Here is a 104,746-nt window from a genome sequence, read left to right on the forward strand (position 1 = left end):
AAATAAGTACTTCATTCATCCATTCTCCCATTCATTTGTAAAAGACACATTGAATATGACAAATCAGAATCTGTCCAGTTTCGTAGGTCAACTTCAACGAGTCCTACATGACAGCTCGCTCAATGAGATATGGTGAATTTAGTGCCATTGGAAAGTTATATGTGTCTACTTTCCAGGGACACAAACCATTTGTTCATAGCTATCATATTGAGTGAGTTATGGCAAAATAGGACAGTTCTGTCCTGAAATTTGCAAGTCAGTCAACTTCGACAGAGTACTGTGAACTGCTCCGATCGAATTGGGTTGTGAACTTTATGTCATTGGAAAACCACGGGTGTCTACTTTCTAGAACATGATACGGTTTGCTGATGCGTATTGTGACGAAGAAGTTATGGCCCCTTAAGTGAGTGAAGATCATTCTACCCGAGAATTTGATTTTCATTTTAAACTCTTATTTTGAGTTGTTATGCAATCTTGTTTCATAAGATCTAAGTTTGGCTATGTATAGCATGTATGATCTAAGGATGTGTGGTAATATTAACGATTAATCATTAGCCCAAGACTATGTTTGAGAAGCATGTAATGAACGTTGTATACGTTATTTTTTGTACTCTATGATTATGACACTAATCATAAGAAGTTGTTTCGTAAACTTCAGGGGGAGCCTACCTCACATGATGCTATCAAATGTAGATGGTGTGTTGTGCTCTTTTTCTCTTCGATCAAGCTTTTGGTTTTATCCAAGAGGTTTTTATTTTGCTTGACAAGGTTTTTACCGAGACAACGATGTGTGCACCATGCAACCTAAGCATGCGACATAAGGGGGAGTGTTCCAGGAGAATTAATATTCTACCCTTGTGTATGTCTTAGCCTTATTAGGTTTCCTGTTAGAGATAAATTCATATATCTGTAATAGATTAGGACTCCGAATCCTACAAAATTCAGGTGATGTAATGCCTATATATAAGCTCCATTATCAATAAATAAACAGTTACGTTTTATTCCATTACGTTGTTATTATTCTCGTTTCGTTTCTCCTCTAACATTTTGTTCTTTTTATCATCTTTTTTTCATCACAATAATACTTCTAAAATACAATTTAATTTACGAAAATATGCTTGAAATATGTGTGTGCACGCACGATATATACATATATATATATATATGCACAATATATATTTTCAATAAACATATATGCACAAAATATATTTATTTTTAAATTTCAGATGATGTAAGGTAATTACAATATTTTTATATTTAGATGAAATCTTTTGGTAATATTCATTTTTTGGGTTTTTTTTTCTAAAATGAAATATTCTTTTATTATGGTATAATCGATTTAAGGATATATGTAAGGTAACAACTGTTATTTTTCCTAGAGTATACATATCTTAATTAATACCATATTTAATACAATTATGTTGATGGTAATCTTCTTAATGAAAAATATGTCAAGATTCATGACTTTTTTATTTAATTAATTTACATTTATGATTAATTAATAACTATAATTAATTAATACAATTACCATATATGCACTTCACACACACGCAAATATATAACATACTTTGTATATATTGTATTTTTAAATTACATTTTGAAAGCATTTAAAAAAATAAATGATATATAAAGGAACTACAACTTTGTTTATAATAATCTAGAGCCGTTAGATTAACAAAGATAAAATTGTATTTTCATTCAAAAATGACATTTTGCGATTATTGTAATTGCTGACATAGCAAGATAACATAACACGCTACGTGAGATTGCGGCGCCGGATCTGACGCCTTAACATGGCGCTAAAACATTTTCCATAAAAAAAATACTTACAAGGGGCATCAATAATTATTGGCACCTAAATTCTCATAATCGTCATATTAGTTGCTTGCCTAACCAGCTTTGCCAACATTTTGCTATTTGAATGGAACTTAATACAAACTGAGAACATTCATTAACATCATATAATTATATAAAATTGCGAAATACCAACTCAATAATTTTGAAATATATACACTGATGACAGAAACGCAATATATCTAATGTAGAGTGAGAATGTAGCAAGTCAGCAAGTATCTGTCCTATACGTACTAACTTTTCTGTCGATCGTTGAAGGCATACACGAGTACTTCAATATTTTTGCAATACCAATTTTGTTTCTCTTTTGCATCTTCTTTTGTCTCACTTCGGTAAAAACGTCATGCCCTACTCGTATCTTCTCTTCATGATGTGATCTATTAATCATGAGGACTGATCGAACTACATATAGTTTCAGATCTTACCGACTATGAAGTAAAAACACACACTAGCTAGCTAGTTGAAGAGTAAATGTTACTATTCCTTATATAGATATTGCCCATACAAATAATTAACGTGATGTACAGGAAAACAAGAGAGTATAAACCTCCGCCTAAACTTTTTACTGCAGCTATTTCACCTATTTGACTACTTCTCTTATCAAAACTCCGAAGTATGAACTTGTCGTATCATTTGTCAATCAAACGCGTTAATAGTCAAATTCGTGGGTTCGTTTTAGATGACTCCAAGCTCTAAAGTCAATCCAAACTTCCAAAGCCTCGTTTCCCTATCTCACAAGCAACGGCATCCTTCTTCGATCCATTTCCCTCTATATATACTCCCAAGTCCCAACCTCACATCTCCAACATTCACCCTCATAACCCCAAATCTAACCACCAACCTAGCTACCACAGCCTACCATATATTCTCTAAGCTGAGAAAGTGAGAGTCTGTTATCTATTTACACTGAACTAAATCCAAAATGCCGACCAAAGGAATGAGGAGCCTACTCTTTCACCACAAGGCCCCGTCTTTCTCCGTACATTCTTCACCCTCAAGATCCTCCATTTCATTCCCCACACCTCGCCGTAACCCTAGCGCCGGTATTAGCTTCTCCGACGCAATGATCGATGAGATCATCGGAAACACAGCGGTTTTGGCAATCAAATGGGACCCGGAGGCCTCCGCATACGCCCAAGTAACTTCCATGTTCTACGAGAGCAAAACCGAAGCTCACCAGTTTATAAAATCAGTTAACGACCTCCAGAAGGTTATGCAGTTCTTGGTCGCCGAGGATCCTACCTCCGAGAAGCTCGTCCACGGCCACAGCCTCATGCAGATAGCCATGAAGCGGTTGCAGAAGGAGTTCTACCAGATTCTTTCAACAAATCGGGCTTATTTGGATCCGGAATCGGTCTCGACCCGGTCCAGGTCTTCCCGCGCTTCCGTCACCACTTCTGACGACGAAATCGACGACGGAGTTGTGACTGACGAAGATGTACGTTTTTCTGGAGAGTCTGTCTCCGAAGCTGAACAAGTCTCCTCGGTCGCCATGTCTGATCTAAAATTAATAGCTGAGTGCATGATCTCCTCCGGCTACGCCAAGGAGTGCGTTCACATTTACAAAATCATCAGGAAATCAATAATCGACGAAGGAATGTACAAGTTGGGAGTGGAGCGATTTGCCACTTCTAAGATCAATAAGATTAACAGGGACGTCCTCGATCTCAGAATCAAGAACTGGGTGACTGCGGTGAAGGTGGCTATGACGTCGCTCTTCAACGGAGAGAAGATCCTCTGCGACACTGTTTTCGTAGTCTCAAACTCAATCAGAGAGTCTTGCTTCACACACATTGCCAGAGAAGCAGCAACTCTTCTATTTGGGTTTCCTCAACACCTAGTCGCTAAGAGCAAGAATTTTTCTTCGGAGGAGAATATATTCCGACTGCTGGATATGTATACAGCCATATCAGAAAACTGGCCGGAAATAGAATCCATATTCTCTTTCGACTCCACCGCCACCGTGCGAACTCAAGCTTTCAACTCGCTGGTCAGAATAGGTGAGTCGGTTCGGTCAATGCTGTGTGATTTTGAAGCGTCAATTAATAAGGAATCGTCAAAAACACCCGCCGCAGGCGGTGGAGTGCATCCTTTGACTCAGCGCGTGATGAACTACCTTTCTATCCTCACCGATTACAGCAACATCTTGGCGGACATTTTCGTTGACTGCCCTCCACCGGCGAAGGGGCTGCTGCCGGAGTATGACATCCCCGACTCCAACGACTCTACAGCGCCGCCGATCTGTCATCACATTGCTTGGATCGTTCTCATTCTCATCTGCAAGCTCGACGGCAAAGCTAAGAATTACAAAGACGTCTCTGTCTCTTATCTCTTCCTAGCCAACAATCTCCAACACGTAATCTCGAAAGTCCGAACTTCCAATCTTCAGTACCTTCTCGGCGAGCAGTGGATCGCTAAATACGAGGCGAAGGTGCGACAGTTCGCCGTCAGCTACGAGCGGTTGGCCTGGGGGAAGGTGTTTTCCACCTTGCCGGAGAATCCAAGGGAGGAAGTTTCTCAGGACGAAGCGAGGTTGGTTTTCCGGAACTTCAACTTCAGCTTGGAGGAAGCTTATAAGAAACAAAAATCGAGTGTTGTACCGGACGAGAAACTCCGAGAGGAAATCAAAGTGACGCTGATAAAGAAGCTGGTTTCGGGTTACAAGGAGTTCCATGATACGCATAGGGTTTCTATTGGGAGTACTAGAAACCTGGCCTCGTGTGTCAGATTAACCCCTGAAGATGTTGAAACTTACTTGTCAGACTTGTTTTCCGGGACGATAGCCCCTGATAGTTCTTCGTCTCGTCGGCGATCTCACCGGTAACTGTTTTTTCCGGCCACTTTAGTCGCCGGTTTATTTTTTCAGATTGAAAGGCGGTGTATATATGTTGTGTGTAGAACATTTTGAATAAGTTAACTATGTAACGACTTTTTGAAACATAATTTAGTTTGTATTCGTACAATGACCCTCTGTTGTTTCTGTATATTCAATCATTGTGCTTCCCTGAGTCCCTGTGTTCATATCCACATTTCTCTTTCGTTCACATTGTTTTCATAACAATCTCACGTCATGCATGGATTGTTCTACATCGTTTTTAATCATGAACGCTAATTTTTCGACTTTGATGTTCTTGAGGACGGGAGAGTAAGAATTCAATTTCACTGATTCTTTTCGATTGAGGTAAATAAAGTTCCAACTTAATAGAAGTCTTTTGGATAAAGTGAATAGCTAAATTGAAGCTCATATGTAGGAGGAAAAAAAATCATCATTCTAACATTTGCTCGCATATTTGAACAGAAAGCAGGTACACGGGCTATACTTTACAGTAATAAAATGCTAAGAGAATGACATCTATAACTGTACAAAACTGATTGGAGTTGAAAGTTTTTTATAAAAACAATTCTGCGACTTCCAACTTGAATATATGTAATTCGATTTGATGGTGACCCCAAAAAGACCAAATGTTCTTTATGTACGGCGGTATTAATTAATACTGCACAGGGTGAAATGTAATCATCGATCTAATCTAAATCCTTCACATTATGTGACTAAATTACTGTACACGGTGCTCAAAGAAACTATATTAGCTGTGTAAATACGCGGCCTTACATTGCAGACCTTTTACAACTTTTCAACAGGTTCTTAATGTTAAAAAGAAAGGGAAGGGAATTGTAACACCTTTGTCAAAGGAGAGTTGGGTTGTTTATCTTGCCTTGTGATTCTCTTATTAGTTTTTCTTCTCTGTAGAAAAGTAATGGTCTTGGTGGCCGACAGATTCTATTTAAACCTCATTAGTTTTGTTCAGTAGCATCAAAAACTGAAACTACTAAAATTATTAGGACAATTTCAAAGACAGAACGGCAGATTTCTGATAAAGATGATTTATTCTTCATAAGCTATAACTATAAGGTTCGTTGTCTTCATCACCCTCACTCTGTGGCGGTCTTATCATTGCCAAATGCCAAGTCAACTTTTATTTTTTTTCGGATAGCAAATGCCAAGTCAATTAAGAACTGCTGCTCTTATATAGTAAAAGTAAACAGAAGTTTCTAGTCATGATTTGCAAAATGCAATCTTTTATTTCCAAAACTATATATGCAGTTTTCTTTACTTATTTCTTTGTCAACAAAAGTATATATAGAATCTTATACAGCACCATACATTTCCCAATACGATAAGAACTTCACATGCCTCAATTGACATTGTTATAGTCGTTGCATCATTATATCCTTGAATTCAGGGAAATTTTCCAAGATTATATGATCCAATCTATGACGAACACCAGTCCAAAAGGCAGCTCAAGGTTTAGTCTATTAATTAGAAATATCAGTAAGTGCACACCAGTAATTATTCAACTTTGTTATTGAGAAAAACATCACACACACAGGAAAGCCATCAGGTATTCTGGTATAGACTACAGAAAATGACAGTAGGACAGAATAACGAAGATCAAGTAAAATGTCGGTATCTAGTTTCTTTCAGTCTACTATGCTACTCTTGCCTGATCCGCGGGCTGAGGAACGGACTGCCATCCAGTGCAATGTGGCAGAACATGTTTCAGATCGTCCACCGGAGGTCCCGCTGTCCATGTCTGGTAGTGTTGGCTAGGATGAAACATGCAATTTTCACCACCCTCAGTGGCTAGTCCTGCTTTGGTTCCAGTTATGAACAAGTCACCTTCTGATTTAATGAAGCCAGTTGATGCCACCTCTTTGTCCGTTGCCTAAAGAAAAGCCATGACAGTGTCACAATTCATTCTTGTTATGGAAAATATTTTTTTTAATAGTAATATATGTTGGATGAACAAAGATTAGTCTCAGTTTCACATAGCGAATAAACAACGATATTTCCATCGTCAATAACTATCCAGTAGTAGGGTGACAAGAGTTAAAAAAATCTCATAGTCCGAGTTCATTTTCAAACAACACCGACATCTGGAATCTATCTCAAGAACAAAAGCAGGTCCAGAGAATTTAAGCATGAGATTACTCAAGGCGTATGCACTCTCCGTGATTATAGATAGTCTCTTGCATTTCATCTGTGTCTATCCTCATATGCCTTAATTAGTTAATTATATGCCTAGACTCATATATATGTTAGGCATGATAATATATATCAACATGTATAAAGTCCATACAGTCAAGAATATTTCCCTATAAATAATTCATCAAAGATCTCACTCTTCTCAGTTTGAGCTAACCTGTATTGTTTCCACCAAGCAGACTGTTTTTTTAACTGGTTAAAAATTAAGTTTCTCTATGATTATGAGCTAGGTAGATTTTGAAATGCCTCTTGAAGCAAGTTGAGGATAAATACTTCTTGCCTAGCTTGCATCATCAGAAGAGATGACTTAAAAGAGTTATCTGTAGAGCATTACTGGGATGATTAGACAGGGTAGGATATGATCGAAAAAGTCAATCTCCTATAACAAAGTGCCCTCCATATATGAGGTAATATACAACTCGTTTACAGATTATTTCCAGAACATTCTATACGTAAGACTGCAAAATCTATACACAAATATAAAAACAAAAATTACCACTGCAGAATTATACAAGTCAGACACCATAAAGAGTTAAAGACAGGGCATACCTTCTCTGTAAGGTACTTAAAGGCTATTTTCTTCTGTCCAGCTTCATATATATATTGCACTGCGAGTATATCTGGAGTGACAACATAATAATTAACATGTTTCCATAATATGATAGTAATATTTAGATAAATTAATACACCTGTGATTTGAGCTAATATCATTTATGCATTGACAATAGTATTTTCACCTGTGATTCTACACTGGCACAAACAGCATAAATTCCCCAGTTTCTGGTATAATTATTGTATGGACTTTGGCGAATCTAACACGAGGATGCCGTTGTCGGGTCCCATCAAAGAAACAGTGGTGAATTGTAACCCGGATGCATCTGTCATCGACATTAGAGGGGTCTGCACCGATCAGCATTGTCTTATCATGCTGTGAGAAATGACACCTGCGCATTGGTTAATAAACTTCAAATTCCACAAGAGTAAAAATGGCAAATATCTAACATGACTGTGATTCACCTGACCTCGAAATTGTAATATCCGTGCTGCATCTGGTGATATCTATAAGTCCATCCTCATAATCACGAAGGCTACACCGGTCTATCCAAATGTGCTTAGAGTTTGGTTTTATCTGAATGCCATCCACATCCGGGCCTCTACCACCTTCAAACTCTAAATTGCAAATGATCACATGCTCACATTCCTTCAGCCTCAACCCCTTCCCCGTAAACTTAATCCTCTGACCCCTGCCATCAATCGTCTTATGCGACGACAAATTCAAGTAAGAAGCCAGATGGAAAGTCCCCGAAATATCAAACACTATCCAAAGTGGCTCTTTCTTTCGACAGGCTTCCCTAAGTGACCCCGGACCATCATCTACAATCACAACCAAACACAAACACATCTATCTACGCTTCCAACACACATTAATTCATGTTTAAAGATTCAGACTTTGGTTCTATCATGCCCAAAATAACTACAAACTTGAGATCCCCAGTTCAATGGTAACATTTAGCTCAACAAACTTCACACAAGAAACTAACATATAGATTGCAGCAATGTCTTTCAGTTACCAAAAACACAAGACAAGCTCATGTACAAGTAAAATGCAGGAAGTAAAACTTGGGTGTTAAAGAATAGACACGTAAATGTACCAGCTAGAGTAGTGACGTGGTAAAGAGGACCGTGGAGGCCGCCGATGGCTAAGCGGCCGAAGCCTTCAGCTTGGGCAGCGAGGGCGCTAGTCAACATGGGAGTAAGGCAAGGCCACCGACATGATGGGCTTAGTTGAGCCGGGAATATGAGCTTGGCGATGATCGGTCGGACCATAAATAAAGAGTGGAGTGGCCGTTACGGGGTGGTTTGCGCCGTTACGGTGTTTGCGGTGGCCGTGGGAGTTTCCCATTTATGGCAATCAATAACAGAAAAAAAAAACGTCGCCTTCTGGAGAGAGAGAGAGAGTGGAAACTGACTGTTGAATGTGCTGTAGAGGAAAGATAGTGAGTCAGAGTGTGAGTTGATCGATCTTGCCGACATTATCTTCTTGTTCCTTGCGTTGGTTTTGATCTAAAAATCAAAGCTTGTTTTCTGTCGGAAGCTAGCATTACTTCTTTTCTTCGTGGGCTTATTTCATGGGTTTGAGCCCACATTACATGGGCCTAGCTTGTCGAAACCTCAAGAGCGCGCTTTTAGAGGGAAAATAACAGTTAGAGGCTGACGTGGGCAGCCTGGTCAGGTGACTGGTGGTGCGGGGGGTTCGAACCCGGTGGCGCCCCCAATAGCCGCGACTACTGCCATTAACTGCGACACCTCTCACTCAATCCCCAAAAGAAAAAAAAAGATAATCACCAACCCCCCCTAGCTTGAAAACTAATTTCGAAAAAAAAATCCAAATAAATTTTCCGGTCATTGGCCACCTGGCCACCCCCTTCCTCCTCCACCCTCAAAACATCATCAGCTCCGAACAAATTGACTTCCCCTCAATATTTCACCCTAATTATGAAATATTAATTATTTAGGGATCCAATTTTTCAACAATGCTGAATGTCCGTTTGGCCGCCGGACAAGATGCAGGTATGCATTTTGATTTCTCTCTTTTACATTGATCGGAAAAAGTGGATTCTCGTTTCTATAATTTTTTGATGGTTAAATTTATTGATGGACGATAATGATGTATTCAGGAAGAGGTGAGAGGGACCTGGAGAAGGGGCTGCTGGAGCCCTCGACGCCGGGGGCACGATCGGAGCCGCCGATGTCACCCCGCACATCGAAGGCGCTGCTTTTATCGAATTCCAGCAAGTCTCTGCTTGTTTCGAGTTCCAGCAAGTCCTTGATGGTTTCGAATTCCAGCAAGTCTCTTATGGTGTCGAATTCCGGCAAGTCTCTTATGGCGTCGAATTCCGGCAAGTCTCTTATGGCGTCGAATTCCGGCAAGCGGATGGATCAGGCGGGGAGGAAGAAGTACGTGAGGCAGGTCACCGGCAGGTTTAACGACACCGAGCTCCACCTGGCGGCGAAGCGGGGCGACGTGGCCGCCGTAAAGCATATTATCGGTGAAATTGATTCACAGATGATGGGAACGCTGAGTGGGGCGGAGTTTGATGCGGAGGTGGCTGAGATTAGGTCGGCGGTTGTTAATGAGGTCAATGAGTTGGGAGAGACGCCGCTTTTCGCCGCCGCCGAGAAGGGGTATCTTGGTGTGGTTAAGGAGCTCTTGCCTTATACCACCACCGAGGGGATTTACATGAAGAATCGGGTCGGCTACGATCCCTTGCACATTGCTGCTAGTCAAGGACACCATGGTAACCTTAACCTTCTATTCTCTTGATATTTCTTCATTTGTTGGTTTATGTATATCTATGTCCTAATCAAAAGTTTGAGATTAAAAACATTTGTTAATTACATATGCTTTGTAGACATGTAGTCATGTAGATAAAGTTCCTATCATTACATCATTTCTTAATTCCTTGTATGTCAAGGAGAATGACAAGCAGAGTAGCTCATTCCTTGTATGATCTAATTGTGAATGTAATGATACATACATACTAGCTTCCTTTGTGCAGCCATTGTCCAGGTCTTGTTAGACCATGAACCAGGGCTTACCAAAACACTTGGCCCGTCGAATGCAACAGCTCTTGTGTCTGCAGCTACAAGAGGGCATATAGAAGTGATTAAGGTGTTATTGTCTCAAGATCATACCTTGCTAGAAATTTCAAAATCCAACGGGAAAAATGCATTGCATTTTGCGGCACGGCAGGGCCATGTTGATATTGTGAAAGCTTTGCTTGACAAGGATCCGCAATTAGTAAGAAGAACTGACAAGAAAGGACAGACTGCTTTGCATATGGCCGTAAAAGGTCATAGCTGGGAGGTGGTGAAGTTGCTTGTTAATGCAGATTCAGCTCTTGTCATGCTTCCAGACAAGTTTGGCAATTTAGCATTACATGTGGCCACGAGGAAGAAGCGAACGGAGGTATGTACTTCCATTACTGGATATTCAGAATGTTTAAGGCTTTTTTTGCAGTATTCTTGGTAAAAGGGGCACCCTTTTCAGCCTGTCCCTTTTTTTTTGGAAGAAATTCAGCTTGTCTCTTCAAATGCATTGTTCACTGAGTAACTTCTATCGGGGTGAATATTTTTAGCAATTTATATATCATTACGCTTGCAGATAGTAAATGAGTTGTTAGCATTTCCCGATACAAATGTGAATGCTTTAACAAGAGATCAGAAAACATCCCTTGATATAGCTGAAGCGCTTCCTCTGTCTGAAGAATCCACGGCAATTAAAGAAAGCCTAACGCAGTATGGTGGTCTCCGAGCCCAGGAACTTAACCAGCCAAGGGATGAACTTAAAAACACTGTGTCAGCTATAAAAAAGGATGTCCAAACTCAGCTTGAACAAGCACGCAAAACTAGTAAGAGCGTTACTGGAATTGCCAAAGAGATCCGTAAGCTACAAAGAGAAGCAGTAAACACTGCAGCTAACTCAGTGACCTTGGTTGCATCACTCATCGCAACATTAGCATTTGCAGCTATATTTACTGTTCCTGGTGGTGATTTAGATAGTGGGTTGGCTGTGACGGTTGGAACTACACCGTTCAAGATGTTTTATTTCTGTAATGCTATTTCACTCTTTGTAGCATTATCTGTTGTCGTAGTACAGATCACCCTTGTTCGTGGCGAGACGAAGACTGAGAGGAGGGTTACTCAAGTGATTAATAAGGCAATGTGGTTGGCCTCTATGACAACTACAGTAGCCTTCATTTCTTCATCATATATAGTGGTCGGTAGACGTAATCGGTGGGCTGCAATCGTTGTCACAGTTATAGGAGGGTTTATAATTTCAGCCGTTCTTGGTATCATGACATATTTTGTGATTAAGTCCAAAAAGATCCAAAGAGTGAGAAAGAGAGAGAAGCTACTTACAAGGACTGGATCCGCCTTGTTCACAGATGACTCTGGTTCAGAAGTGAATCGTGTTTTTGCCCTTTAATGGAATTGTGCTTTCAAACTAGCCTATGGTTCAATGTTTGACCTTTTATACATGAAGAAGAAAACCAAAATGGCAGCAGTTGGGTTATTTGACGTTCATAACTAATGAGTGACCATCGTAAAACTATAACATCAATGGCTTGTCTTTCGACCGGAATTCATGTGCGTCTCATGGGTCATATAATTTTGGAAGCTGATGGCGACCTCACATCTTCAAAGGGAGCAAGCGTGAAATATTATCTGTATATTGTATGGTAAATGCTCAGTAGCACACTTGATTTGTAACCTATATAGGTTATATTGCTGGTGAATGGTTATTTCTATACAAATTTGATAATAGATAGTGTCTTGTTGATTAGTTAGTTGATCACAATTTTGATGTGACTTAACTCGACACATTTGACTGACAAAAGAGAATGTAACTGATGAGTGAAATCTGAAGAACTGTGTTTTGTATACACTGACTTTGCTCCATGCACGTCTCTGGTACAGTCTTTTCCACTTCTATCTAATTTTTCTGGTATTCTCTATATCCCAAAGATGCTATATTGTACTGTTAGTATTGGTCACCACCGTAAACTTTACTTCCGGGGTTTAAAACACCATGGTGTGATTGCTGAGGTTCTTGTTCATGCAGATGAGGTGGCAATAACTCTCTCTCTCTCTCTCTCTGTTGAAGTTTGTATTTCTCTTAACAGTACTAACGTTTGTATGATTCAATAGAAACATAGGGAAACTAAAGAGTACTACCTGGCGCCTGGACAATGTAAGCCTCAGGCTCTTCAGCTCAGAATGTGTGCATCCAATTGTCCTAGGAGATTAGTTGGATTCAGTCACAGTAATGATCATTTCATTTGTACTTCCTGGGATGCTTGTACATGTTAAAGATTAGCATGCTAATGTGAAACAACATAGCACACTAATAAAGAAGTCACAAGCACAATAGCACACAATCTTTGACATACAAGACTACAAATCTTTACCATTGACAAAACTATCAATGTGTTAAATGCATCAATAAATTCTCAATTGTATATTGGTAGAATAGTTGTACTATCATCTCTATATAAGAGCATCACAATAAGTTTGTAATAGATATTTGAATATCAAGTATATACACCAATTCTGGTTTTAATCTCTCTTGATTTTATCTAGTTTAACTTGGTATCAGAATAAAGATCTGAGAGGACTTTGTCTCTTAGTCTTTTTTTTTTAATTTCCTGGAGTTTGAGAAATCCAGTCATTAGAATTCATCATCATCACCTGTTGGAATCCATCAACGTCGTATTCTAATACTAGAATGATGGTCATCTCTCTCGAGTCCGTAGCGCATCTCCAGCACCTAGTCCCTCCTCCACCGGCGTCTCAAGCCTGGCTTCTTCAGTCCTGCGTCACTCCATTTACAAATCCGGTGTCATCTTCAACAATCCGACCTGCGTCGGTCACTCATCCTTAACCTAACATCGCTCTGCTATCAATCCGACGTCATTTGCAAACCGACCCACTTTGACCATAAAGTGCAGGAAAAGTACGTAGACTCGTAGAGTATATGCTAGATTGTTTCTGCTAATGTTGCAAATAAACCGGCAATGTAGGTGCACCCAAGACAGAGAAGATCCACTGACAGTGCAAATACACCGGCAGCGAAGGTGCACCCAAGGCAGAGAAGATCCACCGACAGTGCAAATACACCTGAGGTTGATTCTTATTTTTAGTTTTATTTCCACTGCATAACTACTCATTTACTTATTATTTTACGATGGGCGATGAAATTGAAAACTCTAAAGCCCATGAGGTCTAGAAGTTTGAAGTATTTGTCAATAATTCTGAAAGTAGTTCCTTTGGGAGAGCCAAACACAATTGAACCAATTTCCGTAAATGGAAGAGAATCATGACAGCTCATCTCCGGGAATGCATAAGATGAGGTATGTAACTGGGATAATTAAAGCCCCTAGTGAAGGTGATGTTGATGCCTACACTAAGTGGGAAGATAATGATAGTCTTTTAATGTCAGTCTTGTATAAAGCCATGAATGATGAGATAGTAGACCTTGTGGAGCAATGTGATACTGCACGAGCAATCTGGAAGACATTAGAAGACCTATACACTAATGAGTCTGATTTCATACAAGTTCATGAGTTAATGTGCACAGCTTCAGAAATGCAACAAAATGGGCAGCCAATGGTGCAGTATTTCACCAAATTGAAAAATATTTGGGCTGAGATTGATATGAAGCGTCCTTGCAAGATCAATAATCAGTAAGATATTGTTTGGTACCAGAAAGAAAAGGAGCTTGAGCGAGTTCACTATTTCCTGAGAGGTCTTGATGCAAAGCATAACAGTGTTAAAGGAGAGCTACTCAGAGTGACAGAACCTCCTAGCCTGACTACAACTTTCACATAAATCTGTAAGGATGAGTCTCAACAAGAAAGTCTCAACAAAACACAAGTTGAAGTTTCTAGTCTTACTATTCAAGAGAGATCTCCAAAACCACTTCTTCAACAATCAAATTCAGTTCCAATTCATCAGCAATGACCACCACTGGCTTTGGGAATCGTCCCCGTCCTTATTGATTTTACTATGATGATTCAGGCCATTTTCGAGAGACTTGTTAGAGGCTGCACCTGCATCTTAAACCAAAGAAGCATGGTTATCATCCTAAGGCGAAAAGCATATGTTCAGTTGGCCCAAGAACTAGATTTCTATGGTGTAACCGGTAAGGATCATCATATAGTAGGTGAAGCTACTCCTACATCCTCTATAGCTGGTCGTGGTAAGATTAGTATGACTTTAAATATTTCTAACTTTGTTGGTTCTCATACATGGATTATTGATTATGGTGCTTCAGATTATATGACTTATGATAAATCTTATTTTGCTAAATTATCTCCTCCATCAGTATCCTATGTTACTAATACCAATGGTGAGGCCTTTCCAGTTTTAGAAAAAAGGTCAATCTGTGTCACTCCCACAATAGAGCTTCTTAATATGTTATATTTGTCGGACTGGTCTCATCGTTTGATATCTGTTCCGTAGTTGAATACTGAATCTAAATGCCCTGTGACCTTTTATCCCATATATGTGATCTTTCAGGATCTTCTCACCATGGAGTTAATTGGTCGGGGGTATCTGAGGGACAAGTTGTTCCATCTGGATCAAACATACGCATGAGAGAAACTAGGAGCACAGTCTCGTGCTGTCATGACATTGACATCTGATAAGCTAAGTGAAGTTTGGTTATAGCATCGTCGTTTAGGGCATCCATGCCTATTTTGTTTATTAGTGTGGATGAGTCAGTTTTACGTTGTGAAATATGTGTTTTGAAAAAAAACCATCGTTCTACTTACTCTCCTAGTATTTCCAATAAAAGTGTCATTCCTTTTGAGTTTATTTACTCTGATGTTTGGGGACCGTCTAGAGAACCTACTGTGTCGGGTATGAGATATTTTGTGTTGTTTATTGATGATTGTACGAGATTGTCATGGGTTGTCCTTAAAACTAAAGATGAAGTTTTTTCAGCTTTTCTTGCTTTCCGTACTCTTGTTCAAACACAGTATAATAGTACAAAGTTCTTCGTTCAGACAACGGGAGAGAATATGTTAATCTTGTTTTCCAAAAGTTTTTTTAAATCTCATGGGATAATTCATCAAACGACATGTCCACAAACACCTGAACAAAACGGATTGTCAAAGAGGAAAAATCGTCATTTGCTTGATATGGCTCGCTCTTTTCTCTTTAGTGCTCATATGCCTAAATATCTTTGGGGCAATGATGTCTTAGCCTCTTCCCACCTCATCAATCGTCTTCCGTCTAGTGTCCTGTCAGGAAAAATTCCCTTTGAGGTACTTGTATCCCATTCCTTATCTTCATTTCACAATATTCATGCACATGTCTTTGGTTATGTTGCTTTTGTTCATGTACCTAAAAATCAAAGATCTAAGTTGGATGCTCAGGCACTCAAATGTGTGTTTGTTGGATATGGAGGACATCAAAAAGGGTACAAGTGTTATTATCCTCCTACTATAAAGTACTATGTCACTATGAATGTTACTTTCTTTGAGGATATGAGCTATTTTACCTCTTATGATACAACTCTTCAGGGGAAACATTCATATTTCGAAGAGTAGTATCATGAAGAGGGGGAGGAAGTAGAAGAAGTCATTCAGGAGAGTGAAACTTTGACGAATCCAGTTGAAATTATTAACTTATCAACTCTCAAAAGAACATTCGGATTGCGAGCCTCTAAACATCCAGGTACCAGAACTGGCCCCTCATGTCATCACTCCTACCCTTTACTCACATCTCCTTGGTTTCGAAGATCATACTCAAGAGGTTAGTCTGTCTACTGATATCAATAGTAGTGAGTCTAACACTGGTCAATATGTGTTACCAAATATGTCTACTCATGGTCAGTCAGCTAAAAGATATGAACCTACTCTACAAGCAAAATCTAAGTATCCCATAGCCAATTATATATCCACTAGAAGATTATCCAAGTCATATGAATCATTTGTGAATCAAAATATCTACTATATCAGTACCTAACAAAGTGCAAGATGCATTGGATGACCCAAAATGGAGGAAAGCAATGGAGGAAGAGATGGAAGCGTTGTAGAAGAACAATACATGGGAACTTGTTCCTTCACCAGATGAAAAGAATGATGTATGTTGTCGCTGGGTGTTTATAGTAAAACATAATGCCGATAGATCAGTGAGCCGGTATAAAGCACGACTTGTAACAAAGGGGTTCACTCAGACATATGGTATAGACTATGATGAGACATTTTCTCCCGTTGCTAAAACTAATACTATTCAGGTCCTGCTCTCATTAGCTGCAAGTTCAAACTGGCCACTTAGGCAATTTAATGTCAAGAATGCATTTCTTCATGGAGAGTTAACCGAGGAGGTATACATGAGTTTTCCACCTGGATTTGTAGCTGCATCACCTAGTAACTTTGTGTGCAAATTAAGAAAATCACTATATGGCCTTAAACAATCACCTTGTGCTTGGTTTGGAAAATTCTCACACTTCATGCGCAAGGTTGGTTACAAGTAGAGTAATTCAGACCATACTTTGTTTATCAAACATCAACAAGGAAAAATTACAACATTGATTATCTATGTTGATGATATGGTAATAACTGGCGATGACACTGTGGAGATTGATAGATTACAGAGACAGTTAGCCTCTGAGTTTGAGATGAAGGACTTGGGTGAATTAAGGTACTTTTTAGGCATTGAGGTAGCCAGAGGAAGTGAAGGGATCTACTTGTGTCAGAGAAAGTACATCATCGATCTACTAGCAAAAACATGCACGTTAGATTGCACACATGTACACACTCCTATTGAGCAAAATCATCATTTAGCAGAATATCCATATCAAATACATACTGATCGAGCTCGTTATTAGAGACTAGTTGGGCGATTGATTTACTTGACTCATACTAGACCAGATGTTGCATATGCAGTAAGTGTGGTAAGTCAATTCATGCATAATCCGAGTGAGGATCACATGAATGGTGTTGTGAGAAATTTAAGGTACTTGAAGTCAGCTCTGGGAAGAGTAGTTGTGTTTTCTAAACACAACAATATTTTTGAAGTATGTGGCTTCACATATGTAGATTTGGCTGGAAATATCACAGACAAACGGTCAACATCAGGTTACTTCACATTTGTGGGAGGAAATTTAGTTACATGGAAGAGTAAGAAACAAACAGTTGTAGCACGATCTAGTGTGGAAGCTGAGTACAAATGTATGACTCATGGTGTGTGAGTTACTATAGCTCAGATCATGTTACTTGATTTGGGTGTCAAATTAAAAAGTACCATGAAACTGTACTGTGACAACCGAGCAACAATTGATATCTCACAAAATCTAGTACAACATGATCGCACTAAAATGTAGAGGTTGATCGTCACTTCTTAAAAGAAAAGCTAGATGTCAATCTCATCAACTTTCATTTTATTCCCACACAAGAGCAGCTGCCAGCTATATTAACAAAAGATGTTTCCATAAAAGATTTTTATGATTCACTTAGCAAGTTGGACATGATTGATGTGTATGCGCCAACTTGAGGGGGAGTGTTAAAGATAAGCATGCTAATGTGAAACAACATAGCACACCAACAAAGAAGTCACACCAACAATATCACACAATCTTTGACATACAAACATACAAACCTACAAATTTTGACCATTGACAAAACTATCAATGTGTTCAATGCATCAATAAATTTTAATTTGTATATTAGTAAAATAGTTGTACTATCATCTCTATATAAGAGCATCACCATAAATTTATAATAGATATTTAAATATCAAGTATATACACTAATTCTGGTTTTAATCTCTCTTGATTTCATCTAATTTAACTATACATTGCGCATTTTTCACCTTTCTGAATTATCAGGACAAATCATGATCGCTTTGGTCCGGCAAATCTGGTGGATGGTGATCTGAGTAGCTCAAGTGGCATATTTTTCACACATGCACTATGGAAGCACTACTGCACTAAGACCTTCCACTTATCTGTTGGCAGAAGATGGAATTCAAGGTTAGACTTATAAAATGCTTTTCAAAATCCATAACCAGACTTTGTTCTAGTTCTTCCATTAATGGGCAGAAATTATTCGATTGAGTTTCTTTAGTTGCACATGTTTTATGAAAGATCTAATGTACCAACACAACGTACAATGCAGCTGTTGATGTTCAGAAATCCATAGCATGGAAGACAAAAGCCATTGTATTTTCGAGTCATTTTCATCTGATTAAGATTGTGTTGGGTGTGCTGACAGCAAGAGAATATTGGGTGCTACCTTATTGCTAGCCTCAATGTTCCATCTGCTTGAAATTATTGTGCTTAATTTTCTCAGAAGTCAATTTTGGGTCTTGGATCTGCTACTACAAGACCCAGGTGCTGCACATGGGGTGGTCCACAGTGATCCATCCGTGTGTTAACTATAACATTTAACTAGTGAGCCACTTGATCCATCTCGGAAATGATTATTCAGTTAAAAAATGTTGGGTAGTTAGTTAAGGCAAATGTATAATGTATTTTATGCAAGTTTATTTATCTCGAAATGCTCTAGAAATGGCTCTATACAGTGATAGACTACTCAGGACTTGATCTTGAGCTAGTTTATAAAAAAACAAATAGTTGGTCTATTGCTGTATGAACTTAGACAACTTAGTATCTTATTGATGCATTCATACATTAATGTACTGTAGATTTCACAAACACGTTCTAGCAAATATTGATGAATATTTATGTGGCATATTTGTTTTCTTGGACAGATTGTGAAGTATCTTCTCTTAAATGGTTGGATAAAGAAGAAGCATATGGGCCGCCTAGCATCTTCATTCTTGACCGATCATGCAAGAAGAGAAGGCGTGTAGTAACACTGTTTGAGGATGATGCGATCGTTTTTGGCACAATATATGACTTGCGAGTACTAGAGGCTAAAACGTAACGTGGTTTTGGATTTCTGGGAACCCAAGTGGTCGTGACTCGTGAGGTTCCATCTTTCCTCCCCTAATCTGCCGTCTTGACCTATCTGATGCCTCAGTCAATGCTTTTATATTTAATTCTAATCAACCCATGATTTGTCTTTATACAACCATCATTATTGATACTAGGCCACAATTAGTGCATCGCCGGATAATCCAATTTTAAATTTATTTATTATTTTGGTGATTTAGACAGGGAGAGAGATGAGAGGGCAGATGACTTAGGACCTTTCTAACATTGTAGACGAGAATGCATTTGGTTCTCATAATACTTAGGCTTTAGTGGTAACAGTGTCAACATTCATGGTAAAATTTCACACAGTATAATCACATTATAAATTATATTGCCTATACATGTGATTTGATAATAGCTGGTCCATCATTGTTTGGTTTTGAACAATATCATTTGATCAATAGGCATAAGACAGTAAGCAGTAATAGTATTTCACTGAAACCAGATTTGCTAAGTTTCTATAATGCCTATACATGTGATTTGATAACAGTTGATTCATCATTGTTTGGTTTTGAAGGTTTAAACTTGTGAACTTGTTATGGCTGAAAGTGTTGGTACTAGTTCTTCAAGAGCTTCTAATGCAACCGGTTCTATTCTAATGACCACTACGTCTACCCCTTCACAAGAAAATTCAGAATCATTATGGAGACCGACTTCGAGTGATGTTGGTTAGGAGTATGGGTATTGTGAGGATCTTACTAAGAGGAATGTGGTTACTTGCACATTGTGTCACACGAGAGTTAGTACTTGTGGAATAACTCGATTGAAAGAGCACATAGCCGGTATAAAAGGTAATGTTGCCCCATGTAAGAAAGCAAATGATGAAGCCAAAGCCAAGTGTAAAAAAGCTCTCTTGGAAGGGAAAGAAAAGAAAAATTCTTTGAATGTCCATGATATAAGAGTGAGGGAAGATGTGCACTTGACATCCCAAGAAGAGGAAGAGGAAGAGGAAGAGGAAGAAGAAGATAATGGTAATGGTGGTGGTGATGAGGAGGAGGAGGAGGAGGTCCAAATTACCGGAGCAAAAAAAAGGAAAAATATTAGAGGGCCTATGGATAGATTTGCATCTTCTATTCATCCTCCAACTGATGTAGGCAAAAAAAGAAAACAACAAGTTATCAATGACGCATTTGGTAAAGAAAGAACACAAAGTGTGCATGGATATTTGACACGATGGGTGTATGAGAATATTATTCCTTTTCATGCTCTTGACAATGATAATTTTAAAAGATTTTGTGAAGTGGTCGGACAATATGGTCCGGGCTACAAACCTCCAAGCCAATATAAATTAAGAGAAGCATTGTTGAACAAAGAAGTGAGAGAACAAAGAATGCACTTAAGAATCAAGAATATGAGTGGGCTAAGACCTGCTGCTCAATCATATCATATGCTTGGAGTGATGGAAAAAGAAGAAGTATCATGAATTTATGTGTGAATTGTAAAGATGACACACTATTTTGTCTATTTATGTATTTTCATTGTCAAAACATCTAAATATTTTTATTTTCCAAAATTTATTTATTACAACCCCGGAATATATTAATATTAACTAAAACTTAGCAAATCCGATATATTTCCGATATATTATTTTTCTCTATACAACCCCGATAACCGATATTTTAGACCCTCGATTATAATGCTTATGAGTTGAGCTGTAAATGTCTATTTATCATACAGGGATGACATGGTTATACGTAGCTATTGGTTGGCAAAATTAGCATCCCTAGCAAGTTACACTTTGGTTTGCACGGAAGAACTACTCTGGTACATTAATTTCCATTTTGAGATACTGACGTGGGGGGATCAGGAGTTATTGTCCAAAACTTGTAAAGACCTGAATTTGAGGAGAGGATGATAAAACCATTAAAACGAGTGAAATCATTTTTGCAAGGAAGCTGGTTGTTATAGATCAGTGCGCAGTAAACCCATCTCTTCTTCTTCTTCTTCTTCATCATCATCTTCTTCTAGTGCCCTGTCACCATCATCTTTTGCAAAGTGTCCTCCACTGGTTCACTGAGCTTTACCCCATTTCACACACTGTTTCATTCGACTTTCTCTCTGCTCTCTCAAGTGTCTCGGTTTGTTTATCTCAGTTTCTAAGTTGGGGGGCAAGCAACAAGTTTCTTCCTTTTGAACCCACAAGCTCAAAGATCAGTAAGTAGTTCATCCCATGTTGCAAATTTAGTTTCTTGTTTGTTAGTTTAGTTAGTTTATCAATTTGGGTTTTGTAGTTTTGTTCTTAGTGCCCCCAACTATATGGTTTTATTGGGTGGGTGCACATGAGTTTCAAATAGTAAACGCGGTTTCAACTTTGTTTAGCTTCACATCTTTTGTTGCTTTCTCTATGCACTCTTGCATTGAGTAGTAGTACGCTGATTGATGATGAATATAAGAATGCTGTACTATAAATATTATGAGAGACAAGGAGAGAGTTAGGCGGTTTTTGGCTATTATTTTAATAATGGAATTATTTTGTTTTTGGGGTGCAGAAGATGTCAGACTGTGTGTAATGGGAATAAAGGAATCAAACCTCCAGATTTCCCACGTGCAAATTCATGGAGTCATCTGAATAATCTTATCCTCATCAATCACAGAGTGATTGTCTGGTGTGCTCTTTGCTTGACTTTGATTGAGGCCTCCGTGGTGAAAAGGGGAAATATTGGTTGAATGTTTGGGAGGAATTTGGATTTTGAACTTTTTGGAAATTTTCGTTTCAACTATGGAAGCACCTGTGAGGCAGCAAAGCTTCTGCGAGAAGAAGATGACGAAGCAGTTGACAGGGAAGCGAGAAGACGGCCCCTTGCATTTGGCAGCCAGAGCAGGAAATTTGGGATCGGTATTAGAAATCATCTCAAATTGTGAGGAGGCAGAGTTGAATGAAATGTTGATGAAGCAGAATCACTCTGGTGAAACTGCCTTGTATGTGGCGGCCGAGTGTGGCTATGTTGATTTGGTGAAGGAAATGATGAAGTACTGTGATGCTGGTGTAGCTAGTATCAAAGCTAGAAATGGGTGTGATGCATTTCACATTGCTTCCAAGCAAGGCCACTTGGGTAAGTATCTGGATGTTTCAATGTTTGGTTACTTATTTTTTGTGATATGCTTGCTTGCGTAGTATGTAACCTTGTTCTTATCTCAATATGATGTTAAGCTATTCAGATGATTGCATAAAGTTTATAACAGCATCCTTTCTTATGTGATTTATGTAGAAATCTGAACAAATTTGGTAAACCTTGATTGAAAATGGAAATCATCTAATAGCATGTGTTCTGTTGCGGTGTTTCAGAGGTACTGAAGGTTCTCATGGAGGCAATACCAGAACTTTCAATGACTGTTGATCAAACAAACACCACAGCACTGCACACAGCAGCTGCGCTGGGTCACATTGATGTAGTAAATTTCCTTTTGGGGAATAATTGCAGGTTGGTGTCCATAGCGCGAAGCAATGCGAAAACTGCCTATCATTCTGCAGCAAGAAATGGGCATTTAGACGTTATCCAGGCGCTCTTGAGAAAAGAACCTGAAATTGCAACAAGAAAGGATAAGAAGGGGCAGACAGCTCTCCATATGGCGGTTAAGGGACAGAATGGTGAGCTGGTGGATGAGCTAGTAAAAGCGGATCCTTCTATGATAAACATGATGGATAACAAGGGTAACACTGCCTTGCATATAGCAACCAGGAAGGGTCGAGCTCAGGTACTGATAGTTGGTTTATGATTTCTAGAAAATTGAAATAAATGTTTCTTACTGTATCTTATATGTATAAGAATGATCACATCTCATGATATCGAAATAACAAATTCTAGCGTTATACTTTTGCAGATTGTTCAGCAGCTGTTGGGTTATAATGGGATCGCCACAACAATCATTAACAAGTCTGGTGAAACTGTTCTTGATACTGCTCAGAAGAATGGGCAATCTGTGATTGCTGCCATTCTAGAACAGCAAGGCATTCAAAGTGCTAAATCCATGAGACCACCATCCATGATGGCAAACCGAGAGCTCAAACAAACTGTCAGTGACATTAAACATGAGGTGCATGACCAGATCAAGCAAACACGACATACACGAAAGCAAGTGCATGGTATGGTAAAACGGCTGAACAAAATGCACTCGGATGGGCTTAACAATGCAATAACCTCCACCACAGTTGTGGCTGTCCTCATTGCCACTGTTGCCTTTGCTGCAATTTTCACAGTCCCAGGCCAATACCCCAATGACCAGGATAAACTTCCACCTGGATATTCTCCTGGAGAAGCAAACATAGCCCCAAAAGCCGAGTTCATAGTCTTCTTCGTCTTTGATTCTTTTGCACTCTTCATATCATTGGCTGTAGTGGTTGTTCAAACTTCTATTGTTGTTATAGAGAGGAAGCAAAAAGAACAACTGATGTCAATTATAAACAAGCTGATGTGGATGGCCTGTGTGATGGTTTCGGTTGCATTTCTTGCACTGTCTTATGTTATCGTCGGACAGAAAGAGAAATGGTTGGCAGTTGGAGTAACAGGTATAGGTACAGTGATTATGGGAATGACACTGGGAACAATGTGTTATTGGATGGTAGTGCAGAGACTTGAGGCTTCAAAACTTCGTAGCAGCACCCGAAGATCATCACTGAGCACTAGGTCACACTCACATTCCGGGTCATTCTCAGTGATGTCAGATTCTGAGCTTATCAACACCGAGTTTAAGAAGAAGAAAGTGTATGCAATTTGATACAGCTCATGTTATGACATATATCTTTCGATTAGTACAGTTACAAGTAGCACTTGATCGTTGTACTTAACAAGGACAACAACCAGTACATATAACAGCAGAGACTGGAAATGATCTGTATATTGATGAAGGAGAAAAACTTGGTACCCTAGTTTGGGTTTTCAGTGTATATGTTGTGACTTCATTTAATAACTATGGCATACCCTCCAGAGTCCAGAGTAGCTCCTCAAATTCCAATATCATTCTGGACTGTCTTAGTCCAATCCCATCCAATCCTGCGCAACAAACGTGCCCTATGCTGAACTCTTTAGAAGAGAAAAGTATATGCCTTTCCACTTTAAAATTGGAGGGAACAAAATTGTTTTTGATGATGTGCACAGGAGTCTGTTTGGCCCTTTCTCTCAAAAAGAGGCCTACAAGATAACAAGGAGAAACAATTTTGCCTCTATTTAATCTTGTTCTGATTTTATAGATGACCATGTGAAAACCTTCAGTCTGGAAATAGATATCACTGCAAGTAATGAAAATAATGTTGCTGCCTTGAATCTCTCTGACTGACACTACCACATGCATACATGCTCCACCTCATATACATTCATATGCAAACACTCCTATATAGTTAAAAAATTATGGGCGGAATGGGTGATTCATTGGAAGCAAATTTGATATAGTTTTTTTTTTTTCAGACTATTGGTGAAATTTAAGTTAGCATCTGATTTTCAGTCCTATTTTTTTTGTCAGACAGAGGGTTTAGAGATCATCACAGTTCAAACCTTCTAAAATCCAAGTTTAAACGCATTTGAATGATTTACAGCTGTATTAAATTCACACAACAGAATTGTAATTGATTCTCTTTTCTCTTTTGCAGGTTAGATAAGTGAAGGTAATAGTGAAGCATATCACTTCATAGGAAGAAAATCTATTTTCAAGTAAATACTGTAAATTACTTCTGTGATCCCATGAGTTCTCATTCATTCAAGATAAAAAGGAATAATTGATAATAAAAAAAGATAAAAAGGAATAAAGAAATCTTCTCCTAAAATCAATATGTACTTTCCTAACCACAACAAGTTTCGGTCCTCTATTGGTACTAATCACATATCCAACATTGATCTTGTGTCTCTATTGCCACTCATCACATATTGGTCTTAAAGTATCCAATGTCCAAACTGATGAACCAGAATATTTCTATCAAGACCATATATTAATTATAACTATGATTAAACCTTCTTTATCTGGGTTTGGTTGACATGCTGGTCTGAACTTCATATAATTAGGATTAACAGCCTTCTTTACTTATAATCAATTAATCACATACCCTGCGTAAACCCTGCTGGGAAAATGATCATATTGGTAATCTGTTTTGCCTATCAATTATATTATGTTTTATTTTGTAGTGTATCATTTTTTTTATTTTTTATTTTGTAGTTATACTATGTGATGTAGGTAAATTTTCATTTGCAGTACTGGATGGACATATAAGGCTTTGTTATTCTTCTTGGGATAGACAAAAATGTTGATGGTAACTAATGGTGGCAATCTAGTTGTTTATATTGTATGCAACTCCTAATGCTCAACAAATGTGTTATCAACATCATTTTTATCAGTTACTCCAGTCAAAAGTCTAGCAGACACATTTTCACAAGAGGAATGCTTTGTCACAATCAAAAAGAACATCTATGGAATGCTATATTGTTCTTGGTCTGAAAGGATACCGTTTTCAAATCTCTCTTTAATAATAATTTTGGTGTCACATTGCTGTTACGTGCGTTCTTTTGTTTTGATTTCTAATGCGTGGAATAGTCTCTGGAATCTGGATGCTCTGTAGAGGTAGAAAGGGTACATATTTTGACCCCAATTATTTTTCATTGCAGTTAAACTAAGCATAATAATTCTGACAGTTTTACATCTTTTTGCTAAGATACAAATTGGGTAATATGATTGGAACTTTTCATTGTTGATTATGAGGTCCATCAGTATTTGGGAAATTCATGACTTTCATGGCAGAAAAAGATATATGGATGACTTTCATGCTGCAGTGACTAAAAGTCTAGAAAAATTTCAGCCACAGTTCTTCTGGGTACAAGTAAAACTAAAAGAATGATGATGATGGAAGACATAAAGCCTGGTTCCTTCCTTGAGAATCTAGTTTGGAAATGAAACATAGATTCAAAGCAGCTAGTGTGGACAAAGACCTAGCTTGCAAGATGGTTTTCCAGTATCCAATCTCCACCAGAAAGTTTTGCTCACATTGCAGAAAAGGTTTCCGTAACTTGAGTGCATGTACTATTTTGTTGATAATAGACTTCACTTTCTCTTTTACCTTTAGCAAAAGAGATTGTCAGCAGAAACTCATACTACTTCCATAATGTTATTGTGTTATTAACAAAATTTCAAGTAACATGCTTAAGACATCTGAGAGTGTAGTAGTTATTATTGCGGAATCAAAGGCAAAAACTTTGACAATCTTAAGACACCTTGGTAAATGTTTGGCTCACTGAATAATAGCAACAGTGTACTATACTAATTAACCAGTAAAAATAATCAAACCAAACACTGTTTGATTGAAACTCAATAGCTACAAAACTCAGACTTTCTGATTTGAACTGTAAATCCTCCAATGATTGAAGATTTTAGTCTAACAGTGCTTTCCTGTACATCATACTTCACTAAATGAAGTCCAAATTTAAAACAAAAGCAAGAAAAATGGTAGTGGGAACCATCTCAAATCCTCAATCCTATAATGCAATCATGTGTGTCTCTCTCATGGCTTTGGATGTGGCATTGGGAATTTCCTGGTGTCTCTTGATTCCAACAAACTGTCTCTTCACACCCACCTGTGACTGTTTACAGTGAGCAATGGCTCCTTCAATTGAGCTCTCGATTTCAGAATTTGCACTGATGCTCCTCTTCAGCAGTTGTAAATCTGAGAAGCCACTAAATGAAAAGGAGGAAGATGAAGAAGAAGACACAGAGGAAGTTGTTGATGAGCACATTGAATGTTGTTGAAATGCCCCAGAAAATGACTTCCTGTGACTAATGTTAGCATTTTCCTCTGCCATTTCTTTCTCAATGCTCTTCATGAGAGTAGTACTTGAAATCCGATATCTTCCATTGTCAATTTTCCCAAAAGGGTTCTTCTTTGCCATCTTCCTGTACTTGTTTAAGCAATCCTTGTTAACTTTTGAGACATTTTCTTGTTCTGCATTGCTTGCTAACTTGGTTGAGGGGTACTCATCATCTGCACAAGTGGACTTACTAAACAAGGACTTAACATATGCCCTTGAAGCCTTGAGCTTTTGACTCAAAATGGACTGCTTTATTTGCTTAAGCTTCTTGGACCAATTAGATTTTTTTGAAGCATCATCACCAATGAAAACACTCATTTCTTCCGTCCATTCAGAGACATAATCATCAGGGTTTAGCTCACTACTGACCCTGCAAGACTCTGAGGGTGAGATATTGCAGGACCTATCCAATGGGGTACTTGTGTTAGTGCAGGGAGCTGTTCTAGAGCCTTTGATGAAGGGAAGAGTGAAGCTTTGTTCAATGGCTTGTTGGGTTTTGTTATCAAGTTTGGTAGTGTTTGAGGTTTGAAGGATGGTTTGGACCATTTGCAAGCGAGGTGGGAGATGAAGAGGAAGGAGTGTTCCTTTGTAAAAGAGCTCATCAGCTGGAGAAGTAGTGGACTGTTTGTCATGGTCAGGAGCTGAGGACATTTGGAACTCAAACTCTCTAGTTTGTGGTGGACTGGAGCTAATGGAATAACAGAAGAAGTTTGAGGAAGATGAACTTACTTCCATTTCTATGTAGTCTTCATCTGATGTTTGAATATTACTTGAAGCTTGCAATTGGTTTCTAGCCATTCTCATGTGAAGCCTGCTCTCCCTGCTCGCCCTTCTCTCTCAGCTCTCTCGCTCTCTTCCTCTTTGTGTATCTTTGATAATGTGAAGATGCTTATGGGGAGAAGAGCTTGGTGAGGCAGAGCACCTTTAAAGCAAAGATGTTTTCTAGTTTGAATTATTAATATAGAAGCAAAATTTCTCTGATTTTTTTCTTTGCAATATTGTCTACTACTTCCAAGGACTAGCATACAGAAAGTAAAACTTTTCTCCATGCTGTAAAAGCTACAAAATTTAGAGTTCATTCATTTTTCCTTTTCAAATTAGGTATCAAAAACTGTATACCACATAGAATCTAGCTTGATTATCATTCATCCCTAAACCCAAAACAACAATGTGGACTTACACATTAGTCAGGTCTTATATGAAGTTGCTTACATTGAGTTCAAAGTTCAAATCATCCAATCAAATAATGGGTGACATGTTGAACAGTCCCATCTATGTGACCTATTATTCTCCATCCACTCTTATCAACTATCAAGTACCATGAACTTGGATCTTTAGAAAGTCTGAACAGAAGGCTTTAGACTCTCTTCCACTAATTACAAGAGATGTTGACAGAGCAGCGCTGCTGTTTTTATTGTGAGTTTCAATGTAAGTAACATACTCTATCTGCCTATCTTATGAAACAGTGTTAAGAAAGTGAAAGTACATAGAACCAAAGCAAAATCTCAGCTAGAAACTAGAATCTAATCTGAAACTCATGATATGCACCATTCTGCTTCTTATTCAGCTCAGTGAAACAAATCAAACAATGGAACCCATCTTTTATGTTCTAGGACAAAGACCAAGTGCTACTATATCTAAGATCTAGGAAACACTATATTTCAATTTGTTTATTTCAGTAGGTGTATATAATTTAAATTTCTGACCATTTTTTTGGAAGAACATGTCTTGGTTTAATTTATGCCTTGAATTATAGGAACAAACTTCTATTCAAAATAATGCACCTTATGTTTAGAAGCATATGCCAATTCCATATGTAATTTTGTGATTCTTCTGCAACCCTCCACTGGCCTCCCTGCAACCAAAGATTTGAATTTGAAAAATTATATACAAAAATCCGACCCATTTTTTTATTTTTTATTTTTGTTTTGGGGGAAAGCCCCACTTCTCGAAATGTGGTTTTCTGCACTCTCACTATTCTATAATCATGGAAAGGGAGACAGAGACTTTTCCTTTTGAGTTCATTTCTTTTACTTGAGAAGCCGAGTGGGAAAAAATTTATCGTATGCCTCCAAATCTAACATGGGTTATCATCATATGTATTAATGTGTCTGACCTAGTCAAAATGTTGAAAAAAGTTCTATAAATATATTCCCTGAATGATGAACTCAAAAGTATTTTCAGAGCTTCAACTGTTGACCTCACTAGAACAAAATCCAGTGTCCAATTGTAAGCCGATAACAATTCAGAACAAAATTTCACCTGCTTCAAGTGCAATCGACTTGAATTATGGGTAATAGTTCTCCTTAACATAATGATCTAATCATTATGGCATCATACTCGAACCATGAAATGCATGGTTAAAACTTGTTATTCGTAAAAACTAAGTTGTGTGAGCGAGCCGAATTAACTCGTATGAACTGTAAAAACAAGATCGAGAACAAAGATAATCGTGCATCTTATATCTTTCTAGTTAAATGTATGTATCATGTTAAAATCTTGCATTATTTTGTTGTTGTGTCATTGCCAACATTTGCCATCCTTGACATGGTTTGTAAATAATACTATTTGCGAATGGATCGAATTGGAGCCATGGAGAGCATTCTCTGCAGCCTATGCCCTTAAAAAGGAACAACAGCAGTGGAAGCTCACTGCATGGCAATGGTGTAACCACGTGCCTACACGAGACAAAGGGAGAGGTCACGTGATTCTATTCTAAAGAGAAGCTGGAGAAAATGAGTACTGTAGTTGTGTAGTGAGAACATGCCTGATTGATCACATTATAGTTCCCATGCTCTCTGCAGCATAATTGGTTTATTAGGGACTCCATCAATCTGATATGTATATATCATTGCAGATTTGAAGCTCCAGGCAATTCCCACTAGGTGTTAAACTTTTATGAGGCCCCCTTCTGTTTATTTCCAAGTAGAAATGCATCATTATGCATGTCTCAAGTTGTACATTTATACCTTCACTTGATGTTTCGGCAGTCCGGCAAGCCTTTGAAACGCATTTTCCAGCGACCACAATCTTTGTATACAAACTTTCTTCTCAAGGTCCGGCTTGATAGGGCCGTCTATTATATTTGGAGGCCCAATGTGAATTTTTTTAGGCCCTACGTTCGTTATGTAATTTTATCGAGTGCTTCAAAAAAATTAATAGAGAAAGTAAAATATATATTATGACAAGATGATGATGAGAGAAAATGAATAGTGGCCACAAAATAGCAAAACTAGCTAGACTGACCACATATTAAAAAAAATGGCACATAAGAAAGGAATAAGAGACATCACAATTGAAAATGTGAACTGTAAGAGTTGAACCCCTTTCCTCAAGAAGCTCAAAAAACATAAATATTTAGTTTGCCAACTGAACAAGACAATAATTTGTGCTTAAATAGAAATGACAAAAAAATATATTAATTTCTATATGATATAAAAACCATCCGAGGCCTCCCGAAAGTTTGAGGTCTTATGCCGTCGCACACACCCATGGGCCGCCCCTGCGGCAGGAGTTACTTGTACTAGAACACAGATACTACAGCAACACTGCATGATGAATTAATACAAAAACCAGAAAAAAAAGGAATTATTCAGAGATCTCCTTTATGAATTGGATCAAGGCCTGGAAAATGAGTTAGGGCCGGCCTTGGGCCTAGTGAACTAAGCTTGGGCTAATGGTCAAAACTCATAAACTATTATTTTTTAAAAAAATATTAAAAAAGAATTTCAGCAAGTAAATATATGGCGGTCGGCTTAAATTGAAGTTTACTTCTTTCGAAAGAAAAAATAATTACTGGAAGGCATTTGGTCTGAGACGAGGTCGGAGGTCTTCATTTATAAGTGAGAGATTATGAGTTGATTGAGATTATGAGCTGACTAACCAAAGACTAGCTTTGGTTTAATTACCCGTGCCGTTTGTATCTGAGTGGCCCGTGATGTTTGTATCTGAGTGGCAATCATTCCAAGTGTGGTACTAAAATCAAATGGAACCAGCATGCATCATGCTAATTTGGCCTATTTTTCTTGCTGATCAACAGTGGTGTTTTCCTTGGCAGGAGTAGTGGTGCTTTCCTTCGTAGGAGCCGCAGTGGTGTTTTCGTTGGAATGAGTAGTGGCGATTTCTTGAGGAGCATTGTTGTTTTCTTTTGAAGTAGTGGTGTTTTCGGTGGCATGAACAGTAGCGGTTTCTTGGGAAGGAGCTGTTCTTACTTCCTTAGCAGGAGCAGTGGTGATTTCTTTAGGAGAACCAGTGGTGATCTCCTTAACAGCAGCAGTGATGTTTTCTTGGGCCAGAGCAGTGGTTTGTTCTTTTGAAGCACTGCTGATTTCCTTAGCAGGAGCAGTGGTATTTTCTTTGGAAGGAGTAGCAGTGGTTGTTTCCTTACCAGGGGAAATGGTGTTTACAGAGGGGGCAGTGTTATTTTCTTGGCGCAAAGCAATGGTGTTTTCTGTGGAAGGAGGAACTATGGTGATTTCCTTAGCAGGATCAGTGGTGATATCTAAGGAAGGAGCAGTGGTGTTTTCATTGGCAGAAGCACTGGTAGTTTCTTTGGCAGGAGGGGTGTTTACTGATTTTTCAAGTTCATCAAACACCCAGTCAGTAATCTCTTCATGATCTATTGAGTTTTCTCTGCTATCGGAATCAAGTCCTCGATATAATCTAGCCAATTCTACCTTTGAGTCTGATTTTCCCTCCTGCTTATCTGAGGAAGACTCGGATACTTCATCCTGTTTAGAGTGTGAAGACTTGGTTGCCGAAGGTGGATCTAGTTTCACTGATTCTTCTTTTTGATCTAGTTTCCTCTCCTTCTTAAACAACTTCAATGATCCGTCTCGTCTGAAAAATGGAGCCCTGATTCCCAATGGTGAGGTAGACGTGGGAGTTGTACCTATAAACGGCCCATCAGTAGGTGGTGTGTCTGGTTTTTGCGGTGAAGCTTCAATTACCAATACAGGTCTTTCAATGGATTCAAATTCATCTTTTATGCTCTTGAGGTCATCAAAGAGCTCTTTGACTTTCTGTCCATCTTTCCTGCATGTGTCCATGTAAGGTAGTGATGTTCATGTAAAAAAAAAAAACTATAGCAAATAGAGAGATGGTCATGTTATAAACTATGCAGATAGAGAGATGATGGCAGATAGCACATAGAATACCTGTAAATGCCTTCATGTTGAACATAAAATTGCCTTTTCATGGTGTCGACTACACTCAAGGTGGTCAATAACTGACAAAGACATGAAGAAGAGGTTGAGGATTTGATCCTTATTCACCAAGAAAAACAAAGGGAACAAAAGCTTTAAATAGAAACATTGAAGAAAAACAAGGTTATGCAGACTTGCATATAGAGGAAATTAATTAAAATCTATTGAGTCTATGACACAATAAATACCAAAGACAATATATATATATATATATAATGGAAAACAAGGGGAAGAAGACTTGAGCACACCTTGGCTTCCACATCCAGATATTCCTCTTCAATATGTCTCCTTGGATTATTTTTGTTTGAACTTTCATCATCTTTACCAATTGTTATATTTGAACTGGTGTAAATAAAAAATTAGCGGGCTCATATAACTGTTTAACAAAAAATGAGTAAATAAATTAAGAAAAGTACCCTTCACTTAAACTCAATCTCTCCACAAGATTCCTAATGCAGGTGATGGATGAATGCAAGCTTTCCTAATTGTATCAGGTACACCAATCGGAAAGTCAAAATGAGATCATAGTAATAGTTACCAAGTATATGAGACAATGCTGCGGAGAAACTCGTATTACCTTATAAGTAGAGAGAAGATGGATTACCAAATTCACAAAATAGGCTCCATATTTCTCCAGTTCCGCACTAGAACAAGTACATAACCAAATATTGTTTAATCAGTAAATACAATATGGTTAGACACAGAAGACAAATTTGATTATATATATACATATTAAGTTCTAAATTTTGAGGATACATGTATCCAAAGTAAAAGATTGGCATTATAGTAATTTGCCGATCAGTGTATATCAGACTACATACTTGACCTGCTTCTCCTTTTTCTCTGTGTGCGTTGCCTGAAGAACCCAGGTATCTTCCAGAAAACAAATCCAAGTATTGACAACATCAACTTCTGCTCTACATGAATCAATGGATCGTGAAAGTTCATCTTCCTGTGTTTAAAAAACGGAAACAGAACTCAAAGAATCTGTCGCCAGCAATAACAGCAGTAGAAAACATTCTTCACCAATATTTCACACCTTGAGAACATAAAAATCAAGTACTGTAATACCTTTGATTTTAAGTGTACGATAAGCTGATTACTTGCTTCATCAAATTGTTCTCTTTCTTCTCTCGCATTGTGCAGGCGTCCACGAAGAGCATTCAATGAGATAATGACCTACAGAATGTAGAGCAGTTACAGAAAAAGAAGAGGAAAAAACAAAACAGAACTCATTTGCGGTCTACAGAATTGACATGAGTAACAATTTCTAATACCTCTATTTATATTCACAAGACACCCAAAAATCAACGACATACGCATACACACATCAATGCACTAGAGTTTCTTAAAGAGGTCACCGCAAAGGGATTTTCCATTTATCAAAATAATTTACACAGAAGATAGAGAACATGTAAAGATTATGTATTAAGGGATCATCAATATGAAATTCACATATTACAGTTAGTAGAAGACTAGATCTTAAGCTAAACTCCATTAAATTAAATTAATTGGAAATTACTGTGACTCCAATGTACATATAACATACAAGGAGTGACTTTAAGGAATCGAGAAGGAACCTTCTTTAGTGCTTCTTGGAGTTCTTCTCTTTGCTTTTCCATTTGTGCAATCTCTGCCACTAAATCCTGAAAAATGCCAATATACCATAATTTCTGTACCGCAGCAGCATAAAGGATAACAGCCACACAATGGCACTAAGTGGTAAAGAAAATGGGATATAATCATCTTCAACTTAGAAATTCAAGTATCAAGCCTTTAAAGTATTATTTCTGATAAATTATGGCCTTGTAACATAATCTTGATACCATGTCCATGTTAGGAATCTATGGATTTATTGAATTGAAAAGCAAAACAGTAAAGAAAAGAGCATGCAAAAAGACTACATTTTGTATTTCTTGGTTAATAGAGAACAACATAACACCCTATATTAAATGACCTAAACACCCTTATATGGTTGACATTGTGTGCATTAGCACTGGGGGGGGGGGGCGAATCCCCCATACATCATGAGATGGAACTGCACTGTGCAGTATTTACTTATGCATCAACAGATTGACACATGCCACCAACAATTAGATTAATCATCAAAAGTAGGATGAAACATGAAGAAGAATTGAATACGCCAAAGAGTAAAGCGAGTTGTATCACTTTAGAATTTTAATTTACAGATATAAAACAATCATGAGGTGAAACTTTTTATTTAAATTCCGGCATACCTTTTCAAGTTGGGTTACTTCATTAGCTTTAGCTACACGAAAATTAAGAGCTTCTTCTTTCTGATATCTGCTTGAAGTATTGAAGAATAGAATAAAATGAACTTTAATAGAGACAAACAAAATCCAGACTAAGAAAATCAGTATGCCAAAACTAATCCAATAAATTATTGAAGATGCACATCGTAGGAAGTACACTATCTCTATCCCTTTATAATACAACCAATCCTGAACTAGCCTACAAATTTATGAATGTAACTGATAATGTACTTAACAACCATACTTGATAGCAGAACCTTAAAAAATCAATCTTCCCTTAAAACTTCATCTAAAATTATGCACACTGTCTTCTCAAATAAAGAAAGTAAAAAAAATATAGATGCTGACTCATTTGAACTTAATGCTCTTACCAAAGCAGAAAAGAAATTCTAATACTCTTGGACACACATTTATCTTCTCAGTGACTTGGAAATCTATGAGCATAAACTAGAGCACATAAATTGTCCAAAAGAGGAAAAAGAACTAGATCACATACAAATTGGCAAATCAATATGTTTTAAAAGACCGTTTCAGACCTGTGGTCCAAAATGCGCTTTTCTGCCTGTGAGGTGGAATTAGCAAGAGATTCTGATAATACCTTCAATTTTTCCACCTGCGTTTTAATAAAAGAGAGATGATTAGTAATGTGGAAAAGGAAGATTGTTCATCATTAACTAAGAACATGCAGTACTCCTCGAAGGAATCACTCAGTTTCCAGATAAATAAATAAACTATGCCGTTTAAATCAACTTTTTACAAGTTTAATTTCAATTTTGTAGCTTTCTATTCAGCACTATATTTATCCATGCAACCAAGAAAGGCTTGTTCTAAGCCCTTTTACAGTACTCCTCGAAGGAATCACTCAGTTTCCAGATAAATAAATAAACTATGATGTTTAAATCAACTTTTTACTAGTTTAATTTCAATTTTGTAGCTTTCTATTCAGCACTATATTCCTCCATGCAACCAAGAAAGGCTTGGTCTAAGCCCTTTTACTAGAGATCTGCTATGACATCAATTTAATACCTTTTCAGTGTGCAGCTCAGGTGAGTCCCCATTGCTCAAAGATTTCTGCTTTAGTAGCAGAGACTCCAACCGTGAACATAGTTGAATTTCTACGAGAGCTGCTTTTAAATTCTGCAAGGGAAGTAAGGCTTTCAATTTTTATGAGTTGTATACTATTACAGTATTATGTATCACAAAGGCTTTGAAAATTAAGAAATAATTTCATTACAACACAAGTGTAGCTACAAGTATCACTAACGGTCAGATTTAGTTGCAGAAGCATGCAGGAAGTTTGGTACAACTAAAATATCTGACCCGAAATGTTTTTGCTTTCCCTAAAATTTGACCAAGACCATGCATGAGAAAACTAATTTAACGTGCTCCAGAACTTATAGAAGGACCAACAGAAGTGCTTAGTTGTGGATAACATAATAAAATATAGCAAGTGAAAATGTATGTTGTGCTTTTTAATGTGATAAACAGAAGCACCAAGTATTAAATGGTTATTAAATACAATAAAGAGGCATTAATAAAAACGAAAGACAATTTTGAACAAGCATGTATGCATAAAAGGCGAGTGCCTTGCTGAAAAGAAAATACATATGGATACATGTATAAAATTTTTGTGAAATTTGTGCAGTACGGATTTGTTTCTAATGAGGTAGATGTGCGTTGGCCTATGCATACAGATCAAGTGTACCTCTACTGTTGCACCTTTCTCTGCCTCAGATGAATTGTTGCTTCTTTCACTTAAAGGCTGCTGCAGTGCCATCAGCTTATCAAGTTCTTCCCTTATGCTGCAGGCTTCAGCATCTATTCTGAAAGCATAAGGTCATAAAACCACAAGCAAAAGATTAGGTGGTGAGTTGATCAGAGTATATACCGCACTCAGGTATCAATGCAGACCATTTCAGAATCAAAACATGTAGCTGGTATGACAAGGATTTGTTAATCCAATGCGAACAGAGTTTACTTAAACAAAGTTATTAATACACACAAAATCAATACATAAACATTAAAAAAAAAGGTAAACCAAGGGATTAGAGGTCTGATAAGAAGATTGTGTTCTTGTACTAACAATTGATAATCTAAAACATATATCAGTTCCATTCCTACACAGTTCTCAGCGTTTCATTAATCTATTCCAAGATATGATGAAAATCATAACTAGTTTGGACTTTTATAATTATAAGCTTGAATTCCCACATTCACTCACCAACACTACTTAAATCTCCATCATTGAAAGGTATGAATTCACAAAACCATGGATGTGCATACTACTTGGAGTTTCTTTAATGAAGTGCAGACAATTGTGAAATCATACTTAACAACTTCAGAGTTCCATTGGTCCAAAGCATGATGAATGCCTCTACCCATACAGAGAGAGTAGCATATATACCTATATATGAAAGCATATTGCTGATTCATTAAGATTCAAACATGAAATAGACATTTTGACCGATATGTAAAACTACCACCGCATATAGATTATAGAGAAACATAATTGACTTCTCCAGACATAAAATAAGATAACAGAACAGCTAATTTCATTCGATACATATTTACTGCAGATAAAAGACAAAACAAATTTCCTCGACCACCTTGTGAGATCAGCATTTATTTTAAGCCCTGAAATTGCATTTTGAGCCAATTGGAGCAATTCTTCTCGCTTTATCTGAAAAGATGAGTCAACAGGAAGAAAGAAAACTGGAGGGATGAATCTCAATTCGTAACAACATTGCAAAAATGTAATGCTGCTAACTGTTTGTTTAATTATATAAGTTTTAAATCTGCTAAAAAGTAAAACAGAAAATTATCTAAAGACACACAGCAAAAGAAAGTGTGATGCCATGGGATCTCATGCTGAACAAGAAACAGACATATTTGCTGCTAACTAAGCATTCACATGATAATGATATCCAACTCTGAATTATAAATAACTCAAACAATAGATAATAGAATGTAAAAAGTGGACTGAGACTTGGAAATCTCAACAACAAAAAAATAGCATGTAGCTCCATAACCATAAGGAACCAGAAAATTTGACCACACCCGAAAATTTAAATGACCAAACAGCTTCAGTAATGTCAGGTCTTGGGTTTTATAGAGTCCCAACTCAACAGTGAAAATATGGGGCTTTTTGTCTTTAGTATTGTTAATATTTGTAGGCAACATTAACTTTCCTCATGTAAATGCATGTTGAACCGATACAATCCTATACTTACCAGTACTTCATCTTGGTAGGATGAAAGTGCTTTTGCCAAATTTTGTACGCTACTCATCACTACACCATGTACTTCTCTTCCTCCTGTAAGACAGAGCCTGTGTACCATGAGAGTTCACAAGTACTCTTAATATTTTCATCCAAAACAGCAGTTTTATGCATATATCATGGATTTTTTCTTATGTAGTTGTTTGGTCATTGAAAACAATTGTTCTTGTTATTGTATGGACCAATCATATCCAAAGAAGAGATAATGAACCACTATGAGAAAATTAACTGCAGATTAGAGAAATTCACCCATATATCTCCAAAAGTAGCGAAACTTCTTCCTCAATTGGTTCTTCAAGAATCTGAGTCATACAAAAGAGTTAACCTGCGGTTAAACTCCATAAATCAGCAAATTCAAAGCTTACCCATGTATGCAGAATGAAAGGAAAATTAAAGGCAAAGCTGAAAAGATAACGTGCATGTCAAATTCTAGAAATTTCCTGGTAATCTTGATTAACAATAAGCATTTCATTTCAGTTTTTTGTTTGCAGTTCAAGAACCATGTCTTGCTACTCAAGTTAAATTGCAACTATCTGAAAACTTAGTTCCATTCACTTATAAGCATATGATTTGTTCCCTAGCTACTCACTCATCAATTATGCGCTATGCAACATCCATGTGGTCAATTCTTAGATAAGCAAAACCCATAAACCATGGCTACATGCTAAAAAATGATACAGACAATGATACATTATCGGCATTCATGCATCTATAGAAAAAGAAGGTATCCAACATATAGAAAGCACTAACAATAATCTCTAAGCTTACCATGGACAATGTAATCCCTTCAAGAGCTTGGCTATGGAGAAAAACATCTCGAAAAGTTTTTGGTTCATCTCCCATATCACCATCAACATAATAAACCTGTCTCAAAAAAAAATTATTAAAAGTTACTGCCTAATAGTCTTATATCACCCAACAAAAAAAAAAGCTAAACTAATCAACCACAATATACCCAAAATGCATATCTCGATCATACATAAAATAAAGAAAGCAGTGGTTATGATCAAGGTCTAGAGTGCGCAGGGGGTTTACCCACCAGGGTAGGTTTTTTCGGGGAATCGGAGTTTTCATCGGAAATAAGGTGATCATCAGAATTCTTGTCCTCATTGCAAATGGCGGTCAACCTCTCTATTTCTTTAAGCGCAACCAACCACCTTCTCAATAGCTGCACTCTCTCAATCCCTCGACACGAAACCGACACTTCCTCCAATCTTTTCACTGTCTGCTTAAAGCTCTGTAAATTCCTTGGACCCTGTTACATTATTCAAAATGCTGATATTCAAATCCAAGGTGCACATAAGATCAAAACAAAATCTCATACGAAATGGTGAGGAAATGTTACGAACTTACGATGCGATCGGGGAGGATAAGCCTGGCGCCGCCGGCGACTGCATTGCCAGCGTGGAGGACGACGGTGTCGGCGTAGTTACGGACGGTGCGAGTGAGGGTCCTTGCAGGGCCTGCTTCGACGGCCAAGTTCACCGCATTTCTTAACCACGACATGTCATCCACTCCCGAATGGAATAAGCTCTGTCGACAGATTTGGCTACAGCTTGGACAGCGGAAGAAGAAGAAGAAGAAGAAGGGTTTCTTTCTGGGAGCATGGAGAGGTTTGCGGGCTTTTGTTTCGCGTCCCCCTTTGGTTTTTTGCAATTATGGGCGCGCAGGACTTCTCGGCAGATTGAGCGCTTCACACATCACCACGATGTCGTTTTATTATTTTAATTCGTAGCTTTGATCAATCGATTGTCGTGAGACATTTCTTTTTAAGTAGCAAATTAATGAAATCAATATCAGGATTACGCATTACAGTATATTTTGTTTGGAAGTAAACGGAGCAAGTATATTAGATTAAATCAACCGTACTAGGTCAGTCAAGCGGAACTGTTCGAACACAACTTAATTTACAATGCACTACACCGTGAAACACATTCAAATAACTATGAAACTACAAAATTAAAACTTCCTCAAAAAGAAAAACTACTGCTCAAACTTGTAAAGTGTGACATATTTACCATGAAGCAAATGATGAGATTAACATGTTAGCTCAAACTTGTTACTTTTTTAAAGATAAACGAAGGCCATGTTAGTACTAGTAATGTCGCGTTTCCAATATAACCCAGAATATAAATGTTATTTCTTAAATAAAGTCAGTTAGGATTAAGGGGAGGTTTCAAATGGGCTGTCAAATGACCCAACCCAATAACTTAGGTATACAAAGCCCTAATAGATATAAGCTCCAAACCCAATACCGTACATTAATCAAGCGTTATTGTAATCGAGCATCTCCAACAGTGAGAGCTATTTTAGTAGTTAAATATGACTAAAAATGACTATAGCTAACTGATTAATTAGCTATGTTCTAGCAGATACTTAGACTCAAATTGAGTTATAAATTGAACGTTAGAAAATTTAGTCAAAAGTTATTTTTTCTCTCAACCCTAACTAAATTTAGCTATACTTTTTAGCTAAAACTAAACTTAGGTACTTTTTAGCTATTTTGTTGGAAATCAAAGTCAGCAAAAATTTAGCCATAAATCAAAATATTTTTAAAATAGCTAGTCTCTTGGAGATGCCCAAACGATCTCATTGAAAACCAAATACTCAGTGAATACAAGAAGATGTATTTAAGGGTCAAATGTGCAGATAATGCATTACTGTTTCTACATGCTTCAAGCAAAACTTGATTTTTAATGTCAATGGCATTGAACCATCTCCCTCGAGATATTACAGATATTACATATATTACATGATTTGTGCCCACTAGATATTTTGTCACACAAGCTAATATATGTCCATAAATGAAGAGATTTAAGAACACTAGTTTAAATGTCCCTAATCTAAATGTCTTCATATCCCCTATTTCTAGTGAGTAAATACCTAAAATGGTACTTATACTATCGCAAAAGGTACTTTTTGGTACCTACGAATTTATTTTACTTAAAATATTACCTAAACTATTATTTCGTCACTTGTTATGGTACCTCGGTTAAATCTTTTGTTAAATCGTTGATGTGGTGTCTATTTGGACTGTTTATGCTGAATAAGAAAGGGCAACACAATAATTGTATACACTGATGATTAAATAAATCAACATGTTCTCAATACCGATATGAAGACGGCACAATTCATCTTGAGTCAATTTTCAGAATCCATTCGTTCTCTCCTTCTAAATTTTTTGAAATCAAACTTGAAAGTGGATATAGTTGGAGATCTCAACCATGATTGAATATTAGAGAGAATTTAGGATTTTCGGGGAACCCAAATATGACTGTAAGTGTCTAAAATTGAAGCATGAATGATCGATTTTCGTTATAATTTTGTTTATTATAGGGTATCTTTATTGATTTGAGCATGTTCTAAATCTTTTGATCTTGTTGTTGATGTCTATGTTGTGGGCTCTTTCGTGTGGATGAACTTGATATATTGATGGGTGGTGCAATAGGCTTTATCCATAGTTTTGACTTTATTAGGCTTTGCTTAATTGTGATTATAATTATATGATTCATCTCACTGATTTGTACATGATTGCGATTTTATTCTATTTGTTGTCGTATGTTTTTTGTGCTTCTCCCTCTCCTTAAAATCAATAAAATTTGGACCACATGTGAGAGTGTGACACTTGAGATACACCTTGGAGGAGATTTTATAAATGTAGGTAATGAGCGGTTTGACTATGTGTGAGGGGAAATTTGCTGGGTAGAATGTCTTGATCCAGATAAAATCAGTTAGGTGGAGTTGAATGCATTTGCTTGGAGGTTGCCTTCAGTCCTGTATTGGTTTAAGAATCCCACAAAGTATGTATTCTTGCCAATATCAAATGACACAGATGTTGTCGATATGTTACGGTTGTTGCCTGATTCTAGAAAACTAGAGGTGTACTTTGTGGGTGGAGGAACAAGGCAGACAAAATTGTGTGAGATGGAAGATTTAATACAAAACTTTAAGGAAATTATATCACACACATAGTTCAAGAAAGAGGCAAAGGTTATGCCCTTTATGTTATAGGCTATGTAGAGCTTAGCATGTCAAAAAATCTTGAAGTTGTTCATTTTAGTGGAGTTGAAGCAGACATGGCAGAGGTTGAAAATATTGTTGAAGATGAATTTGTTGACAGTGACTATGAGATTAGGCTAGAGGATGATCTTGAGTTTGGTGATGTCAATCGTAATGTAGATGATCAAGAGTTTGTAGCACATGTTGATGATGAAGACATATTAGAAGAGTTTGGTCATATGGATTTTGCTGAGGAGATCTCTGACCACTCAAATGACACTGAGGGTTTATGTAGTTTAATAGAGAGCTCTGATGCAGATCATGGTGATAGTGAAGTAACAAGTAAGAAAGAAAAAGAAAAGGAAAGTTAAAGGGAGGACTTGGGTACCAGAAAGAGATCTAAAGAATCCACAATTTGAAGTTGGTTTGGTGTTTGCTGACTCTACTCAATTTAAGGATGCAGTAAGAAAATTTGCTTTAAAGAATGGTTACAACTTAACCTTTCAGAAGAACACAACATTGAAACTTGAAGTCATATGTGGGAAAAAAAAGGGAGGAGGAAAGACATAGCATGCTCATTTTGGATAGATGCATCATTTATCTCTAAGAAATAACCTAAGATATCAATTAAGACTTTGCATTTGGAACATATGAATTGTTCAGTTGTTGACAGAATCAAGTTTTGCACAGCCACCCTCATTGCAAAAGAATGTTCACATGTTTTCAAAAATGACCCTTACATTTTACGAAATGGGTTTCAAGATAGGGTTAGAGATTATTACGGGCAAAACATAACTCATAGGCAAGTCATAAATGCTAGACGACTAGCTGCAAAACTAAATGAAGAAAGTGAGGTAGATCAGTACAACATGTCGGAGTCATATGCTAGTGTGTTAAAGGAGACCAACCCTAATACTACTAATGATGATTGAAATGGAGGAAACTATTAGAAATTTTTTTATGCATGCAAAAGGGGATGGAAAGAAGGTTGTAGGCCTGTTATTGGGTTTGATGTTTGTCATATTAGAAATAATTGTCCTGGACAGTTACTCTCAACTATCAGGATATATGTAAATAATGGTATGTATTCAATTGCCGATGCAGTTGCTGAGATAGAAACTAGAGAGATATGGACCTTGTTTATGGATATTCTAAGTGTTGATTTAAAGATTAGAGATGAAAATGGTGTTATGTTTATGTCTGACGAGCAAAAGTGTTACTGGATGCAGTAGATGATATAGTACAAGAGGCTGAACATCGGCATTGTGTGAGTCATCTACATAACAACTTCAAAAAGAAAAACCTTGGACCAATGTTGAAAAATCTATTATGGCAAACAACAAGAGACTCTACCATAATTTGGTTCAACAGGCACATGTAAGAAATGACTAATATTTCGGATGAGACAGTTGAATGGTTGGATCGTCATGATTCGCCTAATCATTGGAGTATGGCACATTTTGAGACTGAATACAAGTGTGATATGCTACTTAATAACCTTTGTGTTATTTGCACCAAAACAACAGGTTGGTTTCATATATTTTTGTGCTTTTATATACTATTTGTACGTGTATAATCATATGTATCATTGACATTTGTATATACGATGTGCCTAATATAATATTATTATTTGTATGTATATAATCACATATATATAATCAACATTTGTATGTACCATATGATTAGTTTAATATTCAACACATATTTTGAAGATATTAGTGTTTCCAAGAGACCTCCAAATTCAAGTAGGATATCAAGATCCACTGTTGGTGCTTCATCTTTGCAACATACCCAGCCAATTTCAAGAACTTTGGCTGCCCCAACATCATCTTCACAACCGGCTTTCAAAATATCAAAGCAACCAAGCACTAGAAACAAGTCACAGAAGCCAACAACTAGGCCATTGTGGGAGTGATTCATCTCACTAGTATTTACACTAGCAGAATATTTTTGCTTCTTTGTTTTCATGGTCAACCATGAAATATTTTGTTATGTACTACATATGTCCAAGTTATGGCCAATAGATTGACTTTTATTAGTGCTAAAGACATGCTATAAATTGGAGTTGTATTTTGTTTTGGGTATCAACCGACAATAAAAAACGAGGATATTAAAAAATATTAGAAAAAATTATAACGGAGGGAAATATGAGTTGACGTAAACATGTATAATGTGTAAGAATGTATAATGTATAATGAAAAGTGGGAATTAAAATTGTGCAAGATTTTAGTGGGAACATGTATAATGTTGAAGGAATAATAGTTTAGGTACCATTTTCAGGTAAAAAACATTTGTATGTACCAAAAATTACCTTTTGCGATACTCATTTCTAGCAGTGTCTCCAGATTACCGCTCTCTAATCCGATTGAGTTGCGTAGCCAAACAATGACGGTCTCTCGTCCTCCACCCACAATTTGCAAAGTACTACTTTAGAGTCGCTCCCTTGCAGCACAGGTTTTTCATCTCGAGATATTCTGAAATCAAGTACTCCTTAGACCTGGAGACGCTTTTTTTAGGTGCCAGTTCTCTTGTGAGAAACCACAAATTCGAGTCCAAGCTGCCGGGACAAGGAAAGATCTTGCTGGGCTCGTGCAATGGTTTGGTATTTGTAGCTCTTAATTTTTATCACATAAACTATTATGTCTGGAACCCCTCCACCGGATATGTCAAGCCTTTGCCTGACCCGGGTTTTAAGTCACGAAGAATTATAAGTTTTCGTTCTGGATTCGGTTATGTTTCGACTACTGACGACTACAAAGTCATTATAGCGGCTCGTTTTAAAAGAGGCGATGACATAAGTGATCTTTTTGGTAAATACGATGATAAAATCGAGGGTGAAGATGATGACAACATCGAGGTCAAAATCTTCTCAGTGAGAGCCAACATCTGGAAAGCACTTGAAAGAGCCCCCATATTCGAGCCACTGGGTCTGAATCGGTGGCGACTCATGTCGGCTTTGTTATATGAGACACTACATTGACTCAAGGATGATAAATCAATTGTTGCTTTTGATTTGGAAAAGGAGGTTTTCGGGGAAGTGGTGTTTCCTGTGTCTGACGACTTCTTTCTTATGAGATAAGTTAGGGTTTTTTTCTAAGGGATGCATGTCTGTTTCGCTCCAGAGGGACTGGAACAAAGATAATATCGAAGTCTGGGCCATGAGAGAGAGTAATTATTCTGTGTACTCGCCACACCATGTGACACTGTCATGTGGTGTACCAATTTAATCATATTACTCTATGGTATAATTAACATGCACGCTGTGAAAATGACAAAAGTTTATGTACATATAAGAACCAATCAGAAACAATCACAATAAAAAATGAACCGATAACATCAAGGGAATACGCCACGTGAGATATGTGGCGGGTATATATAATAATTTCTCTATGAGAGAATATAACATCTGTGAAACTTGGACTATACTCTTTTAAGTACAAGGCACCCGATTGGGCCAAAAGCCAAAAATACCATACGAACCAGTACTACCCATCAGCAGATGAGATTTTTATCTTCTTTACAAATGGTGATACAACTACCCAGGTTGAATCTGGTGTCAGTTGGGACGAGTTAATGAAGGCTATTAATGGTCGACCATATGGCTGCCAGAGACCGATGTATGTTTCAAAGGTCTGATGATGTCATTGAATATGTGGAGAGTATACTCTCACTTGATCGTTTTTGAAGATGATCGAGGAGGTCCAATTGATCTGTGCTAGCTTAATTGTTTCCATTGTTTTCTGTAGCGTAAGCATTAATAGTCGGTAATATATCAGATTCCAATCATGAATATTTTTGTTATTGAGTTTGAGTACCTCTTTCCAGAGGGTCTTCGAACCCAAGTATGGTTGATATCTAGTCAAAGTGCCACAACCAAAACTTATTGCATAACATAGACTTCAACAAGTGTTCAATAAGATGTTCTTTGATACATATTGCTCTGCTAGGGTTTGCTCTAACCGCAGCAACCAAATCTCTCGAAACCTATGGCTAAGGCCAACAACTCTTTTCTCATGTACCAGGCCTCTTTAATCTTTTTGTACAGTTCCATAAATTTTTCTCATGTCAAAAATCTTTAAAAATTGAAAACTTGATTAAGTGTCCATGGATACAGAAAGATACACTATCTTTTTGCCCCATCAACTTTAATATAAATTATTCTCATGTGCCAGGACATAGAAAGTTGAAAACTTGATCAAATGTTCATGGGTACAGAAAAATGGCACCATATATATCATTGACTTTTTCATAAACTTTTCTTATTTATCAAGTTTTAGAAGGTCAAAAACTCTGATCAAGTGTACATCTATCTTTTTGTCCCCATGGACTCTTTCATAAATATTAGTGTGCATATGACAAATAAAGTGTCTTAAAATATGACCGCCTCATAAGATGACTTTGTATTTCTCACACTTAGAAACGCTATCGTATTTTTTTTTTCATATGCTATGCTTTAGAGAGACAAAAACTTAAACAAGTATCAATAACGACATAATGGACTGCAACTCAATTTTTAATGTGCCTAAGGCCTATAAGTTTGTCATAAATACGATTACTTGTATGGTAGTGTTGTATTCTTGGCACCACATGCCTCCAACATAATATCTTTTAAAGTTAGGTCTTGAAAACATTGAAATTTATGACATCATCGACTCATATTTAGTGTGATTAAGACATCTATAACTTAACTTAAAATGCGATGGCTTCGTAAAATTGAGTCATATTTCAAGATTCAAGGACCCATATCGTAATTTTGTTTTTCAAATGTTAGGCCTTAGAAACACTAAAACTTGAACAAGTGTCAGTTGGGGCATAGAGTGATCATCATCGACTGTTTTTCAATTTTCAGGTGTTTAAAAGCCTATAACTTTTCATAAAATATGTACAATAGCCTCATAACATGTGTTGTATTCCTAGTACCACAAACCTCTATAGTAATATTTTTCAAAATGTAGGCATTGAAAACATTACAATTAAATCACACCACCATCAATTCTTATTCAATTTTTAGTTTGCCTTAGGTCTCTATAACTTGATTAAAAATCCGAGGGTGCCATAGGTTTTGTTGTATTCCAGGCAAAACCGGCCGCTATCATAATTTTTCTCATTTGTCAAGCCTTAGTAAGTCAAAACCTTAATCATGTGTCCATTGGACAGAAAGATCCCCGTCGACTCTTTCAAAAAAAATCTCATGTAGTCTTAGAAAGTTGATAACTTGATCAAGTGTCAATGAGTACAGAAAGATAACGCTATCTTTTTGTCTCCATCGAATTTTTCATTAATATTTCTCATGTGTCAGGCCTTAGAAAGTTGGAAACTTGATCGAGTGTCCATGAGGACAAAAAGATGGCGCCATCTTTATGTCTCCATCGCCTCTTCCATAAATTTTTATCATATCCAAGGCCTTAATAAGTCGAAAACTTGATCAAGTGTCCATGGTTACAAAAAGATGACGCCATATTTATGTCCCCATCGACTTTTACATAAAAAAATTTCATGTGTTAGGTCTTAGAAAGTCGGAAACTTGATTAAGTGTTCATGGGTATCTCCATTGACTTTTTCATAAAATTTTCTCATGTGCCCGGTTTTAGAAAGTCAAAACCTTGATTAAGTGTCCATGAGAAGTGAGGAGGACAGAAAGATGTCATCATCGACTCTTCCATAGATTTGAGTGTGCATGTGACAAACAAAGTACCTTAAAATATGATCGTCTTTATAAGATGACGTTGTATTCCTCATAAAGATGGGAAAAATCTTTCCAAAACTCAACAGGAAAAATGGTTACAGTTATTCTCGAATACGAAGGGAAAGTTCTCAAATAGTTTTAGTTATGGTTACAGTTAGGTTACCTATTAATTAAACACGAAAAAACAAGAGATTTTGGGATGACAGTTAATAATTAGTGTGTGGGTTTCCCTATTTCATAAGGATAAATAAGCGACTAAGTGAGCGATAGCTTAATCTGAACGGTTTAATTTTCTAATTTCCAGCTGGAGACCGAAGTGAACTAGGAAAGTCACCTTCCTCAGTTGCTTATAAATCATACCCCCGCTCAGTTCTCCTTCACTCAGATAATGATGATGATGATGAAACATGAAGAAGCTTGCAACAGCAGTGCCCAACTCGGAACCACACTGAAACTCAAACTTAAACTGAAACGAAAGTCGCCAGGCCAAGACGCTCCACAAGGCACCGAGAAAATCGAATTCAGGTCGTCTGTGAAAGTTGACGGGGGTACCTCACTCGCGGTTGGCAACCAGATTCAGAAGCAAGCTGATGCACCAGCATCTGAAACTCCGGTTAAGAACTTTGATCGGCTTCCAACTCTGCTTCAGATTCAATCGATGCTCAACAATTCTGGTGATGAAGAATGGCTCTTTGAGAAGAAGGTCAAGAAGCAGAGACGATCTTTTTCTTCTAAAGCTAACCAGGATGATGAACCCATGCCCGGTTGTGAAAGTCGGAGTTCGTGGCCACCAAAAGCACACTGGTTGCCTCAGGCTGGCATATACGCGTTACCGTTCACCGTTCCAGTTTAGTTTGGTTTTGCCGGTTGCCCATTAATTTCTCATGGAACTGAAATGTACGTTGTACGTAGTTCAATTATTGCAATTCTATCGTGGATTCTATAAACATATGAATACCTGGTTTTCGCCAACCTTGAAGTATTTTCACCGCATCTTATATTATATCAAATTTGGGTGAGTTCTTCAAGTTGAGAAATGAAAAGGATTCGAACAATGCCATAACAGAACAATCATGCCACTACTCGTAAGATGAAAAAGGGTACGAGTTTTCGCCTGCATCATAGCATTACTCCCCCTTTGACCTCCTATCCAAGTATATGGTCTGTTAAGATGTTGAGCACTTGAGCTCCCTTTTACCCAGTTGTTTCTATGAAAAGTTGCAGGGAATTTGGAGGAACTCATAATGAATTTCAGCAAAAACAGAGCTGTTCTTTCCTTAACTGTATTGTATAGAACATCTTTTCTAAACATAAACGAAGAGATTTTTGAATGGCTAGTTGATATAGGAAAGAACATACACCCACTCAATGCATCAAGCTCATTCGGTTTGCCTTGCAAATAAGATAATGAAATAGTGTATTCGTTAAGAGAGCTTTTCTGATTATCAAAATTCCACATTTCTATTACAAGTACAGAGTCAATGGACCCCAAATCTAATAAGTGCAACTGATCAGTTCTGTGCATAGATTTGAAGATCAGGAAGAACGCCAAGTGTATGATTCTCTTTTATTGTATATGCTCCTCCAAGCCACTAATGTTGGCCAAAAGGGAAATGTACGTTTTCTCTTGGTCAAAAACATCACTGTAGGTCAACTTCAGGCAATGGCAGTTTCCAATAGTTCCATGAGTTAAAGTCTTCCTGCAAATGTTTTCGAAACCAGGTTTATATCAGATACAAACCATAGTAATGCTCACCTCACGACAGAAAAGAAGCATGTTACTGAGTCATTCATGTGGCCAAACTCAGAGCAAAGGAAGAGTAGGTCAGAGTTGCGAGGAAAGGATGCTAACTACTTAAAACGTTACCTGCTCAACCAATGAAGTTGGAGGAAACATGTCATTGACAAGAGTATGTAAGGATGTATACGACTTTACATCACCAGCACGATGATGGCTGATGGCCACCTCACCCTGCCAATCAATGAGAAAGTTTAGCCACAGAAAATGAACTTTGCGCTCTATCCTTTTAGAAGACAACAGTGAGAGATAAAAATTAAAAACCTTGGGATTGATTATAAAAATCTTGCCCTTTGGAATTCCAATTTTTCTGTAGCTGAGCTCATCTGTATCTCTATTTCCAAAACCTGCATAAAATGGATTGTAATCCTTGGGGAATAGTTTTTTTATGTCCTGCAGTATATGATCAACACATAAAATAAGAAAATCATCCGAATGCAAAATTAAAACTGTGAATTCGAACTAACGTTGAATTTTATTGTCATTTACCTCTAAACAAGCAATTTTGAACTCATGCGGTGCTCTTCTTACAACTGCCATCAGAAAATGGATGATTACAAACTAATCAACAACAGCAAGCTTACCTATTCTTCAAATTCTTTTATTTTTTATTTTAAAACAAACAAATTAAAAAAACAGAGAAACCCAAAAAAAAACTTCAAAGTAGTTATGATCCCATTCATGCAAATGATAAGTCATATCTGGTGGTGGCGGTATAATGTATATATAATGTAGATACCACATGCTCTGTATTTGGGGTCAATGACATAACAAATGGTCAAGTTAGTAGCGTACGAGGAAAAGAAATCATCAATGAAAGGTTTCAGTATAGTTAAAGCAGAAACCAAAATACAGAGGGAACGTTATAGGCTCATAATGTCAACAGCGAAACACACACACACACACACACACACACACACACACAATATTCCCAAATTAGTCATTCAGCCTGGCACCCCACTATGAAGGTAAAAAAATCACAGATTTGACTGAAAGTAACCTACCAATTCTAAATTATTTTATTTTTGTGGTAAACTCCAACACTTATAGAACATACCTGCAACATTCTTGCTAATCTAGTTTTTCCATCATCTATATGGCTTTCATTTTCACAGGGACTCGTTAAATAACAGAAAGAGCAATCACAGTACAAAATCAATGTGGTTACTATGCAAGCTGAATTCTGAACATGTTAAAGAGATAAGCTCACCTTCACGAAATAATGAAGGAAATAATCCGTCAGGTGAGATGACAACAGGTCCACTGGGTAAAGCTTTTCCATCCTGCAAGTACAGAATATCAACATGCTGATGCATCCAACAATCTCAACAATGCAAGCCTTATATAGCCCTTTTACCATAAATGAAAGTAACCAAACTTCAGTGATGTATTAGAATCACGAGAACCTCTTTAGTACTTTAGGTTACCTGTTTTAGATTATTTAGAAAGCTCCTCGTTAGGTAGGCCTGTATAATTGCACGCGCACTCAAAAACAGAAGCTGATAACCATTTTCCTGTAGTTGAAGCAGGCCCCATTGTTAGATATCAATTTAGAGAAAGAAAACCAGCTCATTTCATGATGATGTACAGAACTGTTAGTTGCAAGGGTCCAACAAAGGAAACACGAGAGCTCATTGAAAATCAAGTTTATAGCTCAAAGTTGCCAAAACATTGAAGTCTCATTAAATTCAGTTTGAATATTGAGATTTTCAGGCCTTTATTCAACATAACGTTAATATCATCAGGAATAGACACAAGCAAGAAATGTACCTTAATTGCAGAAAAAAGTCTAGCCACCCCAGATTGTGTCCAATCCTTACCGACTAATGGCATAAACTGACCTAAAACATCAGACCTGTAAAGATGTATCAAGGTTAAAGTTGCAATGAATTAGCATTAACATCAGCGCAAAGGATCATATCCTTTTTATGGATTTTTTTTTCTTTTAAATCCTTTTAACCCCAACAGATTTTGTACATTTCCTGTGCTGTCATACAGTAGTTCAATGGGTTACTATTCTGGCAATAGATCAGGTTATCTTATGGTTTTGCCCAATGGTTCTGGGTGGGAAAGAAAATCACAACTATCAGCATAGCTAAAATAATAACATCAACAATTGAAGACATATTACGCAAACAGTAGCCTTACTTGGTAATAGTTCCATCAACATCAGAAATTACAATACGTGCATTCCATTTCCATAGATATATATGTGCATCTACCTGGTAAATATAAGCATTAGTCATGTATCAGGAATCTCGAACTTTGCATGATATTGTTCCGATATATGAGAGCACCAAATATTGACAAACCTGTTGTGGTCCTAAAACTCTTGTAGAGAAACTGAAAGTTATCACATTTTGGCCTTCTTTGAGATTTAGTGATGCTATCTGCTCAGTGGTGGGAATATTTGTCCTTACAAATTGCTTTTGAGGGGATTCAAGAGTTGCTTCAACATGAGAGTTATGCAAACTGGATTCAGAATCAACAAATTCCTCCTCATTCGAAGAATTACTGCTGGTGTGCTCAAGTGTTTTGACCCTTCGGAATGGAATAGCCCACAGCCTCCATCTGCGTCCAGAAGGAGTTGAGGGTTTTTCTGTGTCATCTTGTTCTACAGGTATTGCATCCTTGCTCTCTAAAGGTAAATTTAGACCAAATGCAGCAATTCCAAGAACAACAGGAGCTGCTTTCTCCCATGAAAAGTATCTATCTTTATATCTGATGATCAGGTTCTCATTTTTTATTATCGCAGTAGCAGAAGAACTGAAATCCTCTGCAGAAACACGACGGGCATTAAAGGCTTCAGCAGCAGCAGTCACGCCCATACCTGCCCGAAGTTCATTCCTACACAGTGATATCTCAAACCCTGAAAATTGCATAATAAGTAAACAAAAATAAGATTCCAAAATCAAGCAGAAATATAGATATTCAAAATGTTAGAAGACAGTGGAAGCCAGTGGAGGGTACTTACTATGGCTTGAACAAACTTGTGTTATTTCACTGGGAGATGATGATCCAGGTTCTGTTGACTCACTTTTACTGCATTCATCTCCGGCTGCATGTCTTTCTTCATCAGTCTCAATCTTATCAACTTCTACCAATGCATTGCTGACAGAGTGTACGGACACACTATCAATACTGACTTGTTCTTCCTTCTTTTTGAAACCATTGCTGACAGAATGAGTGGAAATGATATCACTACTGATTTGTTCATCCTTCGCTTCAAGATCAACGCTGGAATGAACAGAACTGTTGTCAACACACATTTGTTCATCCTTCCTTTCTAAGTCATTGCTGACAGAATGCATTGAAATGCTATCAATACTAGCCTCAGATGCTCGTGATTCATTTCCCACTTGTAAATCTGGAGATATATTGTTATCAGGTAGAACAGAACCACAGGAAGCAGGCAAGCCATCATTCTTTTCTAATTCAATAATACCAGCATCTAGAGTCTCTTGAGTCTTTTCTGCTGAAACATGAGCCTCAAATGAGGAACCCTCATCTTCAACATCATTTTTACCCCCACGATTGGCCAGCTCTGTTAGCTCCAAGCAGCTCCCGTTAAGATCTGCCTTCTTAGCAGATACATCTTCTGAATCGCTGTGCATCTGAAGATCCCTGTCCTGGCTTACAGTCGAAGAAACTTGACAATCTTGTTCTTCTTTTCCTTCACAAACTTCAAACTGGTGACCAGAAGCATTGTTATCTTTCCGAGTACTGTGAACATTGCCCGCTGCAATGCTAGTTCTAGGCACATCCAGCTTACTAATATAATCAGCGGCCCAAGCATTCTCACCCGAACTTAACTCCTCATTTCCTTCACAGAAATCAGTCTCTTCACCCGGGCCCAGATTAAATCGAGGGGTGTCTAATCGCAAATTATCTGCATTCTGTTCTGATGCTGAGATGGGAGCAGTCAATACATGACCATCCACACTCACCAATATAACTTCTGGGCTTGAAATCTGTGATTCCCCAAGAAGCTCAGTATCAAAATTATCATATCGGGATGACCCATACTCTGATAACTCAGCCGAACCTTCCAGAGAAGATTGATCATCTTGAAATTCATAAAACTTGCGATCAACATCAGATTCTGCCCTCTCTAACCTGTTTGCACCAAAGGAACCACAATCATTCAACACTGCAGAATCAGAGACACTATGTTCAAGTCTAGGATGGTCAAGAGCCCCAGCGTTCTGATCATCATCCTCCCGTTTTAAATCATCCAAATCAGTCCCATCTGCCTCACTTCCTTTGCTAAGATCAACCTCCTTTATAAAGTAAGCCTCACCCGAGTTATCGAGATACATATGGAAGTTGGCATCGATGCCATTCACATTTATCCTAACACACTTCTCAGCACCTTTCAGAACACCCTGAAACTTTCCAAACCGAACATACCAAGGTGTGCTTCGAAATGTCCCATCTTGCTGCTGAACAACAATGACATCAACTGCCCCGCCGAAAGGATGAAAGGGGGTGGCAACAGAGTAAACACCTTGGGAAATTAGGCTCCCAACTTTGCCAACCACATTCATCTGGTCAGTCTATCCCACCTCTCTAAATTTAGTGAAACCCCAATTAACATCTAAAACTCTAATCTCTAATCTTCGACTATGATTATGATCTGCATAACATAAAACAGAACCATAAATCACACAAAACAATTTACTAATCGACACAATCTACATACACGAGTGCAATCAAAACCCATTATGAAGTGATTGAAACATTACATCCCTGTTAGATTGCCCAACTGGGTAGACAACTTTTCCTATTTCCCATTATTCATCTACAAATTTGAGCTTAAATATGCTCAAAGTTTCGAACTTTACGAGTTCAGGGTTATCAAAGCGAAACCAGAACCAAGATTCTCCAATACATAAATCAAAGAACAGAATCAAACCCATGAATTGAGAAAGGAAAATGCATTCAAAGCTTCAATCTTTATGCATGAAAATCAAACAAGGTAAATATAAGCTATATGATTGAGGGTGCTGAACTTACCGGCTTGACTTGGCTGAGCAATCAAACAGCTCAAAGACTCGAACTTTCTTCAAATGTTGATCTTTCTTGGGCTTCTGAGAAATTGAGAACGCTGTGCTCTGTCTTGGGTTGAAGCCAGTGCAAGGCTTTTGAAGCTTTGGGATTTTCGGTTGGGATGTTTATTAATTTGGATAATAAACCAGGCAGGGGAATAGCCATGGTGTTAAAACCATTAAATAGGTACTCCTGGAATGGAAATAACAAAATGGTACTGTTCATCAGTGAAATTACGGGGATGCTTCGCAGTGGTGGCGGTTTGGAAGAAGGGCATTTCGGTAAGTGCAGTGTAGTTTCTCTCGTTGGTTACATGTCGTGTCGCCATGTTTGAACGGGGCTGGAGTCGGACCTCGACACCTCGTGGAGCTGCTGCTCAAGTGTTCGTCTCGAAGAGAACATAAAATTAATACGGTCCAAAAAGATTGATGATAAATCATATAATAAAATGTATGAGAATCAACATAAAAATTGAACGCTCACGACAAGTTCGAGAACATAAAAGCCTACGACTGATAGTTAGCAGACTAAACTTAATGTCATCTCGATGCGACAACAATGGTATGAATCGAATTAGAAATCAAAAACTATGCAAATTACGAATTCTTTCATTTGAATTTTCTAGAACATCCTTTAGGCAAATGGGGCTTTCCAAAAGAAGACATAAGAGTAATCTCTCGCGGCTCCTCCGACAGATTGCTTGTACCATCACTACTGATCACACCATGCTCACACTCTGCTCGAGTATAAAAGAGCCGCAGCTTCTTGGCCTTCTAAAAATATATATCGTGTTACAATCATAAATTATTTAGAAAAATACTTGGATCAAATTGAGAAGAGAGTTTATACTCATGATATACTACTATGCTACTGTAGCATTGTGTTGACGAAAATCCCTTTGAATGCTTAAAAATGCCACTAGACTAAGATTGTGACATTTTAAAGTCGGAATAGTGAAATTCTGATAATTCTTTTAATCAGATTTATCGTTGTTGAATAATACACGAACTTGGAATATCATGTATCACAACTGTTTTGAATAAAAAGTTGTCATATTATTTAGCAAGGGAAGACATGCACGATACAATTAAATAAAATTTTGTCATATTATATAGCAGAGAAAGAAATGCACAATAGAATTTGAAAACTCAACTATCACATAGCTTAGACTCTAGACCAATTGCCAAAAAGAAGGGAATAATGAAATATATTCAGAAAGTGACATCGAAGGCTTAGAAAACTAGTATTCATACGATCCAATCATATCAGTTTCATTTTAGTTGTTTGTTTTGTTTGTCAATTTATAACTTTGATGTAGACACCAATAAACTACATAAATAAAAAAAGGCATTTTGTGACATTCTGATACACTTCTCTAGCTTTAATGAAGATAGAACGTCTGCCTAGTGCCTACATTCTTTTTTCTTTTTGAAAAATCCCTACACTGTATTATTCTAATGAACAATAGAGATTAGACTATTGGCATTTTGAAGCAGTTAATGGCCCTGAAAGTCCATTTTTTAATTCGCAAGCTCATTTTTCTTGATTCTATTTGCTATAGTAGCACATTTGTGACCTTCACATTTCGAACATTAGCACATGATAACAACCAAACAACTAATTTTTGTGCTGAAAAGAAAACTTGATCAGACTTCTCAATCACTATGAGATCCAAAGCAGGCTATATTTCTTGGTTGATGCATGCAGTTAATCTTGAATACCTTTTACATGTGAAGTGTTTTATAGTTACTGACGACCCGCCCCAAAATTTACCATAATATCAAGACAGGTTGTGCGGGAACCATTATTAAAGGAGATATACCAAATATTTTGACATAGTTTCCCCTAAAAGTAACTTACCTGCACAAAATAACACTCAATATCTCAAATCCAACCTCAACACCTGGAACCACCATGCTTCCCAAAATTTTCAAACTCCACAATCACATCCCATAAATACAATTCAAAAATACAACACATGGTAGTTTACAAAGTACGCAGTAATCGTTATTTAATATCATCGGACCCCTGGAGTTTGTAGCTTGTCTTAAACCGCAGCCGCCCAACTCACTATAAGACTACAAGGGTAATTAGTCAACCCGTAAAATATAATTCCCTCAATAGTTACTCGAACAATGAAAGTATCTTAACAATTTATGAGAATCTCATTCTCACGAAAATAATCAACAACACATCTCACACATATCGACTCGTCCCCGCTAGTCTAAAATAAATATCAATAATAGAAAATGAACTAGCCCCGCTGACCTCAGTAAAGTGATCATGCCATATCATATGTCATATACTATGCCCCCTCTCGGGCAACTCAGAAATATTCTCATACTCCTATTACTGGGCTTTCGTGATATTTTTGAATATCGCATCGCCTTCAAGGCGAAAAGAGATATTATAACAATCGGTCAATTCTCACACTCCTTTTACTGGGCTTTCATGATATTCTTAAATATCACATCGCCTCCTAGGCGGAAAGGGATATCATAATACTCTGCTAGCTCTCATCAACATGCTCCTCCTGGGCAAAATAAATGTGTACTCCTATACTCCTGAAACCGTCATGTTGAGCTAACGGAGAGAGTAACATGTTTTCGTGGTATTGCCGACATACCACATCGCCTCCTAGGCAGAAAGGGTTTGGGTGCACTACTCGGGGTAGCCACCGACACCGTAAGGTGGAATATATATATATATATATATATATATATATATATATATATATATATATATAGTGCTAGCATCATCACAGTCATCATCATCATCATCATAATCATAATCGTCATCATATCATACCATCACCATATGATCATCATCTGAAAGCCTCATATTCAACAATAAATATATATATTGCCTAAACCTCATTGATTCTAATGGAACAACCGAGTTGATAAGGTTTACATACACCTCGTTGATTCAAATCGAATAGCCGAGTTGACAGGGCTTGCTTATACCTCGTTGATTCCAATCGAATGTCTGAGTTGATATGGCTTAATGGAGAACAAATAAATAACCAATATACCGCTCCAATCAATTCATATCACAACCTACCACGAATATGCAATTATAACCCCAAAACCGATACAAGTATTCAACAGTCATATCTACCATCAATCGATACAAACACATAGCAACCAACATTAAACGAACCCACAATATATCAATCATTATTAACATAGGAAAATTAACCGATATTTAATCTAAATAATGGTGGTTGCACCCAAACCTTGGTCATGCTACCTACGTACCTTTTTTACAATGGATCAAGCCACTCGTAGTTCAACTCATTTAAATGACAAAAAATAATACCACATACGATTTCCAACATTCTATAACAAAATAGAATATATATATATATATATATATATATATATCTCGACATGTCTCACATGTCACAAAATAAGGGAATAAAATAAAAAAAATAAAAAAAATAATTAGAAATATATACTTTTATGATTTTCGGTAATTTCTTAATAAATCGTAAATTCCCATAAATCTAATTTATGAAAAAACTACCAAAATAAATTCACAATCTCTTAGAAATTTCATTTCCAAATAAATATTCATAAAACAAAATATAATTCAAACATAATAAATAACTCAATAGTCATGCATGCATATATTTAAAAATAAATGTCCACTCAGAGTATATTTACGCTTGTCAATGCTCTGAGCTCTCCTTAGGGCGCATATCCTCTCGGCACGATTGGTGGCCGAGAAGGGATTTTCGGCGAGGAGAAGATCGGTGAAACTGTGCACTTTTGGGGGATATTCTAGGCTTCACTGCTCCAAAATTGCAGCAAGATAGCGGGTGGCGCTGCCACCAATCGACATGAGACGCAATAATCTTTCAAACGGGACCGGTGTGCCAGTCTAGAGTGGCCGGATGGCGGAAATCTGGTGACCCAATTCGGCGAAAAATCACTGTTTTCGGGAGAATTTTCTGGGCTCGGTAAACAGTGCTCGACCTGAATTTCTGATTTTCTCCCCCTGTTTCTCTTTAATTTCCATATTTATACCATTTTCTAAAAATGCCCAAATACCTATTTGATTCGTAACTTTTTATACGAATTCCGATTTAGGCGTGCCACATGTCCACGAATTCGTAACAACGAGCCCTACAACTATCGTGAATGAAGTTTTCCCGAAAAACTTATGAATTGATAGGTCAAATTTTAGAGTCGATACACTTGATACAACTCTCAATATGGGAAAAGAGGCAAAAAGATTCGGGTCGTGACGGTTACTCCTATAATTAGGCATGATACATTGACAATTTGGATTGCTAGCCCTCAATGCCATATAGTCAGATACAAGAAATGCTAGTTCCATACATGCTATGAAGCATAAATGAGCAAAATAACATTGGGGCATCCGTGAGCCGTGACGTCATAATAAACCAAATACTACTTAACAACAATGTCAAGTTTCAATTAGATTCAGACACCAATGAAGAAAACTGTAACACAAATAATTAGATTCAAATAACAATCAAGAACAATGTACGTAGCATAGTAATCGAGGGAATTCACTGCCTCTTTTATCTCACCATAGCTTCTTTTACCAAAAGTCTATATGTTACCCTGATCACAATTTCGCATATGAACATATCTAGCGAATATGATCAATTTTCTGATTTACCTTATTTGTGAAATTGCGCAAACCAATGTTGACGGGATCTACTAGAGTGAGTCCACTCTTGCTCGGAAGTTGGAATCCATCATCCATTCCCCCTTCAAGTTTCTAGTTCAAAATGAGAAAAGACTTATTAAACCCTTATAAAGTCACAATTTTAAATAAATTATGTACGCGTATTTTATATAAAATTTAGTTCGACCATTTTATTAAACGTGTCATGTGGATTAATTTTGTATTAGCAGGTTAGCCCGTCATTGAATCGTTTATTAAATTGGTCATGGCAGGATGACCCCCCTGCCGAGTCGTTTATTATTCATGCGGGTTCAACCCGCTTTATTTTGTGCATATATCAAATCGTGTTATCGGGTCGTGTCAAAGTGTACGGTCACGTTTTGCATATGATCCACCTAAAAAAAACCCGGGCCTACCGACTGCCGTCATTCTCAGCCCACAACCCGGCCCAATTTCGCTACATCCAGATCCCGAAGAGAGGTCATTATCGTCAAAACCCCTCGAAATCTTAACATCCACGCCAGAAAAAACCTTTGCTTCCATCATCCCCCAATATCTTCACCTCTCCTCCGATCTCTCCCCCCCCCCCATTTCCCCTCCCTCATTGACCCCCGCGTCGATGAAGACAAAAATGACGAAAGTACCCCTCCTCCTCCTCGCCGTCCTCCTCTTCCTCGCCTCCCCCGCCGCGGCGGAGATCAAGTCCCTGACGATCTCCGCCGACACACGCCCCATGATCCTCTTCGAGAAATTCGGGTTCACACACACCGGGTGGGTCAACATCCGCGTCTCCTCCGTCTCGGTGACCTCCAAGGTCGCCGGCGACCCGGACCCGTCCCACCTAGGGTTCTTCCTCCTCTCGGAAGAGTCCCTCCTCCAGGTCCTCGTCGAGATCCAGCAGAACCCTCACCTCTGCGTCCTCGAGTCCCACTACATCTCCCGCCTCTTCGACTTCCAGCACCTCTCTCCGCCGCCCTCCTCCTCCTTCAACCAGTCCTACCCCGTCACCGCCCCTAACGAGTACTCCCTCTTCTTCGCCAACTGCGCGCCGGAGACCACCGTCACCATGGACGTCCGCACCGAGGTCTACAACCTCGACCCCGACGGCTCACGTGACTACCTCTCCGCCGGCCTCACTCACCTCCCCTCCCTCTTCTCCGTCTTCGCCGTCGCCTACCTCGCCTTCCTAGGGTTCTGGATCTACCTCTGCTACTCCCACCGCCTCTCCACTCACCGGATCCACATCCTCATGGCCGGCCTCCTCCTCATGAAGGCCTTGAATCTCATCTCCGCCGCCGAGGACAAGCACTACGTCAAGGTCACCGGCACCGCTCACGGCTGGGATGTGCTCTTCTACATCTTCCAGTTCCTCCGCGTCGTTCTTCTCTTCACCGTGATCGTGTTAGTCGGGACCGGCTGGTCGTTCCTGAAGCCGTTCCTGCAGGAGAAGGAGAAGAAGGTGTTGATGATTGTGATTCCTCTCCAGGTTTTGGCCAACCTGGCCTCGGTCGTGATCGGCGAGACCGGGCCGTTCATCAAGGACTGGGTGACCTGGAACCAGGTGTTCTTGCTGGTTGATATAATCTGCTGCTGCGCTATCATTTTCCCTATCGTGTGGTCGATTAGGTCTTTAAGGGAGACATCCAAGACCGACGGCAAGGCGGCCAGGAACTTGGCCAAGTTGACTCTGTTCAGGCAGTTCTACATTGTGGTTATCGGTTACTTGTACTTCACCAGGATCGTGGTCTTTGCGCTTAAGACCATAGCGGCTTATAAGTACCAGTGGGTGAGCAATGCAGCTGAGGAGACTGCCAGTCTCGCGTTTTACATGGTTATGTTCTATATGTTCAGGCCGGTGGAGAGGAATGAGTACTTCATTCTGGATGAGGAGGAAGAAGAGGCTGCGGAGATGGCTTTGAGGGATGAGGAGTTTGAGCTTTGAATTGGAAATGCAATTTGTGCTGCTTCCCCCTCTGTTTTGAGTTCCGCTTATCGGATTATACGGATAGAGCTGCTGGGTCAGGTCTGCTACTCTACTGTTGCTTCTTCTGTTTACCTTTCAAACTGTATTGATATTTTTCAAGTGACTTGTTATAAGAGGTTTGATGCTTTCAGATACCATGTCTAGTTTATATTTGGTAGGATTTTCATCATTAAATACCGCTATTGAATTTCAATTCATAATTCTGAGAATGATTTGTCATGACTATGTTATGTGATTTAAATTCTGATTGTAGCGCTTATCGTTCACTCAATGTGATGTGTAACAGTGTATGGTTGTAGTTTATGTCATTCGTATAGCTTTGCTAATTAAAAAAAATTCATAATGCTGATGGTTTCACACAATAAGTACAAGGTGTGATAATTTCATTATCGACAATAATATTTTGATTACAAGGTTATTAATTTCATTCATACAATTGCAAGATGTAATTTTGTTTTTTTAATGGTATTGATAATCTTAATCTCCTCTGTGATTTTATTACTTACAATACAGTTTACAGGCTTGTATTGTTTTTCAGCCTGAACAGGCTTTCATTTCTTATATAGTCTATTAGCAACCCTGTTTTCCTTACCTGATTTAGGAAATCTAATAAAAGAGTATTTAAGACTGTTAATAATCATACCTACTTGAAGACACAAGATAAGATCATAAGGCGCTAAGAAGTTAAGTAGAGAGTATTAGAGACCAGTAATGCTAGGCTCTTTTGGAACTAGCAGACACACAAACTAAGATCGTAAGGCACTAGGAAGTTAATGAAAGGAAAGTTGAAACTTTAGTAACATCTTCAGTGGGAAATAACCAGAGGCAAAAGATAAGGTCAGAAGGTTACTTCTACTGATCAAGGAAGTAGCAACTTCTGTTGATATCTCTTAGATTTTTCTGAAGCTCAGCCAGAGCTAATCTGGAAAAAAAAGCATGCCATTTCAAAGAAGATAACTTGGTCAACTGGTCATTTTTAGGAAAGTTTCTATTTTCTTTGGAGACCTCTGAGTCTTTATTTCACTTTGTACTCTGTTCAGAATTTCAGATTGTGTAGATTAACAGATCGTACTATGATCTGAGTGTAGAGGTTCTGCTCTTTGGGGCCGCTGTCTCCAATGGCCTCTTCCCACATGGATCATTTTTATAAAAATTTATTTGTTACAAAGTTTTTTTTTTCTTATCTTGTTTCAGAAAGGTTGATAGGCGTGTACATGCTTTCGTTCTGTTTCTATGCATCATCTTATTATTTGTCCTCTCGGAGGAATGTCTAATTGTTCCTAGTCATTAGCACAGATGATAGGGAAATATAGTTTTTTGTTTAAGCTCCTAGTTTGTACCCTCCATACCTCAATTTCAAAACTTGATGCTTTGGCATTATGTTCTCTGCTGGTACTTGAAATTTTTTGTTGAATGCATCTGAAGAGTTTTTATGCTGACTGAGAACTGTGTACTAAGTGGTTGATTTACATTGTTTGATGCGATAGAAATAGTTGCATGCGATAGAGATCCCAATTCTGTGTCTGGTTGAGCAAACCATGCCCAATTCTGTGTCTGGTTGAGCAAACCATGCATTTGAAATGATTAGCTGGAATTAATAGATGGATCACTTACTGTGGATTTTTTTTTCTTTTGGTTATTGGTTGTAATCATAAGTTGTTGGCTACAAGGTAATGAATTTACAGGCTGGTGGAGACTTCCCGAATGGCAAGAGTTCTAAAAAGCCTCAAGGGTCATTAAGTACTGTATAACACTATCAGAAACATACTCTTCATAAGAGCGAGTTAAGCAGCTGGTGCATTAATAAGGCACATTCCGTAAGGGCTTTGTATTGAGCCATGGCATGAATATAACTACGGTTGTGCTCTGCGTCATAATTGGCAAGTGCCTCCTAAAATTCAAGCAGAGATTTTGATTCTCATTCATTTTTGTGTATATCTGTGGTTACTTGTTCCGTTCAATAGGATGAGCAATGCAAGCAAACAACTCGTCCACAACCCGTCTGGGCGTGCGATATGTATGAAAGTAGGCTACAAAGTGCAAGATCCTTTTCAGAGCAATGGCTACTGCAATGGTTATTCTAGGAGGCTAAGACAAATTTTAAGCAATCACTGCTCAGAGTGTTGTAGGAAGTAAAACGCAGTCCTTGACAGCAACACTGCATATTCGTGAGAAAATGTAGTGAACCTTCTTCTGTCGCCTGTCGAATTTCCGACTTGCGTCAAGAGAGCGTAGTAAGAGCAACCAAACACCTAAAAACTATTCGTATTTGTTACTGGCAGTCAATTTGTGTCACTTTACTGCAAAAGAACGTAGAACAAGAACAATACTCGCCTTGTGGATCAAACAAAACATAAAACTGTTGAGATCTGGAGTCATATTGGTAGGTTTTTTATGAAGCTTCAATAAGGTTGGGCTTCCGAATCGTTGAACATAAACTAGAAGTGTCCTTGTTTTCTTGAGGGCCAGGGTTCTGAAAGGTTGCAAAAGGAAAAACAAGGCCCCAAGGGTGGCCTTAAGACACTGTACAGAAATGAAAGAACTCAAAGAAGGTGCATGTTTTTCCAGAGGGTCAGGGTTCTTTCTTTAAGGAAGAAGAAGGCCCCAACTGTGGCTTTAGTAGATATCCGAATAAACCTCTAGCTTTTGCTAATGATTACAAGTTTCAGATGATACTGATGAGCCCCATTGGATCAATCAGGTTTTAGCAGCAGGCGTATTCATTAACTTCTGGGAGACTTAGAGTGCAAGCCTGCACCGGCAAAAGACGATGCGTTTGGTGGCTATTATCATTACATATTTCTTTGCCCCAGGGCCCGGAGTTGCAACTCTTAGCTATCATATGAAACAAGTTTGGTCGAGATAAACCCTATTTGGTTACATTTCCGAAACCGTTCTTACAGAGTTTGACACGCTATGTTACTAGATTGTCGATTATTCACGTACACTAAGAAAAATGATACATCATGTGCAAATTTGTTGTAGTTAATGTGTGGCTCTTCCGAGTTTTTCAAACGCAAAATTCCAAAATTTGCAGTAGGCGGATGAGAATGAGAACAATCGTAAATCCAAAATCAAACCAATTATTTCATTCTCCTAGTCCACTGTTCATTTTAGTAACCTTGTTTTTTTATCTATCTTGTAGTTGGCGTCTAATCTTTGGAGCTTTCACCCGTAACCAAAGTCTTTTCCCTTCGACAACAGAACAACTATTCTACTATTTTTGACCAAAAGTGCTAGCAGTCCCTTTCATACCTTCTTCCCTCCTAATTCGGATCCAAAGCGAGAATTAGCAAATCCTTTCTGCCTAAAGCTTCTGTGTTAATGCATAGTTTTCACGCTGCAACTATTGAGCAACGAGCAATTTTATCTGGAATTTTCTGCAAATGAGCATGACCCCCTCTAGAACTAGTCTTACTCTGCTATGGAAATGAAGGTTTGACATTATGTGCTGAGTGCTGACTACACTTTCAAAACCCGTGCAGTTTAGCTATTGTTCACCGAAATTCATCAACCCTGCTAGCTAAGCTTTCATTAGTCAACTACAAATTAGTTGAGCTATCTACATATGCTAAAACTAGTTTATATTATTAGTCTCTTTATCACGAACTAAACTATATATTCAGATGAGCTGTAAAAGTCCAAATAACCAAATTACTGTTCTTTTGGTATGTGGGGGTTTTTTTTTCTGCATCTACAAAGCATAGAAACAAAGGAAAGTAAAGAAAGAGTTGTGAACATTTAAGTACAGAAATATTGCAGAACGTAATTTGACGTAAATTAGAGAAATTTTAAGCACAAAGTCATAAACCAACCATCATCTCAGGCTTATAATACAAAATCACCAAAATATAAAGAAAAAATAATCTAGTCTAGGACTTAATCTTGATCATGATTCACAACATCTACACTAGCAGAGCAAGACAAAAGCCTCTGAAAGATTCTAAACAGAGCAGCAGTTGAAAACTCCTTCACTTTCCTCAGAACCAAACACTTACTCTTCTTACTCTTCTTACCCTTCTTCTTCTTCGTCCTCTTCCTCTCATCGTTGTTGTTGGTTACCATTTTCTCCTTGACTCTCCCAAAGCACTTCTGTGTCTTCTCCGGCACAGTCTCTTTCCTCGTGAACGTGTAACTCCTCAGGTACATTTGCCTGCATGATATGCTGTCCACCACTCTAGGGTGTTGGTGGTGCCAATGCGGCACCCCGGCCGCATTGGATCGCCGCCCCTTGGAGCTCACAGACCGCACGAACTCCGCGTCCGCCTCAGGCCACTTGTACAGGTTGACGTAGGTGGCCCGGACCGGCACGCGGGGATCGCGGGCGTCACTGACACAGTTTGATATGCAAACTGAGGACATTTTCTGTGTTTTTCAGTGAAGGCTGAGAGAGACAGAGAGTAGTTGTGTGAGAGAAGATTTAGGGTGGTGTTATAAATTGGGGAGATGATGAGTTGGACCAACAGAAGAGGGAAATAAAGTACAATAAGACTTAGATTGCAAGAAAAGATAGAAGAGGTAAGAGAGAAAGAGGAGAGGGCCAGATGGGCTGTGTGTGTATGATTTTGGGGTTGGATGAATTGTTTTAATTTGTAGAGGGGAATTAGGCTTGTTATTATGAGAGTGGTGTATGGAATGATTTGGCATAATTGGTAATGACTAGTTCTTTGGATTGGTGGCAAACTGGCATTGGTGTGTCATTGTGAATGGTGTGTGGTGTTGGAAATGAGAGGTAGATAGCCTAAAGGAAACCTCTACTTGTTGACACTTGGACTAATGATGGGCTTAGATGTTTATCTAGAAAACCCTAATCTCTATCAGCCACCAACTTCTTTTTTATACATTTTGCTGATATTCTATCAAGAATTCAACCTATACATGCATGCAACACTACCAAAAGAAAACTGAATGAGAACCCCGTTGGATGAATTGAGCCTTTGTGTTAAGACTTAGGAGATCATGAGTAAGAGTTTTGAAGGAGGATGGTGAGCATTTCGTTCCTAGAACTCTTTTTTTTTGTCAAGGTTCCTAGAACTCTGGAAGCAATAATATACACGAGAGACTCGTCATATTAAGCTGCTTGTCATAAGAAGCCTCTACCAAAGTAGCAAACAACAATTAGATTCCAACAAGTAGCCACACTTATGAATTAAACATCAAATTGATGAGAAACTCATCAAAATAGTTATTAAGAAACTCTTCTCATCCCAGATCAGACCTTGCATCTGATTTCTCAAAAGCCCACATCCAAAAGAAGTATGAAAAAGGCATGCAAAAACGTTCTTGACCGACTAATTGAGGCCAATAATAAGCCGATCGATGCCTGTATAGTGTATACTCATCAAAGCTAATAGAGCCAATGCCCAATAGTTCTACAGTACGAGCTCAAATAGCCTTGTAAGGCCCAGATTTATACCCGGGATGTATCCAAGTCAAACCCATGATTTCATTCCTTAAATATGTGAATCACCAGACACCAGTAATGTCATGCCTGCAAAAATGAGACTCATACATATTCTTCTTAAATCAATTATCAATGTATGTATCTGAATTCAAATGCAGCAGAAGCATACGTACTACTGATTAGAGACAGCAAGATATGGCAAAGGTCAAATCCAAATCGTTGATCTGACTCGATGCCATGGTGGGACACGAGTGTGGGGAAGAACATGCAAAACTGCCGCCAGAAAGGGTTTCCAATGTCCACCGTACCAACAGTCCGAGGCTCCGAAGCCAAGTCTACATGGCTCTCGGCCTCTTCGTCGAATTCTTTTGCTAGACTAGAGGCTCTGGTTTACTGGTTTGACTAACCCATTACCATGAAAAGGAGACTCACTGTTCTTACTGGCCCTCCATTTCTGAGCTCGATTCATGGTGCTTCGTCCACTAGCAAGCACTAGTCAACTGAACCAGATTCCATCTCATTCAACACCAAATCTATCATACAATTGTGTCTCATGTCTTGTACTCTGATCCGAGAATATTTACCCCTTTAGGATAATTGCGACTCTACCCCTTTACGAGCTCTCAATACCATCACCTATACATCATTTGGTCTAATAGTACAGTTCTCTGGTCAACTGTTAAGTTCTTATAATTGTTGGTAATTTTGTACGGCAAAGTAATCAATTTAAACATATATGTAAACACACTTTATATAGCTAGACAAGCTCTATATTAGTGAAAATTAGAAACTAATAAACCAATTTATGGTTATATTTGTCCAATCTAGTGTACTGAGTATTTATACCTTAAAATAAGGTGGATGAACTCTAATTACTATCTACAAATTCTTTGACTTGCGAAGTTTCAAATGTATATATGAATCCTTTCAATTGACTGAGAGTACATGCTTACGTGTATCAATAACATTCGTTGATGTATTAAATATGGTTCAAATGAATAAATTGCAAACCTAATACTTAATTTGATAAATACTTTGCTAACAAATACCCAAAAATTATTAAATCACCATTCAAGAGAAGACTATCAACATTTCAAGAGTAACAAGCAAGCACCACCCTCTTATAACAATATCAAGATGGTTGGATGGGTCTTCATTTCCTTGCTAAAAAAGAAAAAGAAAATAGAGATGGGTCTTCGTTGACTTTTATATTCAGTTTCAACAAATTTCAAGCCACCACCAACACCTCCACATCCAACAACCCTTCGCGCAGTCGCGCTCTTCTTCTTTCCAAGTTCCAAGTCCTAGCTATACCATATATCCTCACCTTCCTCAGTTCAAATCATTTCTAAACTGAACTTGTTTATTTTAAGGCCATTCTAATTGACTCTCCCCTCATTCATGCATATAAAAACAGAAACCCTAATTAAATGTGTCATATGTTCCACCCAACACTGATTTCTTGGGTCTCATATATATTAACCCTTAAATTATATGCTTGGAACTGTGGAAATATATATTTCCATCTCCAAAACAACAACCGACAGCGACACCAGAATATCTCTATTATTCTATCTCAAATGGTTTAGCTGTGTTCCTACTCATCCCAAATTAGCCAAGTTTATATTTGCTTCCTGGTTACTTCCATTTCTCGATCGCATTTCAAGTTTCTACTTAGAGATTAAACAAAGAAAGGGAAACCGGTACAAGGGAAGGTACCTTCTCATATCGAGCCCTGAATAGTGATATGAAATGATATTATATATTAGGGTTTGCATGGATCCAATCAGTGATCGGTAATTAAACGTGTAATTAGACATAATCTGTGTACACGTACGATTAGTGTTTATAGCGAAGAGAATCACGTTTTGAATAGTATGGAAGAACGAACATGTGAAGAAGGGCGTGGAGTACCTATCCTGCCAAATCTGTCTTGCATATAATTATATATAGCTGTTCTGTGATGGATCTTGTATTCAAATTGGATCTCATCATCGATCGAAACCAAGAAAGACATGAACAGCTATGAAAGTTGGGAAGCCAGCTTGTCGGAGATTCACGAGTGCTTGATCTAGCTAATTTGTACTTCAAGTGTGTACAAATTGCTTTATACTCTAGCTGTGTCTATTCTGCGTGTATGAATAAGAAATCAGGAACGAAGATACGTACATGCTTAGAGTTTTCATCATAATACTGTGATGATATCGATCTTTATAATCAAAATGACGTACAGCCAGTTCTAAACTCTTCAACTAATTAACACTGGCACTATATATATGTGTCAAAAGTTCATTTTTCACGCACAAATAAATTGATACCATGACATATTCACAAATTTACTGATGAATTGCGCTTCTATTTGCCAGTAAATATTGTAACATAACTTCAACACGCATCATGCATGGACACATGGTTGTATCAACAATTAATCAAACGAAGTGTGAAAGGAATCAACCATAAATATTCCACAATGGAGATATAAGATTACATGTGAAACAAAAACTATAAAAATGTTCATACCAGTCATGGCTTTCTCTCTTTTTGCTAGATCATGAATTAGGATAATGTACATGACTCGATCATCAATATATATTTCGACAGAGAACTAAAGCATGACTCATCCTTAATCCTAAACTATGAAGTTGGCCGCGGAGCTAAATGGCACATGCCCCTTTGCCCCGGCAATAAAACAATAGCAGGCGTTTTGGTCCCTTCCCTTTAAACCACGACACGTAATGCACTGGTGAAACACTCATCACCCTTCAACTAACACCACCCTCAAATCGGAAACTCATATTCAACCTAACACATAAAATTTAAAGCTCTCTTTTCTTCTTCCACTCCACTTTGGTGATCTTCCTGGAAGTTTCTAGTTCAAAGTCCCATGATCCCTTTCGATTAAGTTTTCCAATTCATCGTTACTTTATAACTATAAAAGGAAAAATCTGCTGCCATTGCGATCAAGGTGTCAAGGTCTTGAAGTTAGTCACGATCATGACCAATGACTTGGAAATAAAGCTAGTTTGCGTGACCGATTCCTTCCCCATTATTATCAACATTATTGAACATTTTAACATACTTTTGTTTGAAGAAGAAAATTCCAAGTCTGAGGGTGAGAAGTTTACTTGTTGCAAAAGGTATGCTTTTTAAGAGTCGAGAATGATATTCATACAAGCATTATACCTAATTTTGAATGTATACATTTGGAGTGACACCTTTTTGAAATATTTACGTAAACATATGAGTTTGGGATGTATATATAGGCGCCGAGTGACATCGATTGATACCTACATCTACATGGTTTGCAAATGATTGCAGAGTATTACTTACAAGTGATGGTTTCTACTTGAAGCGTTCCTAATTTAGGTAATTATTAAATGAGTACATATATATAGATCTTTCTTTTAAATTTAAATAGTTAACGCTATGACCTCTATTTGTGAAGTCATTTAGTACTATTTCACGTCTGATTTTTTAACAATAGTAGTGATCAGCGGCACTGTGGTTGAATTATTTGAAACTCGCGTGATATGATAATACCAAATAATTTTGCTATTACCATATAGAGGGGAGTACCAAAGGGCTTATAAGGCTACCCTCCAACTTGCATTAATGAAACTATCGAATATAAGGAAGGGACATGAAGCCTAAACCCTTAATTATAAAGACCTGAAATAATATCAGAAGTCTAATGACGACTCCACTTGCTTGTAAACAACGGTGACATAGGTAAGAGCACAGTAGATATGTACCGTTTAAAATGATGAAACATCGCTTACATATCCTAATGTAAAATAAAAAGCTCCCCAACCATGTTGTCGCCGGAATAACCTGACGACACTTAGTCTCATTTTACCGATAGGAGGAAGCGCCCATTTAACAAATAAGTAACATTTACCTAGAGCAAAAAAGGCACACAAGGTGCACATATCGGCACAAGGCCCATTTTGCCCTACCATAAAGCGATATGGTATTATTCGCGACAGAAATACGTATCCTAGAAAAACTAAATAAGCTTTAAGTAAAATAAAATAAATAAAATTGATGGCCAAAGCCCAAACCTAGGCACAAATCCAGGCCCATGCCTTATTTCCCGCATGCCCAACCCAACCTAGAAAATCGCATAGAGGATGATGCACCCTTCCATCTTATCGAATCACTCCTCCTTAGTCTTGAACTCAACCTCTCAGACCAAGTCTGGCAAACCCGAGATGTAGATCTCTGAGCACTCAGCGATGACACCTCATCGCTAGCGCCCTCCACCGATCGTCAACATCGCGCTCTCATTGCAAATCGCCTGCAAGGCCAACCTCGGTCCTTATGAGAAGAAAGCAATCCCCACCCACCCTCCACCTTCTCATGCTGCACGACGATGAGACACTCCACTAAAACCCGGAAAAAAGCAACGTTACCCTCTTCCTGTCGGCAACACAGTTGGACCCACCATCATGGGATTCGAGATCTCATTCGCCCGTTTGACGACGCTACCACAAGAGTGTGTCGTCGGACCGGGCATACACTCCTATGAAGAAGACGGCGGCGCCCCCTAGGTTTTTCCCAAGAGAGAGTTTTCCCAAATAATTAGGGAGTACTTTTCTTAAATATTAAGATAAATCACTTTATTTCTTTTCTCAAATAAATGAGACAAAAGTCTCCGGAAATGTAAAACAAAAAGGCTAATTTGTGTACAACAGCAGTAAAAAACGACACGCACGATCAGACGGTCAACATGATAATGATCCACCGACTGGACGCCCCTGATGCACCGTACAGAAAGCGACAACTGAGAATGATCCAGAGGATCCAAAGAGGACCAAAACAGTAATTCAATATAATTTTCCTCCACCCCGCTCGCGCGAATAGGATACCCAGCCAATAAAAACCAAGCAGAACACAACACCACCAATCAATTCTCGCCAACTCACCCCTCCTCCGTCACACTCCACCTACTTGAAACCTTAATCCTCATCATTTATATTTTAACCACTCAACGCAGCTTATCCGAAAATCAACTAATCTCAAACTTAATAACTTAATCTCCTTGCTAATCACCCTTTAATCTTTCATATAATAGTCACAGAGAGAATAAGAGAGAGAGAGAGAGAGAGAGTAAGTGGAAGCTTAGTGATAGTGAAGTCTGAACAGGGCGAGAGAGAAGAAGAACCAGCCATTGGAAATTTAAAGCTTTCGCTTTCGTTCCTCTGGTTTTATCTCTCAAAATTCAACTCACTACTTTTGGAATTTTTTCCCAAAGAATAAAAATTTGACCACACAGGTAATCGATTACTTTCCAGAGTCAAAATTCAAAAACCCTAGGGTTTAATTAGTTGGAATTTTACTTATTGTTCTGTACTGTTTGATTCGTATGGTTTAAATTTCCAATTGGCTTGGAGTTTCAGCTACTTCAGAATCGGAATCTGATCCTCGGCGATATCGAGGGTTTCGGATTGCTTCGGAATATGGTTTTCATTTGATGCGTTTGTTTTATTAGAGAGATTTGAAGTTTCGTTTTATTCTTTTCTCTGTGTTTTTTAGATCTGAATGGGGAAAGGAGGTGAGGATTTCGGTAAGCGAGAGAAGACGGCCGGCCCGGCGACGACGACGTCCGATCGCGATGTGTTTCCGGCGTGGAGTAAGGAGATTACAGAGTGCGAGAAGCACTTCGGAGTGAATAGGAGGATAGGATTGAAGACGGATGACGTCATTAAGCGGCGGGAGGAGTATGGCTGGAACGAGCTGGAGAAGCACGAGGGGCAGTCTATTTGGCGCCTTGTGCTGGAGCAGTTTAATGATACTCTGGTGAGGATTTTGCTCGTGGCGGCGGTGATCTCGTTTGTGCTGGCGTGGCTGGACGGCGATGAAGGCGGCGAGATGGAGATCACGGCGTTTGTGGAGCCTTTGGTGATCTTCTTGATCTTGATTGTGAACGCGATTGTCGGGGTTTGGCAGGAGAGCAATGCCGAGAAGGCGCTGGAGGCGCTGAAGGAGATTCAGTCGGAGCAGGCGGCGGTGATTCGGAATGGGAGTAAGATTCCGAGTTTGCCGGCCAAGGAGCTTGTTCCTGGAGATATTGTGGAGCTGAAGGTTGGGGATAAGGTTCCGGCCGATATGCGTGTTGTGGAGTTGATTAGCTCGACTTTGAGAGTTGAGCAGGGCTCTCTGACTGGGGAGAGTGAGGCTGTGAATAAGACTAACAAGCCGGTTCCGGAGGATGCTGATATTCAGGGCAAGGTTTCTATGGTGTTTGCTGGGACGACTATTGTGAATGGGAATTGCATTTGCTTGGTTGCGCAGACCGGAATGGCCACCGAGATTGGGAAGGTGCATATGCAAATTCATGTGGCGTCGCAGAGTGAGGAAGACACTCCGTTGAAGAAGAAGCTTAATGAGTTTGGAGAAATGCTCACTATGATTATTGGTGTGATTTGTGCATTGGTGTGGCTCATCAATGTCAAGTACTTCCTCACTTGGGATTATGTTGATGGGATGCCTAGGAACTTCAAGTTTTCTTTCGAGAAGTGCACTTATTACTTTGAGATCGCAGTGGCATTGGCTGTGGCTGCTATTCCTGAAGGTCTGCCTGCAGTCATCACTACCTGCTTGGCACTTGGTACCCGCAAAATGGCTCAGAAGAATGCCTTGGTCCGAAAGCTTCCCAGTGTTGAGACTCTGGGTTGTACCACAGTTATTTGTTCAGACAAAACAGGGACCTTGACTACAAACCAAATGGCAGTTTCCAGGCTTGTAGCTTTGGGTCCTAGCCCTAAAATTCTGAGGAAGTTTAAGGTGGATGGGACTACATACAATCCAGCAGACGGCAAAATTCATGACTGGCCAACCGGACGTATGGATATTAATCTTCAAACTATTGCAAAGGTGGCTGCTGTCTGTAATGATGCTGGTATTACCCAATCAGAACAGAAGTATGTTGCCCATGGAATGCCTACCGAGGCAGCTCTCAAGGTTAGTATATATTCATATCACCATATGCTGCAGATTGCTAACTGTGATTGTTTTATGAATAAATATATAATGCTGGAGACCTAGACAACAAGAAGTTCAGGAGGATATGTTTGTCAATATATTTTTCCCTGTGAAAAGAAGTCATTTTGTTAACTCTGGTTCATTCTCGTTTCAGGTTTTAGTTGAGAAGATGGGCCTTCCTGAAGTGTCTCGAGGTGTTGGATCAAGAAAAACCGAATTATTAGGTAAATTCAAATTGTGGACTCGAATGCTTTGTTTTCTTGATTTCATTGCAACTTTTGAACATGTTATAATTGATTACTACTTCTTTGGTACTTCTGCTCTTTAGGTTGTTGCCAGCAGTGGAATGAATCCGAGCGCCGAGTTGCAACCCTTGAGTTTGATCGTGATAGGAAATCTATGGGTGTAATTGCCACCTCCCGTTCAGGAAAGAATTCTTTGCTAGTGAAGGTATGTACCATAAAAGTCACGTGGCTACTTTATGAATTATTTATGGATCAACCTATTCTATATCGTTTGAATATCAAAACATTAAGTCTCTATGTGAATTGATTGTAACTGGGGTTTTGAGTACTTTATGTGAGATTATTTGTCAAGAAACTTTTTCCACAAAATCATGCTCCTATTGCATTTCACAATCTGCACTTGTCACTGGCAATGTTTTCTGTTTGGAGGTACCTGGAATGGGATACTGCCTTTGGTACCATCAACCCCTATAGTTTCACTTTTGAGAATCTTTTTAGATGTGCGTTTTGAAAAGAAAAAAATCAAAATTGGCCGACTTTTTTTAAAACTTATTTGGCTTGATATTATCAATAGTAATTAGGGTAAACATTGTCTGTTTGAATTACTGAACCCTTCCTTTTGGCTGTTTATTTGACTAGTGCTTCTCTTAGTGGTAGACATGTGTCACAAGTATTTAGGTAAACATTGTCTGTTTGATTTACTGGACCCTTCCTCTTTGCTGTTTATTAGACTAGTGCTTCTCTTACTGGTAGAAGTCTTGATACATTGAAGTGCCACAGTTTTTTTGGTAATAATATTTTACTAAATATATATTTTTCTCCTAATATTTAATTTTTTTGTTGGTGGGAATGGAAAGATACATTTGCACATGCAGCCGTATTTTCTTGCACCCGTTTTTCTTTTTTCATTTTCCACAGAATGTTTTAGTGATTCTTATAAAATGAGGTGCTACATTATGGCAGGGTGCTGTAGAAAATGTGTTGGAGAGAAGCACTCTGATTCAGTTACTTGATGGAACTGTGGTTCCACTTGATAATAACTTGAGGAATTACATCTTACAAGCTCTTAATGAAATGTCATCTGATGCACTACGTTGTCTGGGCTTTGCATTCAAAAATGACTTGGCCGACTTTGAATCCTATAATGGTGATGATCATCCAGCTCACAAGCAATTACTTGATCCATCAAATTATTCATCTATAGAGAGCGAACTTGTTTTTGTGGGCATGGTCGGACTGAGGGTGAGTTGTAGCATGTTGATCTCTGTATCTATTTTGCTGATTATTCATTGTAGAATTTTCACTAATTAAATAATTCTGTATTTTTTTAACAGGATCCGCCAAGGGAGGAGGTTTTTGATGCAATTGAAGATTGTCGTGCAGCCGGAATTCGTGTTATGGTAATTACTGGAGATAACCAGATCACAGCAGAAGCTATATGCCGTGAAGTCGGCGTTTTTGGCACTCATGAAGAGATAAAGACAAGAAGCATAACAGGAAGAGATTTTATGAATCTGTCTGATCAGAAAGCCTTTCTGAGACAAGGTGGTGGGCTGCTATTCTCAAGGGCTGAACCAAGGCACAAACAAGAGATTGTGAGGTTGCTTAAAGAGGATGGTGAGGTGGTTGCCATGACTGGTGATGGTGTGAATGATGCACCCGCCTTGAAACTTGCTGATATTGGAATCGCAATGGGCATTGCTGGAACTGAGGTAATTATTATATATATATAAATTGCTTCTTTGTTATTTTTTTGATGTACAGGGCAACTGTCATGTACAGGGCACACTGGAAATAATATTTCTGGTTCTTGTAGTGTCACATGCAAGAGATTAAATAGGTTTTACAGTAATTAACTTAGTAATAGTATGTATTGATACCTTCAATATTACAGTGATACCGTATGAGGTTCTCTTTGTATATATTTAAGTGGTATATCTTGTATTCTTAATCAAGAACTATCAAGTATGAGGTACCATTTAATATTACAGTTATACCTTCAATATTACAGTGATACCTTATGAGGTTCTCTTTGTATATATTTAAGTGGTATATACCTTGTATCCTTAATCAAGAACTATCAAGTATGAGGTACCATAAAGGCATAAACCATATTGATAGTTATGCATTGTAAATAAGATATTCTCTGATCCTTAGTTTATATATATAACACATTTAGTGAAACCTCGTATAGATATCCAATGCTTGGTATGTTTCGCATGTTGGTATACTAATTCCATAACTAAGGAGGCTTATTCATATCCATTGCAGGTTGCAAAGGAAGCTTCTGACATGGTTTTGGCAGATGATAATTTCAGCACAATTGTTGCGGCTGTTGGTGAGGGAAGATCTATCTACAACAACATGAAGGCCTTTATCAGGTTTGTATTTGATCTTCATTATTCTATCTTTTGGAAACTTGTATCCCAAAATCCAAAATGATATCAATCTTGAGTAATAAAAGAAGATTATGATTAGTGATGTTGCTGCCATCTGATGAATCTCATCTTACATATTTCTAGGAAAATATATATGTTTACTCTTTGTGACTGGTGACTTCACTCTTATCTTGATTGCTCTGGAGTTTAGAAGCAGCTACAATGTGAATTCACATAGTAATATTTCTCTTGTCTACTGTCTATATCCTGTTTCAGGTACATGATCTCTTCCAATATTGGTGAGGTTGCATCTATATTCCTAACAGCAGCATTGGGCATTCCTGAAGGGCTCATCCCTGTCCAGCTTTTGTGGGTCAATCTTGTCACTGATGGGCCACCTGCAACAGCATTAGGATTTAACCCTCCAGACAAGGACATAATGAAGAAACCCCCGCGCAGAAGTGATGATTCACTGATCAGCGCCTGGATATTGTTCCGATATTTGGTAACTCACTTTCTATCTGTTATCTTGTCACCTCCAGTCTTCCTACTTCATGTAGATATCCGTCTTTGCCTGAGTTGTCCCGCGATCATTGTCACTGATGTTCACTTGGTTTTGTTAAACAGGTAATTGGGCTGTACGTTGGAGTAGCAACTGTCGGGGTATTTATCATTTGGTATACTCATGGTTCCTTTTTGGGCATTGACTTGAGTGGGGATGGTCACTCCCTTGTTACTTACTCCCAACTCGCCAACTGGGGACAGTGCTCAACTTGGCCGAACTTTACTGCTTCACCCTTCACAGCTGGAAGTCAGGTTATCTCCTTTGACAACAACCCATGCGACTATTTCCATGGGGGCAAAGTTAAGGCCATGACCCTCTCCCTCTCTGTGTTGGTTGCGATCGAAATGTTCAACTCACTCAATGCCCTTTCTGAGGATGGAAGCCTATTGTCAATGCCACCGTGGGTCAACCCATGGCTCCTTGTGGCCATGTCTGTTTCCTTCGGCCTTCATTTCTTGATCCTGTATGTTCCTTTCCTAGCTCAAATATTTGGCATTGTGCCCCTGAGTTTAAACGAATGGCTGTTGGTTCTGGCCGTTGCATTGCCGGTGATTCTCATCGACGAGGTCCTCAAGTTAGTCGGCAGATGGACAAGCAAGTCCCAAGTATCTAGGAGGAGAAAGCCATCAAAGCCCAAGGCAGAGTGAGGTACGGAATAATTGTTAGTACACCCTGAAAATGGGTTTTACTCGAACACAGCTAGTTTTCACCAAGGGTCTCAACTTGACCCTCCCAATTTATTGAGGAATAAACAGTACATTTCTTTGCTTGCTGTCCTCACATAAATATCTTAATTTTTTTTTAGTTTTTTGTAAAGACTTGGGTAACTCTTTCTCATGATTAGGAAATGCAGCACAAGTTATATTCTGGTGCCTTGTGTTGATATTATGTTTATGACCAAAAGCCTAATGAAAACAAATTTACGACCATTTTTATTTGCCCATGCCAATTATTTTAAATTTATGTCATGTGTCTAATTGTTCAATTATTATCTAAATATAAGTTGAGAAAATACACATGACAGAGTTTGGAGTTTGGAATGGTAGGCACAAAGTGGGCAAACAAAAGGTGATCGACAAATTTGCTTCTAAGCCTAATGCGGCGGATTGATGAAATTGTTCTTGTACCGTTGGAAACTTTCACCAAATTACCCAAGCAGATGTGAGTGAAATCATTTTCAGATGCATGACTAGGTACCAATACTGAAATTAACAATTCTCCAACAACTCCCATCATCCCCATCATATAGGTTGGCTGTGCCCAGCGTTGTCCCGAAATAGTATTAGCTTCCTAGCTGGGCAAGGTTTTCGCTGTTGGATCAATCAGCTGGTTCGGGTTTTGGACAAGTCTATTCATTTTATTCTTTTGAATAGAGAATGAGTTGGGCAAGTAGTACAATGTTCGGTAATCATTGATCTCAAATTGCAAGCTTTTAGAATGGTTCAATACTTCTACTGATAACGGAAGATATAACAAAATCGGTTGACAACATGTGGGATTCGAAAACAGTTTTACGCGTAGGACTCCCGGAGTTTTAGGCTGTACAATATGCATGTGATCAGTGAGCTAGAATCAAATGCCTGCTGATCATGTTGTTTTTGCTGCTTCGAGTTCTTCTTTCCTTCTCTGTTAGGGAATCTTCGGGGTCGATGGAAACTCCAAAGACACAAGAGGTGCCCTGCACTCGTACTCAATTGAAACAAAATCGTTGTGAATAGGAGGGAACCAAACAAAATACAACCCTGCAGGTAAGGGATCCCCTAATTGGAAAGGACCAACTGCTAAAGTTCTTGCTCCCCCTACACATGTGCTTGCCAGATCATCGATCATTCTCTTGCAACAAGCCATTATCCAAGGACGTGATAGATTTAACATAACTTCGAAGACACTAAACATGCAGGTTCCTGTCAATTTATTGCTTACCTATATTCCTACCCAAGTATTTTAAACGTAAAATGTTGATGAATGCAAGAAGCATGGTTTGCAACAAAGATTCACAACTTAGTGTAGTTATCTCTGAGTTTTGTGTTTTTGATTGAATCTTTGGTGTTCTTGTTATTCATTTGGATTTTCTTGCTTGTTGAGTTACTTGAGTCATGCATGCAAGAGCTGTACGTATCTACTCAAGTCGGACATGCTGTTGTGCTAAACGAAAAAAGAACACAGAAGATCGACAAGAAACTTTTGCATGTGTGATTTTTTTTTAAAATTGATAAAATCTCTAGCAAATGCGACCAAGATCAGATCGACAATATGATAAAATCGAAATGCAACCGTAACGAAAGTCCTAAATGATTTTAACCCGCATTTTATGGCTGTATTACTGAAGCTAAATGAATACTGCACTCGTTTTCATCTAAAAACGGTGTGAGCTCACAGTAGATGAACACTAGTCCACGTACAGCAGAATGGCAGATATAACCTCCTCACCTAATGTAGAGAGATCTATTACTAAATACTCATAAAGAACTTGGTTTGGGGGAAATGACCAACTGATTAGATAGGAAAATTTACATTATATACATCACGCTATGTGTAGAAATGGGGGGTTTCGTGAAGAAATGAAGGCGTGTAAAGAGTAAATTGACTAACGAGTCCCCTTTCCTTAATGACAAACCAAACCGTAATCTAATAATGCAGATTGCAAATCGAGTTCCTATTTGTATATTATGATCAGTATTTTTCTCGTCACTTTGGTCTAATAGATTAGCATAATTTGTATCGTTGTACCCAACTAGGACTATATGTGTGTGTGTGTGTGTGTAGATATGTTCGTATTTTGGCGCTTGAGTTCAACTTTTTGATAGTTTGTGAATTTAAAACTAATAAACAACCCCTAAACTATCCAAGAAACGATATGGTGATAATTGGAAGAAACCATTGGTGCATAATGAGATTTTGTTTGATTTTGACAGCATACCAAGTTTGTCGACCTGGGGATGAAGGGTAATGGGTCTCTTTTAGCTAGTAATACGACTAATATGCAATGGGTAATGTTTACTACCCTTTCATCGCGAAAAAGCTCTAAAAGGATTTCATGCAATGATGTGAGATGCATGATGGTGAAACTTTAATTGGAAGATTTAATTTTCAAAGATATATCTTGGGTTACAAAATCCGCACTACATATATATCCGAAAATTTCGATCATAACTGCCTTTTACCCCGTGTTAATGCACGGATTCAATATTGGGATGAAACTAAAATCATCACGTTCCTTATTTTTATCAACTACAATCTCATATACTTCTCATTTTATTTTAATTTTGTGTTTATTTTACTATAGTACCCTTCTAACATATTTGTTCCATGGACTAATTTATTCATAACAAATGAGGCTTTTCAGAATGTAAAAAATTAGTGAAGCTGTTGAACCAAATGAGAGGATAATCTTCTATTATAGTACGTAGTAGAAATTTAAAAATAGTTTATCGTAATTATACGTACATACACACACAAAATACAACAATGAATCTGTACGTTATAAATCAAACTCACAACTCTCATTTATAAGATGATATTTATGTCGATTATGAGTACATAACGATCGACATGATATTTATCACCCTCCCCCTTTTACCATGTGTTAATGCACGGATTCAATATTGGGATGAACTAAAATCATCACGTTCCTTTTTTTTTTATCAACTACAATCTCATATACTTCTCATTTTATTTTAATTTTGTGTTTATTATATCATAGTACCCTTCTAACATAATTGTTCCATGGACTAATTTATTCATAACAAATGAGGTTTTTTAGAATTTTAAAAGATTAGTGAAGCTTTTGAACCAAATGAGAGGATGACATTCTATTGTAGTACATAGTAGAAATTTAAAAACAATTTATAATTACGTACATACACAAAAAAATACAACAATGAATCTGTACGTTATAAATCAAACTCACAACTCTCATTTATAAGATGAGATTTATGTCGATTATGAGTACATAAAAATCGACATGATATTTATCACCCCCTCCCCCCCCCCCCCCCGGCTTGTAGCAGACCACCACTTTATTACGCAAATCTCGTCAAATTCACCATGTACTACTGAATTGCGACCTCTCGCTAGTCGGTACCTCCAACAATTACCCAGCCGCATGGTTCAAGCTTTTAAAAAAGAAAATGTCCTCCAGGTTTTAGCTAAACTCGATTCATGCATGCCTGATGGCTTGATGCCTCATTTCACCCCCAACCCCAAAATTAAATCAGACATCATGACTAAGTATATTCACATAAAATATCTCATGCTCTAATTGCAGCTTCCATTATTTAATTTAGATTCTATGATACATCTAGAGCTTATTACTTCAACATTGTTCTCTACCAAAGAAACGATTCTAACAACATTATTAACAGTACTAGATAACATTGTATTCTTAAAACATTTACTACGACAATTATGGACATCCACCAAGAAATTCAAATTTTTTTTAAAGAGAACAATCGAGTCGTCAAATATATTAAATGTAAGAAGTCACCATAAACATAAGACACTCAATTGATAGGTACGAAGTTAGAACCATGCGAAACAATAAACCTTAGCGAACTAAACTCTAATTGTCTCAATGCCAACAACCCTGGCAAAGAATTCATAGTAACCAAATAACCAAATGCTCTGAATGTAAGACTACGCTCACTTATTTGGAAAAAAAAAATGGAACCACCCTACCTAGAGGGGGTCTTTCTAGGTTCAAACGAAAAACGTAACAATCTAATAAAAGTCCAAAGCTTAAAACCATCAAGCCCAAGACCCAAAAACAGAAACCCTAGATCCGCACCTAGAGAACTGGGCACCAACTTATCAGACCCATCGGCCTTTTGCAATCGACCTTTGCTACTGTCGTCAAGCGCTAGTAGTGCCCCACCGCCATCAAAGAATCCTACCATGACACATGAATACGCTCTCTAACAAAGGTCATGAGTACCACAAGATCCGAGAACCCGACCCTATATAACGGCACATACGATCGTGAAGGGGGATAGGAAAATTAGAGATGTCAGAAGGTCGCCAAAGCTTACTTCACCTAAACCACCGCCGCCACGAGCCTTGAACTCATTGCCGCCAAGGAGATAGAGGAGGGTGAGAAGGAAAGAGACGTAGGGGAGTACTAAGCTAAACTAACCTAAGGAGAAAATGGATTGGCCATGACCCATCCGATGCCTGAACGCAACTACCGTTGCCTTCACAAAGTCCACCACCACTATCCCAAAACTCACCGCTGCCAACCCCAACGTTTAAGGCTAAGGTAGAGATGAGAGAGATGAGGAGAGCCATATTGGATTTTGAATTGCGTAACAAAAAAAATTCAAATCATTGTAAGCCTTTTTTAAAAAATAAAAAATAAAGGGCTAATACGGTTGCCCTCTAGCATTCATTAATGAAACCGTCAAATATAGGGGGGACATGAAACCTAAATCCCTTATTACAAAGACCTGAAATAATATCATAATCTCTATAAACAAGTACTCAATAAACTAGAAAAAATATTACATTAATGACGGATCTATTTATTTTGAAACAACGGTGATACAATTGAGAGCACATAAGATATGTAGCCTTAAAAATGATGAGAGTGATGTTGAGGCTAGGTTGATTCTTGATAGTCATAGTGTTCGACTTTTTGCGGTCATTATAGTAGAATTGGAGTTATGACTTAGTTTGTAATATTTTCTAGTTTTTATGTCAATATAGTTTTGTCACTAATTTAGTTGGAATTTGAAGCTATAATGCAATCTATTGTTCAAATATTTATCATTACAAACAACTTGAATGGTTTGAGATGACTTTCTATTTATTTAAATGTTCATCAAAATCGCGCTAATGGGTCTTTTTTAGCTAGTAATATGACTAATATATATGCAACCTAAGTTACTCAATGTTTAGGTAACTTACGTGCTCAACAAAAAATGATCTGCTCTAGGGTTCAGGAAAATTTCGTATCCGTCCTACAACGCATCCATTGATGCTGATGTCGGACGAGAGTGGTGGCGGGTCGGTTAGCAAGATGCTAAGGATGGATCAGGGGAGGTTGGTGGATCTGGTCTTTGTTGGAGGCGTTGTTGGTTTTATGTATTGAAGGGTGATTCTAGCAGCGATGTTGGCCATCGCTCTTAAGTTGCTGGTCGAGTTTCGTCGGAGGTGTAGTTAGTGCGAGGCGGTGGGCAGAGATGGGGAGTCGGAGGCGGTTGGGTTGGGATGTTTTCAAAAGGGGTGAGTTGCACCTATGTCATAAACTTGGCGGCGACTTTTGGTGATGACGACATCGTTGATGTGATATCTTCCTTGCGGCTAGAAGACCGTGGCGTGTCCGCCGATTGTGGTCATAGCTTATTGACCTTCGGAGATTCAAGGTGGTGGGCCTGGGCTTATTGGGCATGTATTGGGTCATATTAAGTGGGCTTGGGTCTTCTTGGCCCATGTTTGTTTTTTTAGTTGTTTTTTTGTCCCTCACCTTTGTGAGGGTTTAGGGTTTGGTTGTCGGTAGTGTCGTTGAGTGTGTCATTTTATGGTGCATGTTATTTCCAGGGACTATTATAATTGTCAATTCATTCTGGGTGTCAATGTAATATAAAGGGTTGTCTATGCAAATATGCAGGAGGCTTTGGTATGTGATGCTATTAGACGGTTTCTTCTTGAGATTGGCGGTGAGTTGTTATCAACTACTTCTACAATCGTTTGGATTGGTTCAGAATTGGGTCTTCTTAGCTCATGTCCATTATTTTTTGCGATAATCCTGTGACTAGCACTGCTGAAAGGGATTTATGTCACTATATCAAATAATTATGAGTACATAATGAGACTTAACGACATGATATTTATTAAATAAAATTATACACTAATTAATGACTTTAATACGGAAAAATAAACTCTAACTAAATGATGAAAAATGAAATAAAACTTCTGAAGTACAAAACTCTCAACTCTGTTATATCATTTTGTATTGTGCCCAAAATATCATTTGTATTAAATACAATTACACAAAAGGATTATGTGTTAAAAAATCAAATAAACAATCAAAAACAAAATCAAACATGACAAATAAAGTCTGTTTTTTTGTCTTGTGCAATAAATTAACACGTGCGATAAATTAACACGTGCATCACACTGGTATGAATTTAGTTAATTAGAATATCAATGCATACCGCATGACCAAGCCTTCCGCCTAATTAGAATTACTAATTTACAACATTTATAACAAAAATCTTGTAAAATCTAACTGTCCTCTCACCCCTTTAGACTTGGTTCAAGTGAAATAACCAGAAAGCTCCACCATTTTACGCCATGACGCTGGATAAATTATTATATGTATATGGTATATAGTATATGTGGCGTACCCTTTTAATGTTATTGATTCATTTTTTACTGTGTTTGTTTCTGATTGGTTACTTATATTTAAATAATTATTTCCTCTTATCGCGTGCATGTTTACTATATCGTGAAGTAATATGATTTTTTTGGTACACCACATGACAGTGTCACGTAGTGTTCTGGATACACAAAATAATTACTTCATGACGTTGATGAGATGTGGCTCAAATTAATGTCATGTTTATTACAAGTGTAGTAATGTTTTAATGGAAGAATTGGCTGCAATATACACAAGGTAAATGCATGTGAAATAGTTGATGTCTAGAAATACCTAGAGCAGTGCAGTCATATTTGAAGTACGTACGAAAACAAGTCCACAATCACACAATGTTATTGTGGGAATGCATGAAGAATGAGTAGAGAGCATGCATGCATGAAGCAATAGTTGAGAACTATTGGAAATAGTTTGATACTATTTTAGTGTAAAACATTGAATGGGAAAAAAAAGAAATCATGACTTTAGTTTTCTTCTATCAATGTTCTTTATGTTAGCATGGAAAAAATTGACTATAAATAGCCATGAAAGTTAGCATTGAAGGGTGGAAAAGAAGCACTTGAGTTTTGTGTACTCTCTTGTTTAGGGAGAATTTCATTCTTTTTGAAAGTGATGTGAGAGAGAGTTATCTTCACTAGGAATTAAGAGTGTGAGTTCAGATGAGTGTGCAAGGGTTCAAGGACTTTAAGTTTGGGTATAAAAAATTTTGCTTATATTTTATTCACGCTATTTTTAATAGTAAAAAAAAATCGGATCACATCGGATGTGAACGTATATCAAAGAGGGAAAAAACCATAGTTAAAATCTTGTGTGATGTGTTTGTTTTTCTCTATTATAACTAAATATCATATCTTGGCCAATCCGCTGCGTGAAACCCAACAGACGCAACCCCCGTAGTCACACATAATTCACCAAACACAACCATCACTGCCTACTTCTACTGCCTTTCTATAAATCATGCACCCAAATACTTCTTCTTGCTAAAACGACGCCATACTTCTCGTGTTGCTCCAAAAACCACCACATGTCTTCGGTGGCGCCACCCACTCTCGAGCTCCGAGAATTTAACCCTAAACGACCCCGCGTCAACCCTACTCTCGCTGAGCTTCTACAGTGGGTCGAGCTGTCCCGAAACCCTGACCGGGAAACGACGCCGTCAAACTACAACAATGGCCACCACGTCCTCGACCTCGGGTTTCCGTCCACCTCCTTATCTCAGTCCACCTATCCCTTCGTCCTTTCCTTCAACAACCTCACTTACAGCGTCAAGGTCCGCAGCAAGACGTTACTGCCCTCGTTCCGAAAACCTGAGGCTAAACTTGGTGGTAGCGCAAGCAGCAGCAGCACCAAGGTTTTGCTGAACGGTGTCTCTGGCGAGGCCAGAGAAGGCCAGATCATGGCGGTTCTCGGAGCGAGTGGTTCCGGTAAGTCGACGCTGATAGACGCATTGGCTGATCGGATCGCCAAGGACAGTTTAAGAGGGACGATTACATTAAACGACGAGACTCTCAACTCGAGGATGCTGAAGGTGATATCCGCTTACGTGATGCAGGATGATCTATTGTTTCCTATGCTGACGGTGGAGGAAACTCTCATGTTCTCCGCCGAGTTCCGGCTCCCACGTACTCTATCAAAATCCAAGAAGAAGTCTCGTGTGGAGGCCCTGATCGACCAACTAGGCCTCCGGAACGCAGCAAAGACTGTGATCGGAGATGAGGGTCACCGTGGCGTCTCCGGTGGCGAGAGGAGAAGAGTTTCTATTGGTATTGACATCATACACGACCCTATTGTTTTGTTTCTCGACGAGCCAACCTCCGGGCTTGACTCGACGAGTGCTTTCATGGTGGTGAAGGTTCTGCAGAGAATAGCTCAGAGTGGTAGCATTGTGGTCATGTCCGTACATCAGCCAAGTTACAGAATTTTGGGCTTGTTAGACCGGCTGGTGCTTCTGTCTCATGGACAGACTGTGTACACTGGCTCGCCGGCAAACCTTCCAGTCTTTTTCGGCAAATTTGGCCACCCCATACCCGAAACGGAGAACAGGACCGAGTTTGCTTTGGACCTTATACGAGAATTAGAGGAAACTCCAGGTAAATTTATCATCTAAATTGACAGAATTATATGTTTATAATTTAGGTATAGCTAAATTGTCTATATGGTTTTTGAATAGGTGGAACTAAGAAATTGGTGGAGTTCAACAAGTCATGGCAAGTGACTAAGAAGCAAAAGCATAAGCATAAGCAAAATGGTTCCGACAACGGTGCGGGCAGTATACCAAAGCTCTCTCTCAAAGATGCAATAAGTGCTAGCATTTCAAGAGGAAAACTGGTCTCGGGTGCTCCCAGTGACACCAACCTAGCCTCTTCAGTCCCTACATTTGCCAACCCAATATGGACCGAAATGTTGGTGATCTCAAAACGCTCGATGAAAAACTCTATGCGGATGCCGGAACTCTTCGGTATCCGGATGGGTGCGGTACTAGTGACCGGAATCGTGTTAGCCACTATGTTTTGGCACCTTGACGACTCCCCTAAGGGAGTTGAAGAACGTCTCGGATTTTTTGCGTTTGCAATGTCCACAACCTTTTACACTTGCGCTGAAGCAATCCCCGTTTTCCTCCAAGAACGATACATATTCATGAGAGAAACCGCCTACAATGCCTACCGTCGATCATCTTATGTTTTAGCTCACTCTATACTCTCCATTCCTTCCTTGCTCATTCTCTCTTTGGCCTTTGCAGCCACCACCTTTTGGGCGGTGGGGTTGGCCGGTGGCCTTCAGGGGTTTCTATTTTTCTTCTTGACAATATGCTCTGCCTTTTGGGCCGGATCTTCATTCGTTACATTTTTATCCGGCGTTGTCACACATGTCATGTTGGGATTTACGGTTGTGGTTGCCATTTTAGCCTACTTTCTCCTCTTTAGTGGGTTTTTCATTAGCAGAGATCGGATTCCGGTATACTGGATTTGGTTCCATTACATTTCTCTGGTGAAATATCCATATGAAGCTGTTTTGCAGAACGAGTTTGATGACCACATGAAGTGTTTAGTAACCGGAATTCAATTATTCGACAACACGCCATTGGGTGAAGTCTCTACTGAGATGAAGTTGAAGTTGTTGAAGAACATGAGCAACACTTTAGGAATGAATATAACTGGATCTACTTGTGTGACCACCGGATTAGACATACTGAAACGGCAGGGTATAACGGATCTTAGTAAATGGAATTGCTTGTGGGTAACGATTGCTTGGGGTTTCTTCTTTAGAGTTTTGTTTTATTTTACGTTGTTATTGGGTAGCAAAAATAAAAGGAGGTAAATGGAATATGGGGTTGGCCATGTTGTTTGTTGGTCTTTTGGTATTGCAGTGTATAATTGTATGCTACCATTTATTTACTTCATGTACTTGATTTGTTTGTTATAAACCCATGGTTTATGCGAGAAATTGAGAGATCAATTTTACTTGTTTAGCATTTCAAGCTCAACATTTGATTATACGGTAGAACATACATGAATGACCTGTTGGTTATATTTTCACAATAAGGAAAAGTTCAAATAATTAGACTTTTATCATCATGTGTAACTCATTAACTCAATGCTAATGTATATCCATTAAAACTTGTCAGTGAGTTTGGATAGATCAACTAAGCACTCAATTAACAAAAACCACTAGGAAAGTTGAAATATATGTTCTCTAAATAGCTTAGGGGTCCCAAAAGAACTAAAGAAGTCGTGTACGTTGGGCCAGAAGGAGGCCCATTAAGTTGCAGGCGGTGACTAGGAAATTGGCTCCGTTGGATTAAACAAATCCTAGCCGTACAACCTATCGGCACGCCCTATAAAAAGGGAGAGAGAGACACACCAAGTCATCCATCTCTTGTGAGTTTTTAGGGCTAAAATCGAATTGGGGATTTTTCTTTTTCACCTGCTCAAAGGTACGAACTTGTACCCATTATCACCTCTATTTCTTCCTCGCATCAATAACCCTCTACGAATTTTGATTATTTTCACCTGCTGTGTTTGATTAGATTCACCTATCTCCGAATATTTGATTCATTAATTGTATTGTTGATTGCATAACGTAATTAGTGTTTCTTGTCATGATCCTTGAACGAACAATGATGTTTCTGTTTACCCAATTTTAATTGAGCCGGTTTTCTGTTGCCGATATATGAATTGGGTCTGATGAATATATGAAATCGGGTATTGAAATTTCGCGTTGTGGTGCTATTATGATTTGATTAGTAGGTGCAAAGATGAAGGAGTTAAGGTTTGTTGTTGTTGTTTGAGTTGTTTATATGGTTATTGGTGTACTGCAGACTGAAGATGCCTCGCTACGATGATCGATATGGGAATTCTCGGCTGTATGTTGGTCGCTTGGCTTCACGCACCCGGACGCGTGATCTGGACCGGATTTTCAGCCGATACGGGAGGTAAGCTTATGTACTCTTTCGGTGTTTTGAGCGTTATCATCATTTGTGCATTAGTATTGGTGTTGGTGGAATACACACTTTTTTTTGGAATGTGTGTGTTGTGATTTTAGATGTCAAAGACTGAAAGAGTAATTAGTTTATGAGTGCTGTTAGAAATTCCACCAAAAATTTGGAACGATTTAGTTCCTGACCAAGCATGATAAAGTGCTGGGTTTAATATGACTTTTCATCATCTTGTGTGTGGGAGCACTTTGCCCCTAGGTGTGGTGTTATCTTAACTTGAATGATCTTGTTGAAGGTTTCCTGGGGTTTGGCCTTACTTGGAGGTCTATGACTCTATGGTGAGAGGGTGATGGCTTTGGTGGAATTGGTGGAAATATCTGCCGAGTGTATAGGAGACTTTGGCGATTCTTTCTGTAGTCTTATTGTGCGTGTTTTTATGCAAATGGCAACAAACTCAATCTGGTGTTTTGTTCGTCTGTGACGGGCGAAGTACCATACACTTGAAGTTCTTAAGTAATGATAGCCTTACTGTTTCTGGTTTCTGGCAACCGTTTACGCAGAGTACGCGATGTGGACATGAAGCGAGAGTTTGCTTTTGTTGTAAGTTTTTCTTGCCTTCAATTTTTTTAATCTTGTTATATTTGAATTGTTTTGAGGGATAGAACCTTTCTGGTTATGGAGACATCGATTTAAACTTTAATTCAAATATGCTTTATTGGTTTGTGCCCTCACCTCTTGTCAACAGGAATTTTATGATCCACGAGATGCTGATGATGCAAGATATGGCTTAGATGGAAGGGAAGTTGATGGTAGTCGTTTGATTGTGGAGTTTGCTAAGGGGGTAAGTTTCTAGTGTTCTTAGCTTGTATGAGGTTCATGTTAGATTCGTGGAACTGATCATTTCCTGTTTATTTTACTTTGAATAGGCTCCACGCGGTTCTAGGGAATACATGGGCAGAGGTCCACCACCTGGAGCTGGGCGCTGTTTTAATTGTGGTATTGATGGCCACTGGGCTCGTGATTGCAAGGCTGGGGATTGGAAGAATAAGTGCTATCGCTGTGGAGAAAGAGGCCACATTGAGAGGCAGTGCAAAAACAGCCCAAAAGAATTGAGGTGGTCGCTTACATCCTAGACTGTTTTCATTGATTATTTTTCTTTGCCCCTCCGGGTGGATCACTTTCCAAATTCTCATCTAACATTGTTCAAATTATATGAATTGCAGGCGTGAGCGTAGTCGTTCACGTTCTCCTCGCCGAGGCAGATCTCGTAGCCCAAGCTACAGCCGAAGCTACAGGTGTGTACGCACATCCTGACCTCGTTAATGATGGGTCGTTCATATAGTTTCAGATTCGGATGCTTGATGTTTCTTTGGTTATGTGTATGTATATATAATTAACTGGATCCCTTTGTTTTTTTAGTCGATCAAGATCTCCACCAAGGAGAGGACGGAGCTTGGAAAGGGATGATAGATCTCGGAGCCCTTCTTACAGAAGCCGTGATCTGAGCATCAGTCCAGTGCCTTCGAAGGGGAGGAACCGCAGCCTTACACCCGTGGATGATAGCCCCCGGGGAAGGGGTAGCCCTTCTCCCAGAAATGGCAGCTTGGGCCCCAGAGATGGTAGCAGAACTCCTAGCCCTGAGAGAACCACTCCCCGCCTTCCTTATGGTCCTACCCCTCCGGACAGGAGCCCTGGTGATGAGGATGAGGATGACAACCGCCGCTCTCCTTGATATTGATGATGGTTTCAAATGTTATAAAGAATGTTGGTCTGCTGGACAAACTTTTTAGTCTGCTAGACATTGTAGTGACTGTACTTTGTTGTGCCTTGTTCTGAGCAGAGTTGACTAGCTTGTTCTGTGACGTATTTTAGAACTTATGAAGTTTGTTATTGTTATTTGTTTATTAGCTTTTAATATTTTGGTGCTGATTCTTATTCAGAGCTGTTTATGCATGAATTAACTGGTTCTTACAAAATTAAAATTGATGATCACATGCTGGAATGTGTTTGCTAGACTTGTATAATTATAGCTGACTATAACAGAACATAAGCATACTTGGTGAGCATGACCTTGGTTTGGAGGTATTGGTAATTTGGTATGAGAGTCCCATACCCGGGATTGATCGTCCCATCTGATTTCGATCGAAGTTTTGATTTTTCCGGTGGTGGGCATAGATTTAGCCTGCGGATTTAGAAAGGCTTTGAAAAAAAAAATATGAGACAGTAAATTGATGTGTTTCGTTGTTTAAAGGTCCAACTGGGCTGTGGGCGGTACTGTAGTTCAACTCTTATCCATATAAATGTCTAACGTAGTGACCCTGCCGTGTCTCGGCATGGCGCGCCTCCCAAAACGGACGGCAAAGACTAAGCAAACTCCACCGCCGGCGACCTTGGGCTTCGGAATGAGTAAGAGGAAAGACCCAGTCTGGCAATGCGTGGAGGGTTGCGGAGCTTGCTGCAAACTCGACAAGGGCCCCTCTTTCGCTACCCCTGAAGAAATATTCACCGACCCTGCTGATGTCGAGGTTAGTGCCACTTACCCCGTTAAGGTGTTCGACGAAATGCCTCAATGAATTAAGTTGCTTATGGAATTGAGTTGGTTTGGTGTTCCAGCTCTACAGAAGTATGGTGGGTTCGGATGGGTGGTGTGTGCACTTTGAAAAAAGCACACGCAAGTGCTCCATTTATAATGGTGAGGCAGTTTCTTTGTGGCATTTGCTATGTTATTAAGTCTGAGTTTGACACCTTTGGAGTTGTGTTCACAGAGCGTCCGTATTTTTGTCGCGTTGAAGCAGAAGTGTTTGACAAATTGTATGGGATTAGCAGGAAGAAGTTCAATACGGAAGCATGCAGGTCTTCTTCCTTTTTTTTTTTTTTAAATTGTGTAGGGGTGGTTTGCTATATGAAATTCAATCGATTTAACTAGTTTCATGTACTAATCAGCTCATTGTGTTCCAATTTGGTTTAGGAGTTGCATGGACACCATCAAGTCTGTTTATGGTCCCTATTCCAAGGAACTGGGTCACTACAATAGCACAGTAACGAGCTCCAATACTAGTTAACCCATTGCAATTTCCACTGCTTGGTTCAATTAGATTAGGTGAAGCTGCAAGGTTTTCAAATGGTCGGTAACCCTTTCTGCAACATTGTAATCGGTAACCTCTTTGTTTGTGGATTATAATCGGGGTGGAAGCTGTAGCGCCATACATTTTCAACAGCTGCTGCAGGCTTTAGATTTGGGACAAGCAATAGGCTGGTGAAGTTGGAGATGAAAAACTAAGTATTTCACCATGTGCTTCTTTGATTCTCCAACATCTCTGTTATATAATGAGGAAGGGTTGGTAGCCTGTGTGGGAGTTTTGTTTCGCTCTCTACCATATGCCAACTTGTAAAACATTCTGACTAAAATCATATTGACATTCTGGTTATAGAAGGGGCTTGACCGTCTTAAACTACTGTTCTGTTCATAAATCTTTTTGAGTAGTTCAGTTGAGCCAGTTTAAACTGTACCTGGAAAAAGTGTTCGATCCAGTTTCAGGTCTTAGGTCAAGGTACTAAGGTAAATAAGACACGACTTATGATGAGATAGATATACAGAAGAATTAGGTGTGTGCTTGCTTGCCCTCTCACCCTAACGTTTATTAGTGACATTCCCCCACAAATCATCATTTTATTAAATGCGAGCTTCTTCTAATAATCTAATGTCCCATCGAGTGTCCTGCATTGTTTCCCCCATTTCATCAAATAAGAATCAAGCACTAAACAAGAAAGGAACTTAGGGAGTTATAATGGCTCTGTAAGCCAAATAATAACTATTGTTATGTTAATGGCCAAAAAGAAATGAATTTTTGTTACATGCTAGGGATTAGGGGATTGTGATTAACACCCTTAAATTACAGCCTCAGATTATATTTGAATATTTCTCTGTCCGATCTCATATGATCTGATGAAAACCCATCAACTAGTAAGAAAGAAAGTTCAGTAAGTGGACCTGGTCACAAATATAACTTGAATGTACAGACGGCAAAATATCATGTAAGATATTAAAAAGATGCTATCAACACATATAAACAAACAGTTATATAATTCAAGTATCATTTTGTTGTTCCAATTTTATAACGTATTACAGACTGTCATGCAGTATCAATTACAAATGACAGAGAAGGTAATTAATATGATTCAAAAAGGGAAAAAGAGAACTAACTTTGGGTTCGTGAAATATGACAAATCTTAAGCCATTCCAAGCCAATCTGCTTCATGCATCTTTCTTCGAGAAGGGGACATTTATAGATGTCAAGCCAAGACAAATTGGTGAGGCATTGAATAGCTTCGGCAGAAGGTAGATACATGACATTCTCACAATGCATAATAGTCAGTTTCTTAAGAGATGCAATGTTTCCTAACCATTCTAGGAAAGACTCCACTCCTTGAAAGAATGATATTTCCAAGTCGCTTAAAGAAATGAATAGTTGAATTTGTTGAGGAAGAGACTTGAGCTTAGGCCACCCATGAATAACTAACGTTTCAAGTTGTGGTATAGCCAGAAAATCAGCAGGGAATGAGTCCAGATCCTTACAAAAACCACCGATCCTTAATCGCTTCAAGTTGGTGAGGCAATTTGATGCTGCAAACCCGCTGGGTAGACTTGTTACCCCAGAACAATTATAAATCTTCAAGTCCCTGAGAGAAGCAAGGGTCGGTAGCTCATCAGGCAAACACCTTAAACTTTCACAATCATTGATCCACAGCGAACAAAGGGAGGTACAAAATTCTAAGCCACCAAGTAGACCAGTTAATCCATTACAATCACTAATGGTCAAGCTGCGAAGGGATGTGAGGTTGCTTAAACTTGGAATAGTCTCTAGATCAGGGCAACATGTTATTGTCAATAATTGAAGAGAGGCGAGGGAGGCTAGATCAATTTGTGAACTTTTACATTGTTGAATTGTCAAATGGAGAAGGGATGTGAAACCTTGGAAAGTTGGAACGGAGTCAAGATTACTTAAAGACAACTCTTGGAGAGAGGTATTCAGACTACTGTCAATTGCAATGGGTTTAAGCTGTTCACAATTGCATATGACCAAGCTCTGAAGAGATCTACAGAATCATAGACTGTGAACAATCTTCAATCTTGAGAGATGAGAGCCCATGTGGAGGAATCGGAACGGAGATTATCTCAGAGCATCCCCATAGTTCCAACGTTTCAAGAAATGTGGAGTTTTCTAGCCCCCTAGGTAGACTAGATAACAGAGGGCAGTTTCTTATATACAACTTCCTAAGAGAGGTTGGGTTTAGCCCATCAGGGAAATACCTCAGATTGCCACACTCTGAAATATTCAGATCCTGAAGAGAAGTACCACAACCAAAACCATGGGGACCAATAGAAGCCAACTCTATACAATTCCATATGCTCAAGTATGCAAGACTCATGTTATCTTTAAACATCTGATCTGGCAAAGAAGTAAGACCGTTCACATCCCTTATTACGACAGAAGTGAGAGTGGTGAGTTGATTGCTTAGAATACTTGCTATTGGCATGCTTCCTCTATCCATATACTTTATCACCAACTTCTTGAGGAATGGAAAATGACTAGGAGCATATATCAATTTGTCGCAATGAGCCAATGACAGCTCTTCAAGGGAAGGAAATATGTTCACTCTTCCTGTAGGCGCCTCCATCCAGTCTGTTAGGTTTCTTGCATCTTGTATGTGTAATATTTTTAATGCAGGAAACAAAAACTTTATCTCTTCACTAGTTGCGGCCACTTCATCATAACCATAAAATTCAGATTCCATGCACTTTAGGTTCAATAATCCATACATCCCGAGAACTCTAAGATGGCGTAGATGACCAAATACTGGAACTCCTTCACATTTGTTGGAGCCCCAAAGTTTTATCTCTTTCAAGTTGTTGAGTAGTGACAACCAGCCTGGAAAGTTAACCCCCATGAAACCCTGAATCTCCAAATACTCCAAATTAGAATGTGGTCGCAGACCTTCTAGGACACGCTTGTGAGAGTCACTACTGCTGCTTGGCCCTTGGAGATCCCATCTCAGGATTAACTTGCGAAGATGTTTCTTCTCACCCAAGTTTGCTTTCCTGGCTCCTTCATCTGTTACATATTCCAAATTATGAATTTTCAAGGTGTCTTTCAATTGGCTCAAAGCACTCAATTCCTCAATTCCAGTACCTGTCAAACTAACATGTACAAAAGGTATTGACCTGAGATTAGTCAATGTTCCCAAAATCCCAACTGGGAAAATCATATCTGGACCAAAATAAAAATGCCTCAAGTTGGTCAAAGTTGCCATTTCTTTTGGCAGCACTTTAATATGATGAGACAATCTTAACGTCTGTAGGTTGTAAAGCCGACCAATGCATCTCGGAAATACTTTGATATTTGTCATGGAAATGTTCAAATACTTCAAGTGTTTCAACTTTCCAACTGAACTCGGCAATTCCCTAATATCCGGACAATATAAACATAAGACACGTAAACCCTTGATGTCAGGTACGACGTTCCCAAAGACTCCATCTCTTGCAAAAAGCGAGTGCAATTTTCGACTACTTGTTTTGAAATATTGTTTAGTCTTGAGGTGGAAATTTGGGAGAAATGTCGGCTCTCACTGGTTCCCAATTTTGAGTTCCTCGATGTTGTGACATGTATTGCAAGATCGTGCATCTTGCATGTGGTAATATTGCCATGGTAATCCTTTGTAACATCTTGGAAGAATGAGTTTTCCAGTAGAATGTTGAAATATTCATCCCCTATATCCTCCATCTGTAGATTGCTTTGTTAAGTGAAGAGTGAAGCCATCCCTGAGCCATTCAAAGCTGGATCACATCATCCTTTTTGAATTACAAATTCTTTATCAAACATTGAACAGTATGCAAAACACTGTTTCATGGATGGAGATTTCAGTTCATAAAAACTCAACTTCAATATCGACAAAATTCTTTTTTCTCCTTCCAGTAGATCCCATATTCGACTTTCTAATCGTGATTGCCATCCATCACTTGTTTTAGAACTCATCATATTTCCGAATACCCACAATTAGTAAAATGATTCTGAATGAAATAAGATTTCTGTTTCATATTTAATAGCATTTTACAATAGTTGAAAACTTGCAATCCCAAGTCATCCTAATAATCTATGTATACAACATAAGAAATAGCTATCTACCCAAAATTTACCATGTTTAAGAGGAATGGATAAATATATCACCTAACTTATGGTTTGAGTAATTACTCAGTAATGAAGCTGAAATAGAATGCAATTAAGAACAAAGTATAAAGATTAATACTTTCATGGTATAAATAACATACCTTTGCCACTAATGGCACTCCTCCACATTTTTTTGGCAATCTCCCTCCCTATTTTCCTGATCTTCAGGTATATGAGCACTCTCAACTTGAATCACTTTATCCTTCAATATGAGCCAACATTCATCATCTGAGAGGTGTTTTAAATCACACCTAGGAAGGGTCTCCACGATTTTTCCAACTTTGTCACTACGGGTGGTGACAATGATGGTGCTTCCACGGGCATCAATTGATAACAAACAAGTCCTCAAATCTGTCCATACATCAGGATCTTCGTTCCATACATCATCAAGTATGAGAAGATATATTTTCCCTCTCAATTATTTTCGAAGAACTCTACAAATTGCATCCTTCCCTTGCACTACAGCTTTCTCTGGTTTAAGTGCTTCCAAGATCCCCCTTAAAACCGTCTTGACTTCAAAAGGAGTAGACACACACACCCAAACTTTTTCATCAAAGTGTCTATCAATCTCAGATTCATGATATATTAATTTAGCCAAAGTCACGTTGTCTTCCCCAGTCCTGGCATTCCCACAACAGCCAAAACCGGAAGATAATCTTCTTGATAGTTTGACTTGATCAAGGTTGTTACTATATCTGAAATAACATCCTTTCTCCCAATGACATGTTTTTCATCTGCACGAAAGATGGAGATGGTTTCCCTGTCAAGTACTCTATGACCTTGAGAGGTAGAATGACTAGAATCTGCTATTGTCCTAGTAACTAAACCAATACGTCCAGCTGCCTCATTATTCAAACTCGCCAAAGAGGACTTGATGTTCACAATTTTGTGTGCCATTTTTAATCGGAACACAACAGGATTGGAGAGGGAAAAGAAGTTGAGCACCTTTTTCTTCTACTTTACGCCGGAGAACTTCATAATCAATGTCATCCAAAAAGTCATCAGCGTCATGAGATATGTCTTCCAGATCCTTCACCCACATTTCCATGGCCTCCCCCCGTACTTGTGAATGATGTACATCTCGTAGCATAGCTTGAATCTTGAGGAACGATTCACGCAGCTTTGCTAGATCTCCTTTGAAACCCGATACAATACTGAATTCTTGAGCAGCAAGTTTAGTTACCTTGGTCACTGGTCAGTATTCCCTCAGCAGCAAAAGTAAGTAGAAACTCTCCCATATCCTTCAGAATGCTAAGAAATTACGAAAACCAGAACAAGATTGGATGTGCTCAAAGGAAAGTGATACTGTGATTTTTGAACATCTTTATATGAAGTTAATTATATTGGTATAACAATCTTATCTACATATACAAGTTTATACTAATCGTTGATTAACCGAGCTAAATCATAAATTACAGAAAAGGTTACAACACAGCCTTTTCCTTTGGACTATCTGCACAGCTAGTTATCATTAGATTAGTTTATCGACTAGCATATATAGAAACCATCTGGTAATATATGTCTGCACCTTCAAGTTGATTATTCTGCAATCAAGCAATTCAATAATTTGATATTCAATAACCAAAGGTGGGTGGCAAGTTTCGGATGATTATATTCTCAATATCATGAAATAAATGATTAACTAAAGCATCGCCATCTTGAAGGCATTGTCACGAAATTACAAATATATATATAATCAAATCCGGGGTAGAAGCCAAAATTGAACTTCTGTGCCGGCCTATGCAAATCCAAACGATATCGAAAGGCTAGGGTCAGTTTCGCATATACGTGACAGCTGAAACTCATCGATCAAAGGCGTTGATTTGGTCCTTGAACACATACTGATGAATCACCTCTCTACATCGGGAAACCATTGCTTTACTGTAGCGAGTCTGACTGCACTGGTGTGGCAACTTTAGCATGACAAGGAAGCAGCGCCTCTTACGTAAGAGGGACTTATTTATTTATTTATTTATTTATTTTGTGAAACCTTTTTTTTATTTATTTAATAAAGAAGGGAACAAAAGAAACTGAACTCATATGTGTGATAAACTTCAACAAAGAGGATAAACAAAAACTCAATCCGGCGAGTGTACACCCACACATGCAAAACCATAGATATAAAAACCCCTAGCAAATAACAAATTATCAGCCAAAAAACTCTTAATTAAAGGACGAGATGAAGCTGGTAACATTGGCAGACAATTGTGAGATACCAAAAATAGAGAAAATAGACATATCATTATGCTTTTTGTAAAGATGAAAAGAATGCAGAGCAGACTATCTAAACAATTCCAAAAGATGACGTTGGGCTTCCAACACATTAAAAATCTTACCCTCGAAACGTACCAGATTCCTAGTGATCCAAATAAACTAGAAACCAAAGTTGACGTTTAGGTTTTGGGAATGCTAAAACATCAACACCATTAAACACTTCATCAAGGGTACCCCAAGGCGAGAATGAATGAGAAAATAGAAAGCAAACTCATTTCCATAAAGCCACAATTTCATAACAATGTAAAAGAAGATGTGTACCCAATTCCGCATGACTTCCACAAAAGGAGCAACGAGATGGAAGTGAAAAACCTTGTCGTTGTAAAACCTCATCAGTTAGTAAACGCTCATGAAGAGCCTTCCAAACAACAAGACTTTTACGGGGTTGAATTGCTTTACTCCAGATCACTTTACCTCAATCTTTATGCTCACCGTGATTTGAGAAGAAAAAAAAACTTCTTTTACTGTCATAATTCTTGAGGAGGAGTGCGTCCATAAAAGAGAGTTAGATGTGTCTGCATCAGGCAGAGCAATGCGCTCAATTTTTTCTACTGCTTAAGGGAATGGATAAATAAAATCTACTGGGAGAACCCAATGAGAATCAACAATAACATCATTCACCTTAGCATGAAGTGGAACAGAGCCACTTACTCCAACACTAGTAGCAAGAGGCTCACCCAACCAATTATCTTACAAAAAAGATATCATTTTACCATCACCAACACTCTAATGCAAAGAATTTAAAAATATTGGCCAAACTTTTTTGAGACCCAACCAGACTGAAAATCTTTTGTAAGACTTTATAGGTTGGAAATCATCTTTCAAAAAACGAGCTCTAAGCAAAATAGAGGCTGGAGAGGAAGACCACCACCAACACTCCAATGCAAAGAATTTAAAAACATTGGCCAAATTATTTTGAGACCCAACCAGACTGAAAATCTCTTGTAAGGCTTTATAGGTTGGAAATCATCTTTCAAAAAACGAGCTTTAAGCAAAATAGAGGCTGGAGAGGAAGAGTAGAGCATCTCCCAACATCTCTTTATTAGAATAGCACGATTAACCTCAAATAGATCATGTAACCCCAAGTCTCCTTCCTCTTTGGGTTTATAACAGTGACGCCAAGCAACAAGAGACATGCCTATTTTCAAAGGGTCTCCAGTCCAAAAAAAAAATTCTGATCCAAGATTGAAAGTCATAAAATAAACCATCCGGCCACTCATAAATTTGAACACTATAAACTAAAACGCCTTGAATCACTAACTAAATAAGTTGTAGCCTACCCGCTTGCGACAACAGAGAACATTTCCAAAAGGACAACTTGCATCTTACTCTATCTGCAATGGCCTGAAAATACACCCTCTTGGGACGTCCCTGGAAAATCAGAACCCCAAGGTATGTGAATGGAAGAGACCCCTACTTGACACCCAAAATTTTCCGGATAACAAAGCGTCTACGGTGAGCATATTTCCCAAGGAACACAAGCGATTTAGATTTATTGACTCTTTGCCCTGAGATCAAGCCATATTCCTCCCTAAACTTCATTAGATTCTTCAAAGATCTCTTGTTACCCCGCATAAAAACCATAATGTCATCTGCAAATAGAACATGGGAGGGTGGAGTAATACCGAGGGGAGCTGACAGTAAATCAATGAGTCCATCATCAGCCAGCTTAGTGATACCTCTGCTTAAAAATTCTTCCGCAAGACAAAAGAGAATAGGTGACAAAGGATCTCCTTGACGAACATCACGAGAACAAGGAAAAAACCCTTCCATCTCACCATTAACTAAAATTGATAAGTGTGCAGACCCCAAAATTGCTTTAACCAAATCACAAAAAGGATTTGAAAAACCAAAAGCCTTCAAAACCCGAAGTAAGAAACCCCAATCAAGCGTGTCAAATGCCTTTTTGCACATCAAACTTAATTGCAATGTTACCGCCCTTACAATTACGATTTAGGAGGTTAATGCATTCTGAAGTCAATATAATGGGGTCTGCAATAGTGCGGCCTCTAAGAAAAGCACTTTGGTTGGGTGAAATAACCGAGTAGCAATACTTCCTAAACGGTCAGCTAAAATCTTTGTAATAAGCTTGAAAATAAAATTTGTCATAGCAATAGAACGCAACTGCGTTACGGTGTCTGCTCCAGGGACTTTAGGAATCAAGATCATTAAATTGGAATTGAAGTGGGGGAGAATGTATCCGGTATTGAAAAAACTCTGAACAGTTTGGACTACCTCTGCACCAACAACTGACCAACACTTCATAAAAAAAATTTCACCAAAACCATCTGGACCAGGATAACTATTATGATCCATGGAACACATAGTGTGAAATATTTTCTCAGATGTGGAAATGGCTGTTAACATAACATTATCTTTCGTAGTCACGGGATTAGGAATTACCTGAGAAACTGGATTAGTGTCTCTTACAAAAGAATTTGTTGTGAATAGGCCATTGAAATATTTTACCACATGATCACTAATCTCTTTTGGGTCATCAATAATACTGTTTCCATATCTCATAGTTGATAATGACTGTTTAAGATGTCGGACTTTAACCATTGCATGGAAGAAAAAAGAGTTTTGGTCACCTCCAGTAAGCCATTTAATCCTTGATTTATCACATAAAAATTTCTCTTGAAGCAAAAAAGCCTCATGAACTTGAGCATTGGCAACACTCTCCCTGGAAAGCAAGTCATCTGAAGGACCCAAGCTAGCAATTTCCGACTGAATTATATGCAAATAATCAAATGACTTTTCCACCATTATGTTTACATCCTCAAACTCAGCTTTATTCCAAACCCGAATCCGCTATTTAAGAGTCCGCAGCTTAGAAGCCAAAACAAATATTGGATTACCATAGAAATGAGAACCCTGCCAAACCTCCTTCACCAAAGAAAGAAAACTTGGGTGATCTAGCCACATGCGATGGAACCAAAATGGTGATCTTTGGTTAGGTATAAGCTTTGAAAATGACACTAAAATAGGACAATGATCTGAGGAAAAACGAGGAAGAGTAGTGCACTCCAAATTGTGCCAAACATCCATCCAAGAGAAATTGCTAAGACACCGGTCAAGCCTCATTTCAACACATGCACCAACACCCCTTCTATTTGTCCAGGTATAAGGCAATCCTTTAGTAGGAAGATGAACCAACTCACAATTAGTTGACATGTCCTGAAAGTCTGAACATGAAACGGCATTGAGAATAATTCCACCTTGTTATTCATGAGCACCCATGACACAATTAAAGTCACCCAACACTATCCAGGGTCCCTGAACAAAGACATTTTTAACATGAAGTAGATCATTCCAAAGCTAGCGACGCTCTGTTACCATAGTTCTTGCATAAACCCAAGTCAAAAGACAATTAACATTGTCCAAAGTGCAAGAAATTATGAGCTGCTGATCTGTAGCTAGTAACACAGTAAGTTGAATAGCTTGATCACATAAGAGCCAGATATTTGGAGGTTGGTCCCCCTTGTCATTCACAGCTGCTGGAAACATCTTTAAAGAATGCTAAAAGGAAGATTCAAGTGAACTTAAATTAATAAAAGGTTCAGAAATATCAATAATAGTAGGTTTGTATTTGCGAACCATCCTACTCAATACTCGACGAGTGGAGGCGTTGCCCATACCCCGAGCATTCTAAAAAATGATCTTCATAGGTTGCGGCGTGAGCTGAGAACCCTGCTATGGGAAAGGTAACAGTCCATAGCTTGTTCTTGTAGTAAATTCTCACGCATTTGTTTTTTGCTTCTTTTGCTAGGATCTAGAAAGAACAACAGTCATACATTCCTCTTGCTCACGAACCACAATTACATTGTCTTCTGTCCTCGTTGAAGGGGTGGGGAATGAGCCCTCAACATCATTTAAAGCCTCATTAGTAACCATCATTGAGTTCTCTACATCAAGAGTCTGAGCATTTGGTCCCTGGAACACTTGGTCTGTCAATTGCTCAATTAATTCATTAGCAGCCCCCACAATAGCCTCATGAGCTAGAATGACAAATTGATTTTCACTAGATGTATGAGTACATGGCCTTGGAGCCAAAGCTTTATCATCTTTAATAGTTCTCACTTCATCAATGTCTCTCTCATTGTCTTCAATAGTTCTTCCTTCATCAGTGTCTCTCAACTCAAACTTCATCCCTTGATCAACTTGTGCTATCGTTGTACATGTTTCTGTGCGTGATGGAACCGTACCATTAATTTCAGTTGGACTAACTGATAGTTGAGTCTCTATACTTTGATCATTTGAAACTTTCTATTTTACTCTGTATTCTTGTCGGACTTTCGGTTTCAAAATCGGCTTCTCAAAATGATGAGGCTTTGGATCACCTTATAATTGTCTACAATGATCGACCATATGCTCAGCCATATCACAATGAGTGCACATATTCTCATAAACAATCTCAATAGAAAAACAATGTGCCTCACGCTCGACCATGAGCGAAGATGGCAGTTCGTTTGCAAGATCAACATTTACTAGCATACGAGCATAGTAACCGAACTCACGCTCCTTGGTAGCCTTGTCCAACTGCAAGGGTGTGTCCACTCCACGAGAAATCTCCATGCAAGGGTGTGTCGCGGATGCCAGTCATCTTAGCTCAAACCATACATCCTGACTCAAAGTTGAGCATGTGTTTGTGGAAGGACATCCCCATGGACAAAGTCAGGTTTCCATTGCGACAATCGGAAGAGACCATCGGGCAAAGTGCATGTACCACCCCCAAACTCTGCGTAAATCATCCTTAATGCCGAAGTGCATATCAAAGTAGTCTTTCCCGAGTGGAACTAAACGCCCTGACGCTGATGGCTTTCACAAATCGGCAAGTAAACCCTTGAGAACAGATGTTTTCATTGGGACAGAACCCTCACGCAATAACAACCTACCAATCAAATTGGTTGTGAAGCTTTTCAGTTGTTTCTGGTAGAGAGCTTTGATCGGTTCGATTACTCGAGATCAATATTAACCCTGTAAGCATCGTTAGTAGTATAAAGCAAGAGGGTATCGTTCACAAACCAGGGATCCAACCAGGGTAAAGAATCACAAACATTTAACAACGAATTCATAAGAGTTTAAAAGATTTGAGATATATTTCGGATCAAACATAAAATAAACCTAAACTAATATATACATGTGATCAACCAACCAACACATAAGAAATTACCAAACAAATAACATAAGAATAAAGGTAACAAAATCTACTCTCAATCTTGTTCATGCCGTAAGTATCATAGTTCATCTTAAATTCGATCATGCATCAAGTTCCTACTTGGTTCCTAATACATAGATATTATTGAGCTCAACTACTTGTCTTGCTACGAAATCTAACATACCAATTCATCATGCAATTACGTATCACAAAGAGAAATCAACATGTTTAAAGCACATATCCAATGTCGAACTTAAGATCATAATCGGTGGAGGAACAAAGGGGACAAACAATTAATCAACTACTTGTATCAAAATCGTTTTTAACTTTGAATGATTAACATATGCGACATCAACTACTTGTCTTAATCACACATGCAATATAAGAACACACCGAAAATGAATTAAGAACATAAATAAACAGAAACTCATGGCATAAAACCTAAAATCATTGAATTAAAATCGAAAACCTTAATTCATCATGTCATTCAAAAGTTACAAATATCTCATAAACAAGAATAAAAATAACTTTTAACAAAACCTAAACATGAATCATCCAAGAACAAGAACATAAAAACCCGAAAACTTAACATGAAGATCAAAGAGTTACACTTTATAATTCTCCTCCCAAGGTTCCTTACAGAGGTAGCACGAGATCTTCAAGAGTATGGTATCCTAGGCTCCCAAGCTTTGGACAGAAAATATGATGAAGGGTGGTGAATTCGGATTCTATGGTTCTTGGTGAATGAAAGTGTTTGGGCAGAGCTTTGGCAAGTCTTGTGAGCAAGGTTGATGATCATTTTATGTGCAAATGAGGTGCTATATATAGAGGAAGAAACCCAAGGGAGGATGGCCACAAAGTCCACAAAGTTGAAACCAAATTGGTTGAGACTTCCTAGATTCGGCAGATCTGACCTTTGTCCCTTGTTGTGGCCATAACTTTCTCTAGAAAATAGATCTTGAGATGATTCCAACTGGAAATTTCAACTAGACTTCCGTGGCTTTACATCCATATATCATGCATTTTCTCAATCATTTTGAGCTGTCCAGGGGAACTCGTCAAAGTTGGATGATCTGCAGTCCCAGAATTCTGATTTCTATAAGGATTGCATATCTTTTGCATTAAGTGCATATCTTCTTCCTCCTTTAATGCTGATTTCTTTTGCACAAATTTCTTCCTTTGAATTAGGGAGGCAGCAAAAGTCTTAATTGTTGCAGCCATGTTTGATTTTTCTTACCTCTCCTCATTAAATTTGCTGCATGCCTTCTTTGACTTTCTTGCCTCTTCTCATTTAATTTGCTGCATGTCTTCTTTGACATTCTTTGGTGCAGGGATTTATGGACATTCTGATACATATTTGTTCTCTATATGCAGGAGGAACAAATTCCCAAGTTTCCCTCATAGCCCTTGGATCAAAAGCAAATCAATGGCTGAGATAATTCCGCGGAGTTCACTGGACCTCCGAGTAATGATTCGGTCATATCTCCCTGTAGGAATAAGATATTGATTTGATTCCAAATCCTACAGAAACTAGACTCAAAATCCTTTTTATCCATATAAGGTACGTCTTCTAACTCCATCGG

General features: G+C 38.4%; 13 protein-coding genes and 2 pseudogenes across 16 annotated transcripts; 8 read left to right on the forward strand and 7 right to left on the reverse strand.

Moving 5' to 3' along the window:
* Window positions 1–2,674: 2,674 nt before the first annotated feature.
* Window positions 2,675–4,885, forward strand: LOC126799213 (exocyst complex component EXO70H1-like). The gene has a single exon (XM_050526368.1). The coding sequence runs from the start codon at window positions 2,777–2,779 to the stop codon at window positions 4,676–4,678; it is 1,902 nt and encodes a 633-aa protein (XP_050382325.1). The 5' UTR covers window positions 2,675–2,776; the 3' UTR covers window positions 4,679–4,885.
* Window positions 4,886–6,262: 1,377 nt separating this feature from the next.
* Window positions 6,263–8,838, reverse strand: LOC126799415 (probable pectate lyase 4; annotated as a pseudogene).
* Window positions 8,839–9,432: 594 nt separating this feature from the next.
* On the forward strand, window positions 9,433–11,888 carry LOC126799849 (ankyrin repeat-containing protein ITN1-like). The gene is made up of 4 exons (XM_050527112.1): window positions 9,433–9,469; window positions 9,577–10,197; window positions 10,459–10,868; window positions 11,064–11,888. The coding sequence occupies exons 1-4, from the start codon at window positions 9,433–9,435 to the stop codon at window positions 11,886–11,888; spliced, it is 1,893 nt and encodes a 630-aa protein (XP_050383069.1).
* Window positions 11,889–21,197: 9,309 nt separating this feature from the next.
* LOC126797930 (ankyrin repeat-containing protein At5g02620-like) lies at window positions 21,198–24,291 on the forward strand. The gene is made up of 4 exons (XM_050524701.1): window positions 21,198–21,560; window positions 21,896–22,459; window positions 22,693–23,102; window positions 23,229–24,291. The coding sequence occupies exons 2-4, from the start codon at window positions 22,126–22,128 to the stop codon at window positions 24,120–24,122; spliced, it is 1,638 nt and encodes a 545-aa protein (XP_050380658.1). The 5' UTR covers window positions 21,198–21,560; window positions 21,896–22,125; the 3' UTR covers window positions 24,123–24,291.
* A 2,421-nt stretch (window positions 24,292–26,712) lies between these two features.
* Window positions 26,713–27,994, reverse strand: LOC126799907 (probable membrane-associated kinase regulator 4). The gene has a single exon (XM_050527168.1). The coding sequence runs from the start codon at window positions 27,992–27,994 to the stop codon at window positions 26,861–26,863; it is 1,134 nt and encodes a 377-aa protein (XP_050383125.1). The 3' UTR covers window positions 26,713–26,860.
* A 3,212-nt stretch (window positions 27,995–31,206) lies between these two features.
* Window positions 31,207–39,450, reverse strand: LOC126796796 (uncharacterized). The gene is made up of 18 exons (XM_050523521.1): window positions 39,298–39,450; window positions 38,984–39,199; window positions 38,713–38,808; window positions 38,194–38,246; window positions 37,898–37,994; window positions 37,274–37,347; window positions 36,373–36,490; window positions 35,694–35,804; window positions 35,204–35,280; window positions 34,632–34,698; window positions 33,975–34,040; window positions 33,466–33,573; window positions 33,216–33,346; window positions 32,972–33,038; window positions 32,811–32,875; window positions 32,643–32,736; window positions 32,347–32,417; window positions 31,207–32,224 (listed from the first exon to the last, which is right to left on the reverse strand). Exons 1-18 carry the CDS (start codon window positions 39,448–39,450, stop codon window positions 31,207–31,209), a joined length of 2,682 nt encoding a protein of 893 aa, XP_050379478.1.
* Window positions 39,451–48,998: 9,548 nt separating this feature from the next.
* On the reverse strand, window positions 48,999–54,605 carry LOC126800957 (phosphatidate phosphatase PAH1). 2 transcript variants are annotated; one of them, XM_050528391.1, is made up of 11 exons: window positions 54,444–54,605; window positions 52,402–54,063; window positions 51,740–52,296; window positions 51,576–51,649; window positions 51,198–51,282; window positions 50,855–50,941; window positions 50,638–50,710; window positions 49,917–49,960; window positions 49,692–49,820; window positions 49,497–49,601; window positions 48,999–49,329 (listed from the first exon to the last, which is right to left on the reverse strand). In XM_050528391.1, the coding sequence occupies exons 2-11, from the start codon at window positions 53,972–53,974 to the stop codon at window positions 49,270–49,272; spliced, it is 2,787 nt and encodes a 928-aa protein (XP_050384348.1). In that variant the 5' UTR covers window positions 53,975–54,063; window positions 54,444–54,605; the 3' UTR covers window positions 48,999–49,269. The 2 variants fall into 2 exon arrangements, with proteins under 2 accessions (XP_050384348.1, XP_050384349.1); XM_050528392.1 differs by having other exon boundaries at window positions 51,576–51,645; window positions 51,736–52,296.
* Window positions 54,606–59,728: 5,123 nt separating this feature from the next.
* On the forward strand, window positions 59,729–61,423 carry LOC126798381 (protein CANDIDATE G-PROTEIN COUPLED RECEPTOR 7-like). Its single transcript, XM_050525331.1, has one exon. The coding sequence runs from the start codon at window positions 59,758–59,760 to the stop codon at window positions 61,078–61,080; it is 1,323 nt and encodes a 440-aa protein (XP_050381288.1). The 5' UTR covers window positions 59,729–59,757; the 3' UTR covers window positions 61,081–61,423.
* Window positions 61,424–64,878: 3,455 nt separating this feature from the next.
* Window positions 64,879–65,652, reverse strand: LOC126799879 (uncharacterized). Its single transcript, XM_050527143.1, has one exon. The coding sequence runs from the start codon at window positions 65,482–65,484 to the stop codon at window positions 65,002–65,004; it is 483 nt and encodes a 160-aa protein (XP_050383100.1). The 5' UTR covers window positions 65,485–65,652; the 3' UTR covers window positions 64,879–65,001.
* A 5,981-nt stretch (window positions 65,653–71,633) lies between these two features.
* LOC126797986 (calcium-transporting ATPase 4, endoplasmic reticulum-type-like) lies at window positions 71,634–77,627 on the forward strand. Of its 2 annotated transcripts, XM_050524788.1 has the most exons (9): window positions 71,634–71,801; window positions 72,062–73,489; window positions 73,665–73,734; window positions 73,839–73,960; window positions 74,719–74,997; window positions 75,090–75,467; window positions 76,027–76,136; window positions 76,410–76,638; window positions 76,761–77,627. In XM_050524788.1, exons 2-9 carry the CDS (start codon window positions 72,068–72,070, stop codon window positions 77,343–77,345), a joined length of 3,195 nt encoding a protein of 1,064 aa, XP_050380745.1. In that variant the 5' UTR covers window positions 71,634–71,801; window positions 72,062–72,067; the 3' UTR covers window positions 77,346–77,627. The 2 variants fall into 2 exon arrangements, with proteins under 2 accessions (XP_050380745.1, XP_050380746.1); XM_050524789.1 differs by lacking the exon at window positions 71,634–71,801 and having other exon boundaries at window positions 71,844–73,489.
* A 7,457-nt stretch (window positions 77,628–85,084) lies between these two features.
* LOC126798268 (ABC transporter G family member 20-like) lies at window positions 85,085–87,582 on the forward strand. Its single transcript, XM_050525184.1, has 2 exons — window positions 85,085–86,160; window positions 86,241–87,582. The coding sequence occupies exons 1-2, from the start codon at window positions 85,095–85,097 to the stop codon at window positions 87,386–87,388; spliced, it is 2,214 nt and encodes a 737-aa protein (XP_050381141.1). The 5' UTR covers window positions 85,085–85,094; the 3' UTR covers window positions 87,389–87,582.
* Window positions 87,583–87,946: 364 nt separating this feature from the next.
* Window positions 87,947–90,446, forward strand: LOC126798779 (serine/arginine-rich splicing factor RS2Z33). 2 transcript variants are annotated; one of them, XM_050525834.1, is made up of 7 exons: window positions 87,947–88,004; window positions 88,389–88,502; window positions 89,066–89,105; window positions 89,251–89,346; window positions 89,432–89,619; window positions 89,729–89,800; window positions 89,925–90,446. In XM_050525834.1, the coding sequence occupies exons 2-7, from the start codon at window positions 88,396–88,398 to the stop codon at window positions 90,235–90,237; spliced, it is 816 nt and encodes a 271-aa protein (XP_050381791.1). In that variant the 5' UTR covers window positions 87,947–88,004; window positions 88,389–88,395; the 3' UTR covers window positions 90,238–90,446. The 2 variants fall into 2 exon arrangements, with proteins under 2 accessions (XP_050381791.1, XP_050381792.1); XM_050525835.1 differs by having other exon boundaries at window positions 87,970–88,004; window positions 88,801–89,105.
* Window positions 90,447–90,838: 392 nt separating this feature from the next.
* Window positions 90,839–91,807, forward strand: LOC126800078 (uncharacterized). The gene is made up of 4 exons (XM_050527359.1): window positions 90,839–91,030; window positions 91,119–91,197; window positions 91,271–91,358; window positions 91,474–91,807. Exons 1-4 carry the CDS (start codon window positions 90,839–90,841, stop codon window positions 91,565–91,567), a joined length of 453 nt encoding a protein of 150 aa, XP_050383316.1. The 3' UTR covers window positions 91,568–91,807.
* A 1,795-nt stretch (window positions 91,808–93,602) lies between these two features.
* On the reverse strand, window positions 93,603–94,817 carry LOC126796798 (putative disease resistance protein RGA4). The gene has a single exon (XM_050523522.1). It carries the CDS (start codon window positions 94,815–94,817, stop codon window positions 93,603–93,605), a length of 1,215 nt encoding a protein of 404 aa, XP_050379479.1.
* A 938-nt stretch (window positions 94,818–95,755) lies between these two features.
* Window positions 95,756–96,969, reverse strand: LOC126796799 (putative disease resistance protein RGA3; annotated as a pseudogene).
* Between the last annotated feature and the right edge of the window lie 7,777 nt (window positions 96,970–104,746).

This window comes from Argentina anserina, chromosome 6, assembly GCF_933775445.1.
Source record: "Argentina anserina chromosome 6, drPotAnse1.1, whole genome shotgun sequence".
Taxonomy (NCBI): domain Eukaryota; kingdom Viridiplantae; phylum Streptophyta; class Magnoliopsida; order Rosales; family Rosaceae; genus Argentina; species Argentina anserina.

Excerpts from the sequence above, each read along its gene's own strand:
- LOC126799213 (XM_050526368.1), top strand. The coding sequence starts at position 2,777 with ATGCCGACCAAAGGAATGAGGAGCCTACTCTTTCACCACAAGGCCCCG.
- LOC126799849 (XM_050527112.1), top strand. The coding sequence starts at position 9,433 with ATGCTGAATGTCCGTTTGGCCGCCGGACAAGATGCAG. Across the intron at positions 9,470-9,576 it reads GGCCGCCGGACAAGATGCAG|GAAGAGGTGAGAGGGACCTG; the intron begins GTATGCATTTTG and ends TGATGTATTCAG. Across the intron at positions 10,869-11,063 it reads CGAGGAAGAAGCGAACGGAG|ATAGTAAATGAGTTGTTAGC; the intron begins GTATGTACTTCC and ends TTACGCTTGCAG.
- LOC126797930 (XM_050524701.1), top strand. The coding sequence starts at position 22,126 with ATGGAAGCACCTGTGAGGCAGCAAAGCTTCTGCGAGAAGAAGATGACG. Across the intron at positions 22,460-22,692 it reads TTCCAAGCAAGGCCACTTGG|AGGTACTGAAGGTTCTCATG; the intron begins GTAAGTATCTGG and ends GCGGTGTTTCAG. Across the intron at positions 23,103-23,228 it reads CCAGGAAGGGTCGAGCTCAG|ATTGTTCAGCAGCTGTTGGG; the intron begins GTACTGATAGTT and ends ATACTTTTGCAG.
- LOC126799907 (XM_050527168.1), bottom strand. The coding sequence starts at position 27,994 with ATGAGAATGGCTAGAAACCAATTGCAAGCTTCAAGTAATATTCAAACA.
- LOC126796796 (XM_050523521.1), bottom strand. The coding sequence starts at position 39,450 with ATGTCGTGGTTAAGAAATGCGGTGAACTTGGCCGTCGAAGCAGGCCCT. Across the intron at positions 35,281-35,693 it reads CTGAGCTGCACACTGAAAAG|GTGGAAAAATTGAAGGTATT; the intron begins GTATTAAATTGA and ends ATTAAAACGCAG. Across the intron at positions 32,225-32,346 it reads CAACATGAAGGCATTTACAG|GAAAGATGGACAGAAAGTCA; the intron begins GTATTCTATGTG and ends GGACACATGCAG.
- LOC126800957 (XM_050528391.1), bottom strand. The coding sequence starts at position 53,974 with ATGAATGTGGTTGGCAAAGTTGGGAGCCTAATTTCCCAAGGTGTTTAC. Across the intron at positions 52,297-52,401 it reads ACAAGTTTGTTCAAGCCATA|GGTTTGAGATATCACTGTGT; the intron begins GTAAGTACCCTC and ends TGCAATTTTCAG. Across the intron at positions 49,330-49,496 it reads CAACTTCATTGGTTGAGCAG|GAAGACTTTAACTCATGGAA; the intron begins GTAACGTTTTAA and ends AAACATTTGCAG.
- LOC126798381 (XM_050525331.1), top strand. The coding sequence starts at position 59,758 with ATGAAGACAAAAATGACGAAAGTACCCCTCCTCCTCCTCGCCGTCCTC.
- LOC126799879 (XM_050527143.1), bottom strand. The coding sequence starts at position 65,484 with ATGTCCTCAGTTTGCATATCAAACTGTGTCAGTGACGCCCGCGATCCC.
- LOC126797986 (XM_050524788.1), top strand. The coding sequence starts at position 72,068 with ATGGGGAAAGGAGGTGAGGATTTCGGTAAGCGAGAGAAGACGGCCGGC. Across the intron at positions 73,490-73,664 it reads CTACCGAGGCAGCTCTCAAG|GTTTTAGTTGAGAAGATGGG; the intron begins GTTAGTATATAT and ends TTCTCGTTTCAG. Across the intron at positions 76,639-76,760 it reads GGATATTGTTCCGATATTTG|GTAATTGGGCTGTACGTTGG; the intron begins GTAACTCACTTT and ends TTTGTTAAACAG.
- LOC126798268 (XM_050525184.1), top strand. The coding sequence starts at position 85,095 with ATGTCTTCGGTGGCGCCACCCACTCTCGAGCTCCGAGAATTTAACCCT. Across the intron at positions 86,161-86,240 it reads AGAATTAGAGGAAACTCCAG|GTGGAACTAAGAAATTGGTG; the intron begins GTAAATTTATCA and ends GTTTTTGAATAG.
- LOC126798779 (XM_050525834.1), top strand. The coding sequence starts at position 88,396 with ATGCCTCGCTACGATGATCGATATGGGAATTCTCGGCTGTATGTTGGT. Across the intron at positions 89,106-89,250 it reads AGCGAGAGTTTGCTTTTGTT|GAATTTTATGATCCACGAGA; the intron begins GTAAGTTTTTCT and ends TCTTGTCAACAG. Across the intron at positions 89,801-89,924 it reads AGCTACAGCCGAAGCTACAG|TCGATCAAGATCTCCACCAA; the intron begins GTGTGTACGCAC and ends TTGTTTTTTTAG.
- LOC126800078 (XM_050527359.1), top strand. The coding sequence starts at position 90,839 with ATGGCGCGCCTCCCAAAACGGACGGCAAAGACTAAGCAAACTCCACCG. Across the intron at positions 91,031-91,118 it reads CCGACCCTGCTGATGTCGAG|CTCTACAGAAGTATGGTGGG; the intron begins GTTAGTGCCACT and ends TTGGTGTTCCAG. Across the intron at positions 91,359-91,473 it reads TTCAATACGGAAGCATGCAG|GAGTTGCATGGACACCATCA; the intron begins GTCTTCTTCCTT and ends AATTTGGTTTAG.
- LOC126796798 (XM_050523522.1), bottom strand. The coding sequence starts at position 94,817 with ATGGCAACTTTGACCAACTTGAGGCATTTTTATTTTGGTCCAGATATG.